We start from the raw sequence: 144,179 nt of genomic DNA, 5'->3' as shown, positions 1-144,179 counted from the left end.
TTGCACGCCCTTTCCCGGGCTGGGAAAAAGGGGAAATCTCCCATTTTCAGAGTCCGGGAGGACAGAGGGAAGTGAAGGGGGGGTCGCACGCCCCTCCCCATTTTTTTTAACAGAATCCGGGGTGTGGGGGAGAAGAAGGATTGCATTCAAGCCACCCTAGCCCTTGTTAAAGGAGGGGGGAGCGGTCTTTCCCTTTTTGCAGAATCCAGGAAGGGAGGGGGATTGCACCCAGGCCCCCCCTCGCCCCTTGTTAAAGGAACGGGGGGTATCTTTCCTTTTTTCAAAATCCGGGAAGAGAGGAGGGGGATTGCATCCCCTTCACCCCTTCTTAAAAGGGGGGGGGTGTCTCTCTCCCTTTTTGCAGAAAACGGAGAGAGCGAGGGAGATGGGCATTGCACGCCCACTCCCCGCTTGCAAAGCGAAGGAAAAGAAACTCCCAGTGTCAGTGGAAAGCAAAGCAGGGGCGCGCGCCTGCTCCCTCCTCCCTGCCCCGCACTCCCTGCCTCTCGGGCTCGTGCAGGGGGCGGAGGCGGGGCACGGGGATCCTGGGTGGGGGCGCGCTCTCGGGACTGGCTGGGCGGCTGGGGCTGCGGCGGGTCGGGCGAGCGAGCGGAGGGAGCCGCAATGGCCGCGGGCGGCCCCTGCAGCCTGGCGGAGGAGCGCTCCTACCGCCGCTTCCTGGAGGCTTTCCTGGGCAAGTTCCGCGGACCATTCCAAGCGGCCGCTGCTCCCTTCCCTTCTGCTGCCGGCGCCTCCCTGCCCCCACCCACCCCCGCGGGCTGGCAGGGAGATGGGGTGCGTGCGGCCGTGAAAAACGGTGCGCGCGGAGGTATTTTGGGGTGCGCGCGCATGCACGTGCGCAGCTTTCAGGGAACGGTGCTGACACCTATTTCATTGGAAAAGCAAAAAAATTGAAATGTCCCAAATAACTCAAATGAAAATTTTGTAGGGAAATTCTAATTCTTTTTCTCGCTTATTGGTCTCATCACTTCATGAGTATTCACGTTTAATCATCTTAACTCTCAAACTTGTTTTGTTTTGAGTTCCTACTTAGTTTTATTGTTTACCTATTATCCTTCTTCAATCTGTTCCTCCACTTAGCGTCCCATTTCTAAGTTTCTCACAAGTTGTCTACTTTTTTTTGTTTTATATATTAATTTTATACAAAGGTTTGAAAATAACTTTGAAACATCTAGAACGGGACATATATTTATTTGCTTCTCCCATTAGATTTCACAAATGATGACATCACAGATGATATTGTTTTGCTAAGAAAGTTGTACAGGATCCCAATGGGATGAATGCCTGGAGAATCAATCTCCCATTAACATCTTTCTACTTGTAGCATTCCGTAGCAGATCAATTATTGCTCATGAAAGATAACTATCCTTCTTTAGACTATTACGCAACTTTAACATTGGTGGAGAAAAATACTTGCAGAATTTGACACATAAAATAAATTCTGTTTGATAATATTCTGTATCTTCTTTTGTTTAATCTTACGTGGACTGTCCATTTCTGCCCAGTCCAATATTTTCTTAATTGCCTTTTCATCTAGTGGCACTTTTTCATTTTTCCAATGCTGTACAAATACAATCCTAGCTGTATTTATTATAAGCAATATTAAATATACGCTTTATCAAACTGTTCAGGTACAATACGGTATACCTAATAGAAAGTGTTCAGGTTTAAGATCAACATTTTTCCTGCCATCTTTTCTGGCCACATGTGTATTTTTGCCCAAATGTTTTTTGTTTTAGCATAGGTCCACCCAAAGGTGGGTTCCTCCCACTTCAGAATGGTTCTATAGAATTTGTAGTAACTTGGCAGCCTGAATCGCTAGAACCATCAGTGTCCTCGACCTGCCACACCCCTGGGCTGGTTTTCATCTTGTGCAAAAGGTTTTTTTTTTAGTACTGCATATGCACAGAGGGTCATTTCCAAGAATTGATGCATGTGTGTGAGTGAAGCCAAACTGGCTATTGATGAAAACAGGCTCGAAATCAAGAATAACACGTGGTAATTTTTGAAAGTGAGTTCTTTTATTATTTCACACCTACAGACAAAATCTTTCCAAATTAAAAACATTGCTATCCCCTTCTCCAACGTAGTTTGTAAACTTTTCAGGATGGGCTGTCTTCATCCATTTTTCTCCCATACAAAATATCTGGATTGAATTGCCTCTTACTCCTCTGGAATACGGACCCTGCCTCTTGGCAAATCACTTCCTCATTACTTTCCAGCACAGGTATTTTGGTTAGAAAATATACTTGAGGAGAAGCCTCAACACTACACAACAGTGTATTTAGGGGTGTATTTTGGCACCTAAAATTCTTATTTGTGAATATACAGTGATCCCTCTATTATCGCGAGGGTTCCGTTCCAAGACCCGTCGCGATAATCGATTTTTCGGGATGTAGTGGTGCAGAACTAAAAACACCATCTGCGCATGCGCGCCCCTTTTTCCATGGCAGTGCATGCGCAGATGGTGTTTTTACTTCCGCACCTGGGAAGACCCAGGGAAGGTTCCTTCCGCCGCCCAGCAGCTGAGGAGCCGCCTACCTGCCCGCCTGCCCGCCGCTTGTCCGGCCGCCGCTTGTCCGGCCGCCGCTTGTCCGGCCGCCGCTTGTCCAGCCACCGCTTGTCCGGCCGCCGCTTGTCCGGCCGCCGCTTGTCCGGCCGCCGCTTGTCCGGCCACCGCTTTTCCGCCCGCCGCTTTTCCGCCCGCCGCTTTTCCGCCCGCCGCTTTTCCGCCTGCCGCTTTTCCGCCCGCCGCTTGTCCACCCGCCGCTTGTCCGCCCGCTGCTTGTCCGCCGCTTGTCCGGCCGCCACTTGTCCGCCCGCCGCTTTTCCGCCCGCCACTTTTCCGGCCGCTGCTTGTCCGCCGCTTGTCTGCCCGCCGCTTGTCCGCCCGCTGCTTTTCTGGCCGCCGCTTTTCCGGCCGCCGCTTGTCCGGCCGCCGCTTGTCTGCCGCTCGGTGCACGATCGGGGTTTCCCCTTTGCGTGGGCGGCGGGGAATTCTGGGAGTTGAAGACCCAGGGAAGGTTCCTTCGGCCGCCCAGCAGCTGATCTGCTCGGCAGCGCAGTAGCAGCGAGGAGCCAAAGATAGGGTTTCCCCGTTGCCCACGCAAAGGGGAAACCCCATCTTCGGCTCCTCGCTGCTACTGCGCTGCCGAGCAGATCAGCTGCTGGGCGGCCGAAGGAACCTTCCCTGGGTGCCGCCTGCCGCTCGAGAGCAAGAGGGGGAGAGATAGAGAAAGAGAGAGAAGGAAAGAAAGAGATGAGAGAGGGAGGAAGAGAGTGTGAGAGAGGAAGAAGCAAGATAGAGAAAGAGAGAGAGAAAGAAAGATGAGAAAGGAAGGGAGTGACGTCATCGGGTGGAAAAATCGCGATATAGCGTTTCGCAAAGATCGAGATCGCGAAACTCGAGGGATCACTGTATCCCCCAACCTGATATTCTCCAAAAGCATTGTGAATTTCTAGTTCTTGAAATCCTAATACATTCCTTCTTAAAATTCAGTATGGCTTATGCCTTCTTATTTATTTATTTATTGGATTTATATACCGCCCCTCTCTGCAGACTTCTTGGGTTTACTAGGAGCAGTAATGCTGGTTATTAAATTCCTTTTTAAAAGGTTAGTAGAGATTGTCAGCAGTAAAACCTACATGGGACATGGTGAGCATATGTGTACATTATATCAAGGTTTTTCTTTGAACCAGCTTCCAAAATGCTGCCTTGACATCCTTGTTTCTCAGGCTGTAGATCAGAGGATTGAGCATGGGAGTCAGAGCCCCGTATGCTAAGGAGATGACCTTGTCCTTTTCAGAAACGGATTTCCCTTCAGGTCTCAAGTACATGATCATGATTGTTCCATAAAACACACTGACCACAGCAAGGTGAGAACTACAGGTAGAGAAGACTTTTCTGCGTCCATGGGTAGAGCGGATACGTCGTATAGCCAGGCCTATGCGGACATATGTCACAACTATGAAGCCAAAGGGAGGAAGCAGCAGAAAGAGGCTGGCGATATGCATAAAGAGCTCACTGACTGTGTTGGAACAAGCCAGTTTGAGTACAGATTGCAATTCACATGCAAAATGGTTGATGATGTGATGACCACAGAAGTCAGTGGGCTGCAAGAGCATCGTTACCACTGTCATCGTGAAGGCAAGGGCCACTGACATGGCTACTAGATAAAAGCATAATTTCCAACTCATGATCTGCGTGTAGTATAATGGCTGGCATACGGCAGCCCACCGATCATATGCCATGACTGCCAAAATGATGCAGTCTGCTATAACCAGAAATAAACCCATATACATTTGGACCAAACATCTGGAGAAAGAAATTGTGGGCCTGTAGATGAAGCAATTCACTAAAACCTCAGGAAGTGCATTATTGGTAAGAACAAAGTCTACTGTGGAAAGGACAGAAATGAAGAAATACATTGGGGTATGAAGCCGGGGGTCAGCAATGATCAATATAATGATAAGTCCATTGCCAAGAAAGCTAATGAGATACACCATCAAGAGGAACCAAAAGAAAATAATCTGAGTTCTGGGATATTCTGATAATCCGATCAGAATGAATTTGGTCACCAGTGATTCATTTGAAGTTCCTATCCTATTTTCCCTCATTCTCTCCTGCAAGAAAGAATGAATGGTGTGATTACTAAGTACATTCAAGAGAGATGCAATACTTTCACTTTAAATGTTTAGCTGTATAGAAAAAATGCAATAAACACTGTTTGAATGATGCAGTCTTCCGAGAGGGGCGGCACACAAATCTAATAATCTAAAATATTATTATTGCGCATCATGCTTAAACAGCATTTCTTTTAATCATGATTCATTGAATACAATTGTTGGATACTCGCATGAACAGGTTCACACAGTGCATTAAGTTATATGTTATTTGCCAACTGCAGTGATTGCATAAAATGCTAAGCTAAAACTCAGTAAGCTACATTCTGTTTCATAGCTAGGTATTCAAATGCAACTCCAGATGGAAGATGAAGAAATCTATTTCCAAAAGTAATGAAAGCAGCAAGCTGGCAGCCGTAGCTTCATTCTCACCCTTATTTTACCACTAGGTCAGTAGAAACTGAACCAAAATTTGTTGAGTTAAGTCATTAGAAGCAATGTGGTAATGTTTAGATAATTCATAAAGCAAAGTAGAATAAATGCTGATCTCAAGAACACCATCCTTTCTTTTTTTGATCTGATAGAGCCAAAAAAAAAAAAAGGAGTGGCACCCAGGGTACATTGTAAACAAATACAATTTGTTGCAGGGCACAATGGTTATGTATTCAGAAATCTTAGATGAAAGAGAAGAGTTAAAATAAATTCAAAAATTGGAACAACAAGGAATTAAGATCGATTGGTGGCCATACTTTCAAATTAAATCAAGATTAAATGAAGATAAGAAAGAATTTGGTATACAAAGAGAACAATCGGAATTTGTCAAAATTTTATTAGTACAAGAAAGAAAAAATAACTAAATTATATAAATTTTATTAAAATATAAAATGGAAGAAGAAATAGTAAAAGGGAATATGATTAGTTGGGCCAAAATTTGAGGTATAACTTAAATTTAGAACAATGGGATAGAATCTGGAATAAAAACTATAAACTCACAAAAGTAACTGCCTTTAAAGAAAACTTATATAAGAATTACTACCAATGGCATTTACCCCCAGCAAAATTGGCCAAAATATATCTAATCTTCCCCACAAATGCTGAAAATTTGGGTGTGTCTTATACTCTGAATGTAGCTTTTGATAAGCTTTTTTTTTAGCCCTAATGAGGTGCTAACACAAACTTCTGTGCTTTGCTAGCTAAGCGATCTTCCCTTTGCCTGCTTCTTTCATTGCTACTCCCTTTGACAATTAGCTGAGCCTTTTTTTAGCCTTAACAAGGTGCTAACAGTGAAGCAATCTTCCCTGCTTTGTTAGTAAATGACCTTCCACCTTTTTTCCAGCCCTAACAAGGCGCTAAGGAGTGAAGTGATTTTCTGTGGTTTGCTAGTGAGCTGATTGTCCCTTTGCCTGATTTTCTGATTGTTTCTCTCTGAAGAGAGAGAGAAGTGAAGTGTTTTAGAAACTGTTTTTTATCCCCAAGCAGGAGATAAAAAGTAAGCATGTGGGATTAAAACCAGCAAATTAATGTGCTGAAGCTGACCAGTCTAAAGACTAGCCAGATGAATACCTGGAAGGCAAATTATTTTTTCCCTATTTTTCCTCCCCAAAAACTAAGGTGTGTCTTATACTCTAGTGCATTTTATACTTTGAAAAATATGGTACTTACTGCAGCTAGAATTAGCCTCGCAAAATGCTGGAAGCAAAGGGATATACCAATTGAAAATACAATAGTTAACAAAATTCTTGACTGTCTTGAATTAGACAAAATTATGATGAAATTGAATGAAAAGGAGGACTCAGAATACTATGAAATTTGGAACAAATTATAAGATTGGCTTGAAAAGAGAAAATAAAATAAATCAGTAAATAGTTAACTTAATGGTATATATATGATGATTCTCAACTATACTTAAATGGAACAATTATAACAATAAATAATAACTAAATATGTTAATGAAAAAGGTTATGTAAGTACGTTAATGGAAAAGATTACATAAGCATAGATTTACTGTTGGTACAACTTGCTGTATTAACCTTAGAGGTTATGTAATATAGTTGTATGGTATTGTATTGCTCTGCATTGTTGCGTTTTGCTTATTTTTTGTATACATATTTTTGTTGTTTTAAAATGTAAATAAGTGAATAAAAACTATTTTTTTTAAAAAGAGAATGGAGCTTGGTAGGTAGCCAAACTTTCGGACTTCAGGGACCACTGAATTCATAATTTTAAATCCTGCGGACAACCAAAATATTTTTTTTAAAGATAAATAGTATTTAATGCAATTTAAAAATGCAAATATGTTTTCTGCGGACCACCAAACTTTTCTCATACATGACCAGTGGTACATGCTGGACTAGAAAACTAAATCTCACAAAAAGAAAAACATTCTTGGAATGAAAGGTAAAGAGAATAAAGAAAGAACAGTTTAAGCAACAACTCCAACCTTATCGAAAAGATAAGCATTAGAAAAACCACAATACAATTCATTTCAGTCGCAGTTCCATTCTCAATCCTTTGTTTGGGGGGGAGGGAGGTATCAGCCTTCTGTTTCATTAAAATTTACATCTAGGCTTCCTTTTTCTGCTCCTTATCTTTTTGAATTAGCCATTGTTCAGATGGATCATTAAAATTAAAGGGATCACAAATCTAATAAATAAATAAATAAATAAATAAATAAATAAATAAATAAATAAATAAATAAATAAATAAATAAATAAATAAATAAATAAATAAATAAATAAATAAATAAATAAATAAATAAATAAATAAATAAATAAATAAATAAATAAATAAATAAATAAATAAATAAATAAATAAATAAATAAATAAATAAATAAATAAATAAATAAATAAATAAATAAATAAATAAATAAATAAATAAATAAATAAATAAATAAATAAATAAATAAATAAATAAATAAATAAATAAATAAAGGTCATTCACCCTATTTCTTCTCAGATCCTTAAGAGGCAAATATAAGACATAGTCAGCTATGTCTGTTAGATGGATGCAGACACAAATACAGACACTCAATCATTCCCCCCCCCACACACAGAGAGAGATATGATGGGGTTTAACATCTGCTTGTTGTGCTCACTTCATAGAAGCTGCATATGATTGCCACCAGGCAAAGGTTTTTCAGAAGACATGGCTTCAAAGTCTCCAGTCTGGATCAAGGACTCCACGAATTCAAGATTTATTTTACAAATACAGAGAACAACTTACCCACTTAAATTATCTTATTTCTTTGTCTTTTTATCTCTGACGTTTTGCTTACCCAGTGTCCTTCCAAGTGATAAGTGGTCAAATATTTTTTTAATGTCTTACAAACTAATTGTCAAAAGAAAAGTGAGGGGAAATGGTGTTGCTTCCTTTCAAAAGAAACTAGGGATTTGATGAAGTTTACTTCCAGATTTGTGGTCTTAAATTTTATAGCATCATCCAGTCATACTATCTTTACATCGTGTATTTTTGCTAAGTGTGGTTGCTTTTATTTCTGAGCCAGAGCTCAAGAAGAAAAACAAGTATGTAAAGGGGAAAAATATTAGCAGGATAGTGTCTTAGATCTGTTCTTTGCCTTGGCATTGAGAACAGCACTGCCAGTTCCTTAAGGTAAAAGCTTATTTTTCCCATTCTCATCTTTTCCCCAGTGGGTAATAAGTAGTCTTTCTGCTGGAAGAAGGCTGAGATAAGAGTCAAAGGACATGTCTTTAATTGAATTTCAAGGGAATTTCCTGCCCATGAAGTTTAAAGTTTAAAAAGATAAATGATGAAATCATTTATCTTATAATATATAAACTTATCTAATAAGTTCAACTGTGCCTCTCAGGTAATAATTCATACATTGGTCACTTTTCCCTTTGGATTGCTACAGTACACTCTACATGAAGGCCGCCCTGAAACTTCAAATGGCCAGAATTTTATTTATTTATTAAATGTATATGCTACCTATCTTGCCAAGAGGGAACTGTAACGGGAGTGGCCTACAATTTTAAAAATAAGATGAAACATTAAAACAATAAATATTAACACCAAAATTGCTTGAAATTGACAAAAGGGGTGTTGTTCTTACCTGATATGCCAGGATTTAATCCTGGATGAGGAGGCCGATCTGGCATGTGTGAATGAAACCTGGCTGGGCCCCAAGGGAGGAGTTGCTCTCTCGGAATTATGCCCAGCCGGGTTTCAGATATGGCATCAGCCTCGACCCCAGGGAAGTGGGGGAGGAGTGGCTATTATAGCCAGGTAGAACCTTCGCCTGCGTAGACTTGTTGCCCTTGAGATTGCAGGTTGTGAGTCACTCTTTGTGAAGTTGGATGCAAGGGTTCAGATGGGCTTGTTACTCACGTACCTGCCTCCCAGCTGCGTGTCTACAGCCCTGCCTGTGCTGCTTGAGGAGGTGGCCGGTTTGGCGGTGGAGTTCCCCGGACTTATTGTCCTGGGGGACTTCAATCTGCCGTCACTCAGCGGTTCCTATAGACTGGCACAGGAATTCATGGCCACCATGACAGCCATGGACCTGACCCAAGTAGTTCAGGGTCTGACTCACGAGGGTGGACACACACCTGATATGATATTCCTCTCGGGGCAACTGAATGATGGTCTGAGACTAAGGGGCTTAGAAGCATTGCCTTTGTCATGGTCAGACCATTTTCTACTGCTTGATTTCCTGGCTCCAATCCTTCACGGAGGGAGGCGGAACCAATTAGGTTGTTCCGCCCCAGATGCCTGATGGATCCAGAAGGTTTTCAGAAGGCGCTTGGGGTTATTCCAGATACACTCATCCACAGCTCAGCGGAGTCTCTGGCTTAGGCCTGGAACAAGGCTGCAGTGGAGGCTCTGGACCGAATTGCACCTTTGCGACCTCTCTGTGGCACTAGACCCCGTAGAGCTCCATGGTTCAACGAGGAGCTCCAAGAGTTGAAACGCTAGAAGAGACGCCTAGAGAAGTGATGGAGGAAGAGTAAGTCTGAATCTAACTGAACACTTGTAAGAGCTTTTATTAAGACCTACAAAGTGGCGCTCAAGGCGGCAAGATGCGTGTACCATGCCGCCTTGATTGCATCAGCGGAATCCCACCCGCCGCTCTGTTTAGGGTGACCCGCTCCCTTCTAAATCAGGGGGGAGATGGGGAGCCCTTGCAGGGTAGTTCCGAGGAATTTAACTCGTTTTTCGCTGATAAAATCACTCGAATCTGGGCTGATCTCGACTCCAATTGCACAGCAGCTGACATTGAGTCAGTCGAGGTGACTGGGGCTAAACATCTTTGTCCATCAGTCTGGGAGGAGTTTGACTTGGTGACATCTGATGAAGTGGACAAGGCCATTGGAGCTGTGAGTTCCGCCACCTGTTTACTGGATCCGTGTCCCTCTTGGTTGGTTTCGGCCAGGCGAGAGGTGACACAGAGCTGGGCCCAGGAGATTGTCAATGCCTCCTTGGGGAGGGGGTCCTTTCTGGCCCTTTATAAGGAGGCACTTGTGCTCCCCCTCCTCAAGAAGCCTTCCCTGGACCCAGCCGTGTTTAATAACTGCAGTCCAGTCTCCAACCTTCCCTTTATGTGGAAGGTTATTGAGAAGGTGGTGGCGCTCCAACTCCAGTGGTCCTTGGAAGAAGCCGATTATCTAGGTCCTCAGCAGTCTGGATTCAGGCCCAGCTACAGCACGGAAACTGCTTTGGTCGCGTTGATGGATGATCTCTGGCGGGCCCAGGACAGGGGCTTGTCCTCTGTCCTGGTGCTTCTTGACCTCTCAGCGGCTTTTGATACCATCGACCATGGTATCCTTCTGCGCCGGCTGGAGGGGTTGGAAGTGGGAGGCACTGTTCTTTAGTGGTTCTCCTCCTACCTCTCCGGCCAGTCACAGTCGGTGTTAGTGGGGGTCAGAGGTCGACCTCTAAGTCTCTCCCTTGTGGGGTGCCTCAGGAGTCGGTCCTCTCCCCCCTGCTATTTAATATCTACATGAAACCGCTGGGTGAGATCATCCAAGGTCATGGGGTGAGGTATCATCAATATGCAGATGATACCCAGCTATACATCTCCACCCCATGTCCAGTCAACGAAGCAGTGGAAGTGATGTGCCAGTGCCTGGAGGCTGTTGGGGTCTGGATGGGTGTCAACAAACTCAAACTCAACCCAGACAAGACGGAGTGGTTGTGGGTCTTGCCTCCCAAGGACAATTCCATCTGTCCGTCCATTACCCTGGGGGGGAACTATTGACCCCCTCAGAGAGGGTCTGCAACTTGCGCATCCTCCTAGATCCACAGCTGACATTGGAATATTATCTTTCGGCTGTGGCGAGGGGGGCGTTTGCCCAGGTTCGCCTGGTGCACCAGTTGCGGCCCTATTTGGACAGGGAGTCACTGCTCACAGTCACTCATGCCCTCATCACCTCAAGGTTCGATTACTGCAATGCTCTCTACATGGGGCTACCTTTGAAAAGTGTTCGGAAACTTCAGATCGTGCAGAATGCGGCCGCGAGTGCTATCGTGGGGCTTCCTAGATTCGCCCACGTTTCTGCAACAGTCCGCGGCCTGCACTGGCTGCCGATCGGTTTCCGGTCACAATTCAAAGTGTTGGTAATGACCTTTAAAGCCCTACATGGCATTGGGCCAGAATACATCCAGAACTGCCTTCTACTGCACGAATCCCAGCGGCCGATAAGGTCCCACAGAGTTGGCCTTCTCCGGGTCCCATCGACCAAACAATGTCATTTGGCGCGTCCAAGGGGTCGAGCCTTCTATGTGGCGGCCCCGGCCCTCTGGAACCAACTCCCCCCAGAGATTAGAATGGCCCCCACCCTCCTTGTCTTTCGCAAATTACTTAAGACCCACCTTTATCGCCAGGCATGGGGGAGTTAAGTTATCCTTTCCCCCTAGGCTATTACAAGTTATCCATGGTATGTTTGTGTGTATGTTTGGTTTTTTATAATAAGGGGTTTTTAGTTGTTTTTATTAATTAGATTGTCCATGTTGTTTTACCACTGTTGTTCTGCCGCCCTGAGTCTGCAGAGAGGGACGGCATACAAATCCAATAAACTAAAATAAACTTTTCCCATAGGATGGAACTATCATCCAGGATGGGTTGACCTCGTCCAATCGGATGAAGAGTGAGACTGTTAATTTTCATTTAAATGCTCTGCCTTGTCTGGAGTTCCCCAGTTATGATGAAGCTGATGAACACAGACTCAACCCGGTCACAAAGCATAGGAAAACTCCATATAAGAAGACCCCAAATGACAGTAAGCCAGCTATGGCCAGCAATGTATGCAGCGGGTGTACTCTATGATAGCTCCACCCTAGGAGAAGAGGCGTATGCCCCTTCTCCACAATGGGTGGAACTATCATCCAGGATGCAACATACCCAAGCAATTTGCCCTAGGGAGGAATTCATGCTGGTGACCGCACCTGATCATTGGACTGCAGTAGTGACTGCAGTACTCTGCATCCAAATGAAGCCTCAACAGATGAAAATTGGTTGATTTTAAAATGCCTAATTAATTGCTATGGAGACACCCAGGTTGTAGCTTGACACACTTCCTCCAGTAAAGTCTGGATTGCCCATGCCGTTGACGTGGCCGCACTTTATGTGGAATGTGCTGTGATAATGTGTGGGATAGGCTGTCATCAAGTTATTATATGCTGCGGTGATGGTCATTCATATCCACCTCTCAATTATGTTCTGTCTTTGAGGCTGAGAGACACTGGTAAGAAGGTTACAAAAGGGGACTTGGTCCATCAGAGACCTTCCATTCTTTTCAAATAGATAGGAAGTGCCCGTCAAACATCTAGCATGTGCCATTGTCTCTTGAGATGATGTATCAGATTAGGGCAAAACCTTGGTAAGGTTAATTCGTGAGCCCTGTGAAACCAAGAATTCACCTTCAGAAGGGTCAAACTGTAGGACAACTCTGTCTGCATGGAAGACACATAAATCTTCTTGGACCAACAGGGATGAAAGCTCCGATATCCTCCTGAACAAGGTGACAGCTACCAGAAAGGACACCTTATAATCAGGTGCTGAGAGGGTAGGATCGCAGTGGCTCATATGGAGCCAGGGTTAGTGACGCCAGTACTTTAAATAGGTCCCAGGTGGGGAACTGGTGAACCACCAGAGGGTGCAAGTTGGAGGTACCTTTAAGGAACTTGCAAAATGGAGGGAGCTGTGCTAGAGATTCCAACTCTCCACATGACAGAAGATAGGGCTGCCACTTGCCGGCATATGATATTTTATTTATTTATTTATTTATTAGATTTGTATGCCGGCCCTCTACGTAGAATCGGTGCGGCTCACAACAGCAATAAAACAATTCATGACAAAGCTAATAATTTAAAAACATTTTTAAAAACCCGTTATTAAGCAGACATACACACAAACATACCATACATAAATTGTATAGGCCCAGGGGAGATATCTCAATCCCCCCATGCCTGGTGGCAAATGTGGGTTTTAAGGAGTTTACGAAAGGCAAGGAGGGTGGGGGCAGTTCTAATGTTCGGGGGGAGCTGGTTCCAGACAGTTGGGGCCACCACAGAGAAGGCTCTTCCCCTGGGACCCACCCAAAAACATTATTTAGTCGACGGGACCCGGAGAAGGCCAACTCTGTGGGACCTAATCGGTCGCTGGGATTCATGCGGCAGAAGGCGGTCCCAGAGATATTTTGGTCCGATGCTATGAAGGGCTTTATAGGTCATAACCAACACTTTGAATTGTGACTGGAAATTGATTGGCAAACAATGCAGACTGCGGAGTGTTGGTGTAACATGGGCATACCTGGGGAAGCCCATGATTGCTCTTGCAGCTGCATTCTGCATGATTAGAAGTTTCTGAACACTTTTCAAAGGTAGTCCCATGTAGAGAGCATTACAGTAGTCGAATCTCGAGGTGATGAGGGCATGAGTAATTGATGCACGTGTGTGAGCGAAGCCAAACTGGCTATTGATGAAAACAGGCACAAAATCAAGAATAACACGTGGTAATTTTTGAAAGTGAGTTCTTTTATTATTTCACACCTACAGAGAAAATCTTTCCAAATTAGAATGTTACTATCCACTTCTCCAACGTAGTTTGTAAACTTTTCAGGATGGGCTGTCTTCATCCATTTTTCTCCCATACAAAATATCTGGATTGAATTGCCTCTTATTACTCTGGAATACGGACCCTGCCTCTTGGCAAATCACTTCCTCATTACTTTCCAGCACAGGTATTTGGGTTAGAAAATATACTTGAGGAGAAGCCCATCCATCAATAAGCTGAAACAACTGTGTATTTAGGGGTGTATTTTGGCACCTAAAATTCTTATTTATGAATATATCCTCCAACCTGATATTCTGCAAAAGCATTGTGAATTTCTAGTTCTTGAAATCCTAATACATTCTTTCTTAAAATTCAGTGTTGCTTATGCCTTCTTGGGTTTACTAGGAGCAGTAACGCTGGTTATTAAATTCCCTTTTTAAAAGGTTAGTAGAGATTGTCAGCAGTAAAAACCTACATGGGACATGGTGAGCATATGTGTACACTATATCAAGGTTATTCTTTGAACCAGCTTCCCAAATGCTGCCTTGACATCCTTGTTTCTCAGGCTGTAGATCAGAGGATTGAGCATGGGAGTCAGAGCCCCATATGCTAAGGAGATGACCTTGTCCTTTTCAGAAACGGATTTCCCTTCAGGTCTCAAGTACATGATCATGATTGTTCCATAAAACACACTGACCACAGCAAGGTGAGAACTACAGGTGGAGAAGACTTTTCTGCGTCCATGGGTAGAGCGGATACGTCGTATAGCCAAGCCTATGCGGACATATGTCACAACTATGAAGCCAAAGGGAGGGAATACCAGAAAGAAGCTGGAGATATGCATAAAGAGCTCACTGGCTGTGTTGGAACAAGCCAGTTTGAGTACAGATTGCAGTTCACATGCAAAATGGTTGATGGTGTAATGGCCACAGAAGTCAGTGGGCTGCAAGAGCACATGGACCAGTGTCGTTATGAAGGCAAGGGCCACTGTCATGGCTACTAGATAAAAGCATAATTTCCAACTCATGATCTGCGTGTAGTATAACGGCTGGCATACAGCAGCCAAGCGATCATATGCCATGACTGCCAAAATGATGCATTCTGCTACAACCAGAAATACACCCATATACATTTGGACCAAACATCTGGACAAAGAAATTGTGGGCCTGTAGATGAAGCAGTTTGCTAAAATCTCAGGTACTGCATTGTGGGTAAGAACAAAGTCTACTGTGGAAAGGACACAAATGAAGAAATACATTGGGGTATGAAGCCGGGAGTCAGCAATGATCAATATAATGATAAGTCCATTGCCAAGAAAGCTAATGAGATACACCATCAAGAGGAACCAAAAGAGAATAATCTGAGCTCTGGGATATTCTGATAATCCAATCAGGATGAATTTGGTCACCAGTGATTCATTTGAAGTTCCTATCCTATTTTCTCTCATTCTCTCCTGCAAGAAAGAATGAATGGTGTGATTACTAATTACATTCAAGAGAGATGCAATACTTTCACTGTTTAGATTGCCAAAGCTGTATAGAAAAAATAAAAATGCAATAAAAACTATTTGAATAATGCATTGCGCATCATGCTTAGACAGCATTTGTTTTAACCATGATTCATTGAATACAATTGTTGGATACTCACACACTGAATAGTTCACACACTGCATTAAAGTATATATTGTTTGCAAACTGCAGTGACTGCATAAAATGCTAAGCCAAAACTCAGTAAGCTACATTCTGTTTCATAGCTAGGTATTCAAATCTACCTCCAGATGGAAGATGAAGAGTCTTCAGATAGGGGCAGCATACAAATATAATAATAATAATAATAATAATAATAATAATAATAATAATAATAATAATAATATTTCCAAAAGTAATGAAACCAGCAAGCTGGCAGCCGTAGCTTCATTCTCACCCTTGATATACCAATATGTCAGTAGAAACTGAACAAAAATTTGTTGAGTTAGCTCATTAGAAGCAATGTGGTAATGTTTAGATAATTCATAAAGCAAAGTAGAATCAATGCTGATCTCAAGAACACCATCCTTTCTTTTTTGGATCTGATAGAGAAAAAAAAAGGAGTGGCACCCAGGGTACATTGTAAACAAATACAATTTGTTGCAGGGCCCAATGATTATGTATTCAGAAATCTTAGATGAAAGAGGAGATAAAAATCAATTAAAAAATTGGAACAACAAGGAATTAAGATCGATTGGTGGCCATAAGATTAAATGAAGATAAGAAAGAATTTGGTATACAAAGAGAACAATCGGAATTTGTCAAAATTTTATTAGTACAAGAAAGAAAAAATAACTAAATTATATAAATTTTATTAAAATATAAAATGGAAGAAGAAACAGTAAAAGGGAATATGATTAGTTGGGCCAAAATTTGCGGTGTAACTTAAATTTAGAACAATGGGATAGAATCTGGAATAAAAACTATAAACTCACAAAAGTAACTGCCTATAAAGAAAACTTATATAGGAATTACTACCAATGGCATTTACCCTCAGCAAAATTGCCCAAAATATATCTAACCTTTCCCCCAAATGTTGGAAATGTGAGTATAAAATCGGATCTTACTATCACATGTAGTGGAACTGCCCTGTTATAAATAAATTCTGGTACAAAATTTGGAAATGGTTAGAGGAAATCACAGAAAAAGAAAATAACTATAAAACTGGAAACATTTCTCCTGGGAATACTGGACCTGAAAACTGAGAAAAAAATATGATTATATTATATTATGTATACCATATTTTTCAGAGTATAAAACATACCTTTCCCCACCTAAAAGATGCTGAAAATTTGGGTGTGTCTTATACTCTGAATGTAGCTTTTGATAAGCTTTTTTTTTGGCCCTAATGAGGTGCTAACACAAACTTCTGTGCTTTGCTATCTAAGGAATCTTCCCTTTCCCTGCTTCTTTCATTGCTGCTCCCTTTGACAATTAGCTGAGCCTTTTCTTCAGCCTTAACAAGGTGCTAACAGTGAAGCAATCTCCCCTGCTTTGTTAGTAAATGACCTTCCACCTTTTTTCCAGCCCTAACAAGGAGCTAAGGAGTGAAGTGATTTTCTGTGCTTTGCTAGTGAGCTGATTGTCCCTTTGCCTGATTTTCTGATTGTTTCTCTCTGAAGAGAGAGAGAAGTGATGTGTTTTATAAACTGTATTTTATCCCCAACCAGGAGATAAAAAGTAAGCACGTGGGCTCAAAACCAGCACATTAATGTGCTGAAGCTTACCAGTCTAAAGACTAGCCAGATGAATACCTGGAAGGCAAATTATTTTTTCTTTATTTTCCCTCCCCCAAAACTAAGGTGCCTCTTATACTCTAGTGCAGTGTTTTTCAACCAGTGTGCCGTTGCACACTAGTGTGCCGCGAGACATGGTCAGGTGTGCCGCGAAGCTCAGAGAAAGAAAACAAGAGAAAGAGAGAAAGAAAGAGCAAGATAGAGAGAAATAAAACAAGAGAGAAAGCAAGAGAGAGAGAGAAAGAAAGAAAGAATGAAATAGAGAAAGAGAACAAGAGAGAAAGAAAGCAAGAGAGAGCAAGAGAAAGAAAGCAAGAGAGAGAGAGAGAGAGAGAGAGAGAGAGAGAGAGAGGGAGGGAAGGTGGGAGAGAGAAAGACATAGAGGGAAGTAGGGAGGGAGAGAGAAAGAGAGCAATAAAGAGGAAAGAAGAGAGAAAGAAAGAGGGATGGAGAGTGAGAGAAAAAAAAGAGGGAGAGAGAGGGAGAGAGAAATAGAGCGAAAGGGAGGAAGAGAGAATTTTTTGTCCAAACTTTTTTTAGCCCCCCCTCCCCCCAATGTGCCCCATGGTTTTGTAAATGTAAAAAATGTGCCGCGGCTCAAAAAAGGTTGAAAATCACTGCTCTAGTGCACCTTATACTCTAAAAAATATGGTACTTACTGCAGCTAGAATCAGCCTCGCAAAATGCTGGAAGCAAAGGGATATACCAACTGAAAATACAATAGTTAACAAAATTCTTGACTGTGTTGAATTAGACAAAATGATGATGAAATTGAATGAAAAGGAGAACTCACAATACTACAAAATTTGGAACAAATTATATGATTGGCTTGAAAAGAGAAAATAAAATAAATCAATAAATAGTTAACTTCATAGTGTATATATGATGACTCTCAACTATACTTAAATGGAACAATTATAATAATAAATAATAACTAAATATGTTAATTAAAAAGGTTATGTAAGTGTGTTAATGGAAAAGGTTACGTAAGCATAGATTTACTGTTGGTACAACTTGCTGTATTAACCTTAGAGGTTATGTAGTATAGTTGTATGGTATTGTATTGCACTGTATTGTTGTGTTTTGCTTATTTTTTGTATACGTATTTTTGTTGTTTTAAAATGTAAATAAGTCAATAAAAACTATTTTTTTAAAAAAGAGAATGGAGCTTAGTAGGTAGCCAACGTTTTGGACTTCAGGGACCACTGGATTCATAATTTTAAATCCTGCGGACAACCAAAATAGTATTTTTTAAAGATAAATAGTATTTAATGCAATTTAAAAATGAAAATGATTTTTCTGCAGACCACCAAAATTTTCTCATACATGACCAGTGGTCCATGCTGGATTAGAAAACTAAATCTCACAAAAAGAAAAACATTCTTGGAATGAAAGGTAAAGAGAATAAAGAAAGAACAGTTTAAGCAACAACTCCAAACTTATCGAAAAGATAAGCATTAGAAAAACCACAATACAATTCATTTCAGTCGCAGTTCCATTCTCAATCCTTTGTTTGGGGCGGAGGGAGGTATCAGCCTTCTGTTTCATTAAAATTTACATCTAGGCTTCCTTTTTCTGCTCCTTATCTTTTTGAATTAGCCTTTGTTCAGATGGATCATTTAAAGGTCATTCACCCTATTTCTTCTCAGATCCTTAAGAGGCAAATATAAGACATAGTCTGCTATGTCTGGTAGATGGATGCAGACACAAATACAGATCCTCAATCACTCCCCCCCCCCCACACACAGAGAGAGATATGATGGAGTTTAACATCTGCTTGTTGTGCTCACTTCATAGAAGCTGCATATGATTGCCACCAGGCAAAGGTTTTTCAGAAGACATGGTTTCAAAGTCTCCAGTCTGGATCAAGGACTCCACGAATTCAAGATTTATTTTACAAATACAGAGAACAACTTACCCACTTAAATTATCTTATTTCTTTGTCTTTTTATCTCTGACGTTTTGCTTACCCAGTGTTCTTCCAAGTGATAAGTGGTCAAATGTTTTTATAATGTCTTCCAAAACTAATTGTGAAATGCAAAGTTCGGGGAAATGGTGTTGCTTCCTTTCAAAAGAAACTAGGGATTTGATGAAGTTTAGATCCAGATTTGTGGTCTTAAATTTTATAGCATCATCCAGTCATACTATCTTTACATCGTGTATTTTTGCTAAGTGTGGTTGCTTTTATTTCTGAGCCAGAGCTCAAGAAGAAAAACAAGTATGTAAAGGGGAAAAATATTAGCAGGATCTGTTAGATCCTGTTCTTTGCCTTGGCATTGAGAACAGCACTGCCAGTTCCTTAAGGTAAAAGCTTATTTTTCCCATTCTCATCTTTTCCCCAGTGGGTAATAAGTAGTCTTTCTGCTGGTAGAAAGCTGAGAAAAAAGTCAAAGGACATGTCTTTAATTGAATTTCAAGGGAATTTCCTGCCCATGAAGTTTAAAGTTTAAAAATATAAATGATGAAATCATTTATCTTATAATATATAAACTTATCTAATAAGTTCAACTGTGCCTCTCAGATAATAATTCATACATTGGTCACTTTTCCCTTTGGATTGCTACAGTGCACTCTACATGAAGGCCACCCTGAAACTTCAAATGGCCAGAATTTTATTTATTAATTAAATGTATATGCTACCTATCTTGCCGAGAGGGAACTCTAATGGGAGTGGCCTACAATTTTAAAAATAAGATGAAACATTAAAACAATAAATATTAACACCAAAATTGCTTAAAATTGACAAAAGAGGTGTTGTTCTTACCTCATACGCCTTTTCCCAATTGGATGGAACTATCATCCAGGATGGGTTGACCTCGTCCAATCAGATGAAGAGTGAGTCTGTTAATTTTAATTTAAATGCTCTGCCTTGTCTGGAGTTCCCCAGTTATGATGAAGCTGATGAACACAGACTCAACCTGGTGACAAAGCATAGGAAAACAACGTCCTCGTCCATATAAGAAGACCCCAAATGACAGTAAGCCAGCTATGGCCAGCAATGTATGCAGCGGGTGTACTCTATGATAGCTCCACCCTATGAGAAGAGGCATATGCCCCTTCTCCATAGTGGGTGAAACTATCATCCAGGATGCAACATACCTAAGCAATTTGCCCTAGGGAGGAATTCGTGCTGGTGACCAAGAGGCCAGGAACGCGAGGGGGCCGGAGGCACCATGGAGAGGCAGGGGTGGCCATGGCTCCCTTCTACTGCCCGCGCCTCCCCATCTGCCCCCCCTGCGCGCGACCGAGGAAAAGGGGGAGCATGCAACCAAGGAAAAGGGTGCACGCGGGGGTATTTTGGAGAGAGCGCGCTCACCCGCGCAGCTTACGGAGAGCAGTAGTAACCGCACCTGATCATTGGACTGCAGTATTGACTGCAGTACTCTGCATCCAAATGAAGCCTCAACAGATGCAAATTGGTTGGTTTTAAAATGCCTAATAAATTGCTATGGAGACACCCAGGTTGCAGCTTGACACACTTCCTCCAGTAAAGTCTGGATTGCCCACGCCGTTGACGTGGCCGCACTTTATGTGGAATGTGCTGTGATAACGTGTGGGATACGCTGTCATCAAGTTATTATATGCTGCGGTGATGGTCATTCATATCCACCTCTCAATTATGTTCTGAGAGGCTTTCAGGCTGAGAGACACTGATAAGAAGGTTACAAAAGGGGACTTGGTCCATCAGAGACCTTCCATTCTTTTCAAATAGATAGGAAGTGCCCGCCAAACATCTAGCATGTGCCATTGTCTCTCGAGATGATGTATCAGATTAGGGCAAAACCTTGGTAAGGTTAATTCCTGAGCCCTGTGAAACCAAGAATTCACCTTCAGAAGGGTCAAACTGTAGGACAACTCTGTCTGCATGGAAGACACATAAATCTTCTTGGACCAACAGGGATGAAAGCTCCGATATCCTCCTGACCAAGGTGACAGCTACCAGAAAGGACACCTTTTAAGTCAGGTGCCTGAGAGAGGAGGATCTCAGTGGCTCATATGGAGCCAGGGTTAGCGACGCCAGTACTTTAAATAGGTCCCAGGTGGGGAAATATAAATCCAATATAACTTGAAACTTGAAACTTGAAATGTTGAACCACCAGAGGGTGCAAGTTGGAGGTACCTTTAAGAAACTTGCAAAATGGAGGGAGCTGTGCTAGAGATACCAACTCTCCACATGACAGAAGATAGGGCCGCCACTTGCCGGCATATGATATTTTATTTATTTATTTATTTATTAGATTTATATGCCAATCCTCTCGTAGACTCGGGGCGGCTCACAACATCAATAAAACAATTCATGACAAATCTAATAATTTAAAAACATTTTTAAAACCCCGTTATTGCCCGGCCGGTGAATCACCTCCCCAGCCAAGATTTGCGGCAGGGCCAGGGAGACGCAGCTCGCTGTGCAGCCACCATCTTGGAAAGCCAGGATCTAGCAAGATTTCACGAGATCCCGGCCCTGCTGATCATCGGCCTGGCCCAATGACTTTGCCAGCGGTGGAGCCTGCCACCCCTATAAAAGTGGCTGTGCAGGCTTGGGGCCTCCTTTTCGCCCCTGACAATGCGCAGGCGAACACCCAACTGCCCTCCCTATCTTTCAGTGTGCTAATGGGGTCGCCCTTAGGGGTCCGAATAGGAATTTTTGGCGGTCTCGGTATTTTCTTCTACCGCTTTTTCTCCTATTCCACACTGTGGTGTGGGATGGATGGTTAGGGGGTTCTTCGCTCCCCAATTAGTTCCAATAAGCTTACCTTTGGTCACTGGGTTGGCAGGTTAGGGGCGGAAATTGGGTGGTGTTTAGCAACTGCGTGTTCTCCATTAGGCATCTTTGGGGATGATTGGCAGATTCTCTCCAAGGTCTCATGGTGCCTTTAAATCGATCTGAGCTATTGGGGAGAACCTGCCTTTGGGTCTCGCCCATTTCTACCCCCTTCCAGGGGTTGGACGGCGAGACCTCCCACATGCATTGCCTGGCTGGGATCCAGGTGAAGGAGCGGCCCCTTCACCTGGATCAGCATGGAGCTACTCCCATATGTTGCCCCAGAAGGTTTTATGTCATCATTTCTGCCCCAGAAGTAATTCGGTTGACCTCTGCGGGTCCATGTTAGGTTGAATTAAATTTATGATAATTTAATTAATAAAAATGACCCAGTTTTTAAATCCAGCTCTGTGTCCGCATCGTTACTCCACCTCTGCTGCAATAAGCAGACATACGCACGAACATACCATACATAAATTGTGTAGGCCCAGGGGAAATATCTCAATTCCCCCATGCCTAGCAGAAAAGGTGGGTTTTAAGGAGTTTACGAATGGCAAGGAGGGTGGGGGCAGTTCTAATCTCCGGGGGGAGCTGGTTCGAGAGAGTCAGGGCCGCCACAGAGAAGGCTCTTCCCCTGGGACCCACCAAACAACATTGTTTAGTCGACGGGACCCGGAGAAGGCCAACTCTGTGGGACCTTATCGGTCGCTGGGATTCGTGCGGCAGAAGGCAGTCCCAGAGATATTCTGGTCCGATGCCATGAAGGGCTTTATAGGTCAAAACCAACACTTTGAATGGTGACTGGAAATTGATCGGCAAACAATGCAGACTGAGGAGTGTTTGTGTAATATGGGCATACCTGGGGAAGCCCATGATTGCTCTCGCAGCTGCATTCTGCATGATCAGAAGTTTCCGAACACTTTTTAGAGGTAGCCCCATGTAGAGAGCATTACAGTAGTCGAATCTCGAGGTGATGAGGGCATAAGTAATTGATGCATGTGTGTGAGCGAAGCCAAACTGGCTATTGATGCTATTGATTGCAGCATCACGAAGCTTAGTACCGGGAATAATACATGCATTGATGGGAATAAGGAGATCACTGACCATTTCAATAGCGACTTCTGTTCAGTTTTCTCAAAAGACACCTTACAAAATAATACTATAGAGGGATATAGCATTGCTTCCAGCTGTACGGATTCAGCTCCAGTGATCTTAGAAGCCGATCTCTTAGAAGAACTTAAACGATTAAAGATAAATAAGGCAATGGGTCCAGATGGCATCCACCCCAGAGTTCTTAAAGAACTCAAATCTGTCATTGCTACCCCCCTGACTGATTTGTTTAACCAATCCCTGTTAACAGGAGATGTTCCTGAGGATTGGAGAATGGCCAGTGTTGTCCCTATCCACAAGAAGGGCAGTAGAGAAGAAGCTGGTAACTACAGGCCAGTTAGCTTGACATCAGTTGTAGTTAAAATGATGGAGACTCTACTCAAAAAGAGGATAAATCAGCACCTAACTTATTGGACCAAAATCAGCATGGCTTTACTGAAGGCAAATCATGTCAGACTAATCTCATTGATTTGCTGGAGAGACGGAGTAAGACACGGACACAAGAGCTGGATTTAAACTGGGTCATTTTTATTAACATAAATTTGCATAATTTATTCATTAATTTGCATAAATTAGCATAATCAACTATGACCCGGAAATGGACCTGCAGGGTCAAACAAATACTTCCGGGGCGGAAATGATGTTATGACAAAAAACTTCCTGGGCAACTCATGGGCGTATCTCGATGCAAGTCCAGGTGAGGGACCAGACCATCACCTGCGACCCTGCCATGCTTTGCATGAGGGGGGTCCCACCGGCTAACCCGAATCCGGGAATTAAAGGTGTAGGACCCAAAGACAGGTTCCCCCCAGCTGCTCAGGCAGACACTCCCTCCATGAGCTTGCGGAGAACCTGTCAATCATCCCCAAAGATGCCCAAGGGAGAACGCGCGGTTGCTAAACCACCCCAGTTTTCCGCCCCTAACCTGCCACGGAGCGGGGGTCAGATCTCTATCTTGGCCCCCCAACTCCCCCCTCTAGCTGCGCCAGCTCACGCAGAGACCGCTGCAGGTCCTGTAAGAAAATGGCGTTCCCCTGTTCTGACAGGTGAACGCCGTCGGCCCGGTAAAGCCATGGCCGGTCTATTGTGATAAGGGGATGGGCCACTACAACCCCACCTAGTTCCCTAACTGTTTTACCCAGAGCCCTATTCACCCTACGTCTCGCCCGGTGAATGGCCCTAAGGGAAGAGGCGTCCCTCCACACGATCCTAGGTAGGATCTCTGACCACACCACTTGCGTGGTGGGCCACACCTCACGAAGCCTTCGCAGGTCTTCGCGTGCCTGGATGATCAGCGCCAGGCCTCCCAGCATGCACAGGTCATTGCCTCCTAAGTGCAATACCAGCCACCTGGGTGCGGCCACAGGACGCTGCCCACCCAAACCCACCTGGGCACGACCCCGAGGAGCCGCCCCCACCATACTGCCGGGCGCAGCCCCAGAATGCTGACCGCCCAGCAACGCCGGTAGGAGACCCTCCCACCGCATACCTCTCCTGCCCATCCAGGCAACCTTGACCCACTGCCCCAGGGACAGCTGGGTCCCGATGGCGCTCCTGGCTGCTGAGCGGCCGGCCCAAAATATCATGCTGTGGCCACACAGCAGCGCCGTCGGTTTCGTGTTAGCCTGTGGACCTGCAAGAGGACACACACAGAGAGGTTACCTAGGCTAAGCCCTGCCTAGGATCCTCAGTGGGCCTAACATAACCCAAATATGCCGCTGACCGCCAGCAGCCGATCTCCCGAATCCGATGGGCCGGGAAACCAGAAAGTGCCGCGCTAGTGGCGGCGCCGATGCGGAACGAATGCGTTCCATAACCGGCGGGATCCATGCCTACCCGGGCCATTGCCCTGGACACTAGCACCCAAAATTGGTAACGGGTCAGAGGGGTACCGTCCCAATGCCTAAACAGGTACCCTTGCCCTGACCCCCGCAGACCACAATAAAGCTGTAGGGCTGCCACCGGACATACCGACTGGTCGGCGGCCGCACTAAGCTGGATGGTAACCCCTCTGTGTAGCTGATCTGTCTTCGACTGCCTTACTACAAGGGACACCCCCCCTTGTCTAAAGGCCAGATCAGCGTACTGGAAGGCTCGGAGCGAAGTGTCAGCCTGAGACGAAGCCATGGCCTCGCTGACCCTGAGGGCCCCAAAAAACATGACACAAGTCGCTGCCCTAAAAAGACGGGCCTCGTACAATGAGGAACACAGACTGTCAAAAACCCCGTTAATTAAAGACAGCTGCTCCACCGTCAGAGCCCGACGAGTGTCACCAAGGGCCCCCGCTTGCTCCCTCAGCCAGCCTTCCAGCATCTTCCGGATGCGAAAGTCACCCGAAAAATCTGCAAACCCCCCCCCCCCCGGCTTGGACAGAAAGGCGAGGCCGGCTAACCTGGACCGGATCGTCCTAACTGACAGGCCACGCTGCCTAAGCTGGACGCAAAACTCGGCCAGGTGCTCTACAGGGACAGGCCAACAAAGCTGGTAATCCCTGCCCTGCCTGAAATCCCCAAACTCCTTACCTGCACGCTGGTATGCCCTGAGGGTGCCGGGCGCTAAAGACAAGGAGATTGCCCTGGATGCCTCGTCTCTCCACCACTCTGGATCCTCCCCAGACTCCAGAGGTGGCCGGGGAACGCTTCTGGCAACTCTCGGGCCCACGGGGCCAGGGTCCGAAACCTGGACAACTGACCACGGGACAAGGCATCAGCGACCCCGTTATCCAATCCGGGGACATGCCTAGCCAAAAACAATGCGTTTAGGGACAAGGACCTGTGCACAAAATGGCGGACAAGCCGCATGACCCTGTCGCTCTTAGAGGACAGGGCATTCACCACATGGACAACCGCTAGGTTGTCACACCAAAAGTGCACGGTCTTGTCCCTAAACTGCTTCCCCCAAAGCTCTAAGGCCACTATTAAGGGGAAGAGCTCCAAGAACGTCAGGTCCTTAACCAACGAAGAGGCACTCCATTCCGGAGGCCATACCGACCAGCACCACTGGTCACCTAACACTACCCCGAAACCACAAGTCCCCGCGGCATCAGAGCAGAGCTGCAACTCAGCCTCCAAAAGAAGCTCGTGCCTCCAGAAAGACAAACCATTAAACCTGACCAAGAAATCCCGCCACACGCCGAGGTCAGCCCTGACCCCAGCGCAGAGGCGGGTACGATGATGGGGCAAACGGAGCCCCTTCATCGCGTCATACAACCTCCTGGAAAAAGCCCTGCCAGGAACAACTACCCGACAGGCAAAATTAAGAATGCCTGCCAATTCCTGAAGCTGCCGTAGGGTAACCTTCCGGCAGCCCAGTACCTCATCAAGCTTCCGTCTGATCTTGAGCAACTTCTCGAGGGGCAATCTGGAAGATTGCTCCTCCGAGTCCAATTCAATACCCAGAAAGGTAATCCTGGTGGCGGGGCCTTCGGTCTTCTCAGAGGCTAAAGGCACCCCCAAGCGAGCACAAAGGGCTTCGAAGTCCCGCATCAGAGCAAAACATTGCTCCGAATGCGCAGGCCCCGCCAACAAGAAATCATCAAGGTAGTGAACGACCGTACCCAGACCACTTTGCCTCCTGAGCGCCCATTCCAAAAAGGTGCTAAAACTCTCGAACAGAGAGCACGAGACAGAGCAATCCATAGGTAAAGCTCTGTCCACGTAATAACCACCCTCGAAATGGAAGCCCAACAGCTCAAAGTCGTCTGGGTGTTTGGGGAGGAGCCGGAATGCCGACTTAATGTCGCATTTGCCCATAAGGGCTCCTGTCCCACACTTCCTAACCATAGTCACGGCCGCATCAAGGGATGCATACCGGACTGAACACAGCTCGTCAGGAATGAAGTCATTCACTGACTCCCCTTTTGGAAAAGACAAATGGTGAATCAACCTAAATTCACCACTCGCCTTTTTGGGGACCACACCCAAGGGAGACACACAAAGATTCGGGAAGGGCGGCTCCGGGAAGGGCCCGAGGACCCTGCCCTCGGCCACCTCCTTCCGAATCTTCTCCCTAACAATGTCTTCATGACCAACAACTGACCTAAGGTTGTCAGACATGAAGGCCCTCCTAACACCCATGTAAGGGATCCGAAATCCCTCCGAGAATCCTAGCAAGAGAGCGGCCGCTCTCGAGCGAGGGTGGTAGTCACCCAACCAACCCTCAAGCACTTGCAAATTGATTGGACTGGGCCCCTTTACCCCCAACAGGTGGGGGAAGCTTTGGGGGACCCCCGCCCTTCTTTTCCGCGGCTGCGGAATGGTTCCCCCCACAAGTCCCGCATGCGTGACGAAACCTGCAAAAGGGACGAAAACACGGCCCCTTTGCGGCGAACTCGTGGCACATCAGAGAGGCCCCTTTTCCGACTCCACCCACCGCGGCCTTGGCCGGCGCGGGCGTCACGGGCTCCTCTTCCATAAAGTGACCGCTGTCGGTCCTATCACATCCTTCCTTCCCGGACATATGCGTGGCCTGGAACCAAAGGTCCGGGACCACCATATCCCAGGGCAAGTAGGGGTCATGGGCGATACGCATCCTAAACCCCTTATCGTAGTGCCTCCAGATCGTACCTGCGTACTCAAAGTGGGCTCTCGCTATGAGGTCTATGTATTTCAGCAAGGCAGCGGCCCTACCCGGCTGCCTCTGAATTACTACCGACGCGAAGGTCAAAAAAGCGTACAGCCAAGAGCTGAAACACTTTGTGACCTTCGTTTTTTTAACCTTCTCCCCAGGCACCACCTCCTTGTCCTGCTTGGGGACCTCCCTATTTAAAAGGGAGAAAAGGTCGACATATTCCCCCCGCCAGATTGCTTCCTTCACCGACGGGTGGAGATGATAGCCCAACGGTGTCGCGGGCAACCCACAAGGGATGGCCCCTGGCTTGATGCTGGAGAACGGGTCCCACACCGTGGTGGCCCCCGTCCCCAGCACTCCAAGCCCCGGTGGATACACAAAAGGGGGGCAGTGGCATAATGGCTGGCTGAGGAGGGATCCAACCCCCCACCCCTGCCCCAGGTGGGAAAGATACCCCTGGCACCCCTACTGGTGGGGCCGGTGGGGACCAAACCTGCCCACATGTGCCCGCAGTGGCCCCCAGGAAGCTATTGCCACTCCCCAATGCAGGCGGGATAAACCCGGGACCCTGCACGGGAAGGAGCGGTGTAGTGCCTGCGTGTGGTGCAACCTCACCTGCCCCGTAAGGGGTGGAAGCCATCCACGGGGGGCCCATCCTTGCTGGGCCCTGGAACGATGACCACTGCCCCGACTGGGCCATCTGCCCGGTCTGGGCCGTCTGCCCGGTATGGGCCTGCTGCGCAGTAGGGGCCATCTGTCCATCCTGGGCTGGCTCCTCTTCAGGGTCGGTACCCTATGCTGCGGAGGCAGTCATGGGAAGCCCCTCCGGGCCTGCCCCCGACCACCACCGCTCCAGTTCATCAAGCCTCTCCAGGACCCTGGCCCAAGAGAGAGAAGGAGAAACCTCGGTTTGAGGGACTGCGGGCATGACTCCCACCCCCACCCCCGCCGGGACCATCCCCGGGGGCCCTCTCGCACTGGCCCGAGCCCGAGCTGAAGGCCTCGCCGCCATCCTAGGCCGAACCACAGGTTGGGCCGGAAGGGCCTGGGCTTGCCTCTTTTTAGGGGCCATGGGCCTGCTTCAACTATTTTTGTGACAACAGAATAAAAAAGGGGGTGGGAGAGAACAACCCCCGGGGATCCTGCACCCACGAGGCAAGGCCTGCTTATGCAGCCGGCCTCCCAAGGCACACCCTGGAGGGGACACCTCCACCCTTCCCAGCGGTTGCAGCAAGGCCTCGCTGCACCGCCTTATAGGGGCCTTTATCCCAAGGCCTCACCCCCCCCCCAGGGACCCTGTAATCCCAGGAGGCCCGGAGGAGAGCACCCCCACACCCCGAACCCAGGAACCAGGGGGCAAACCAAGGGCGGAGCACAGCTGCTGCTGGCTCCGCAATGAAATCCTCTTCACCAGATGGCTAAAGGAGGTCTTCTCGCCCACCTCAGGCTGCACAAAATGGCGGCCACGCACGAGGCTCGTCCAAAATGGCGGCCGCGAGCAGAACTGACAAGTGTCTGCTCGTGGCTATGCTGTCCGGGCGAAAAGGAAGAGCCCCGGGCCTGCTCACCCTTATATAGGGGAAGCAGGCCCCGCCTGGACCAATCAGCAGCCGGGCCAGTCAGGCCCGAACTCCCGAGCGAAGTCTCGCATCGCGAGACTTTGCTCGGGATTCAAAATGGCGGCCGCCATGAGGGTCCAGTGTCTCCCGGTCCCTCCAGCAAAGCCTGCTGCCGGGTAAGTCCGGCGCCGCAATTCTTTGACTATGTCACAAAGGTGTTGGATCAAGGTGGTGCCTTGGATATTGCCTATCTGGACTTCAGCAAAGCCTTTGATACAGTTCCACATAAAGAGCTGATAGATAAATTAGTGAAGATTGGACTTAATCCCTGGATAGTTCAGTGGATTTCAAGCTGGCTGAAGCATAAACATCAGAGAGTTATTGTTAATGGCGAGTATTCTGAGCAGAGACAGGTTACAAGCAATGTGCCACAAGGGTCTGTTCTGGGTCCTATTCTTTTTAATATGTTTGTGAGTGACATAGGGGAAGGTTTGGTAGGGAAGGTTTGCCTATTTGCCGATGACTCTAATGTGTGTAACAGGATTGATATTCCTGGAGGGGTCTGTAATATGGTAAATGATTTAGCTTTATTAGATAAATGGTCAAAGCAATGGAAACTGCAGTTTAATGTTTCCAAATGTAAAATAATGCACTTGGGGAAAAGGAATCCTCAATCTGAGTATTGCATTGGCAGTTCTGGGTTAGCAAAAACTTCAGAAGAGAAGGATTTAGGGGTAGTGATTTCTGACAGTCTCAAAATGGGTGAGCAGTGTGGTCGGGCAGTAGGAAAAGCAAGTACGATGTTTGGCTGCATAGCTAGAGGTATAACAAGCAGGAAGAGGGAGATTGTGATCCTCTTATATAGAGCGCTGGTGAGACCACATTTGGAATACTGTGTTCAGTTCTGGAGACCTCACCTACAAAAAGATATTGACAAAATTGAACTGGTCCAAAGACGGGCTACAAGAATGGTGGAAGGTCTTAAGCATAAAACGTATATGGAAAGACTTAATTAACTCAATCTCTATAGTCTGGAGGACAGAAGGAAAAGGGGGGACATGATCGAAACATTTAAATATGTTAAAGGGTTAAATAAGGTTCAGGAGGGAAGTGTTTTTAATAGGAAAGTGAACACAAGAACAAGGGGACACCATCTGAAGTTAGTTGGGGGAAAGATCAAAAGCAACGTGACGAAATATTATTTCACTGAAAGAGTAGTAGATCCTTGGAACAAACTTCCAGCAGACATGGTTGGTAAATCCAAAGTAACTGAATTTAAACATGCCTGGGATAAACATATATCCATCTTAAGATAAAACACAGGAAATAGTGTAAGGGCAGACTAGATGGACCATGAGGTCTTTTTCTGCCGTCAGTCTTCTATGTTTCTGTGAAAACAGGCTCGAAATCAAGAATAACACATGGTAAATTTTGAAAGTGATTTCTTTTATTATTTCACACCTACAGACAAAATCTTTCCAAATTAAAATGTTACTATCTACTTCTCCAACGTAGTTTGTAAACTTTTCAGGATGGGCTGTCTTCATCCATTTTTCTCCCATACAAAATATCTGGATTGAATTGCCTCTTATTACTCTGGAATACAGACCCTGACTCTTCGCAAATCACTTCCTCATTACTTTCCAGCACAGGTATTTTGGTTAGAAAATATACTTGAGGAGAAGCCCATCCATCAATAAGCTGAAACAACAGTGTATTTAGGGGTGTATTTTGGCAGCTAAAATTCTTATTTGTGAATATATCCTCCAACCTGATATTCTCCAAAAGCATTGTGAATTTCTAGTTCTTGAAATCCTAATACATTCCTTCTTAAAATTCAGTATTGCTTATACCTTCTTGGGTTTACTAGGAGCAGTAATGCTGGTTATTGAATTCCTTTTTTAAAAGTTAGTAGAGATTATCAGCAGTAAAAACCTACACGGGACATGGTGAGCATATGTATACATTATATCAAGGTTTTTCTTTGAACCAGCTTCCAAAATGCTGCCTTGACATCCTTGTTTCTCAGGCTGTAGATCAGAGGATTAAGCATGGGAGTCAGAGCCCCGTATGCTACGGATATGACCTTGTCCTTTTCAGAAACGGATTTCCCTTCAGGTGTCAAGTACATGATCATGATTGTTCCATAAAACACACTGACCACAGCAAGGTGAGAACTACAGGTGGAGAAGACTTTTCTGCGTCCGTGGGTAGAGCGGATACGTCGTATAGCCAGGCCTATGCGGACATATGTCACAACTATGAAGCCAAAGGGAGGAAACAGCAGAAAGAGGCTGGAGATATGCATAAAGAGCTCACTGGCTGTGTTGGAACAAGCCAGTTTGAGTACAGATTGCAGTTCACATGCAAAATGGTTGATGGTGTAATGGCCACAGAAGTCAGTGGGCTGCAAGAGCACATTGACCAGTGTCGTTATGAAGGCAAGGGCCACTGTCATGGCTACTAGATAAAAGCATAATTTCCAACTCATGATCTGCGTGTAGTATAACGGCTGGCATACAGCAGCCAAGCGATCATATGCCATGACTGCCAAAATGATGCACTCTGCTACAACCAGAAATAAACCCATATACATTTGGACCAAGCATCTGGAGAAAGAAATTGTGGGCCTGTAGATGAAGCAATTCACTAAAACCTCAGGAAGTGCATTATTGTTAAGAACAAAGTCTACTGTGGAAAGGACACAAATGAAGAAATACATTGGGGTATGAAGCCGGGAGTCAGCAATGATCAATATAATGATAAGTCCATTGCCAAGAAAACTAATGAGATACACCATCAAGAGGAACCAAAAGAGAATAATCTGAGCTCTGGGATATTCTGATAATCCGATCAGGATGAATTTGGTCACCAGTGATTCATTTGAAGTTCCTATCCTATTTTCTCTCATTCTCTCCTGCAAGACAGAATGAATGGTGTGATTACTAAGTACATTCAAGAGAGATGCAATACTTTCACTTTAAATGTTTAGATTGCCAAAGCTGTATAGAAAAAATAAAAATGCAATAAAAACTATTTGAATAATGCATTGTGCATCATGCTTAGACAGCATTTGTTTTAACCATGATTCATTGAATACAATTGTTGGATACTCACACACTGAATAGTTCACACACTGCATTAAAGTATATATTGTTTGCAAACTGCAGTGACTGCATAAAATGCTAAGCCAAAACTCAGTAAGCTACATTCTGTTTCATAGCTAGGTATTCAAATCCAACTCCAGATGGAAGATGAAGAGTCTTCAGATAGGGGCAGCATACAAATATAATAATAATAATAATAATAATAATAATAATAATAATAATAATAATAATAATAATAATAATAATAATATTTCCAAAAGTAATGAAACCAGCAAGCTGGCAGCCGTAGCTTCATTCTCACCCTTGATATACCAATAGGTCAGTAGAAACTGAACAAAAAGTTGTTGAGTTAACTCATTAGAAGCAATGTGGTAATGTTTAGATAATTCATAAAGCAAAGTAGAATCAATGCTGATCTCAAGAACACCATCCTTTCTTTTTTGGATCTGATAGAGAAAAAAAAAGGAGTGGCACCCAGGGTACATTGTAAACAAATACAATTTGTTGCAGGACCCAATGACTATGTATTCAGAAATCTTAGATGAAAGAGGAGATAAAAATCAATTAAACAATTGGAACAACAAGGAATTAAGATCGATTGGTGGCCATAAGATTAAATGAAGATAAGAAAGAATTTGGTATACAAAGAGAACAATCGGAATTTGTCAAAATTTTATTAGTACAAGAAAGAAAAAATAACTAAATTATATAAATTTTATTAAAATATAAAATGGAAGAAGAAACAGTAAAAGGGAATATGATTAGTTGGGCCAAAATTTGCGGTGTAACTTAAATTTAGAACAATGGGATAGAATCTGAATAAAAACTATAAACTCACAAAAACAACTGCCTATAAAGAAAACTTATATAAGAATTACTACCAGTGGCATTTACCCCCAGCAAAATTGCCCAAAATATATCTAACCTTTCCCCCAAATGTTGGAAATGTGAGTATAAAATCGGATCTTACTATCACATGTAGTGGAACTGCCCTGTTATAAAGAAATTCTGGTACAAAATTTGGAAATGGTTAGAGGAAATCACAGAAAAAGAAAATAACTATAAAACTGGAAACATTTCTCCTGGGAATACTGGACCTGAAAACTGAGAAAAAAATATGATTATATTATATTATGTATACTGTATTTTTCAGAGTATAAAACACACCTTTCCCCACCTAAAAGATGCTGAAAATTTGGGTGTGTCTTATACTCTGAATGTAGCTTTTGATAAGCTTTTTTTTTTGGCCCTAATGAGGTGCTAACACAAACTTCTGTGCTTTGCTAGCTAAGGAATCTTCCCTTTGCCTGCTTCTTTCATTGCTGCTCCTTTTGACAATTAGCTGAGCCTTTTTTTCTGCCTTAACAAGGTGCTAACAGTGAAGCAATCTCCCCTGCTTTGTTTGTAAATGACCTTCCACCTTTTTTCCAGCCCTAACAAGGCGCTAACAAGTGAAGTGATCTTCCATGCTTTGCTAGTGAGCTGATTGTCCCTTTGCCTGATTTTCTGATTGTTCTCTCTGAAGAGAGAGAGAAGTGAAGTGTTTTAGAAACTGTATTTTATCCCCAACAAGGAGATAAAAAGTAAGTATGTGGGCTCAAAACCAGCAAATTAATGTGCTGAAGCTTACCAGTCTAAAGACTAGCCAGATGAATAACTGGAAGGCAAATTATTTTTTCTCTATTTTCTCTCACCCAAAACTAAGGTGCCTCTTATACTCTAGTGCACCTTATACTCTGAAAAATATGGTACTTACTGCAGCTAGAATCAGCCTCGCAAAATGCTGGGAGCAAAGGGATATACCAATTGAAAATACAATAGTTAACAAAATTCTTGACTGTGTTGAATTAGACAAAATGATGATGAAATTGAATGAATAGGAGAACTCAGAATACTATGAAATTTGGAACAAATTATATGATTGGCTTGAAAAGAGAAAATAAAATAAATCAATAAATAGTTAACTTAATACTGTATATATGATGACTCTCAACTATACTTAAATGGAACAATGATAATAATAAATAATACCTAAATATGTTAATTAAAAAGGTTATGTAAGTGTGTTAATGGAAAAGATTACATAAGCATAGATTTACTGTTGGTAAAACTTGCTGTATTAACCTTAGAGGTTATGTAGTATAGTTGTATGGTATTGTATTGCACTGTATTGTTGTGTTTTGCTTATTTTTTGTATACGTATTTTTGTTGTTTTAAAATGTAAATAAGTCAATAAAAACTATTTTTTAAAAAAAGAGAATGGAGCTTGGTAGGTAGCCAACGTTTTGGACTTCAGTGACCACTGGATTCATAATTTTAAATCCTGCGGACAACCGAAATAATTTTTTTAAAGATAAATAGTATTTAATGCAATTTAAAAATGAAAATGATTTTTCTGCAGACCACCAAAATTTTCTCATAGATCACCAGTGGTACATGCTGGACTAGAAAACTAAATCTCACAAAAAGAAAAACATTATTGGAATGAAAGGTAAAGAGAATAAAGAAAGAACATTTTAAGCAACAACTCCAACCTTATCGAAAAGATAAGCATTAGAAAAACCACAATACAATTCATTTCAGTCGCAGTTCCATTCTCAATCCTTTGTTTGGGGGGGAGGGAGGTATCAGCCTTCTGTTTCATTAAAATTTACATCTAGGCTTCCTTTTTCTGCTCCTTATCTTTTTGAATTAGCCTTTGTTCAGATGGATCATTTAAAGGTCATTCACCCTATTTCTTCTCAGATCCTTAAGAGGCAAATATAAGACATACCGTAGTCTGCTATGTCTGGTAGATGGATGCAGACACAAATACAGATACTCAATCACTCCCCCCCCACACACACACACAGAGAGAGAGAGATGTGATGGAGTTTAACATCTGCTTGTTGTGCTCACTTCATAGAAGCTGCATATGATTGCCACCAGGCAAAGGTTTTTCAGAAGACATGGTTTCAAAGTCTCCAGTCTGGATCAAGGACTCCACGAATTCAAGATTTATTTTACAAATACAGAGAACAACTTACCCACTTAAATTATCTTATTTCTTTGTCTTTTTATCTCTGACGTTTTGCTTACCCAGTGTTCTTCCAAGTGATAAGTGGTCAAATATGTTTTTAATGTCTTCCAAACTAATTGTGAAAAGCAAAGTTCGGGGAAATGGTGTTGCTTCCTTTCAAAAGAAACTAGGGATTTGATGAAGTTTAGATCCAGATTCGTGGTCTTAAATTTTATAGCATCATCCAGTCATACTATATTTACATCCTGTATTTTTGCTGTGTGGTTGCTTTTATTTCTGAGCCAGAGCTCAAGAAGAAAAACAAGTATTTAAAGGGGAAAAATATTAGCAGGATAGTGTCTTAGATCTGTTCTTTGCCTTGGCATTGAGAACAGTGCTGCCAGTTCCTTAAGGTAAAAACTTATTTTTCCCATTCTCATCTTTTCCCCAGTGGGTAATAAGTAGTCTTTCTGCTGGAAGAAGGCTGAGATAAAAGTCAAAGGACATGTCTTTAATTGAATTTCAAGGGAATTTCCTGCTCATGAAGTTTAAAGTTTAAAAAGATAAATGATGAAATCATTTATCTTATAATATATAAACTTATCTAATAAGTTCAACTGTACCTCTCAGATAATAATTCATACATTGGTCACTTTTCCCTTTGGATTGCTACAGTGCACTCTACAAGAAGGCCACCCTGAAACTTCAAATGGCCAGAATTTTATTTATTTATTAAATGTATATGCTACCTATCTTGCCGAGAGGGAACTCTAACGGGAGTGGCCTACAATTTTAAAAATAAGATGAAACATTAAAACAATAAATATTAACACCAAAATTGATTAAAATTGACAAAAGGGGTGTTGTTCTTACCTGATACGCCTTTTCCCATAGGATGGAACTATCATCCAGGATGGGTTGACCTCGTCCAATCAGATGAAGAGTGAGTCTGTTAATTTTAATTTAAATGCTCTGCCTTGTCTGGAGTTCCCCATTTATGATGAAGCTGATGAATACAGACTCAACCCGGTCACAAAGCATAGGAAAACTCCATATAAGAATACCCCCAAATGACAGTAAGCCAACTATGGCTAGCAATGTACGCAGGGGATGTACTGTATGATAGTTCCACCCTATGAGAAGAGGCGTATGCCCCTTCTCCACAGTGGGTGGAACTATCATCCAGGATGCAACATACCCAAGCAATTTATCCTCGGGAGGAATTTGTGCTGGTGACCACACCTGATCATTGGACTGCAGTATTGACTGCAGTACTCTGCATCCAAATGAAGCCTCAACAGATGAAAATTGGTTGATTTTAAAATGCCTAATTAATTGCTATGGAGACACCCAGGTTGCAGCTTGACACACTTCCTCAAGTAAAGTCTGGATTTCCCATGCCGTTGATGTGGCCGCACTTCATGTGGAATGTGCTGTGATAACATGTGGGATGGGCTGTCATCAAGTTTTCAAATGAGGCGATGATGGTCACTCATATCCACCTCTCAATTATGTTCTGAGAGGTTTTGAGGCTGAGAGACACTGGTAAGAAGGTTACAAAAGGGGACTTGGTCCATCAGAGACCTTCCATTCTTTTCAAATAGATATGAAATGCCCGTCAAACATCTAGCATGTACCATTGTCTCTCAAGATGATGTATCAGATTAGGGCAAAACCTTAGTAAGGTTAATTCCTGAGCCCTGTGAAACCAAGAATTCACCTTCAGAAGGGTCAAACTGTAGGACAACTCTGTCTGCGTGGAAGACACATAAATATTCTTGGACCAACAGGGATGAAAGCTCCGATATCCTCCTGACCAAGGTGACAGCTACCAGAAAGGACACCTTATAAGTCAGGTGCCTGAGAGAGGAGGATCTCAGTGGCTGGTATGGAGCCAGGGTTAGCGACATCAGTACTTTAAATAGGTCCCAGGTGGTGAACTGGTGAACCACCAGAGGGTGCAAGTTGGAGGTACCTTTAAGGAACTTGCAAAATGGAGGGAGCTGTGCTAGAGATTCCAACTCTCCACATGACAGAAGATAGGGCTGCCACTTGCCTGCATATGATATTAGGTGACAGACTCTTGTTTAGTCCCTCCTGGAGGAAATCCGGGATCCCGGGGACTGGGCTACACACCAGCGAACATCCCTCCCTTTCACATCAGTTGCAGAATGCCCTCCACATGGTGGAGTATGCAGTTAGTAGATGGTCTCCAGGATGTCAATATAATGTCTATGACCTTCCCAGAGTATTGTTGGTGCCTCTGCTCACTCACCATGCAGCCACCCTGGATCCAGATGGTAGATGGTATACCTTGGCTGAGGATAGACTACCGGATCAGAATGGTCCAGGAAGAAGCCACCGATAGTGCATTGAAATCTAAGAACCAAGGTCGTCTGGGCCAGTGAGGAGCCACAGGATCAGCTCTGCCCATTTCTTCATGAGCTTTTGGATGACCTTTGGGAGGATTGGTAGGGAAGGGAAGGCGTACAACAGGGGCCTGGGCCAAGGGATCCATAGAATGTTGACTGCCTCTGCTGCATGGGACTGGAACCATGAGATGAACCTTAACATCTGGACATTCTCCAGGGTCATGAAGGGATTGACAGTCAGTGGTCCATAGACATTGTTCAGGTCATGGAAGAGGGATGGATGAAGCTGCCATTCGACCAGATCAATGGTTGTCTGGCTAAGCCAGTCCACCTGACTATTGGAGACCCCAGAGATGTGATCCACTGTAAGGGACAGAAGATGACATTCTGCTCAGAGGCCCAGTCTTTTGGCTTCCTGTATCAAAGTCCTGGAGTGGGTTCCCCCCTGACTATTGATGTGAGCTTTGGCTGTTACATTGTCCACCAGGCCTAGGACGTGTTGGCCCAAGAGATGGGAGGCAAAATGCTTGAGAGTCAAATCGATAGCCCAGAGCTCTAACCACTTGAAGGGAAAATGACATTTCTTGTGACATCCATCTGTCCTGAGCAATTTGTCCCTGAGAGTGGACACTCCACCCCAGCAGGCTGGCATCCATTGTGATGGCAACACGGCAGGGTCCTTGAAGAGACAACCCAGGGACAAAGCTTGGGAGTGCCACAAATGCAGGGATCTGCAGACCTCGGCATGTGAAGAACTGTGTCCAGATTTCTGGAAGGGCAAGAGTAGCCATTGAAGGTCCCTAGAAAGTAGGTGGGCCAAGGAGTGATAGTCAATATCATTTTTCCTAACAAGGTGGACAGAAGGGAAATGGGAACCCTCTGCTGGAGCTGGGCTAATTCTGAGAGCTCCTGGATGCTATCCTCACTCTCCTGAGATAATGAAACAATCATGTCTCCTTCACTCATTTCCACTCTCATATCTCCTTCACTGTCTGACTGGGACCACTCTCCCAATGTCACCTCAACCCCCTCTAGTGGTTCCTCAGGCTCACTCAAGTCACTTTCTGCCTCACTCTCACTCTACTTCCTCTGGCAACCATCCTGGCCCAGGGTACCCAGAGGGACTTGACTCATCCTCTTCAGAATCTGACATGACCTTAGGTGGACAAGGAGCACTCATAACAGATGTGAGATCCCATTTATGGCGCATGTCTGCCTGTCAATGTTTGAGCCATTGCATTGCCTAGAAACAACAGATGCTGCAATTGCTTTGGAGGCAAATTTTGATGCTTGGAGAATATTAAAATTCTTTTAAAGATCCTAACAATACAAATTTCAGTCCGTTTAACCATTTGTATATCATAATCATACATTTTTTCACTTATTCTTCTGTTTCAAATTTTAATAATAGTTCATACATTATAGCAAATATGTGATCATCCTTTCTTCAGAATTCCACTTCAAACTCAATCTTGGAATGTTCAGAACCATAATTATCTGGTTATTTTAAATCTTTGTAGTAATTGTAAATAAAAGAAGCATTGACACCTATATTCCACTATAACAAGTTGTTCTCTTTATTTTATTTTACATTCCTCTTGACAAAATTCTAACATCTCACAATAAGTCAGCCATTTGTGTTTGCTTATTATTTCTCATTTTTAAAATGCTTCTTGTGCTGAAAGCCACATAGATGTTTTTGGACACAACCTGGATTTCTACGTATTCCATTTTCCCAATATGACATATCTAACAGAATATTTTTATTTAAAAAATAATAATTTTATTGATTATAAAAAAGAAAAGAAAACAAACATAACACATAGCACATAACAAAACATTAAATGAACATTTACAAAATGTGAACTACAGTGATCTCCCGATTATCGCGAGGGTTCCGTTCCAAGACCCCTCACGATAATCGATATTTCGGGATATAGTGGTGCGGAAGTAAAAACACCATCTGCGCATGCACGCCCCTTTTTCCATGGCCGCACATGCGCAGATGGTGGAGTTTGCGTGTGGGCGGCGGGGAAGACCCTTCGGCCGCCCAACAGCTGATCTGCTCCGCAGCGCGGCAGCAGCGAGGAGCTGAAGATGGGGTTTCCCCGTTGCCCAGGCAACGGGGAAACCCCATCTTCGGCTCCTCGCTGCTGTCGCGCTGCGGAGCAGACCAGCTGTTGGGCGGCCGAAGGAACCTTCCCTGGGTCTTCCCGCCGCCCAGGCAAAGGGGAAACCCCAAGATCGCTTGCCGCTTGCCGCTTGCCCGTCACCTGCTCGCCCGGCCGCTCGCTTGCTGCTTGCCGCTTGCCCGTCACCCGCTCGCCCGGCCGCTCGCTTGCCGCTTGCCTGTTTGCCCGCCCGCCCGGCTGCTCGCTTGCCCGTTCGCCCGCCCGCCCGGCTGCTCGCTTGCCGCTTGCCCATTCGCCCGCCCGCCCGGCTGCTTCCTTGCCGCTTGCCGCTTGCCCGTTCGCCCGTCCGCCCGGTTGCTCGCTTGCCGCTTGCCGCTTGCCCATTCGCCCGCCCACCCGGCTGCTCGCTTGCCGCTTGCCCGTTCGCCCGCCCGCCCGGCTGCTCGCTTGCCGCTTGCCGCTTGCCCGTCACCCGCTTGCCCGGCCGCTCGCTTGCCGCTTGCCCGTTCACCCGCCCGCTCGGCTGCTCGCTTGCCGCTTGCCCGTTCGCCCGCCCGCCCGGCTGCTCGCTTGCCGCTTGCCGCTTGCCCGTTCGCCCGCCCGCCTGGCTGCTCGCTTGCCGCTTGGCCGTTCGCCCGCCCGCCCGGCTGCTCGCTTGCCGCTCGAGAGCAAGAGGGGGGGGAGATAGAGAAAGAGAGAGAAGGAAAGAAAGAGATGAGAGAGGGAAGGAAGAGAGTGTGAGAGAGGAAGAAGCAAGATAGAGAAAGAGAGAGAGAAAGAAAGATGAGAAAGGAAGGGAGTGACGTCATCGGGTGGAAAAATTGCGATATAGCGATTCGCAATGATCGGGATCGCGAAACTCGGGGGATCACTGTATAGGTGGTACACATCATAAAAGTAAAAACGTAATGCTGTGACTATAAAAATGATTTTTATGAATATATCAAGTTAATATATAGTAACTTATCACTAAGTAGGCGTTGCATATATAAGTTACGGTTAATATAATTTATATTTTCATTCTTATTTTCCTTATATTTGTGTCTTATATAGTCAAATTTGAACTCAATAGATTTATCATGATACCATCCGAAGATCTTTACTATTAATATTGTTGACTGCTAGGTTGGAACTTTAAAGATTTAGTTCAAATTATTTCTAGCCATTTTAGTTTTTATTGTTCTTAGTAGTGTTTGGATAGCCATCTATCGATAGGTTTGCAGTTTTATATATAATATTTCAGATTTGTCTCTTTTGGAATATTTCTAAAAAAGGTGAAAGGGAACTTTCCAGTTTTAATTAATTTTTATTTGGAATATTTGTAATGATTCAACCAATTATACCATCGATCCCAGGCTGGGTAGAAGTCTGATGTGTCTCTGTCTTGCATTTCATAGATCATTTTAGTTAGTTCTGCACATTCGTGAATTTTATTTATGAGATGTAAGGTAGATGGGGTATTATTTTCCTTCCAGTATTGGGCATATAGTATTCTAGCTGTAGTCAAGATATGCAAAATTAAGTATCTGTCTTCTTTTTTAAGTTTTTGTTTACATATTCCTAGTAAAAACATTTCAGATTTTGTGATTTGTTCTAAGTATAGTTTAATTTTCCTCCAGTATTTTTTTTGCTATTGGACATGTCCACCAGCAATGATAGTAGGTTCCAATTGTTTTTTTACATTTCCAACAAAGAGGTAAGAAATTGGGGAACAACTTTGCTATACTTGCTGGGGGAAGGTGCCAACGGTAAACCATCTTATAAAGATTTTCTTTGTACGGAGTTGCCAATGTGAGTTTATACTTTAGGTTCCAGAGTTTCTCCCATTCATTTAAGTTTACAGGGTAAACAAAGTTTTGGGCCCATGTTATCGTCAATGGTTTAACTTGCTCCTCTACCATTAATTGTTTAAGAAGTAAACAGTAGATTTTAGATATTATTTTAGCCGCCCCGAGTCTACGGAGAGGGGTGGCATACAAATCCAATTAATAATAATAATAATAATAATAATAATAATAATAATAATAATAATAATAATAATTATTATTATTATTATTATTATTATTATTATTATTATTATTATTATTATTATTAACCTCTGATCCCAGGAGAATCTTATCAAGCTCATCGTAATTTTGGAAACTGAAGTGTCTTTTATCTTCCTTAAAGTTTAATTTGATTTGCAGATAATTTATCCAATCCAACTTAATTCCCTTGGTCATCAGGATCTGTTTGGATAATAAGTCATTATTTTCATCTAAAATCTGTTGGTATCTAATTAGCCTGTCCTTTGTCCACAATGTTGGGTAGGTTATGGCCTCCAAAGCGGAGATCCACTTAGGAGTTGCTGGGTAATATTGTTTTTTTATTTGATTCCAGTTGTCTATTATGCTTTTTTGTATATAATGTGATGTGAAATATGAGTCGTTTTTTGTATTTATCAGTTCCTAAAAATGTATACCAACCAGTTTGGAGGTCAAAGCCTTCCAGAGTTAGAACTCTTGAGTTTTTTAGGAGAATCCAATTTTGTGTCCGTTTAAGAATCGCAGCTTGGTAATAAAGTTCGAAGTTTGGTAGAACAAAAACCCCTCTGCTTCTATGTTCTTGTAATAACTTTAATTTGATCCTTGCTTTCTTTTTTGACCAGATAAATTTACTATTTCTTTTGTTCAAATTGGTAAAAAAGCTTTTGGGAAGTTTTATTGGGGTGACTTGAAACAGGAATAATAATTTAGGAATAGTATTCCCTTTAATTGTAGCAATTTTACCCACTAGGGATAATGGAATTTTAGACCATCGATCAAAATATTTTTGAATATTTTCAACTAGAGTATCGTAATTTTCTTTTCTTATTGAACTGCAGTTTGCTTTGATTGTGAAACCTAAATATCTAATTTTTTTACTATCTTTATTTTTTAAAAATTTTCTAGTTTAATAATTTGTGCTTGAGACATGTTTTTTGTAATTGTTTTCATTTTTTCTGTATTTATTCTTAACCCAGTTATTTCTTCAAATGTTTCAATTTCCTTGATCAAATTTTTACTTCCTTCAATGGGGTCTTCCACAATGAAGACCATATCGTCCGCAGAATATATTTTTTTAATCCACATTAACTTTGACTTTGTCATATCATAAATATCTATGCCACTCATATCTCAGCTCATATCCCTCTTACTCTACAAACATCCTTTTTCTCAGCAACATTTCTCATCCAAACCAAGCAACGAAATACAAACTAGAGCAACAAATCAGCTAAACCCAATCCTCCTCTTTTCTTTGCTTCTTGTAGCACCTTATATTTAACTTGTGGTTTTTTTCCCCATCACACAAAGTTAGATATGTAATTCCATTAATGTTAAAATGTGTTTGTTTGTTTGTTTGTTTGTTTGTTTGTTTGTTTGTTTGTTTGTTTATTCAAATCTCTAGGCTGCCCTTCTCCATGGGATTCAGTGTGGCTTACAGGATAAAATCAATACAAAATACAAATATAAATTATACATTATAACTCAAACGATAAAACCCAAGTCTTAAAATCCCAAACATTTAAACCTATTCATCCAAACTCATCCCAATCCCAAACATACAATTGGCTGGAGCAGAATGTCAACACTCAATAGGGCATCAGATGTCTAAACGGGTATTGTCTGAATTATTAGATTTATAATGTTCTAATCAAGGAATCACCAAGAAAAAAACAAATCCCTACCGAAACTGGAAGAGGAAGCTACTATATATACATGGGCAGAAGACCCCACTCTCAACAACAAAAATGGAATATGTTTTTGATTAAGAAGGGAGGTTTCAATGTTTTCAGTCAATCAATCAATCAATCAATATCAAATTTATTTGATTAGTCAATCGACCATATCAAAGTGAGGAAAAGGACCACATCGGTCGTCATAAAACTGTGACTGGTTAAAATACAATAAAATTGGCTAAAATAGAGGGAATTTGAATAAATAATAAGTTAAAATGCAGTATAATATGCTAAAATTGAGTAGTAAAACATGAGAATATAACTCGTGCAAAGGATTATATTAAACAAATCTAAGATACTGATATAAAATATTCTTAAGTGAGTTCATCTCCTTTGTATGCCACCCCAATATGTTCTATAAAACGTATTCTCATCTGAACAGCCCTGACTATAAACTTAGCGGTTCTAGAAACTACATATATATTTGTACCCTGAAGAAAATATGATAATTGTTTACTACAATCCCAGTGTATGATTTTGTCAAGTAAGGGCTGTAAATACTGAAGTCTTACTGAGGAGTATAGTTTACAATTGAGTAGCACATGTGCAATGTCTTCTATTTCTGGTGCACCACAAATGCATGTTCTCTCAAAATATGGTACTTGGTGGAATCGTCCGTATCTAACCATAGAATCTAACTGCTCAAATCTTGCTCTAGTGAGTGCTGTTCTATGGTATTGGTTCAGACCCATTGTCAGGTATTTTTCTAGTTGAAAGGCTGTTTTGTTCTTGGCTAACCATTTCAGTGACCTGCACTTAGCAAGTGCCTCAATATCAGTTTGTGCATTAACATCTAAAACTCTTTGTTTAAATATTGCCTTGGCCTGATGTCCGGCTGAAAGCAGGTGTTGCATTGAGAAACCGAAATATAGGGTGGTTTGAGAAAGTTGGTTGACCCATGTAGTGGGTTTGGGTATACCCATCTGTTCTTTTAAGCACATTTTTGGGAGTCTGTCATGTTCCATTGGGAGAATCCTCCACCAATAGTTGAAGATTTTAATAACTGTTAAACTGTAGATGGAGTGGATGCCAGTTTCAGCTCTTACTGCTGCTGCGGATGTATTTCTGTTGATCCCCAAGATGGTTCTTAGAAAGCATCATTGGTTTTGTTCTAGTGGTGCAGCCTTTAACAGGCCCCACAATTCTGCACCATATGTTAGTACAGGTGTGGTTTTTGCTTTATAGACCTTTAGAATTGGGAGCAGGGAGCTTGGGTGATTATAACTAAGTAGTTTAATTAACGTTTTAGAGCTTGCTGTGGCCTTCATAGAACTTTGTTTAAAATGATTGGCCCAGGGCCCTGTATCTGTAAAAACCACCCCTAAGTAGGTGAATCTGTCTATTTGTTCTATAGGCTCCCCATCTAAATACCAGTTATATTTAACTCGCCTTTTCCCAAAAACCACCACTTTGGATTTGTGCTTATTAGTGTTCAAGTACTTAAGAGCACAATAATCACTAAATTTCCTCATCAGTCTTCTCAAGCCTACTTGAGAATGTGCCATCAGAACCATGTTGTCAGCATATAGAAGGACGTTAATATGTCTATTGAGGATCTTTGGCATGTGAAGGTCTGTGGAATGGAGAAATCCTGGAATGTCATTGACATAAAGGTTAAATAACATTGGGGCCAAGATGCATCCTTGACTGACTCCTTTGTAGGTGGGGATGCTCTGAGTAAGAGAGCCACTGACTCCAGTACGGACTTTCAGACATGTGTTTGTGTAGAGGGCCTTTATCAGAAATAGTAATCTGGGTTCCATGTTTAACTTGGCCAGCTTGTTCCATAAGATATCTCTGTTTATAGAGTCAAATGCTGTGCTAAGGTCTATGAAAGAAGTAAATAAATGTTTGCCATCAGTTGTATATTTGGTAATAAGATGATGTAACACAAAGAAGCTATCTATTGTAGAATATTCATGTTTCAATGATTTCAGTCAGATATGAGTTCTGTGTATTTGGAAAATAACTATTTTTTACTACCTATAATAATTACCGGTAGTTATGAATAACAGCCAGCTGCCGGTGCCTCTGGGTAATAGATGGAGATGAAAACTGATTTAATTTAATATCCTTTTTCCAACCAGTTTCCAAAAGGCTCCTTTCACATCCCTGTTTCTCAGGCTGTAAATTACAGGATTCAGCACAGGGGTTAGAGCTCCATAGACTATAGATAGGATCTTCCCCTTGTCAGAAACTGACTCTCTTTCCGGCACCACATACATTATGATGATTGTCCCATAAAAGATGCTGACCACAGCAAGGTGTGAGCTGCAAGTGGAAAGGGCCTTTTGGTAACCCTGATTTGAGCTAATGTGCATTACAGCCCAGCCTATGCGACCATATGTCACAACTATAAAACTAAAGGGAGGGATTAAGAGAAAGAGGCTGGAAACATTCATCAAGACCTCACTGATATGTGAGCTGGAACAACCCAGTTTGACAAAAGATTGTAGTTCACAGACAAAATGGTCAATAACATGATGGCCACAGAAGTCAGTGGGCTGCAAAAGCCCATTGATCAAGGTAAACGTGAAAGCAAGGGTCGCTGAAGTGGCTACTAGCGAAGTGCATAAACTCCAACTCATGATCTGCATGTAGTGTAAGGGTTGGCATACAGCTGCAAAGCGATCATATGCCATGACTGCCAGGAGAAGACACTCTGTTGAAACAAGCAGCAGACCCAGATACATTTGAGACAAACATCTGGAGAACGAGATAGTGGGCCTGTAAATGAAGCAGTTGATGAGAACTTCAGGAACTACATTATTGATGAGAATGAAGTCTATCAAGGAGAGGACACAAATAAAGAAATACATAGGAGTATGAAGTTGGGGATCCATAATAATTAATGCAATGATGAGTCCATTGCCAACAAAACCAACCAGGTACACCATCAACAGGAGCCAAAAGAAGATAACCTGGGCTCTGGGTTGGTCAGATAATCCAATCAAGATGAATAGGACCGCCACTGTTCCATTTGTTGATGCCATAGTAGCATTAGGTATTTTCTGGGGAGAATAAATACGTTTTTACAGATGACTGTAGAAGAAATTAAGAGTTATTGCATGTGGTGCCTTCAAACTGCTCATTATCCACAGTGAAAGCAAAATATGTGTTCTGTATATAACCTATTATTAGTTCATTGATACAATACTCCAAAAATCTAAAGCCACAAATATACCTAATATATGTGTTTATAGTACTGATTAGAAAATGCTATGCATATTTGTGAATGGGGACATATCTGTGTTAAAAAAAGTAGGGTGTACAATAGATGCCTATAATACAATACATGCAGAATTTTGGGTTTACTCAGTAAAATATTCTAAGTTGTATAGTAAAACTGTAGATCTATTGATCAATACACTTAAGTAAAACTCCAATCCAGGCCAATATTTTAGTCTGATCAACTCTTGGGTCTTAAATATGTTTCCTAATTAGAAAAATTCTGAAGAGTAGTAAGAGAGTAATATATTCTGAAAACATAACTCTAGCTCAGTTTGGTTTGGATTGAGAAATAGGATAAGCAGATTCTGATAGTACTTGGATAGGAGACATCTGAAAAATCACTGAGTTTGAGGCTGGAATGGAATGCGATTAAAAAAAAACCCAGAAAAAATATTGGTGACAAATATTCATGGACATGTGGTTCCATCATGAGTTGGACTTCACCCACTTATAATTATTGCCTAAAGTTTCATAAACCCATAAAACTGGATACTAGGTAGATGCCTTAACAGAGCTAATCTATTTTATACATTTACCATATATTTCAAGACAACACTGGATTAATCATTTTATTTATTTTTTTAAAAATCTTCAATGAGTGGTTACATATAAAAGAGAAAAAAATAATATAACGAGGGACGAGAGAAAAGAATAAAGGAAAAGGAAAAGCACATAAAAACATACATAAATATACAAATATACAAAATGCATATTATTTTTGTATCAGAACTTAAGCATTTAATGATTATGGTATATGTCAGCTGTCCAGCTGGTCCTTGTTGTTTACAGCCTGTTAATATTGTTCTATTTCATTTTTGAAGTTTCTTATCAGTTACATTTCAAACTATACATAATTAACATTCCACATTTATGTTACTTTTCATAACTAAGTCAAGATATAATTAAGTCAGTGTTTGAAGTAATAAATTTGTGATAATGTGAGAGTGATAAATAAATCACAATTTCTTAGTTGTGTTTCAGCTAAAAATCATTCTGTCACAGAGTTTTAGGGAATGCAAACGTGAGTATGCATTCCTGGCCTGTAGAACCTTGGAAGGACAAATGCTCCTTCCATGAAAAAAAATCTACACAGGAGTCAGGCAGAGGGATGCTCTCACTCAGGAAAATATATGAACTGAACTGAGAAATGATTTGAAGCATCCTGCATTAGCTTTGCCACAAACGTCATAGATCTTATAACCTCTTCCCAAATCTGAAGAGTTCAGCAGAGAAGACCTATGTTTAGTCCACCCAGTCTGAATCTTAGATTGTGCAAAAAGTATGATGAGAAATTCATGGGCATTAAGGGCAGGACTATATTTCTTTGTAATATACGGTTTGCCTCCTCTTCCTAATCTTACCTGCTGTCTTCAGGCCATGGTACAGGATGTCACCTTTCCAAGGTTGGAAAGGAAACTGTTGTGTTGCAGTTTGGTTATTTGTTTGTAAAGAAGTTGGGTGGCCTTATCTCTGGCTTCTGTTACGTTACTGGCTGCCCCAACTCCAAGTTTAAGGTATAAGTGGTTTCTTCTTAGGGAGCATTTGCCAAAGGGTATAAACAGAAAGTCTATAAATACTGTAAATGATATTCAAAACTTAATACAATGCAAGCCAAAGTGGCAATTATGCTGTAATCATAAAAACTCTTTTATTTAGAAAGAATCTCATATTCAAAAATATGAGGGCTTACACTCGGGTTTAGGTTAGTAGTGGTAGGCTTTCATATTTCTGTTGCAAAGTGGAATCATTTACCTAATATTAGTTTCAGGAAAGGTGTCCTGAGATGAGATTCAGTTCTTCTGTAATATGTGCAATTTAATCCAAAACACTTTTGAAAGAGAAGAAGATTAGGACTGATATACAAATATGTTTGCTGAGCAATGGTATCAAGGAAAAATACTACTTAAATGGAAAAAAAATAGATATTGATGTTCATTATAGTGCGTAATTTGAAAATAGGTTTATGGGGAAAAAATATACTTACATGATCCATTTTTCATTGCTGCCACAACAAAAGCTCTCTGCATTTCTAGAAAAAGGAAGTGATAATTTTGATCCCAGCGATTCCTTAATGAGTCACAAACACTCTTACTGCTGATGGTCCACCTGGAGTAAGAAAGGTTGGCCCAGAAGTGATTTATGGACTGGACTCTAAATGAACTCCATGAGGAATCACTTTACACTCCAGGATGACTTGCTATTATACACTTTCCTGAACTTTAGGACCTGTGTAAAACTGCCCCTATTTATCTTGTATCTACGGGTAGCTACAAGATAAATAGGGGCAGGCATAATGGGATAGGCATAAGACACAGAATCAATGTTTGACAACAATAAACATTCCTTTCTCTTCCTTCTTTGGTGAGATCCATTGAAATTTTTTGTATTTATTATTAGAATTTTAAATACAATAAAAGTTTAAAGAGTGAAACAAAAAAAAGAGGAGGAAGACATTTAAAATTATGTGTCAGGGTTCCAAATAGCATCCAAAACTAAATAAGTGTCCGAGGCAAAGTTCCAATTTATTAACACTGGACACTGTTTATGCTGTGGCCCCTGGGTCCAGCAGCTGGGTCAGAACAGTGGGGTGGGAATGGAGATTTTGTGGCATCCTTCCCTTGCCACGCCCACCAAGCCATGCCCACAGAACCAGTAGTAAAAATAAAATGGATTTCACCACTGGAAATTACCATCTTATTTAGTAATTCGCTTCCCTTTTGCTCCTTTTTAGTTCCTAAATCCATGAATCATAATTCAAGCTTTGTTGAAAATAGTACATATAGGTTTCCTAGTCTTTCCAAAAAAAAAGTATTTCTCACTGGTCCATTGCTTGCAGCTTTTGTCCCTTCACTGTGATGGTGGGCTCTTGAGATCTACTACTACTATCTCACCTCTATTCTGTTGTATACCCCACATTACTTTAATTATTGCTCATTAATTTTAATATATTTATTGTTCTACTGATTTAATTTTTTATACTATAGTTTTATCAGATTATAAGCCGTTCAGAGTCACACAACAGCAAGGTGGGTGGCAAATAAATAGATGAGAGATGAGAGGTGGGAGACTGATGTAGGCTTAAATAGGAATGAGGCAAGTGGGGGGCAGGAAGGGAGAGGCTGATAGGTTGGTTATGTAGATGCAGACCAATTACAAGGATTGTAGTGTGTTAAAACCCTGGTATGTTTGTTTGAGATCCTTTAAGATAACCTAAAACATTTTCATTAAAGTTCGCTAATCATCACTTTGTGATCTGCAGCAGAGTATCCTTGTAGGTTGAAGTGCTCTGATACTACTTTGTCTTTGAGTCTTGATGTCAAACTTGTGTCCATGGATTCTTTTGCCCAAAGTTTGCCCGTTCATCCTATGTAGAATCCAAAGGGACATTGTTGGCAGATGATGGCATATGTCACATCAACTGTTAAAACGATAATTGGTTTGAGTAATAGTTGGGTATATTGCTGGAAGACAATTACACAACAGCAATTCAGAATGAGGCGACTAGATTTACGGACATCACAAGATTGATAAATTTACTTCAGCAGAGGCATCCTCCAGGCACTCAGTCTTGTAGAGAATGTTGTTAATCATTCTTGGCCTTCAGTGATATCAGCTATGATAAATTCCTTTCCTATCAACTTCAAATTTCATTGACTAAGGGCACTTCTCAACTTTAATGTAAGATATAATTCTAGTCACAGAAGATGTTTTGACAATTCCTAGGAGGTATTAGGGATGGCAGTTATTAACATATTTCGGAGTGTAAGACGCACCTTTTCCCCTCAAAATAGGCTGAAAATTTGGGCGTGTTTTATACTATGAATGTAGCTTTTTTGAAATTTTTTTTGAGCCCTTACATGGTGTTAATGATCTTCCCAGCTGTTACTAGCTTGCAGACTTTTTCATTGATATACTCTCCAAAGAAGTCTTTTTTCCAGCCCTAAGTCTTTGCAGGCTTGTTTTCATTGCTACTCGCTCCAAATAAGGTTTTTAAAGCCCTAACCAAGGGATAAACTAATGTGCTAAAGCTGACCTGATTAAGGATACCAACCAGGTGATTAGGAAAGCCTAATTCAATAGCAATAGCACTTTTGTACCGCTTCACAGTGCTTTACAGCTCTCTCTAAGAGGTTTACAGAGAGTCAGTATATTGCCCCCAACAATCTGGAGGACACAATTCTTCAACATCCGTTTTGCAGTTCTCATGAATAGGAAACAATGACCACAGTCATCTGGTATCTATTTGCTTATGATGGCTTTTAGCCTAAGAAAATGATTGATGTTTGATTGTCACATGTCTTTCTCTAACATATACATAAGGAATTTCACCATTTTCAATTAGACCTATTTGCTATTAGGAAATGTATCTTGCTTGAAATGACCATACAAAGCAGGTGGAAAGAAATAATGTATATGAACAGTTGGTAGGTCTCTGCATTGTCTCTGCATTGTACAAAACAGGGGCCTCTGATCTATCCTGCCATCTTCTGTCCGATCAGTTTCCAAAAAGCTTCCTTCACATCCTTGTTTTTCAGGCTATAAATTATAGGATTCAGCATAGGAGTCAGAGCACCATAGATTACAGATAGGATCTTTTCCTTGTTAGAAATAGTTTTTCCTTGGGGCATCAAGTACATGATCATAATTGTCCCATAAAAGACACTGACTACAGCAAGATGGGAGCTACATGTAGAGAAGGCCTTCCTGCGACCCTGGGATGAATGGATATGCAATATCGCATGACCTATTTTCCCATAAGTCATGACTATGAAACCAAACGGTGGGATTACAAGAGTGAAGGTGACGACTTGCATGAATATCTCACTAATCTGTGTGTCAGAGCAAGCCAGTTTAAGGAAAGACTGCAATTCACATACAAAATGATTGATGACATATTGAGCACAAAAGTTAGTCGGTCGCAAAAGTGCATTGGTAAGAGTTGTCAGGGAAGGAAAGCCTACAGACACAGCCATCAGACAAACACATACTCTCCAATTCATGACCTGCATGTAGTGTAAGGGTTTGCATATAGCCACAAAACGATCGTAAGCCATGACAGCAAGGACGACACACTCTGTTGAGACAAGCAGCAGACCCAGATACATTTGAGACAAACATCTGGAGAATGAGATAGTGGGCTTGTAAATGAAGCAGTTGATGAGGACTTCAGGAACTACATTGTTGATGAGAATGAAGTCTATCAAGGAGAGGAAACAAATAAAAAAATACATAGGGGTATGAAGTTGGAGGTCCACAATAATTAATATGATGATGAGGCCATTGCCAAGAAGACTAATAAAGTATACCATCAACAGGAGCCAAAAGAAGGTTATCTGGGCTCTAGGTTGGTCAGATAATCCAATTAAGATGAATTCTGTTACCACTGTTTCATTTGTAGGTGTCATAACAATATTATGTGTGTCTTCTTTTCTGCATGGAAGAATAAATAAAGTCAGGTTAAAGAAAGTGTTAGATGTTTTTGTAAATACATGAGATGGAGTAAAACAAGTTGACTCCTATGGTGGATATGTCTAATAGGATCCTCAGTAAAAGACTTTATTTCAACCCCTGAAAGAAATTCTACTTTATTCAATAGAAATTCATGCTGTGTTGATTAATAACAATGAGTAAAAGTCAGCATTTAGGTCTCAACTGGTATGATATTCAAACAGTAAATAAAAATAGACAACTTTGTGTATTAAAGGATAAAGCATCAGGAGTCATCTGGAAGGAGAAGAAAGCTAAGTTTTTGTGCTGGAGGTGGGGGAGAAACAGGATTGTGCAGAAAGGTGAGCTATATTTGCCAGAAGAAAGCCTTGATATCGACTTTAATAATGTTTTTTTTAATTTGAGTTTAAGTTAGAGTGAGGTGTGGAAGCAGCTGGACTATCAAAGCAGCTTTTTATTCAACATTAACTGGCTTTTAAAAATCAACCAAACCCCATGAATTATACATCTGCTTTACTTTTGAAATTTTGGAATTAAAATTTGTTTTTGGAGACTATCAAAATTTAAATTGGAAAAATCTTGAAAGAAGTTAAAAGAATCGAAAGCTACTATGAGATTTTGTATTGGGGACATCTGCTGGCGAAGCTGAAGTAGTAGTTGGTTGGATTTGTTATTCTTTATTCACTGACTATGACCTTCACACAATGGGGCTGAGCAGACTGTTTCCATAACAAGTGATAAAGAACAGCTGGGATCTTGCTGGGAACCCAAAGAAAATATTTCTGATTTGAACTTTATTTCAACTTGGAAGGAGTAAAAAGACAGACACTTGGTTTTATTGGAGATATATTGGTCTTTTCAAACTTGGACAAGATGGAAGAAATAAGAGATCTATTTAAAGATATTATGCAAGACATTTCTGATTGGAGAGATGAATATAGAAATGCTAATATTGTATTTTCAACTGGAAGGCTTAACCAAGATTATATAGAAAATGATGAAGAGGAGGAAGAAGAGAGGACAGATGGAAAAGATTCCTCAACAGCAATATAATGAAGCAAATATAAAAGCACTGCCAATTGAATTTGTTCATGAGATTGGTCAAAGGAGGAAGGGATCCCAAAAGATAAATGATTTAGAAGGTGATCTGAGTAGAAGGTCACATGTTTGATGATGATTATATGAAAATAAGCACTAATATTGAGAACAGATGTGACCTGACACCTTGGAATGGACAAAATAAGAAAGAAATTGGGATGAAAAATGGGAAATCTGCAAAAAATGTTTCTTTTGGCAGAAAGAGAGAGAGAGGAAGAAAGTATTTGATTTTAAAAAGATAAGAAAGATTAGATATAAAACAACTGGGGTTTGGCAAGAGGAATGGAAATTTGAGGATGGATGATTGAATATTAAAATGAATTGATGTAAGGATACAATTAGATAGAATTAGCATTGTTTTTGCAAAAAAAATGAATGATATATGAATGTATAAAATTGTATCAGAAGGATAGAATTATATGGATAAATTTATAGCTACATTTACACTTATAATTGTAAAAGACTGATGTGAGTTAATGTTTTTTGAAATGTTAAGTTTTCTTATTTTTTCTTTTTTAATATTAATTAAGCTTGGAAATATTGAAATATATACAGAAATGCTAAGGTGGAACGGTATAATGAATGTATTGAAGTGTTGATTTAATTCTATAAAAGGTCATATGCTATATGATTATAATATTATGATAAATGCCTAACTAAAATAATGGATTGATTAGATTTTCGTATTTCCTTTTTTTTTTTAGTTTGATTATTTTCAAATTCTTTAATAGTAATAGTGCTCGGTTCTTTTTTCTTTTCTTTTTTTATTATTATACTTTTTTCTTAACTTATAATCTTTTAAATTTTATTTAGGAAGAGGTAATAAGGGTTTTTAGAATACATGAGAAGGGGGAGTAAATTTAATGGCTTAATTATGTCTATAAGAATAAGATGAAATTATTGTAATAAGGTTAAAGGAAATCAATGTGGAATTCAATTAGACGAAAATTTGGACATCTGGATGACAAAGTTAGAAGTCAAGGTTGGGGAGGTATGATTGATACCGAAAATAATTTAATTTGGATCTATTAAATTTTTTTGGGGGGGGGGGACAATTATATATGGTTTACTAACTAAATACTGTATTTATTGTAATTTGATTATTTTGAAATATATGGGGAAAAGTTTGTATGGAGGGGGGAAAAAATTACCCAGAAGACCAAATAGGTCACCTAACATCCAAAACATCATCAAAAAAGCACAACAAAGAATGTTCTTTCTGTACCAACTCAGGAAGCTCAAACTGCCCATGGAGCTGCTGATACAGTTCTACAGAGGAATCATTGAGTCTATCATCTGCACCTCTATAACTGTCTGGTTTGTTCTACAACCCAACAAGACTGACACAGACTTCAGAGGATAATCAGAACTGCAGAAAAAACAATTGTTGCCAACCTGCCTTTCATTGAGGACCTGTATACTGCACAAGTCAAAAAGAGGGTGGTGAAAATATTTACTGACCCCTCACATCCTGGACACAAATTGTTTCAACTCCTACCCTCAAAATGTCACTACAGAGCACGGCACGCCAGGATAACCAGACACAACAACAGTTTTTTTTCCCGAATGCCATCACTCTACTAAACAAATAATTCCCTCAACACTGTCAAACTTTTTACTAAGTCTGCACTTCTATTTCTAGTAGTTTTTTCTCATCATTCCTATCATCCTTTTCCTCCCACTTAGGACTGTATGACTGTAACTTGTTGCTTGTATCCTAAGACTTTTATTAATATTGACTGTTTCTTCATTGCTTATTTAATCCCTATGACCATCATTAAGTGTTGTACCACATGATTCTTGACAAATGTATCTTTTTCTTTTATGTACACTGAGAGCATATGCACCAAGACAAATTCCTTGTGTGTCCAATCACACCTGGCCAATAAAGAATTCTATCCTATCCTATCCTATCATGAATGAGCTAGCAATTTTTGCCTTACTTAGCTGGCTTATCCCTTTCCTCCTTTCTTTTAATAGCCTATTTGGGCTATGCACTGTAATTCATCAGGATAATTCTGCATATCATGTTTCAAAATATTAATTCAATATTTAGCAATTCCAGAAACAAACGTAAGCTTTAAATTGGATGATAACCCACTTAATGCTAACTTAAATATTGTTCAATAGTTTTATTTTCTTGTCCTTATATCATACTAAGCATTCCAAATAGCATCTGAGAAATAAACCAAGTCCCAGTCCAATTCTCCCAATGAAAGCTTGATTTATTAACAGAACCACGTTGGCTACACCATCATCATTCTGATTCTGAACACTTCCCAGAATCTAACCTAAGTTAAGGTTCATCTTAAGGTTCATGGAGGGAAACGTTATATGATCTGTTCTTCATCCCTGACCAAAAAGATTTCCACATTAATAGTTAGAAAAGATAACAATTTCGCTCCCAGCTACTCCCTGATTTCTGACAAGTTTTGCTACTGCTTTCCCCCCCAAAAAAGAATAACTGTTTTTACTAATTCTCTATTTGCTTGTGTCTATCATTCATTTCATCTATCCATCTATGTTCATAGTCCATTTTTTCTTCAATTTCTTGCAACTTTTGTTCATTTTTAAGAATCTGCTGCTGAAAAACCTCATATTTGTCATCCATGTCTATCATTCTCTCCTTTAACTCCCCTGTATCACATCTCACTTCCCCTAACTCCTTTTTTTTTGCAAGGAATTTTTTACATTTTCTCTCCAATCACAAATGTCGTTTAAAATACCATCCACATTGAGTTACAATACAATGAATAAATTTTTAAAACTTACGGTATACAAATGAAAAACCAATACTACCTCAATTGCTTTTAACATCTGAACAAAAATGGATACTCAGATTTCTTATATTAAAACGCTATTAGCTAATACAAATTTTAAGCTGTTTCTAATTTTAAATACCTATAATCCATAAGGCTCTTTTATCTCAAATTTTCTCCATATCTCCTCCGACTCAATTTAAATGTATAGTTCAAAAAAAAAATTAATAGGAAATGACCTTTAAAAATAAAAAGAGGAAAAGTGAACCTAAACAAAAAACCCAAATACTTCTAATATCAAATTCAAGGGGAAAAAGAAAGCAAACCCCCCCCAACTAATAAAATTCTGAATTCAACACCTTAATACACTGAATTAGTAAACCCAATTAATTATCTTACATCCTTTTAGTAATTAATATATGTATATATATATAAAAAATAATATTACCCTATCCACTTATAATAGTAAGAAAACAAGAAATGAGGAAAGCATGAACAATAAAGAAAAAAAGGGGAAAAGAAAAGAATAAGGAAATAAAGAAACGGAAGAGGGAGATAAAAGCAGAAAATACACAAAAGGAAAAGATACAAAAAGAAGAAAGATGAGAAGGGGAAAAATGAAAGACCTTTGGGAGACCTTTGGAGACACTGATAGTTGGAAAAATCAGAGGCAATCAAAAATGGGATAAGCAAAAATTGTAGGTAGCTTGTTGGGGCTGCAAAATTTCAGCAGAGGTAATGAGAGGTCTGTTACTATGTCAGGAGCAAATAAATGCAACAATGACAGAGAAAAAGGTAACAGATAATAAAGAGTTGGCATCTGTTAGACAATCCCTTGCTGGTAGTGAACAGGAACGCCAAGAGCTATGAAGCCTAGGGCACCAGAGGCACAGAGTTGCAAGTGTTGATAGTCTCCTAGGAGAAATGGCTGACATAGTAGTTGGTTGGCAGTGGTAGCAGCTGTTGTGCTGAGAATTCCAGCAGAGGAGGTTTACAGTGGACCTGTTTAAGGGATGATGGGCAGCAGAAGTGGATATTGCAGAGTTGACTGAGAAATAATTTTGTCCTATTGGGAAGAATTTCAAACTCTAAGTCTCAAGGAAATAGACGGGTTCTTTGGCAACGTTAATGCTGTGACTTACACATTCGTACCTGGTCTTTCCTGCTTGGTCAAGGGCAAGGCCTCCTAAAAACTGAGCTGCAACTATGCATCTGGCTCCAAACAGTGGTTAATTCATTTTTGAGTGTATGTGTTGTCCAGTGGTGGATTGCTGACGGTTCAGCCTGGTTCATAGAACCAGTAGCGCCGATGGTGGGAGGCTCTACCCACCCGCCTGGAATGCTCCTGCATATGCACAAAAGCATCGCGCATGCACACAAACCAGTAGTGAAGGGTTATAGAACACGCTACTGGTGTTGCCCCTCTTTCCTTAAAGGAGTGGGTAATATGTTTCCTCCTTGATACAAGGGCCGTCGGCTACTTACCAGGCCGGCGGTGTTTGTGGCATGGGCGGGGAAGGAGGCCGCCATGTTGGAGGCGGAGCCTGTGGCCCCACGTCATCACCAGGGGCCGCAGTGAGGTTGGATCGGTGCGCGGAGCACCGATTGGTCGAGGGGCGGCAGGGAGGCACCCTATTTAAAGGGCCTCCTCGTGGTGCCGCTCCTCTTTGTCCTCGGCATCGGAGACACCTGCCCACCCTCGCTCTGTTACAGGGTGCATATGATGGGTCGCCCCTTGGGGGGCCGAGTAGGAATTTTTGGCAGTCACAGCAGATTGGCTTGGCTGTGGCTGTTTTTTCACCTACTCCACTCTGTGCCTGGGAGTGTGGTTAGGGGGTGTACTCACCAGCTAGTTTCCTCCCATGGTCACTGGGGGGGGGCGAAAGGGGGTGGAAATGGGCGTAAGCAGCAACTGTGTGATCTCCTTTAGGGGCACCTCTACTGAGGTGAGGGGCAAACTCCTTCTCGTATTACAGGGCTCGACCGGCTTGGATATGGGAGGGGGGTCGCACCTGGGGCTTGCTGGCTGGGGCTTACCAGGGGCAAGCCATCCCACACGCCATGGGGGCATGGCATGGGGTAGGGGGCAGGTGTAAGTTTACCACTCCCCTACGCCCAGGCAAGGAGCTTTCGCCCGAGAGTTGCTCAGAAGAGGTTGGTGACAGTTGACTCTGCCCCCATTTGATTTATGCACCCCTGCAGGTCACGTGATTTAATTGGTTAATTAATTAATTAATATTGATTTAATAAAGTGACCCCATTATACCCAATCCTTCTGTGTCCGAGTGTTACTCCGCCTTCGCCGCAATCATTTCACAAACCTACCCCCAGTTTGACCTGCCCCCAGTTTTCTTCTTGAAAAAGGCTGTAGAAAGATTGCATTTATGGATAACATTTGTTTATTTATTAAATCTATGTGCCCTGCCATTTCAAATACATACCGGTAACTCTAAAGCAGCTAATAATTAAAATAAAAGAGAGCCAGTTTGGTTTAGTATTTAAAGCACTAGGTTAAAAGCCAAAAGAGTGGGATTTCTAGTTCTACCTTAGGCATGAAAGCTGGCTGGGGGACTTTGGGACAATCACTCTCTCTCACTCTCATAGAATTGTCAATGGAGATTCTCATTCATTTAGGTCATGGTTGCCCCAAAGGTGATTTTTTCAAGAGGCAACTGGACTTTCTGAAAGTCCAATTGCCTGTTGAAAAAGCACCTCTGGGACATCTCACAGAGTTGTTGTTGTGGGGAAAATAGGAGGAGGAAGAGTACTATGTTTGCTGCATAGCAGCTCACGTTTGAGTACTATGTTTCTTATAGGCTTTATTATAAAAGTAATAAAAGTGGGGTATAAATAAAATAAAAAAGAGAAAGCAAAACTATAAATATTTATTTATTTATTTATTTATTTATATTTTTATATAAACCTCCTAAAAGCAACATACAACAGGAAGAAAGAGATGCACTTATCAATCTGAAGAAAAACCAGGAAATAATAATCCTCCCAGCCGATAAAGGAAACTCCACTATAGTGATGAACACAGCAGACTACAAAGAAAAAATGACAAATCTACTACAAAACCCGGCCTACAAACTCCTAAGCACAGATCCTACCACCTACCTAGAAAAAACCACCAAATCTAAAATCAAGGCCTCTCCCATCAGCGAAGAAATCCAGCAAAAAATCATCCCCAGAGAAAAATCTTCCATATGTCCAAAACTCTATGGCCTTCCAAAAATACACAAAGAAGGAATACCTCTCAGGCCAATAGTCAGTTCTATAGGCTCCCCTCTACAATGCCGCTGGCGACTTACCGCCGGCGAGGGTTGCGGCGTGGGCCAGGGAAGGAGGCCGCCATGTTGGGGGCGGAGCCTGCGGCCCCCACGTCATCCCCAGGGGCCGCAGCGTGGAGTTTGGGTGCCTGGTCACCCACTTGACCGGGCAGGAGGGAGGCAGCCATATAGGGGGCTGCCTCGTGGCGCAGTGCCTCCTGCCCGCCGGCGCGGGACATCTCTTGCCCCCGATCTTGCCGCAGGACGGACCGGCGAGGGGGGACCAGCGAGCCTTTTCTCCCCGACGGGAGGAAGGAGGAAGCGGAGGACGGTGCCCTTGCGAAGCCCCTGGGATCGATGGCGATCGCCGGGGGAAGCTCGGGTTTGCGGGGGGCGGGGGCGGCGGCATCCAGCGCCCGGGAACATGCTGTTCGCCGGGCGCCCATCAGGATGGCGGCGTCGCCTCTCCTTCGTTGCCGGCAGCGCGCAGGACGGCGCCGGCGGGGACTTGGGGGATTCGCTGTTTGTTTGTCTTTTTTGCCTGCCGGGTTTGCTTGCTTGGGAAGGGGGGAGGGGGTCAGATGGCTGCCGCGGGCCGGCGCCCCCCCCCCAACTTTGTGTATATGGCGGCGGGGCGCGCGTGGGCTGCAACGGCTTGCCGGATGGGTTATTGTTTTCCGGGCCTCTGTGCCACCCGGGCAGGTGAGCCGGGGCTCTCGCGGCCCTGCGGGCTAAGCGACTGGAGCGTTTCGGTGCGGGGAGGCCGGGGCGAACGCTAGGGAGTGGGCGACAGCAGCAGAGAGGCCGTTCGCCCTTCCTCCACATGGCTGGACTTTGCGCGGCGCGCGGTGGGGGTTTCTTGCCTCCCGCCGGCCCCTCCCCCATTAGCTCTAGACAGGCTGACACTGATTGGGGCCCCATTTCCCCTGGTGGAGGAGAGGTTTACATGGTTGTTGCCTCTTGCCAGCATACATTAGTACACAGCGTTTGTGGTGAGCCGCCCCGAGTCTTCGGAGAGGGGCGGCATACGTATTTAATAAATTATTATTATTATCATTGTTGTTATTATTATTATTATTATTATTATTATTACGTATAAATCTGTTTTTACTGGTAGTGATTGGTAAGGCGAGTAGTTCCAGCTGTGGGCAGAAGTTGTTTGGTTCACTGAAAACCACAGGATTAATTTGGTAGAGACACAGCAGCCTGGATTGAGGGCGGGGGTTTTATTAATTGGTCATAAAATTATAATTGGATTGTCTCCCCTCCCCCTCATTTCGGGACAAAGGAGTAATTTATCGATTATAATGCCAATATTGAACTATTTATTCCCGATTAATTTTGCATATATATAATATGGCACCCAGTTATGGGATAAGATGCATTTCATTCTTGACTGATTTATTGATGAATTATAAAAACAAATAATTAAAGTACTAATTATTATTAATCCACTAGAATCAGGAGGAACTTACACTGGAGATATGGATTAATACAGTGGTTGATGGATCTAATTCCTCCCCTTTTAAGAAGCTTCAGCTGATGAAGTGGTTGGATTAATTGAACCACTGGGTTCAGTTTTATTTAATATACTATTAATTTATTTTATTAGTTTAATACTAACTGTGGGTTTAGGGTATACCGAATGGGAGAAACAAGGCCCCTGCCTGCAAGCTAATGGTCTGGTTTAGGCCAAAGGTTGGGTTTCTCGACTGGCTGGATGCATAAAGAGTCAATCAACGCTACAATGATATATTTATTGTCGGTAGAGGGGGGTGTCATGGAAAATTAATGAATTGTTATTATGATTATTATTACTATTATTATAAAAGATATATTTTATTTTAATTTTATGGGATTTATGAGCTAGACACCAGGAATTTGGCTGGACAGCAGCATTACTATGCCCTCATTGCAAGGAGGGGGATTGCCCATATGGCAGTTCCCACCTTTCCCCAGTTTAGGGCAAAGCCTGGAACACACTCATACACACCCTGGCAGTAAGCAGCCTGGGCACAGTCGCTCACTGTAAAGGCTTACGTCTCTAGCAGAGTGGAGTGTATCTGTGAGCGCTGTCCGATTGGGTGCCTCGTGTGTTATCGTTGTCATTGTCATTTATTATTTTACGGTTTTATTGAAAGGGTGGTTGATCCTTGGGACGAACGTACAGCAGACAGGGGCAGGGGATCTGCAGCGGCTGAAGTGGAGCGTGCCTGGGATGAACATATCCATTGCGGGATGGTGTACGGGAAGTAGTGTGGGGCAGACTGGATGGACCTTGGGGTCTTTTTTACTGCCATCAATCTTCTATGTTTCTATCATTGGCCAATTCGGCCTGGGCACGTGGTCCATACGAGGTACTTGTTGGCCTTATTACATAGGGAGGTAGTAAAATTGGCGATGGCCATTTAGGCAACGGGGGCCAATAATTCGGGATTCCTTGAACCTGTTTGTATGTTATGGCAGTCCCATTCAGGACAAGAACCATAAGGAGAACCAGGTATTGGTAAGGGAGACATTACGCCAGGGAAGCATTTTCTTCCCTTATACGATGTTTTAAGGGTAAAGCATTAATACTGCCCTCGACAATGGGGGGTAGATCTCCACCACTATAGGCATGACTGTTGGTGGCTCCTTCCTACTAATGTTCTGAATTTGGCCACATTTCCAAATGTCAGTTTGTACTGAGGGCCATAATAGTACGGGTGCAGTTCGTAGCAGGCCTTTTTCTGTACCAACTAATCTGGGAGATACTATTAATGTCATGACTACAGCCTGCAGACCCCCGGGTCATTACCATGCTGAAGTTTGGAAATCTCCTACTCTCTGGTTAATCCACTCAGGAGTAAGCAATGAGGAACCAGTTTGTGGGGGCAATAGCCTGGCTGTGTGAAAAGTGCTGTGGCTGACATGTTGTGACCCGCTATGGGTCTAGGGAAAAGGGGCGGCATGACAATTGCATAAATGAATAAATAAATGAATTAGTCTGTTTATCGCAGCCCCTTTGGTTGTTCAGAGAACTGGTGTAGTCATTTCCTGGAATGGGGGGCTTGCACGAACGCTAGGTTTTACGGTCATCTGAATCAAATTCATGCTTGAGTTGATGTTACCTTAAGATGAGTTATTAAGCATTATACTAATTGTTTCAAGGACGGGTAGTTCATAAAGGGCTATTATTGTAAGCTATATCGACGTTGGGGGTGTCAGGATGTTACCATTAAGATTATGGTTATATTGATCTAAGGCATGTTGGTCAAGCTAATTCATGCTATAACGGTAAAGAAGGCATTTGCATGGGCCTTTGCTTATCTGCATAAATTTCTCGCAACTATTCTACTCCCTGGGCGAGCGAGCAGGGCCACGGAGCATATTGGCTCATCTCCCAGGCATCTTAAGGCTGGAAGAGGAGTATTGTGACTTCCTGAGAGGAATACAGGAGCATGGGTCTGCGACTGAGGCACAGCTGGTCCAGTGGCGGGGAAGCGAGACAGCAACAGGAGGCCCAGTCTGTTACCAGGGAGTATGGGCGCATGGGTAGGTGGTCGGCAGCCACATGGCATAGGCTGGGGCGCAGGGTATCCAGAATGGTGGGCGGCGCCATCGCTCAAGCCAAGGAGTGCAGTTGGGACCACACGGTTACATGCCATCGGATAGGGGCAACTGGGGGGGCTTAGCTCTCCTAGCAAAATACTCCGGGGGCTAACTATTTGAGGACAGGGGGAATGATCTGGGGATGGTCCAAGGAAAGGCCGCAGACGGGGGGAGAAATCAGTACGCCGCTTTACCTTACCCAGTCTCAGGGGCAGCGGGCATTGGATGGGACCCAGATTCTCACCCAACGAGGCGAGGCCGTTTCATACGACAGCCAAAAAAATGGCCTTTGGGACATGTTAGGTATGCAAGGTGCTGTCATGGTCGCATAGTAGTGGATCATGTACAGTTCCCTGGGCCAGCAAACCGATGTTAATTTGGGGGTTGCGGCAGCCGCGTTTGTTGTGCTCGGAGTCCCCAGTAGCGCAGATGGTTGATTGATCACCGGCCAGGCGCATCAAACAGGACATAGGCCTGGGTGTGATGGACTGAGTCCCGGCAAAGCGAGGAAGCCAGGGAAGGGTGCCCTTTTGTAGCATATGACGGGCCTCCACTGAGCAAATGACAGCTGGGGACCGTTACCGGAGGATTAGCAGGATATCGGGTGGTATTCCCTCAGCAATACTGATTGCGGTTTCCAACAAGTTCTCAGCAAAGTAACGAATCCGGTGGCGGATCGAAGTCAGTGGGTTTTCATGGCGTAGATTCGAGCACCTGCGTACAAGCGTTTTTGGGAGCGGGTGGCTAACTCTGTCTTGTTATTCTTATCGTTTCTCTAGGTCCTGGCCCTGCTCCACTTTATTACGTGCAAAGTGCGAAGGAGCTGCCCTTCTGTTGCCCACAGTAGCGAACTGCGGCCACAGCGTGGCATGTCGGCTGGATGTCCAGCCGCACCATTATCTTCAGGAATGTGGAGGTTGCTGAGTCACTGGGGCTTCAGTGGAAGGGATTGAGCTCGGAGGTCTCCGTTGAGACGGGCCTCTTCTGTTGGGAAAGTGGGGACCGATGAGGGGCTGGACCCAGATTGTTTTGTGTGGCACACTGGAGGCAACCACCTGTTGTTGGTGAAGTGGGAAAGGTGGCCTGACACACGCGTGTTGTGGTACCATATTTTACCACGGAGGTGCTGGAGGTATGCCAAGAACCCAGGGCGGTGGAGGATGCCAGGTAGAGAGTCAACAGAGTAGCGAAGGAATGGGTACTCCAGACGGGGGGTGGAGGGATAGATCACCCCAACATCAGAGCATCCCAGTTAGCTTTATTCAGAGGGGAGGGGGTACATTTGGCAGACGAGGGGAAGGACAAATTCATAGCGGACCTGCAGAGGTGCCTGCACATTCATGTGCAAGGGGGGGAGCAGGGGGAATAAATTTATAATTTCACCCCCTGCTGTGGCCGATAGGGGGCGGAAATGGGCGTAAGCAGCAACTGTGTGATCTCCTTTAGGGGCACCTCTACTGAGGTGTGGGGCGATCTCCTTCTCGGATTACAGGGCTCGACCGGCTTGGGTTCGGGGAGGGGGTCGCTCCTGTGGCTCGCTGCCTGGGGCGTATCAGAGACCAGTGGCGAGCCATCCCACACGCCGTGGGGGCGTGACATCAGGCAGGGGGCAGATGTAATTTTACCTGACCCTGCACCCAGGCAAGGAGCTTTCGCCCTAGAGTTGCTCAGTTGAGCTTGTTGGAAAGTTAACTCCGCCCCCATTTGATTTATGCATCTTTGCAGGTCACGTGGTTTAATTGGTTAAATAGTTAATTTGAGTTTGGTTTAATAAAAGTGACCCTATTTATACCCACTCCTTTGTGTCCGACTGTTACTCCGCCTGCGCCGCAATGCCGCTGGCGACTTACCGCCGGCGAGGGTTGCGGCGTGGGCCAGGGAAGGAGGCCGCCATGTTGGGGGCGGAGCCTGCGGCCCCCACGTCATCCCCGGGGGCCGCAGCGTGGAGTTTGGGTGCCTGGTCACCCACTTGACCGGGCAGGAGGGAGGCAGCCATATAGGGGGCTGCCTCGTGGCGCAGTGCCTCCTGCCCGCCGGCGCGGGACACCCGCCCACCCTCCCTCTGTTACAGGGTGCATATGATGGGTTGCCCTCGGTGGGGCCGAGTAGGAATTTTTTGCAACCACAGTAAATTGGCCGAGCTGTGGTTGTTTTTTCGCCTGCTCCACTCTGTGCGTGGGAGTGTTGGTTAGGGGGTGGTCTCACCAACTAGTGCCCCCCCCTCAAGGTCACTGGGGGGGGGACAGCCGATAGGGGGCGGAAATGGGCGTAAGCAGCAACTGTGTGATCTCCTTTAGGGGCACCTCTACTGAGGTGTGGGGCGATCTCCTTTTCGGATTACAGGGCTCGACCGGCTTGGGTTCGGGGAGGGGGTCGCTCCTGTGGCTCGCTGCCTGGGGCGTATCAGAGACCAGTGGCGAGCCATCCCACACGCCGTGGGGGCGTGGCATCGGGCAGGGGGCAGATGTAATTTTACCTGACCCTGCACCCAGGCAAGGAGCTTTCGCCCTAGAGTTGCTCAGTTGAGCTTGTTGGAAAGTTAACTCCGCCCCCATTTGATTTATGCACCTTTGCAGGTCACGTGGTTTAATTGGTTAAATAGTTAATTTGAGTTTGGTTTAATAAAAGTGACCCTATTTATACCCACTCCTTTGCGTCCGACTGTTACTCCGCCTGCGCCGCAAAACCTTGCCAAATTTTTAGCCAAATACCTTCAACCATATACAGAAACTATTACCTCATATGTTCAAAATTCATTCCACTTTATACAAATAATTAAAAAACAAAACCTACAACCCGATGACCTACTTGTAAGTTTCGATGTCGTGTCCCTGTTCACACAAATACCTATTAAAGAAGCCTTGACAGCTATCCAGGACAAACACAAACCCCCCAAATATATCCTAGACCTTACCAACCACTGCCTGACCAATACATACTTCATCTATAATGAACAAAGATATAAACAGATAGAGGGAGCCCCCATGGGATCACCTCTATCACCTGTCATAGCCAACCTCTATATGGAATATTTCGAAAATAATGCTTTAGAGCAAGCCAAATACAAACCCAAACTTTGGCTGAGATATGTTGATGATACCTTTGTAATTTGGCCACATGGTAAAGAAAAACTAGACAATTTCCTCACACATCTCAACAGCCTACACCCCAAAATACAGTTTACTATGGAAACAGAAATCAATGATCAACTTCCCTTTCTAGATGTACTGGTCTATAAAAAACCCAATGGCAGCCTAGGACATACTATCTACCAAAAGAAAACCCATACCAACCGTTATCTAAATGCACACTCACACCACCACCCCGCACAAATCACCTCAGTGGCCAAAACTCTCATCACCAGAACCAAACGCTTAGCTGACCATGAGCACTTAATTGAACAAACTCAAAGATGTATTAATTTCTAATGGATTCAAAGAGAAAACAATAACAAACCTAATCAATAAAGAGACACCCCCCAAAAAACAAGATCAAGAACAGGACAATGGCACCACCATCCTTCCTTACATCAAAGGCACCACGGATAAAATTAGTAAAATTCTGCACAAACATAACATCAAAACCTCATTTTGCACTAACCAAAAAATATCTAATATCCTAAGGAGCCCCAAAGATAAAATCCAATTGGAATACCAAGGAATCTATGAAATCCCTTGCAAAACATGTGCAGCCACATACATTGGACAAACTAACCGAAGAGTGAGCCAACGCATAGCAGAACATGTGAATGCAGTCAAAAAACAAGAAAAGACCTCCTCCCTTGTCCAGCACATTAAAAAAACAGGGCACGAAATTGACTTTGAAAAAACTAAATTACTCCACAAAACAGAGAATTTATATAGAAGAATTTCTCTAGAAGCTATAGAAATTGAGAGGAGACCCCTTTGTATAAATAAAAGAGATGATACCTCCCGCCTGCCAGAGATTTGGAAACCAGCCTTAAACAAAATAAACACTTCATAATAATCAGCATGTCAATCCTTCTAATAATTATGATTTTAGAATTTTATATTTGGAAATCAGCCTTAAACAAAACACTTCATAAAAATCTCCAGGTCATTCCTTCTAATAACTATGATTACACCAACCAATCAGATCACTGAAACATAATCACCCAATCTATTTGCTACATTCAAAACAAATCTCCACCCCCACACTACATACTAGGAAGAAATGTCAGTTGCTAACATTCCATTTACAACAACACAAAGATTGGAACTTCAGCCTGAAGATGGTGAATGTGATTTCGCCGAAACGTCGCATAGACATGCAAAACATTACACAGGGCAAAACCCGAACTCAGAACAATCTACATATATATATATCCTAGAGGATAATTCTCTGCCTTACAAGGCAAAGGTTGCAGGTTCAAGTCCCAGTGGGTATGGCTAGCTGATGAAGCCAAAATAAGGCTGAAATAGATCTATCCTAGTCTCCCTTAATTTTCAAATTCAGCAAAAAAACATGTGACATATATATATAGATATACATACACATAGTAAAATACACACACACACATGTATATATATGTGTATATATATATATATATATATATATATATATATATATATATATATATATATATATATATATATTTGTTTTCGTAAAATATTACACGGGGCAAAACCCGAACTCAGAACAATCTACATATATATATATATATATATATATATATATATATATATATATATATATATATTTGTTTTCGTAAAATATTACACGGGGCAAAACCCGAACTCAGAACAATCTACATATATATATATTCGTAGATTTTCACGGGTACAGGTATGACGGTCTTGGTATATTCGGGTTTCTTCCCGTGTAGGATTTGGAAATTTCTGGCGACGTTTCGATGAGGTCCCACTCATCATCTTCAGGCTGGTGTTTCTGTCCTTGTTCTCAGGCGAACACTGCGAGACCTAAGCTGCCTTCCTTCTATAAATACTGGTGGCTGGTGTGGTTTGATGGCTCAGCAATTGCCTGCTGTGTAGAAACTTCCTGGTGAGTCAGAGGGGTAACAATTGGGGTCGTTGATGTAGCTGAGGTATGCTGATTAGTTAATGGTTGTAGATTAGGCGTGATGTCCTGAGTAGTTGGAACTTGCAGGCTACTTGATTGCTTTACAATGTGTGTCCTGAGTCTGGTTTCTGTGGCTGGGATATGTTTGAGGGCTGGTTTCCAGATGTCTGGTAAGCGACAGGTATCATCCCACTTGTTCATATTTTGGGGATGTTTTTCTATCTCGATGGCTTCCATCATTATTCTTTTGCTCTATACACACACACACACACACACAGTAAAATACATGATAAAGGTTATAGAGGAGATATTCATAGTAAAATATATCTAAGAAAGAATAGAAAAGAAGATATAGTAATAGAACATATCAATGAAAGAATAGAAGAAGAGATATAGGAATAGAAGAAAGGTATAGGAGATATAGGAGAGCAATAGGACAGGGGACGGAAGGCACTCTAGTGCACTTGTACTCACCCCTTACTGACCTCTTAGGAATCTGGATAGGTCAACCGTAGATAGTCTAAGGGTAAAGTGTTGAGGGTTTGGGGATGACACTATGGAGTCTGGTAATGAGTTCCACGTTTCGACAACTCGGTTACTGAAGCCATATTATTTTACAGTCAAGTTTGAAGTGGTTAATATTAAGTTTAAATCTGTTGTGTGCTCTTGTGTTGTTGTGGTTGAAGCTGAAGTAGTCGCCAACAGGCAGGACATTGCAGCATATGATCTTAAAATATATATCTTAAAATATATCTTAAAATAACATAAAATAGCTGTGAAGAACAACACATAACAGACATCCCCAATAAATACAGTCAAGAATGGGTTCACCCACTTTACTAAGCTTGAGAATGACTACCAGAATCGGGACGATAAGATTACAATAATCTTATCACACAATATGGCTTATGTCAGGTTAGCGTCAATCAGAATTTAAGAAAAATAAAACTCAGAGTCCATTTTTAATCTCAAAAGTGAATTTTACTCAAATCAGTACTGAAAGCATTAAGAGCAAAGCAAAGACTAAAGAAAAAGATGTGACAGCACCTCATATAAAAAAAATACCACTTTCCTCCCTTTGGGAAATAGCCAATCCCCATTGTCCATCTTTGTCAGGTGGATGCATCTTCACCCCACCCCCACATCATATTTATTTATTTTTTATTTCATTGGATTTGTATGCTGCCCCTCTCCGAGGACTCAGGGCAATAGTACAGTTACTCCAATGAATATACATACAAATAATCTTTAAAAATTCTAACTTTAAAAATTTTCATTAACATTCATTCAATAAAATCATACTAATAATATTCGTTGGTCAGGGGGAAGATCTAGTAACCCCAGGTCTGGCGACAAATATGAGCTTTTAAACTCTTTCGAAAGGCAAGGAGGATGGAGGCAGTGCGAGTCTCTGGTGGGGAGCTGATTCCAGAGGGCTGAGGCCCCCATAAAGAAGGCTCTTCCCCTAGGTCCCACCAGCCAACATTGTTTGGTCAACGGGACCCTAAGGAGACCAACTCTGTGGGACCTAACTGGTCGCTTGGATTCATGCGACAGAAGACGGTCTCGGAGATATTCTGCTCCGATGCCATGTAGGGCTTTATAGGTCATAACCAACACTTTGAATTGTGTCTGGAAACAGATCGGTAGCCAAAGCAGTCCACAGAGTGATGACGACATACAGGCATGTCTTGGAAGGCCCAAAACTGCTCGTGTGGCTGCATTTTGGACGATCTGAAGTTTCTGAACACTCTTCAAAGGCAGCCCCATATAGAGAGTATTGCAGTAGTTGAACCTTGAGGTGATAAGGGCATGTATGACGGTGAGCAAATAGAGCCGCAACTGGTGCACCAGGCGGACTGAGCAAACACCCCTCTCATCACAGCTGAAAGATGGTGTTCTAAAGTCAGCTGTGGATCAAGGAGGATGCCCAAGTTGTGAACCCTCTCTGAGGGGGTCAATAATTCCCCCCCAGTTTAATGGATGGACAGATGGACGTGTCCTTGGGAGGCAGTACCCACAGCCACTCTGTCTTGACTGTTGGCACCCATCCAGACCCTGACAACCTCCAGACACCAGCACATCACTTCCACTGCTTCGCTGAATGGACACGGGGTGGAGATGTACAGCTGAATATCTTCAGCGTACTGATGGTAACTCACCCCATGCCATTGGATGATCTCACCCAATGGTTTCATGTAGATATTAAACTGCAGGGGGGAGAGGACTGACCCCTGAGGAACCCCACAAGGTAGGGACCTAGGAGTCAACTCTGACACCACCACCCCACTAACACCGACTGTGACCAACCAGAGAGGTAGGAGGAGAACCACTCCCAGCCCCTCCAGTCAGCGCAGAAGGATACCATGATTGATGGTATCGAAAGCACTGAGGGGTCAAGAAGCACCAGGATAGAGGATAAAACCCTGTCCTGGGCCCGCCAGAGATCATCCATCAACGCAACCAAAGCAGTTTCTGTGCTGTAGCCGGGTCTGAATCCTGACTGCCGAGGACCTGGAATGGAATTCATCTTCTAATGGACTTTCTTCTCACCTCCTCTCCTGGAAATCAAAAGTTATCCTGGCCTTTGCTGGGAAAGCGAAACTTATCAGGGCCCTCCAGAGTCTTCCCCCTCCCAAATATCCCATACCCCGCCCCCGTTATTCATGGAAGCCGAGGTGTGTGGAGAGATGAAACATAGCGAGGCTGACAACTTGATTATGAGCATACTGTCTTCTACATATACATTTAATGTTTTAGTAATAGCTGATAGTATATGTAATCTTTGTTTAGCAACGTCCTCATTTAGCAACTGGTCGCAGTTACAACAGTGATAAGAAAAGGGAAACTTTAGGACCAGTTCCCACATTCACAAACTCTCATGTTTGTAAAGCAAAGGAAATAATAATAATAATAATAATAATAACAACAACAACAACAACAACAACAGAGTTGGAAGGGACATTGCAGGTTTTCTAGTCCAACCCCCTGCTTATGCAGGAAACCCTACACTACTTCAGACAAATGGTTATCCAACATCTTATTAAAAACTTTTAGTGTTGGGGCATTAACAACTTCTGGAGGCAAGCTGTTCCACTGATGAAATAGTACTGAATGGCCTTTAATTAGTTTGTAGTAATATTGATTTGATTTGATTTGATTTCAAGTTCCAAAGAAGTTAACATAAAGAATGTTGTTTTGCTTCAACTAATTATAATCATGGGATATGGTCTCAATGGAACCAATGCAACAACAAGGTACTCTTGCATGAAGTTATGACTTTCTGTATGCTTATTAATTTAAATGTTTCCATAAAATCTATTATTTACTCTGTGAAAAAAAATATGATAATACCTCAGATAACACAAAAACAACATAACTAAATTGTGCTTGTGGATCCGCTCAATTGATTCGAAGTGCAGGCTACTTTATTTGTTTTCTGGTTCAGTGTGTTACCTCAAGGTTCTGTCTTGGGCTCAGGATTCTCCAACACCTTCATAAATGATGGAGGGATTAGGGGATTAAAGGAACATTCGCCAAATTTGCAGATGATGCCATATGAGAGAGAATTGCTAACACTTTGGAAGATAAACTCAAGATTCAGAAGGATCATGACAGACATAAGGAATGAGCCCTCTCCAACAAGATACAATATTTATGTCTATGAAAGGGATATGGGAGTCCTGGTGGGCCACCTCTTGAGTATGAGTCAGCAGTGTGCTTCAGCTACCAATAAGGCAATGCAGTCCTAGTCTGCATCAACAGAAGGACAGCCCCAAGGTCATGGGAAATGATAGTACACTCTATACTGCACTAAAGAGGCCACACTTGGAATACTGCATACAGTTCTAGGCATGTTTAGCCTAAGAAAAAGAAGAATTAAGGGTTACATGGGAGATGTTTTCAAATACTTGAAGGGCTGTCATAGGGAGAAGAGAGTGAAATTATTCTCACTTGAGGGCAGGACAAGAAGCAATGAGTGGAAGGTTATCAGAAGAGATCTAACTAAACAGGAATTCCTTGACAGTGAGAATAATTAATCAATGGAGCAGTTTGCCTCCCTGAGCTGTGACTGCTCTGTTACTGGAGGTTTGGAAGAAAAATTGGACAAACAGTTGTTTAGGGTGGTATTCTGGCCCTGGGCTCAGGCTGCTGCTACTCAATGCCAGGTCAGTTGTAAATAAAGCTCTCCTCATCCGGGATTTGATCCTGGATGAGGAGGCTGACCTGGCTTGTGTGACCGAAACCTGGCTAGGCCCGGAGGGAGGAGTTCCTCTCTCTGAAATTTGCCCAGCCGGGTTTTGGATATGGCATCAGCCCCGACCCCAGGGAAGGGTGGGGAGTGTTGGGTATTTTGATTATCATTAATATTATTTGTATTAGCAGAGTTCAGCTGGCTTAATTTGCAGCGGAGTTAGCATGGCAAGAAATAACACGTGGTTCAGAATCCCATTTGTTAGCAATGAATGACCACTTCTTCATAAAGATGAATAATATAATCTTTACTTACAATTATGTTGATTCATGCAATTGATAGATTGCAGGCAGATAAGTTTACATTCCAGTCCATATTAATAACTTCTGGATGGTCCCATGTGTGAGGATGGCTTTGGATTTCATCTCACACATGTGTCCTCAGCCGAGGACAATGGAGCACACACAGAAGAAGGTAGAAGAGGTAGAAGAGCAAGAAGAAGAAGGGGGGGCATCTACCCTGCAGAGGTTTATATAGCCTGCAGGGTATCTGCCCCTTTTGGTCATCAAAAGGTGACACACTGGTCAGTTAATTGCAACCTGACCATAGAGATGTGTTTACAAGACAGTGCAAGCATGTAGTAGAGTAGTTAAACCCAACATTCCCCCTTTCATGCTTAGCTGTCTTGTAATGCATAAAAAAACAATATCACAATATATTTTATTACAAGACAATAATATTTCATGCAATGAGTCCAATCTTTGCACGTAGTCTCTCGAAGCTTTCTCTTGGAAGTGGCTTCGTCAGTATGTCTGCAGTCATCTGGCCTGTCGGACAATATACAAGTTCAACAGTTCCTTCATCATTCAGCTCATTCAGACGGTAGGCTCTCACCCCAATGTGTTTCGTCCGGCAGCCAATTTTCTCATTTTGGACTAGTTTGATACAGCTTTGATTGTCCTCATACATGATGATGGGTCTCATCTCAGCTCGCCCAAAGTCTAAGAGCAGTTTGTCCAGCCAACACATCTCTCTGCTTGCTTCGCTGGCAGCATAGAATTCAATTTCTGTGGAAGAAAGGCTGACCAAACTTTGTTTAACACTAGCCCATGAAATAGGTGCATTGCCATACATAAAACAATACCCACTAGTTGATCTATATGTGCTTGGATCACCACCCCAATCGGAATCTGAGTAACATGTTAGCTTGGGGTTATCACAAGCAGCTAATCTTAATTTATAATTAACAGTGCCCCTTAAATATTTCACAACCCTTTTTACAGCATTCCAATCAGATTCTGTGGGTGCACTCACTCTCCTGCTTAAAATACCAACAGCATTAGAGATATCAGGACGACAAGACGTACAAATATACAACAGCTTACCAATCACCTCTCTGTATTGGGTGTTGTCTTCAAACCGTTCAGTCTCATCTTGCTTTCCAAGGAAATCAGTTGCCATTGGAGTCTTGGCAGCATGGCAATCTGTCATTCCCAAATTTTCTAATAGTTGAAGGATTTTCTGGCTTTGGTTCAGCAGAAAACTTCCATCCTTTTCTCTTTGGATCTGCATACCTAGGTAACTGGAAACATCTCCCAGTTCCTTGATTTCAACTCTCTTAGTTAGATGTGCTGCAATTTCTTTGTACTCTCTTTCAATATTGCAACAAATTAAGAGATCATCTACAAAAGTCAGTATGTAAGAAAACTGTCCATTTTTATGCCTCACATATAAACATTGATCTTCCTTACCTTGATTGAAGTTCAGTTCCTTCAGTATTTTGTCAAGTGTCTCATTCCAGCACTTAGCACCTTGACGCAAGCCATAAAGACCCTTTTTCAGTTTGCAGACCATATTTTTGTGTTTTGGATCTACAAACCCTGGAGGTTGTTTCATGTAAATGTCCTCAGTGATATTCCCATGTAGAAAGGCGGTCTTTACATCTATGTGTTTTACAAGCATTTTTGTGGAGGCAGCAATAGTTAAAAGAGTTCTGATAGTTGTGTGTTTCACTACAGGTGCAAACACTTCATCAAAATCCTCTCCATACTTTTGTGAGAAGCCTTTTGCCACAAGTCTTGCCTTATATCTCTCAACTCTGCCATATGAATCTTTCTTTATCTTGAATACCCACTTACAGCCTATGACATTCTTTCCTGTGGGTGGTTCTGTTAAAGTCCATGTTTGGTTCTGTTTGAGAGACTCTATTTCATCATTTGTGGCTTCATACCATTTGGCGCCCTCTGCTGGAGGCATATTTTTAATATCATTCCAGCTACTAGGTTCCTGAGCTTGTACAGAGTTCACAAAATAAGAAAATCTGTTTGGTGGAACTCCTTTATTGCTACGAGCAGATAGTCTTATAGTGGTGTTGCTAGATGTGGCTAGCTCTTCTTCATCTGAGGTTTCACCATCAGAATTACTTTGTTGCTCGTTTAAATTGGCTTCACTCTGCTCACCCTCTTCCTGTTCATCATCTGATGCAGGCGGGGTTACTACGTGTGCAGGTGTTACTAATTGTAAATCACTCACTGGTTCAGACATGCCAATCAGTGTAGGCAGGTGTATTAGGGGTTGGTTCTCTATCTCTGCCTCACAGTTTATATTTGGGGTTTTACTAGTATCCCCAATTCTCTCATTCTCTTCGAAATGTATGACATGTCTCACATTTACGACTCCAGTGTTAATGTCCAGAATTCTGTAGCCTTTGTTTCCTGGGGAATAACCGACTAGAATCCCCTGCTGTGCAGTGGAGTCCAATTTATTTCTCCTCTGCTTGGGTACATGAGTGTATGCTACACTGCCAAATGTCCTTATATGTGACAGGTTTGGCTTTCTCCCATGCCACAATTCGAAAGGTGTGCATGAGGCCCCCTTTGTGGGAAGCCTATTTTGCAGATAAACTGAGGTCATGACTGCTTCTCCCCACATTTTCTTGGGTAATTTGGCCTCAGCCAATAAACATCTGGTCATTTCCATTATTGACCTGAATTTCCTTTCAGCTACTGAGTTCTGTTCTGGTGTGTATGCAACTGTTGTGTGGTGAACAATACCTTGACTTTCCAGGTATGATTCTATTTCTCTTGATACAAACTCACCACCATTGTCAGATTGTAGAATCTTGGGCCTTCTTTCAAACTTGTTGGACACCAGATTGATGAATCTCTCCAGCATTTGTCCAACTTGACTTTTCTCTCTCAGCAGAAAAGTAGTGGTATATCTAGAATAGTCATCAACAAAGATTAATATGTATTTATTCTGTCCCATAGAGGCCACATTAATTGGACCGCAGAGGTCTGTGTGAATAAGATCCAGCACCTTGGTGCTTCTTTTGTAGGTGTTCTTTGGAAATGAGGGTCTTACCCCCTTTTGAAGCAAGCAACACTCACAGTTTCCAGGCTTTTCAGCATGATCTGCAATATCAATACCGTATGCAAGCCCTTTTCCTTGGAGTTGTTTTATTGCTTCGTTATCACGATGTCCCATGCGGCGATGCCACGTTTCAATGTTGCACTTGTCTTCCTTCTTGACCTTGGCTAGGTTGGAAGATTCTGTAAAAATACTTAATTCATACACATTATTTTTCATTGGAGCAATAGCATAAAGTTCATCATGTTTGGATATTGTGCACTTGCCTTGTTCGAAATGGACTGCGAAACCACGTTTGTCCAAGGCTGAAACACTAAGCATATTGCAAACAGCTTGAGGTAACAACAAAAGATCATTTACTACATTTTCCTTTACACCGCTTGCAACACTGCACTTTAAAATTCCATGTCCTTTTCCTTTAATTTCAGAAGTTTGATCATTTGCAGTTTGGATTGCCCCATTATAGTCATTAATTTCTTCAAAGAATGCTTTATCATTTGCAAAATGTGATGTACATCCTGAATCTACGATCCATCTTTGAGGTTTGGAAGTACTGCTTCCCTCAGAAAGATTGTAAAAGATTTCTGTAGCAAAAAATCCATTGTGCTCTCTGCCATGAGGTTTGGAAAATTTATCTCCATTAACATATCTCCTTTGTTCCTCAGGCTGGGCTGAGCGAGGGGTGGGGGTGTTTCTTTTTCTACACACATCACCACTATGCCCCTCCTTTTTGCAAACATAGCATATGACCTTTGCCCTGGGCGGAGCTTGGAGTTTGCTCCTCCTCCCCTTTTCATGGACAAAGTAATTTGATCCATTACCCCCTGAGCTTCTGGGTGGATCACATCTGACCTTTTCTGTTTGTATGCATGCTGCTCGCAATTTTCCCAATAAGCGTTGAAAATCTTGTCCCTCAATTTCTTGGTTTATTTCAATAAAATTTCTAAATTGGTTTCCCAGAGATGCATACAGGAGACCTCTTTTTAAACAATCTTGCATCTGCATGCCTGAAGTTTCCAAATTGCTATACAGAGTTAAGAATCTAGAGATGTGGTCATTGCAATGTGCCTTAGACTGCAATTTATTTTCAAGAATCTCAAGAATCCATCTGCATTGGTATTTCTCATGTATTCCTAAGAATGCATCTTCTAGAGCTTTAACCATCTCCTTGGATGTCTCTGAATGCTCAACCATAATCATTTGCTTACTGGTTAAGGAATTTAAAATAATACTTTTAGTAAGATCGTCTGCCTTTTCCCATTCTCTGGAATTTTCATCGCTTTTGTCTTCTGTGAGACATAAAATCAGCCCTTTTGCCTTTAATAGAGCATTGAGCCTCATTTTCCAGTAACGAAAGTCTGTGTCAGATAAAACAGGGATTCTGCTGGAATTTGCCTCTTCAGCCATTATGCCCTTTGGGTATGCCTTTCTTGGCTCTTTGTTTTAAAGGAAGTCTCTTTTGTTGTGCTTATGAGGTTTCTTTGGCTGCTTGGCGCTCCCTCTTTAGTAGCACTTTTTTTGAGACAGAGGCCAAGTAGAGAGAGAAAGATAAAAATCTTCAATATTTGCCCTTCTTGTTTTTTTTTAAATATTTCTTTGCTCTATGCTAATGGCCTGCCTGGGCCCATAACTCTTTGTTGGGTATTTTGATTATCATTAATATTATTTGTATTAGCAGAGTTCAGCTGGCTTAATTTGCAGCGGAGTTAGCATGGCAAGAAATAACACGTGGTTCAGAATCCCATTTCTTAGCAATGAATGACCACTTCTTCATAAAGATGAAAAATACAATCTTTACTTATAATTATGTTGATTCATGCAGTTGATAGATTGCAGTCAGATAAGTTTACATTCCAGTCCATATTAATATCTTCTGGATGGTCCCATGTGTGAGGATGGCTTTGGATTTCATCTCACACATGTGTCCTCAGCCGAGGACAATGGAGCACACACAGAAGAAGGTAGAAGAGGTAGAAGAGCAAGAAGAAGAAGGGGGGGCATCTACCCTGCAGAGGTTTATATAGCCTGCAGGGTATCTGCCCCTTTTGGTCATCAAAAGGTGACACACTGGTCAGTTAATTGCAACCTGACCATAGAGATGTGTTTACAAGACAGTGCAAGCATGTAGTAGAGTAGTTAAACCCAACAGGGGGGAGTGGCTATTATAGCCAGGGAGATCCTTTGCCTGTGTAGACTTGTTACTCCAAAGATTGCGGGTTGCGAGTCCCTCCTGGTGAAGTTGGACTTAGGGGTTCAGGTGGGCTTGTTACTCACGTACCTGCCTCCCAGCTGCGTGTCAACAGCCCTGCCTGTGCTGCTCGAGGAGGTAGCCGGGCTGGCGGTGGGGTTCACCAGACTTATTGTCTTGGGGGACCTCAACCTACCGTCGCTCGGTGAAACCTCTGAGCTAGCACAGGAGTTCATGGCCACCATGACAGCCATGGACCTGACTCAAGTAGTACAGGGTCTGACTCACGAGGGGGGGCATGCACCTGACATGGTATTCCTTTCTGGGAAATTGAGTAATGATCTGAGACTAAGGGGCTTAGAAGTGTTGCCTTTGTCATGGTCAGATCATTTTCTACTGCAGCTTAACTTCCTGGCTCCAGTCCTTCCCCGCAGGGAGGCGGAACCGATTAGGAGGTTCCACCCCAGACGCCTGATGGACCCAGAGGGCTTTCAGAGGGCGCTTGGGGTTATTCCAGATACGCTTGTCCACAGTTCGGCAGAGTCTCTTGCTGAGGCCTGGAACAAGGCTGCAGCAGAGGCTCTTGACCGGATTGCACCATTGTGACCTCTCCGCAGCACTAGACCCCATAGAGCTCCATGGTTCAACGAGGAGCTCCGGGAGTTGAAACGCCAAAAGAGACGTCTAGAGAAACGATGAAGGAAGAGTAAGTCTGAATCCAATCAAACACTTATAAGAGCTCATATTAAGACTTACAAAGTGGCGCTCAAGGCAGCAAGATGCGTGTATCATTGCATCAGCGGAATCTCACCCGGCCGCTCTGTTTAGGGTGACCCGCTCCCTTCTTAACCAGGGGGGAGTTGGGGAGCCCTTGCAGAGTACTGCCGAGGACTTTAACACATTTTTCGCTGATAAAATCGCTCGGATCCAGGCGGACCTCGACTCCGATTGGATTGCAGAGTCGACTGACAATGAGTCGTCAAGGTGACTGGGACCCGTACTTGTCCATCTGTCTGGGAAGAGTTTGATCTGTTGACACCTGATGAAGTGGACAAGGCCATTGAAGCTGTGAGTTCCGCCACCTGCTCACTGGATCCGTGTCCCTCCTGGCTGGTTTCAGCCAGCAGGGAGGTGACACGGAGCTGGGTCCAGGAGATTGTCAACGCTTCCTTGGGGAGGGGGTCCTTTCCGGCTCCTTATAATGAGGCACTTGTGTGCCCCCTCCTCAAGAAGCCTTCCCTGGACCCAGCCGTACTTAATAACTATCGTCCAGTCTCCAACCTTCCCTTTATGGGGAAGGTTGTCGAGAAGGTGGTGGCGCTCCAGCGGTCCTTGGAAGAAGCCAATTATCTAGGTCCTCAACAGTCGGGTTTCAGGCCCGGCTACAGCACAGAAACTGCTTTGGTCGCATTGATGGATGATCTCTGGTGGGCCCGAGACACAGGTTTATCCTCTGTCCTGGTGGTCCTTGACCTCTCAGCGGTTTTCGATACCATCGACCATGGTATCCTTCTGCGCCAGCTGGAGGGTTTGGGAGTGGGAGACACTGTTCTTTTTTTTTTCTTTTTTTAAATTTTTTTTTATTGATTTTTAACAATTTAAAATCACACAACATAAAACAGTGCATAGTGAAATGTGAATTGTGCCCACCACCCCGACATACACACATTCCCCACCACCAAATTGGGGGTATTTCTTTTATAATCCACTTAACCCAAGAGCAATATATCTGTCTACATATTATAGAGTGATTCTAGTTTATTTCTTGTAGCTTCGTCTCGGATTCTGCTTGTCATATATCGTCTTACCTTGTCCCACCATCCCATCAGCCGTCCCAAATCAGTTTCATTATCCAAATTTATCCTTTTTTCCATAATTTCAAATTGAATATGATCCACCATGTACCTATACCAATTTTGTATTGTCCATTTTGTCGCATCCTTCCAACCCAAAACTATTACTGCCTGAGCACTTTCTATTGCTGCTTTTTTTATTTCTCTAAATTCTCCCATCGCATTACCTTTTACTAGTACTGCCATTTCCTTAGTGATTGTCCATTGTATATTTAACATTCCATTGATATCCTCTTTCACTTTTTGCCAAAATTCCTGCACTATCGAGCATTCCCAAAACATATGCATAAACACTCCTTTATCTTGACAACCATGCCAACAATTCCCCCTGACATTCTGCTGAAAATGTGCAAATTGAACAGGAGTAAAATACCACTTATGTAATATTTTCCTTCTCATTTCCCTAATTCTTGTATTTTTAATTTTCCTTATATCTTCTACTATATTTTCCATTTCTTGTACCTCTACTAATATCTCATTTTGCCACCATTTAGTCAATCCATCAATCGTGTCCCCATCTGACTGCACTAGCAGTTTGTATATATTAGTTGCTTGCGCCTTTATCCCCTCACTTTTTTCTCTTATTATTTTCTCTAACCCTGTCTCGTCCCGCCATAATACTACTTTATTCTCCCTTTCATTTAGATATTTACATATTGCATTTATTTGTAGCCACCTTCCCTTACCTAACCACCATTCTATACGATTTCTACTTGGCCTGCCATCCTTCTCGTATAACTGTTCTATCTTAGTTATCCCTCTTCCCTTCAACTCTCCTATAACCCTATTTAAGTTAATTTCATTTTCTCTATTTATTACATAAAGCGATGATAGTTTAGATTTATATAATCCTATTTTCCCTTGCCATTTTTTCCAAATTTCCATAGTCCCTTTCATTGGGCCTATTAATTTACCTATATCACTCCTATTCCACTTCCTAAAAATTAATTCTCTATTGTTCATCCCGTTTATCTGTTTTTTCAATTTCGCCCATTTATTTTCACTTAATTGCAACTCCATTAACCTTTCCATTTGAAAAGCTTCCCTATACAGCTCCAAACATGGAACTCCCCATCCCCCCTCTTTTTCATTCGCAATTAACCACTTTTTTCTTATTCGTGGTCTCTTATCTTCTTCAATCCAATAATTTAATTTTTTGTCCCACTCTTTAACCTTACATACCGATAACCCCCCCGACAGCACCTGAAATAGGTACATCATCTTGGGAGCTATCATCATTTTTAAAGCTCTTATTTTAGAGAGTCTCCTTAGCTTTTTATCTTTCCAGCTCCTCATCTGTTTCAACATTTTCCTCCATGTTATTCTATAATTAATCTCTTCCATTTTCACTGGGTTTTTCAATAACCAAATTCCCAAATATTTTATTTTTTTAAGTCCTAATTTCAACCCTAATTTCTATCTGTTCTCTCGGATCTATATTTAAACACATAATCTCTGATTTTTCCATATTAACCGACAGTCCCGATTCCTGCTTAAACTCTTGTAAAATATTTATTATACCTTTAATCATCTCCATCGGGGTCTGGGTCAATATAATTGCATCATCTGCAAATAAATTTATTTTCATTTCTAATTCCCCTATTCTATATCCTGCCCAAGTGTTATCTTGTCTTATCTTATTAGCTAAGATCTCTATTGCTATTACGAATAATTTTGGAGACAGAGGGCATCCCTGCTTGGTGCCGTTTAATATTTTAATACTCTGCGTTCTTTGTCCATTCACTCTTATATATGCTTCATTTCCTTTATAAATCTCTTTTATAGTTTCACAAAATTTCCCCCCCATATTTAATTTGTTACATAATTTATATAAGTAACTATGGTTAACTTTATCGAACGCTTTATAAACATCTAATTTCAAAATTCCCAATTTCCTTTTAGTAGAGGTAGCATGGTGCATCACATTCATTACATTTCTAATTGGTTCACTTATTTTCCTTCCCTTCTCGAATCCATATTGATCCTCTTCAATTATTTTTGGTAAAATATTTTCTAATCTATTTGCCAGTATTTTCATAAATATTTTATAATCCTGATTTGTCAAACTGATCAGACGGTAAGACCCAGGCTCTCTTAAATCTCGACCCATCTTCGGAATGGTAACAATTTCTGAAAGCTTCCATGTCTGCGGGATATCACGATTTGACAATATATTATTAAACAATTTCCCCAAATGCGGCAGCAAAACATTCACATAAGTTTTATAGAATTCCCCTGTAAACCCATCTGGGCCCGGTGCTTTGGCTTGTTTTAACCCTTTAATTACTCTAGCAATTTCATCTTGTGTAATTTCTGCATTCAAAATTTGTTTGTCTTCTTCACTTACTATTTTCCCAACCTTGAGGACTTCTATCTTCACTTGCTCCTCTTTATACAAATCTTCATAATATTTCCTCATTATCTCCTCTAACTGGTCATTACCATATCTAACCACTCCACTGGTGTCCCTCAATGCTAAAATACATGATTTTTCTTTCCTCTTCTTCAGATATCTCGCCATTTGCTGCATTGATCTTGTCCCCCAACTCTGTATTTTTTGTCGCATCGCCATTCTCATCTTATTCCATTTAATCTCATCATACACCATCAACTGTTTCTTTTTCAATTTCAATAAACTATTCCAATCTCTACTTTTCGTTATTCTTAACTGCTCTTGTATCAAATCTATTTCCTAGGCACTGTTCTTCAGTGGTTCTCCTCCTACCTCTCCGGTCAGTTGCAGTCGGTGTTAGTGGGGGGTCAGAGATCGACCCCGAGGTCTCTCCCTTGTGGGGTGCCTCAGGGGTCGGTCTTCTCCCCCCTGCTATTTAATATCTACAAGAAACCTCTGGGTGAGATCATCCAAGGGCGTGGGATGAGGTGTCATCAGTACACTGATAATACTCAGCTTTACATCTCCACCCCATATCCAGTCAACGAAGCAGTGGAAGTGATGTACCGGTGTCTGGAGGCTGTTGGGGCCTAGATGGGTGTCAACAGACTCAATCTCAACCCTGATACGACAGAGTGGCTGTGGGTTTTGCCTCCCAAGGACAATTCCATCTGTCCGTCCATCACCCTGGGGGGAGAATTATTGACCCTTTCAGAGAGGGTCCACAACTTGGAGGGTCCACAGCTCGCATTAGAGAAACATCTTTCAGCTGTGGTGAGGGGGGCGTTTGCCAGGTTCGCCTGGTGCACCAGTTGCGGCCCTATTTGGACCAGGAGTCACTGCTCACAGTCACTCATACCCTGCTCAGATCGTGCAGAATGCAGCTGCGAGAGCAATCATGGGCTTTCCCAAATATGCCCATGTTACACCAACATTCCGCAGTCTGCATTGGTTGCCGATCAGTTTCGGTCACAATTCAAAGTGTTGGTCATTACCTATAAAGCCCTTCATGGCACCGGACCAGGATATCTGCGAGACTGCCTTCTGCCGCACGAATACCAGCGGCCGGTTAGGTCCCACAGAGTTGGTCTTCTCCGGGTCCCATCGATTAAACAATGTCATCTGGCGGGACCCAGGGGAAGAACCTTCTCTGTGGCGGCTCCGACCCTCTGTAATCAGCTCCCTCCAGAGATTAGAACTGCTCCCACCCTCCTTGCCTTTCGTAAACTCCTTAAAACCTACCTCTGTCATCAAGCGTGGGGGAACTGAGACATCTCCCCCTACCTATGTAGTTTTTATGCATGATATGACTGTATGTATATTTTTTATATTGGGGTTCCTTGCTTTTTAGACTTTTTAAATGTATTATTGTTATTTTAGATTCTAATTATTAGATTTGTCATTATGTATTGTTTTTATCACTGTTGTGAGCCGCCCCGGGTCTTCGGAGAGGGGCGGCATACAAATCTAATAAATAAATAAATGAATGAATGAATGAATGAATGAATGATAATAATAATAATAATAATAATAATAATAATAATAATAATAATAATAATGTAAGTTGACTAGATGTCCCACATTTTAATAATTTGTCCCACGTCCCGTGGCATTTCAAAAATGTCCAGATTTTTGGAAAGATTGGGTCACCTTATTCTAAGGGCTATCTGGTCAAGCATTTATTCTGAGTGAAGAAAGGCAAAACTCACATGGAGGCAGCTGAGGGGCCTCACACACATGGCCACAAAAAGGTTCTCTTCCCTCCCACCCCCTTGCAAAAGTCTCCAACTTCGCAGCCATCCCTGCTCCTCACCTCTCCTGCACCAGGAGTGGAGCCGGGCGCCGTTTCTCCCCACCCAATGGCTGCAATCAGCTGTGGCCTATCAGCTCCCCCCAAGACTGGCTTCCCCGCCACAGTGCCCGCCTGCCTGCCTTGCAGAGTCTGCAGTGGGGAGTGCCAGGAGAGAGAAAGAAAGAGAAAGAGAGAGGGAGGGAGGAAGAGAGAGAGAAAGAGAGAAAGGGGGAGAGAGAAAGGGAGGCAGGGAGGAATAGAGAAAGAGAGAGAAAAAAACAGAGAAAAGAAGGGATATTACTATCTTTTTTATTTATGTTAGGACCTGAGGTTTTTTGCTGGCTATTGTGGTCTATGACCCTCTGTAGCCATGTCTAATATAGTTTTAAAGTGGACAATGTATATAAATCTAACTGTCAGCTTCTTGACCATGACCATTATTTCATTCTTCTTTCTACACTCCCATTTGTGTTTCAATATGGCAAAAATAAAAACATTTGAAATAAACGATCCAGTATGTGCAAGAAACTTTGGCACAGGTTCTCTGTGGCTACCTGGGAAAGTCCTGGAAATAACAGGCCCAAAATCATACATAATAGACCTGGGGGATGGCAGAACCTGGTAGCGCCATGTGGACCAACTATGGGACCACCGGCCATTAAATGCCGACTAGTAACAGGCACATCCCCTAACATTGAACAATGTTCTTCCTACAGCTACAACTAATTCCCGAGAGCCAGTGAAGTTATCTTTTGATCCAGAGGCACCCCCCAGTGACAACGAGGAGTCCAGCTTGGTCGAATCTGACATGTTCGGTGAGTTGTTCCAGAAGGTTCTAGGGAGGCAGCCAGAGAGAAAAAACACATCCTCTCCAGCCTCAGTCAACGCTCTGAATGTACTGTGCAGGTCAACTAGAGCAGTTAAACGTTTTGCATATTTAGATGATTACGTATGCTAATTTATGCACTGAACTAAAGGGGAAAGGATGTTATATCCTGAGAAGCTGGGAAGTTTTCACTCCAGTCCAACAAGGAAATTGAGCAGGGAAATTCTGATTGGCTCCTTCCCTAAAGGGGTCCCTATTTAAACCCCTGCCAAAAGCAGGCTGATGTTTACTCACTATAACCAATAAAGAGCTGAAGTCTCATTGCCAGTCTCCTGTCTCTTTATTATCTGAACTCAACAAGATAGATGATAGATAGGTGATGGATGGATGGATGAGAGAGAGGAGAGAGAGAGACTGAAAAAGTGCTGCCAGTTGCCTTCTGGTTTTTGGCTGCTATAGATCAGAGTTTTCAAACTTGGCAACTTTAAGATGTATGGCCTTCAACTCCCAGAATTCCTCAATCAAATCTCCTTGAATTTTTTTTGGCTTGGGATAAATGACAAAATACTGTGCTGTTTTTTTATTAAAGCAAAAATAATCTGAGTTTAACACTCTTCCCAAGATTGTTGTAAAGGTGTACTTGATGTAATTATGCATTTTTTCTTGACTCACTAGGAGAACCCCCCAACTATGATGAGGTCCAAGTCAGATGACAATGGGGACATGGGGGACCAGGAGCCATTGTTAAATGCCAGACATGAATAGAAAAAGGCCGTGGAGGTGAAACTCTATGAAACATTTGACCACACCCAGACAGTATATAAGCGATGATTGATGGGAAAGGGGGTATGGAGAAACAACATTTGTAATGGTGGATGTCCCAGATCCGAGGTTCCAGAAATACTCTGCTGGCAAACTGCTCTTACTCATGTAAGCTAATCGTCCAGTGATGCATCCTTCTTAGGAAACCACGAAGATTTATTAGTCTGTCTTTGAATGACAGAAAAAACACTTAATTGGATTTGACTTCCAGCCCAGAGTCCGCTCCTTACCTCATAGACAATTTGACCAGAAAGGCTGCCAGCATGGACTAAAAGCCTTAACGTGTCTTGTACTTCTCGTTTTAAAAATGCAGATGTGCTTAGTTTGAATTCTCTGAGTGTGTGTGCTTCTTTGTTCCAATCTGACCTGGCCCAGGCAGAACAGTATCTCATAGTTTTTAGCTTTCACCAATACTTTCAAGATGGCTTTAACTTGGCATTTATTGAGCCGGGATGGCGCAGCAGGTAGAGTGCTGTACTGCAGGCCACTGATGCTGACTTGTAGATCTGAAGGTCAGTGGTTCAAATCTCATCACCGGCTCAAGGTTGACTCAGCCTTCCATCCTTCCGAGGTGGGTAAAATGAGGACCCGGATTGTGGGGGCAATAGCCTAGCTCTGTTAAAAAAGTGCTTAAGGTAACATGTTGTAAGCCGCCCTGAGTCTAAGGAGAAGGGTGGCATAAAAATTGAATGAATGAATGAATGGATGGATAGACAGACAGACAGACAGACAGACAGACAGACAGACAGACAGACAGACAGACAGACAGACAGATAGATAAACTGTAATACCATTATCTTTAATCCATTATTCCAGGTACAATAACTCATAGACTGAATAACCCTGCAGATACAAATTGTTGATGTATATGTTTGTAAAGTTTACTCTGTACTCTGGTGAAGAATCTTTGAAGAATCTCTGAACACAAACCATTCAAGTCCCCAAAGGTAGTTCAAATCTTTAAATATAAAGTCAGATCCAATCTCCAGAGACACTATAAATGTGACAACTTTTATTTGAAGTGTTAATTACTACAGTGAGCTGATCTTTTCCCAGATGATATCAGTAGATAACACTTAGACCAAATTTGTAAAAACATCAAGCATTTTCAGGATGTATTATATCATGCTAGAAGAACTTTCTGAAAGGTAGTAATGTATGCTGAACATTTGTTAAAATAATTATATGAATCAGATAGGAGTAATGAAGCAGATATTAAGAGCTTCCCTTTTTTGGTGTTTACTTTTTCAACAGTTCACAGGTGTTCATCAAGACAATTTTCAGAGTTGTTGTTGGTATATATATATATTTATATACTAAAAAAATAAAAGTTTAAAAATATACAGCAGGAGAATTGCTAATATTAAAGGTAAAAACATTGTAAAATTATTTTTATGTTCCATGTCCCCAGGATTTTATAATTGAAAATTGATTCCTGAAGTGTTATTTAGTGGTATTTTAGTATATTAATATTTCCATTGTATTTTCTTTATTAATATTTGTTTTGTAATTCTGCCTTTAGCTTATCGGGACAAGAAAGGAAAACACTAAAACATTGCTCAACAAGATTAATTTTAAGGTGCATGTGAAACCTTTTTCAAATCCATTAAATCTTGAAAAAAGGTATGAGAAAAAGATACTTTATTTGTGTTTGTAAAATTCAATGAGGTGAAAAAAATTCTAGTTATGGAAGTTTTCTTAGTGGTCCATATACCCTACAAGGAAATAGTATGTGAATGAATCAGTATAAATAAGGCAGGGGGTAAACCAAAAGAAATAATTAAATAATTTGTCCGTTTTATTTAAATAGCACTAAGTGTCATGGCCCTTTGCTAAATTTTAAATTATTTTAAACTTTTACCATACAGCATTTAGAAGCAAAAATTGAGAGTTTTAGTGCCATTGATAAAACTTTAGGAGAATCTCAGCTTGTCCACCCATAGAGGATAGTTGTTTGATACCAATTTTTCCTTCTCCCAATTATCTGGTGGTCTCCTTAAATATGAAAGATAAAGTGGTGTGATTTTTTTAAAAAAAAACATGGGCTTCTATTTAAAAAAGAGAAAGGAAAGAGAGCAGAAAGATTTGAATGGAGGGAAAATATGTGTAGAAGATTTGTATGTTTAATTCTCCCCCCGCCCCAATCATATTTTTGTCTGAATTGTATCTTCCCAAAGCTAGCTTCCTCTCTTAAAAGCAGTTCTTCCATTCTTATAAGCCATTTTTGCGTTTATCATTTAATAGGTAGTTCAAAACCGCTTACACTAATTTTATCATGTTCTGAAAACTGATTTCACTCTTATAGGTGATATGGAAAAAATGGGGAAATTTGATCACAGTGACTGAATTTGTGCTCGTTGGGATCTCTAAAAACGTCAAAGTTTGTGCCAGATTGCTTGTCGTCTTCTTGGTTACCTTTCAATTTGTTTCACACTTACAGGTAAAATGGAAAAATTGTGAAATATGACCACAGTGACTGAATTTGTGCTTGTTGGACTCTCTAAAAATTTCAAAGTTCGTGCTGGATTGTTTGTCCTATTTTTGGTTATCTATCTCATTGCTGTAGCTGGCAATGGCCTCATATTGGTCCTGATTATCGTAGATTCTCACCTCCACACGCCCATGTATTTTTTCCTTAGCAATCTCTCCCTTATTGACATCAGCTATATCACCACCTCTGTCCCACAAATGCTGGTCCACTGCTTCATGGACAGGCCTACCATCCCACTGCGCAGATGTTTTGCTCAGATGTGTTGTGCTCTCCTTTTAGCTATGGCGGAGTGTCTTTTATTAGCTGTGATGGCTTATGACCGTTTTGTGGCAATATGCTATCCTCTGCGCTACAACCTGATCATGAGTCGAAATTTATGCATCCACCTGGCTGCGAGTGTGTGGGTCAGTGCCTTCCTTTTGACTATAATACCGTTTTTCACCATGCGGGCAACTTTGTGTGGGCCAAACGTGGTGAATCATTTCAAGTGTAAACTGCAGGCAGTGTTGAAACTGGCTTGCTCTGATACCCATGCTAATGGAATTACCATGATAATAAGCAGTGTCTTTACCCTAGCATTACCCTTCTTCTTTATCCTGGGGACCTATGGCCTTATTGGATTTGCGGTCTTGCGTATACATTCGACACAAGGTCGGAGCAAAGCCTTGTCCACCTGTGGATCTCATCTTGCTGTAGTGAGCATTTATTATGGCACCATCCTGGCCATGTATTTGAGGCCTCAAACCAAGACATTCTCTGATAGGGAAAAAGTAGTGGCAGTCTTTTATGGAGTAGTGCTCCCCATGTTAAACCCCATAATTTACAGCCTGAGGAACAGGGATGTGAAGGGAGCCTTCTGCAGACTGGCTGGGAAGAAAGTAGAGGATTAAACCACCCAGGACCAGGTTAATAAATTTATTTATTTGTTTGTTTGTCAAAATGTGTACAAGATAATAGGCATGGTATAAACATAAACAAAAGCAAAGTAGGTATAGGTAAATTTGGACAATGGGACAGTAGTACAGGGAGAGTAGGCATGGTGGTGCACTTATGCACAGCCCTTACAGACCTCTTAGGAATGGGGTGAGGTCGACTGTAGACACACTAAGGTTAACGTTTTTGGAGTTTGAGGAAGAAACCAAATTCAGGTAGTGTATTCCATGCATTGATCACTCTGAAATTGCATTTTCTGTAATTGAGTTTCAAGTGGTTTACATTGAGTTTGAATCTATTTTGTGTGTGTGTGTGTGTTGTTTCAGTTGAAGCGGTAGGACATTGTAGTAGATGATTTTATAAACTACATTTAGATCAGTTTGAAGGCGATGTAGCTCCAGGTCTTCTAAGCCGAAAAATTCAATTCTGATGGAATATTATTATTATTATTATTATTATTATTATTATTATTATTATTATTATTATTTAGATTTGTATGCCGCCCTTCTTCAAAGACTTGGGGCGGCTCACAGGATACAATGTAAACAATACAACAACAAATATAATCAATTAAAAATTACAAACTCAAACCCCAATATATTAACATCAGTGGAGGAGTGGAGGATTCTTCTTGTGAAATATTAGGTCATTAGATATGAGTACTCCAAGGTCCACAAACAAGTATTCTATCTTCCACAAAGAAGTCTTTTTTAAGTCTTTTTGTCATTTAAGTAATGTATTTAAGAGCTCTCTCTTTCTTTCTCTCTCTCTCTCTCTCTCTCTCTCTCTCTCTCTCTCTCTGTGTGTGTGTTCCTATAGTTACAATACCACATTTCCAGAAAAAGAATAGATAAGATCGGTACAAGGTCAAACTTCAAAAAAATGTGTGTCAGGGTTCCAAATAGCATCCAAAATTAAATCAGAGTCCAAGGCAAAGTATTCCTCAAAGTTCCAATTTATCAGAAGAGCCATGTTGGCATATCTGGGAGAAACTGAGATCTGAAACTCCAGGGTTTCTCCACCCAGTTGAAAGTTCAAGCCCTCATCCCCACTCTCCCAAGTCCATTATGTTAACCAATCTTCAACTGCCAACTTGGAAGAAGTTATCCTTGATTAATCACAGAAGATCTTGAACATTAAAGTACACATAAAACCCCAACATTTCTTTTAGGATTAATGGACAGGCAACTAAACAGTCATGGAATTTTGTTTTTATGTATAAAAGCAGCAATACTATTATAAGCTCAAAGGTGGAAGGGTTGACACTACCCATAAAGGAAGAATGGAGAACAGTTTGGTTGTTTTAAAGAGAAACTACTCATTGTATCTCATACTTCATGTTCATACCATCATCCTGTTAAATAAAATTTTAATTACTTTTATACATGTGTCTGCTTTTTAATGTGGATAAATTGTTCTGATTTATGAGAGCTTTATTGATGCAATCTTTGGGACTAGCCGATCTGCCCCAAACATTTTCCCTGCTGTTTCTACTATAGACATTATAACCTAAAATGAAAAGGAAGAGCCACATTCCCCTATATAGCATTTCAGCACAGAGTTACATTTTATGAAAGAAATTTGTCTCTTCCAAAAAAAACAACAACAGAAGAGGTGATGTTTAAGATGTGACATAGTTTTTTTTAAAAACTCACTTCTCACCTTATGTCTCTGAGAGGCAACTATCACCTCCACAGCCTTAGTTAAATGTAAAGGTAATCTTTGGACAAGAAGACCTGTCAAAACCCAGATTTTACTGGCTTATCCAGGATGTGACCCATGTGATTTCATAGAGCATTATGCATTTATAATTAGACCAATATTTGCTTGCTTGTTGGACACATTTATTTCACCATCCATTTCACACAAAGTGGTATACAATAAAACCTACAAATAAAATATTCTACAGAACCAATTACAAACAATATATCCATGTAAAATAAGCTCACGAGAGGGAAGATGTGGCATACAATGCAGCTGATGCACAGGCTCCCTTTTACCAGGGGTTCTCCAGCATATCATAATAGTTAGGCATAACTTCATCTCCGAAGGAATCTGTTCCAGAGGTCAGGGGCCAACGCAGAAAAGGTTCATTTCCTAGGTCTTGACAAATAGAGCTCTATTACAGACAGTTAACATAGCGTGCTTCTCCTGTCTGACCTAATAGATGTAACCAAGTAGATGTAATTGGGAAGAAGTGGTCCCTAATATTAAACATACATTTTATTTCTTAGTTAATGATCATCATGCCTAATTTTTAACTGGTCAACCTCACACAACCAAGGAATAAGAAATACACCATAAGTAAGCTAGGTTTTGATATGTTCTCTTGTGATATTATTTCACCATAATGAAATTGCAGAATAGAAAGCACAAGCTGTTTTTAAAATTGAAGATATACTGGAGGCAAAGAGTTAAACTTTTGGTCTAATGCAGTGGTTCACAACCTTTCTAATGCTGTGACCCCTTAATACAGTTCCTCATGTTGTGGTGACCCCCAACCATAAGTCTAGTGCCAATTCTCCCAACAGAGCTTTAAGCTGATTGGCAGGAAGGTCAGAGGGACACCCCCAATGTAAACGCTTGATTGGTCAGATTGTAAAAATATGTTCCAAGGCATCAGAATAGAAGCTTTAGTTCCTAACACCATGGGAAATTTGTCTTTTGCCATGGTCTTAGGAAACCAGAATTAACAGGAACTACGGGAACGATGAAAGAAGACATTAAAAAAATAGAAGACCACATAGGACATCTGGATGAGCGGATGGAAAAATTGGATGAATGAATGGAAGATGTCCACGGTATTCAAAAAATAAAAATCATACAAGAGATAAATGAAAGGATGGATACATGCTTACAATTTGCTGAAGCGAGGACTGAATATATTAACAAAAACCTGGAGGAAGCAATAATTAACCTCGATCCAGAAAAATCGGTGTTTTTCCTGTGTTTCCAAAATGTCACGGAATCTGAACATCAAGACTTACCACATACAATGGTGGAGATACTTGCAAATATAACCGGAAAGACCCCACAAGAAATGCTTCAACACACTGATGAAATATACTGAATCTCAACATCCTACGCAAGACATCATAGACTTCCAAGAGAAGTCCATATTCAATTTATTAGAAGAACCATCAGAGACAAGGTATATAACATGTTGAAGGAAAACACTATATCCTATAAAGGCAGAGAAATTACTGTGCTACACCAAATTCCCAGACAAGTGAGAGACAAAAGAAAACCATACCAAATAATAACCAATAAACTAAACAAGAACAGAATTCCCTTCAGATGGTTGACCCCCGAGGGTATCTTGGTCAAATTAATTGATAAAAAGTACAAAATTACTTAACCAGATGAAGCAAAAGATTTCTACGACCAAATTCTCAAGCCGGTTGAAGACACAAGGACAAAAGAGGATGATAGTAGAGACAAGGTTAGTGGAGGATAACCTATTAGACAAAGAGTCTCAAACAAAACAATCTGATGATGACTATGGAAGACGAGGTCCAATTACATGACCAAAAACAGAGGCACAAAAAGAAAAGAGAAGAGAACTCATACCCCAACTCTCGACATAATGGGATCAATGGCTTAAATTCAAATAACAAGAGAATAAAAATTTTCCATAAACTAACCAATCACAATTATGATATAATATGTTTGCAAGAGACTCATGTCTCAAAGGATGAGGTTAATTTATTACATTCTCCCAATCTTGGAGAACTCTTTACTGCATCAGCAATGGTTAAAAAAAGAGGCATAGCCATATATGTTAAAAACAACTTTCTTCCAAAGCTTATTTATGCCGACCCAAATGGTCAAATATTGATAGTCCAATAAAAAGGTAACAATTATAGGAATATATGCTCCTTCTATTAAGCAACTTACACTTTTTAAGAGTTTACATGAACAAATACTAGAATTGGATCTAACAAACTTTATTATAATTGGAGATTTCAATGCTATTACAGACAAAACAAATGACTACAAAGGCAGCTCCAAATACAATTCAAGAAAACTACTTCTAACCACATTCGACCAATTAGTACATGAATTTGCTTTAAAAGATATCTGGAGATTCTACTACCTTGATTCTAAACAGTATAACCCAACCCCCCCCCCCCCGCACAAATTCTGGTCACGTATTGATATGGCTTGGTCTAATTCAGAAATCATAAATGAAATTACAGATATTCAAATACAAACTGGCACCTGGGGAGACCACAATCCATTGTTATTAACATTTAGAGATCCAAATAACAAAAAATTCCAAAGATGGTTCATGTACCAGACAATTATCAATGAACAACAATTTCAGGATATAATACAACGCGATTTACCTATCTTTCTTGAACTTAATTGTAGTGTAGTGTACTGTATCCCAACAAATTGTTTGGGATACCACTAAGGCCTACATCCAAGGAATTTACATATCCTACTCTGCTAAAAATAAAAAAGAAAAACAAGAGAAATTACACAAATTAAATACATCCTTACAAGATGCAGAAAAAACTCTATAGACCAACCCTAATAATACTTCGATCTTAACTGAAATAAAAGCCATTAACCATAAAAATAAATTTAATAATCCAACAACAACTTTCACACAAATTGAAAATGGCAAAACAATCACTTTGTTTTGAATCCGCCAATAAACCGGGTCGATGGCTGGCCCTTAAACTGGCTCATCAAAACTTAGATAAAAACACTGTCTTATATGATAACTTTGGACATTTAAAATCAAATACCAATGACAAGAAACAAATAATTCAAGATTTTTATCAAGAATTATACAATACAGAAACAATGAACGAGGAACTCATACTAAAATACTTAGATCAAAATGAAAAAAACATTAATAAACGAGGAAGAAAGACACATGTTAAATAATACAACTACCATAACAGAATTGAAAATTGCAATTACAAAGCAAAAAAACAATAAAACTCCACGCCCGGATGGAATTCCTGTTGAATTCTAAAAACACCACCAAGACATACTGGAACCTATAATGCTTGACATTTACAATGATGCCCTACTACATGGTAAACTTCCTAATACCTGGTCAGAAGCTTATATAACATTAATTCCAAAAAATAACCAAAATAGAGAATACCTTGAAAACTACAGAACCCATATCATTACTTAATACCAAGTATAAAATTTTTACTTCAATAATTGCAAACCGCTTTTAAAAAATTTATAGCAAACTATAGCAAAACTTAAGATAATGTATCACTTCCCATGTTCTTTCCCAGAGAGTTTGTTTTTTTCTTAACATTTTCAGATAATTAAAGAACTGGCAAAATCAATCTATGTAATAAATGATAAGTTTTCATATATACTGTATATATATAATAAAATATATTAAGAATATGAAAAGTTGATTCTTTAAAGGTTGGTAAAATGTGAACTAAAATATAAATGGTTTTTGGTGTTTTTGCGGGGGTTTTGTGGTCTTTACTTTCAAAGGGAGGGTGTGGGGCAGTGCTTAATTTTGGCTAAATCTGTCTAATCAGTAGCCCTGGCCTATTCAAGCTATTTTATTTTTAAATAACATTTTGATTAATGATATTCAACTTGTTTTTATTGAATTTTTTAAAAAATAAGATAAATCCTCCCTCTCTATTTATCTATCTTTATCTGTTTCTATTTTTTTATAACAGATTTTATTTATTATTTTATTTACTCAAATTTATAAGTCGCCCTTCTCCAGTGGACTGGATTGCATAGGAGAAGCAGTCATATCAATATACAATGAAACTTCAGTATGTAAAATAGGATATCATCTATTCTGGAATAAAACTGGAACGATATTTTGCAATGTCAGTCCAAATAACTTGCTTTATCACTAAGAAAAAGAATTTTCTCCACATCAATTTGCTTGCTTTTAAAAGTCTCCGATCCCAAATATGACTAAAAAAAATCAAAATCCAGATCATACATAAAATTGCAGACTCACTTAGCAACTATTTCACTTTTTGCTAAATCTGCACTTCTATTTCTACTAGTTTTTCTCATCATTCTTATCATCCTTTTCCTCCCACTTAGGACTGTATGACTGTAACTTGTTGCTTGTATCCTAAGATTTTTATTAATATTGATTGTTTCTTCATTGCTTATTTGACCCCTATGACAATCATTAAGTGTTGTACCATACGATTCTTGACAAATGTATCTTTTTATTTTATATACGCTGAGAGCATATGCACCAAGACAAATTCCTTGTGTGTCCAATCACACTTGGCCAATAAAATTCTATTCTATTCTATTAATAACTTTTGTCAATCCCAGTTGTATTTGCTAAATTAAGACTTCCTGTTTTCCTGATTTTTAAGACTACTATTACCACTACTGTCTCAAGAATTCCTGCTTAATGATATCTAAAGCTTTTCTAATGGCTGCTTAATTTTCCTTACATCAACTTTTACATGTGATACAAGATAGATACACAGGACAAGTGGTGGGTTCTTACCAGTGTGGTAGGCAACACCGTTCCAGTAGCGGCTGCCTGATTGCGCAATTTGTGTGACCGCTCCGGTGCCGGTCCTTTGGATGGTGCCATCTTTTTTCCTGAATTTTTTAGCTTTTTGCTTCCTGCGCATGGACAGAAGCAAAATCTCATGAGGGGATGCCCACACACATGAGATTTTGGCAATTTTTGCTTCCGGGCTTGCGTGGAAGCAAAAAAGTTATATGCAATAACTATGGGCAATTATTATCTGACATTGTCTTCAAGTAGAAGGGTCTGCATCTTCTTCAGTTCTGTTTTGGTTAAAGAAATTGATTTCATGTTTCCCTGCTTCCCAGCTCTAGATATATATGCTAGTTAAGCTGTTCAATTGCAAACTAAATGTGGTGTGATTTATTATTGTATAAATATAATTTATTGGATAGGATCTCTGAAGTTCCTCATGGCAGAACAGAATAAGAGAGTTGGGAGGGACTTTGGAGGTTTTCTAGTCCAAGCCCCAGCTCAAGCAAGAGATCTATACCAGGGATCAGCAACCTTAAACACCCAAAGAACCACAAAGATCCTAACTGGAAGCACCTCGTTCAATTCTGAAGCTGACCAGAAGTCCAGTTCCCCCACCATAGAGTCTCCTCTAAGAACTTTTTAAAACATCACTGAAGAATTTATTGAGAGTTGTTTATTGAGAAGGATTGATATAATGACATCATGTTTAAAACTAGATCTTGTAGAAACGTAGGATTCACTGAGGACTTGATGGAGTCTAAAGGCAAACACAAGAAAAGTCTATCGCTAGAGCCTTTTTTTTAAATTAGCAGATTCCATAGCCTGAAAAAGTTTGAAAACACCTGCACCAGTACATTTGTCCCATGTCCCCCCAACATGCTGTTCCTGTCTCATCTCTGTCCCCTTTCTCTTGCTTGGTTTTTTTCCTGTCTCAGCGTTCCCACTTAGTCTTTTTCACTGATCCAACCCCCACCATTTTGTTTTTTAAAAGATTGCATGGAATCTTATTTCCATGGGAAGCATAAACAGATGAAACAACGATCTGATTATTTTTTCCTTAACCAAGAAGAAACATTAAATCAATAACAAGGAATGTGACAACAAGATGGTGGATGAAATTACGCAAATGGCAGTAAAGGGAGATATTGTGGTTATGGGTGATTTCAACATCCCTGATGTTGACTGGAATATCCCCAGTGCCCTTACATGCAAAAGTAAGAATATAGTAGAGGCCTTTACAGGAGCAGCTCTGGCACAGCTGGTTAAGACACCAACTAGAGGAGAGAATATTCTAGATTTAGTTTTTACGAATGGGAATTGGGTTTCAGATGTCAAGGTGGGAGAAAATTTAGGTTGCAGTGACCATCTATGTTTGTGGTTTGATGTAAAAACTCATTGTGAGCAATCCTATAATGCAACCAAAGTATTGGATTTCAGAAAAACAAATTTTAATGCAATGGGGGAATATTTAGATAATGAATTAAAGGAGAGGGATAAAATGGCAGGAGCGAGCACCCAGTGGACTGTATTAAAAAAGGCCATCTTAAAAGCCACTGGACTGTATGTAAGACAAATAACTAAAGGTAAAAGGAAGAAGAAACCGCTATGGTTTAGCAATGATGTAAGGGCTATAGTCAATGAAAAAAAGGCTGCCTATAGGAGGTATAAAGAGTCTGGAAGTATAGCTGATAGGGAGGTGTATAAAATGAGACAGAAGGAGGCGAAACAGATAATATATGCTGCTAAAGCCTCAGAAGAGGAAGAAATTGCCAAATCTGTAAAGAAGGGGGATAAAACCTTCTTCAGATATATTAGTGATAAGAAGAAGAAAAACTGCGGCATCACGAAGCTTAGTACCGGGAATAATACATGCATTAATGGGAATAAGGAGATCGCTGACCATTTCAATAGCTACTTCTGTTCAGTTTTCTCAAAAGACACCTTACAAAATAATACTATAGAGGGATATAGCATTGCTTCCAGCTGTACGGATTCAGCTCCAGTGATCTTAGAAGCCGATGTCTTAGAAGAACTTGAACGATTAAAGATAAATAAGGCAATGGGTCCAGATGGCATCCACCCCAGAGTTCTTAAAGAACTCAGATCTGTCATTACTACCCCCCCTGACTGATTTATTTAACCAATCCTTGTTAACAGGAGAAGTTCCTGAGGATTGTAGAATGGCCAGTGTTGTGCCTATTCACAAGAAGGGCAGTAGAGAAGAAGCTGGTGACTACAGGCCAGTTAGCTTGACATCAGTTGTAGTTAAAATGATGTAGACACTACTCAATAAGAGGATAAATCAGCACCTAAAAAACAATAACTTATTGGACCCAAATCAGCATGGCTTTACTGAAGGCAAATCATGTTAGACTAATCTCATTGATTTCTTTGACTATGTAACAAAGGTGTTGGATGAAGGTGGTGCCGTGGATATTGCCTACCTGGACTTCAGCAAAGCCTTTGATACGGTTCCACATAAAGAACTGATAGATAAATTAGTGAAGATTGGACTTAATCCCTGGATAGTTCAATGGATTTGCAGCTGGCTGAAGTGTAGACATCAGAGAGTTATTATTAATGGCGAGTATTCTGAGCAGAGTCAGGTTACAAGCGGTGTGCCACAAGGGTCTGTTCTGGGTCCTATGTTTGTGAGTGACATAGGGGAAGGTTTGGTAGGGAAGGTTTGCCTATTTGCCGATGACTCTAAAGTGTGCAATAGGGTTGATATTCCTGGAGGCATCTGTAATATGGTAAATGATTTAGCTTTACTAGATAAATGGTCAAAGCAATGGAAACTGCAGTTTAATGTTTCCAAATGTAAAATAATGCACTTGGGGAAAAGGAATCCTCAATCTGAGTATTGTATTGGCAGTTCTGTGTTAGCAAATACTTCAAAAGAAAAGGATTTAGGGGTAGTGATTTCTGACAGTCTCAAAATGGGTGAACAGTGCAGTCAGGGGGTAGGGAAAGCAAGTAGGATGCTTGGCTGCATAGCTAGAGGTATAACAAGCAGGAAGAGGGAGATTATGATCCCGCTATATAGAATGCTGGTGAGACCACATTTGGAATACTGTGTTCAGTTCTGGAGACCTCACCTACAAAAAGATATTGACAAAATTGAACGGGTCCAAAAACGGGCTACAAGAATGGTGGAAGGCCTTAAGTATAAAACGTATCAGGAAAGACTTAATGAACTCAATCTGTATAGTCTGGAGGACAGAAGGAAAAGGGGGAGACATGATCGAAACATTTAAATATATTAAAGGGTTAAATAAGGTCCAGGAGGGAAGTGTTTTTAATAGGAAAGTGAACACAAGAACAAGGGGACACAATCTGAAGTTAGTTGGGGGTAAGATCAAAAGCAACATGAGAAAATATTATTTTACTGAAAGAGTAGTAGATCCTTGGAACAAACTTCCAGCAGACGTGGTAGATAAATCCACAGTAACTGAATTTAAACATGCCTGGGATAAACATATACCCATCCTAAGATAAAATACAGAAAATAGTATAAGGGCAGACTAGATGGACCACAAGGTCTTTTTCTGCCGTCAGACTTCTATGTTTCTATGTTTCTATGATATTTAAAAGTCTGTATTTTGCTAGAGAAAATAACAAGGAAAGGAGGCATATGTATCTCTTTGAATGGGATAGCTACTAAATCATGGACACCTGTAATAAGTGATGGTTGATAGAATCCACTAGTAATAAGCGATGGTGGATAAAGTGATATTCAGGCAAACAAACATTCCTGAAGATTCAGTCAGTCCTTTTATTACAGTCTTTGACCTATACAATTTTGATGGTCTCATAGTCATTTCCTAAAGTTTTATTCTAAACAATCTACGTAGATTTTAAAATGCTACTGTTCAGAAATTGGTTGTGAAGCATTTGATTTATAAATTCATGATGTGCAAGGGTGCAATGTCTGAAATTAATTTTATTGCTAGTTACTGATTAAGTTCCAGTTTTCAAAAATGTTTGGGATTGGTTCAAGGATGAAATCTAGTGCATTGAAGTACTAAAACAAAAACAAAAAACCACAACAACCCCCAAGCAGCAGTTATTGATTTAATATTTCTTCTTGGTTAAGGAAAAAATAATCAGATCATTGTTTCATCTGTTTACGCTTCCCATGGAAATAAAGTTTTTTCCCCATAGTCTCTTAAATGCACCTTTGACTTCCTTATTCCGAAGGCTGTAAATCATGGGGTACATCATTGGTGTCACATTGGTGTAAATCAACGAGACCAATTTGTCTTCATTCAGGGAGTAGCTGGCCTTTGGACGGATGTAGATAAAGATGGCACAACCATAGTGGAGGATGGCCACAATCAAATGAGCAGCACAGGTGGAGAAGGCCTTCTTCCGGCCCTCAGCACACTTGATCATGAGGATGGAATGGATAATAAAGACATAGGAAATCAGAATGAGCAAGAATGGAACTAGTAAAATCATCATGCAGACAAGGAATACAGCCACTTCTTTGTCGTGTGTATTATTACATGCCAGGAACAGCACTGGCGGGATGTCACAGAAGAAGTGGTTAATATTATGTGAACTACAAAAAGGAAGACTGAAAATTAAAGCAGTGAGTCCCAGTGAGATTGTGAATCCACTGATACAAGCTATCACCAAAAGTTGTTTGCAGAGATTCTTGTTCATGATGACAGTGTAGCGCAATGGGTTGCATATGGCCATGTATCTATCATAGGCCATCAAAGCCAAGAGAAAGCACTCAGAGCCCCCAAAGGCAATGAAGAAGTACATCTGTGCTGCACAGGCAGTCAATGATACACTTCTGCTCTTGTCCAAGAAGTTGGCAAGCATTTGAGGCACAATGACCAGGGTGTAACAGATCTCAATGAAAGACAGGTTGCGCAGGAAGAAATACATGGGGATGTGGAGGGCAGGATCAAGTAAAGTTAGGACCACAATGGCAAGGTGTCCTGACAGCGTGATGAGGTGCATTAGAAGGAACAAAGTGAAAAGCACAAACTGCAAATTTCCATTGGTATTGAATCCAAGGATCACAAAATTATCCTCCATGCTACTATTCTGTCTGTGTTTCTCCATCCTACATCTTGTAGTTGGAAGCTGAAGTTCTCAGGATGCAAAGTCTCCTTCAGATTGTTCTCAGTTTCTATTAATTAGCATGTTTTCTTAGCAGCAATACAATTGTGAATTCTTTCCCACTTCCCCATCTACTCTCTGAAGAGTTATTCTCCTAGTCTTCTCTTAGCCCAAATACTTAGTTTTTGGTGATCAGTCATGATTGGCTAAATATTGTCACCTAGAGGGTCATAAGAAGAATACACAATTAATGTTAGTAAAAATAAAAATGATGTAAACATGTCTGCCACCAAGAATGTTCATATTCGTTGCCCAGGATCAGAGGATTTTATAACCTGTTTGTCACTTACCGTTTCAAATGTCTTTACATGGTTTCTATAGGGCTTTTTAAGAATATTAAAAGTTGTTTTGCATGTGTGTGTTTTTAAATAGATCTATATGTATGAAGTGATTATTCCAAAATTATAGAAATTCAGCTACCTCAGAAACATAATTATATTTTTCTAAGAGCTCTTTATTCTAGCTGAGGCTGAGCCTAGGATTTCAAGTTATGATTTTAATTTTTAATTTTTTGGTAGGTTTTGAAGGATTATCAACAGAGGTTCCATAGGAAGCTTCAAATATTCAGAGCCAACTTAAAGGACCAAATGCAACTTTCTCATGCATTATACAATAATTGAGTCATGACTGAGATCTCCACCCTTAAATTTTAGGGGTCATATGAGCTGGATTCAAACATATTTCATTCAGCATGAAATTCAATGTTCTAATATCTGTCTGTCTGTTGTTATTCAGATTTTACCCCATCCCAAAAATAACTTCCCTAAGAGAGACATAGTTGGGTGGGGGGAGAGGAAAAACTGTACTATAGCTCAAAAATGAGGGCATACCATATGTCCCCTTGATTTCTGGGTTTTTCCTTTAACTTATTTGGAGTTTTGTTTTCAAAACAGAATTTAGCTTTTCTTGGTGTAAACTTGGAAATATCTTACATAACTTCCAGTGCAGAATTATAGACAGTACCTCACCCCACAAAAAGAAACCCCAAAACAAAACCTCACAGATATGTCCCCATTCATTGACGTGCCCTCTGAAATCTTGATCTGCATTCTCATGGCAGAAGAAACAGGTGTATAGAGTGGCTAATCAGTTGCAGGATCCATTCCTCAAAGAGGAATTATGGCTTAGAAATAGATGTCTGGACAAAATAAGCATGTCTAAGTTACCATTAGAGAATCAGCTTGGTGTAGGAATTAAGGCACCATCTTAAAACTAACTAGAGGACTATGAATTCTAGACCCACCTTAGGCATTAAGATAGCTGAGTGATCCAAGGTGAATCATTCTCCCTCAGCTGTAGAGAGTAGGTAATGGCAAACCATTTCCAAAATCTTGCCAAGAAATTGCAGGAACTTATCCAGGGCAAATAACAGGAGGGGCCAAAGAAAGATCACCATTATATGAAGTACATGCAAATTAACCAAAATAAGCATATTAATCAGCTGCCTAAATTGGCAGTTACTATTCCACCTAAAGAAACAGAAGGATATTTTAGTCTCAAAGACAATGTCTAACACATTCTGCAACAAAAACTATTTTTAACCTGGATAATTTTTACAATTTTAAAACAAATTTTACCTAGACTCTTTTCATGGAGCTAATGGCACTGCAGCCAGTTTGGAAATTTTTAGTTAAGGGGTGGGATTTGACCACCATAAAAGAAGATAGAGGATTGTTATCTGCTTTTAACACTTAGGTTCCTTTTAATTTACAGTGCTTACATAAAAAATTTCCCCTTTCTCATCATGCTTTACTTTGTACCTATTTCTGTGAATTTCTTTAAACAGTAGCACATAACAATTTTCCAGTGTTAATTCTAAGGATACGTATAACTTTCTGTGACTATAGCTAGGTAGGAATAGATGATGGACTGATGGGAAAATGACTAGACAGACAGAGAGCTATCACACCAATCAGTCTACAGCTTGAACATTTGAACATCCTTCTTTTCTAAGCATTGAACTCATTGCCACATCAGCAAATATCTATATTGCATGACCATTTGCAAAGGATGAAGGCATGTCTATGAAGTCTTTAAAAGTCTAACAAGAGATTAAATGTTCAGGTAATTGGAAATTATAAAATGGAAGAAGAGATTGTAAAAGGGAATATGATTAGTTGGGCTAGGAATATTGGACATAATATCAATTTGGAACAATCGGATAAAATCTGGGAGGGATTATAAATTGATGAAAGCAATCGGCTTAAGTGATTGATGTATGTTTCCAGCATCTCAGAAAAAAAGATTTAGGGTACAGGTAGCTCTTGACTTATGACCACAATTGAGACCAAAATGTCTAGGGTTGAGACATTTGTTAAGTAAATTTTACTCCATTTCTCAACTTTTCTTGCCACAATTGTTAAGTGAATCACTGCAGTTGATAAATTAGTAACCTGGTTATTAAGTGAATCTGGCTTCCCATTGACTCTGCAAAATGCGATCACACAAACCCCGGGACACGAAGGTTGCAATATGCAGTCACGTGAACCCTGGGACACTGTAGCCATCACAAATACGAACTAGTTGCCAAGCATTTGAATTTTGATCAGATGATCATAGGGATGCTAAGACTGCAACTGTCTTTTCAGTGCTATTGGAAATTTGAATGGTCACTAATGAACTGTCATAAGTCGAGTTCTGCATGTAAGTACTTTTCAATTTTCAAACGCCCTTTTTCCCAGAATTCCCCCTCCAAAAAAAAATCCCTCAGGGGGGTGTTCAACTTTCAAAACAATGCTTAGCACATTTTGTTTAACTTTCTGGGCCACCTCTGGGCCCCAATGACACTTCTACTGGAGCAAAGATTCTCTTTGAAGCTTTTTTCTCCCAGACCAGTTCTGGATGGCTGCTAATTGCAAGCAGACACAGAGGAAATGTTTCAGCTAGGAAAACAAGTGGGGGAGGAGATGGAATGAACTAAGCCCAAATGCCTTAAGAGCCTCCTCTTCAAATTGCATCCTCCATACAGAAAGAACAATTAAGCTTTTATAAACACAACCCCATATTAGAGCTCTGGTTGCCATTGATGTGTTGCCCACAATAAACTAGCAGATTGATTGTAAACTGATGGTCAAGGAAATATGAACTGAATATGAATATGTTGAAAAGGAAGGAGGGAGAGAGAGGGAGAGGATAGTAAGACCATGCATAAAATACTGCATAGTACTATAGTATAGTATGGTCACCATACTGTTTAAAAAAAGATATTGAGACTCTGTAAAGAGTGCAAAAAAGAGCAACAAAGATGATTAGGGGGCTAGATGTATGAAATTCTATAATATTTTACAGCCCTCTCTAAGCGGTTTACAGAATCAGCATATTATTGCCCCCAACAATCTGGGTTCTCATTTTACCCACCTTAGAAGGATGGAAAGCTGAGCCAACCTTGAGCCAGTCAGGATCAAACTCCTGGCTGTGGGCAGAGCCAGCCTGCAATTCTGCATTGCAACTGCTGCACCAAACAGAAGAACATGCTGATATTTCCTGCAAAGTTGTAAATACGTGACGTCTATTTAAGAGCTCAGATAGTGATGATTTCCAAGTACTAATTTTCCAAAAATCCCAGAGGGCTTCATCATATAGCTGGATAAGAATGAGCAAGGGCGAGAAACTTTATTTCCCCAACCTCCCTCAAAAAGTATTACTCTCTAAAAAGTTGGAAGAAGTGTGTTGTATATTACGTTCAAATCCCACAAAGCCAGAATGTTCATTAACAGATCCTAGACTACTTTCTCCCCATTAACCTAACTGACTGCATTATGAAGATATATATATTTTAAACAATGTTTTCCTCTTCAAATAATGGGAGTTAAATGTAGGCCATATAGTTTTTCGTTCCTTTTTTTAAAGCCTTTTTTACAAGATACATAGAACAATAAAGGCAGAAAAGAAAATGCTAAAAGTGAAAATTGTTACTCTCTCTAAATTGCATTAGAAATTTAAAGGGAATTGATGATCATGTGACTGGGGATGGCTTAAAAGTCATGTGACTGGCTTAAAGGTGGCCAACTTGATGTCACTCACGTCAAGGGTTTGGGTTAGGGTTAGGGTGCCTGGCTTCTCCTCGCCTGAATTTCCCTATCTATTTCCTATTACTGAACACCCAAAATATACTATTTAATTCTATGTATATATGCCATATGTGTACATATATATTACACACAGGCACACAAACAATATACACTATCTACTATATAAACTGTATGTGTATGTACACATACACATGCATGCATGCACAGCTCTTCTAAAATTATACACATTCAACCTCATTTACTGCAATAGGAAAAACATACCCAGAGCCCAGAAGGGAAAAAAAGAAAAAAGTTAAAGTTTTTCTATTGGTTCTGTGTACCTGATCAAAATTTTTCTACCGGATCTGCGTACCTGACCGTACCCGTAGGAGCCCATCACTGCTTCCATCCCTGTCCTACTGTCCTATTGTCTTCTTTTATCATTACTTACTTAATGTTATGCTTATACAAACTACAATCCTATACTTATTTGGATGGATGGATGGATGGATGGATGGATGGATGGATGGATGGATGGATGAATAAAATTTTATAGATATTAATAGAACGCATAGATCCTGCACATCTTCAGGCCAAAAACCAGGACCACGAAGTAGAATATTGAACTATATTTATCTATTTGTTTATTTATATCCTGCCTTTAAATTATGTTTAGCTTGTATTTACAAGAAGCAAAAATTATCATGACGATGACGACGACAGAAACAACAACAGCAACAACAACAACAACAACAACAATAATAATAATAATAATAACAACAACAACAACGTTGGAAGGGACCTTGGAGGTCTTCTAGCCCAACCCATTTTTGGGCAGGAGACCCTACACTACTTCACACAAATGGTTATCCAACATCTTCTTAAAAACTTCCAGTGTTGGAGCATTCACAACTTCTGAAGGCAAACTGTTCCACTGATTAATTGTTCTAACTGTCAGGAAATTTCTCCTTAGTTCTACATTACTTCTCTCCTTGATTAGTTTCCACCTACTGCTTCTTGTCCTACCTGCAGGTGCTTTGGAGAATAGCCTGACTCCCTCTTCTTTGTGGCAGCCCCTGAGATATTGGAACACTGCTATCATGTCTCCCCTAGTCCTTCTTTTCATTAAACTAGACATACCCAATTCCTGAAAGCGTTCTTCATATATTTTAGCCTCCAAGGCATTATATAGTGGTATTAACATTTCACATGATCTCGATTCTATCCCTCTGTTAATGCAGCCTAGAACTGTGTTGGTGTTTTTGGCAGCTGCTGCACACTGCTGGCTCATATTTAAATGGTTGTTGACTAGGACTCCAAGATCCCTCTCACAGTTATTACTGTTGAGCAAGGTACCACAAGTACATTTTGTTTTTCTTGCCTAAATGCAGAATCTTACTTTTTTCAACATTGAATTTTATTTTGTTTGATAGCGTCCATTAGCATTTATAGCATTTAGACTTATATACTGCTTCGTAGTGCTCTACAGCCTTCTCTAAGCAGATTACGGAGAGTAAGCATATTTCCTCCAACAATCTAGGTCCTCATTTTACCCACCTCGGAAGGATGGAGGGCTGAGTCAACCTTGAGCCTACTGAGATTCGATCTGCCAAACTGCTGGCATCTGGTGATCAGAGGTAGCTTGCAGTACTGCACTCTAATCACTGCGCCACCAAGGCCCAAAATTCAAGTCTATCAAGATCCTTTTGTATCTTCAGCCTATCTTCTGGAGAGTTTGCTATTCCTGCCAGTTTGGAGTCATCTGCAAATTTGATGAATTCCCTATCATGATGAGCAAATTTGCAAATGTGATGAGTTTCCTTGTCCAAGTCATTGATGACCAACACCCCTTCTTCCTCCTATTTTCCCCGCAACAACAACCCTATAAGGTAGATTGGGCTGCAAGAGAGTGACTGGCTCAAAGTCACCCAACTGGCTTTCATGGCTAAGATGGGAATGGAACTCACTGTCTACCACATTCTAGCCTGTTGCCTTAACCACAGATCAAAACAGCTGAATTATATGTATCATTATTCCTTCCTGCCAAACAAGAGCAGATAGCAGCTGTGGCCAATACATCAATCCTTTATATCAATTGTACACCAATCGTGCACATTTATTGTCCAAAAAAGTGAGTAGTTATAGTCAGTCACGTCTTAGTCAGCTCTGGTTGGACTACTACAATGTGCTCTATCTGGAACTGCCCTTGAAGACAGATCCACTGCTCCAAAATGCACAGTATGAGTAGTTAGTGTATCTCCTGTATGTAACCCCTCTACTTTGTGAGCTGCATTGTCTCCCAGTACATTCTGTTCTGAGGCACACAACTTATGCAGAGAAGGAGTGAAATGAATAACAAGTGAATAGTCCAACAAATGTTTTGGTCTGATGTTTTCCTTAAGATAGAAAGACAGACAGTTAAAATAGCTGAGAGGAAAAACACTGAGACTGGAGAAAGATTAGAAAATCAAATTCTTTTAGGAAATATTGAGAATTGGGTATGTATAACTTGAAAAAAGGCATTATTAGAAATCAAATAATGTAATAGCTGAAGCTCTGTTATAGATAGTAGAACAAAAGCATTCTTTGTTTTGTTTCAGAGAATTATATTAGAAGACATTTTTTAGCAAGAAAACAAAGCCTTCCTAACGAACTAAGCTATTTGGAGATGGAATAGAATGTGTTGAAAATGATGGACTCTCCTTTATTTCAGGTTTTGATGGATGACCATCAATTAAAGAGGCTACTGTGGTTATGTATAAATGCCAGCAGTGGTCAAGGCTTCTTCCAAATTCATAATTCAAGATGAAACAGGGTAATTCTTGAGCTTGCAGATCAGGGCAAAGAAACCACATTCTCCATTAGAGGACGTGGCGTCCAAACAAGCTTGATTTTCAATGTTTGTTTGGAAAAAATATACTGTTATCAAGCTTCTGAAGCTAGTAGGCACATCGTTCTAGAATCCTCCTCTTCCACTGTTTCATCACAAATATCAAACAGTTACATCATCATGCTGTGTTCCAAAGTTACTTTCCACAATGGTTTGAATCAGTCCTGTGCCGGGAAAATCCAAGATCACCACACCAAAGCACAGAGCTGGTCCAGCCTGCGACTTGAGATATCGATAACAACGTGGGTTGATATCCCTGGCTAATTTCTCAGGATTTGTGAAGAGGCCATTACCAGAACAAAAGGTAAGGTGCAGGACACTTGGATCACCACTGGTGGCCAACTCAAGATGCTCCTTCACTTGCTTCCATTTGCACTCGGGGCAGAAAACATGCCATACATCACTAACACTCAATTCTTCATATGGAACACCTAGCACCTCTTTCTCAAGTTCCTCCAAAATAATGATCTTCCCCCGAGCCTGCCTTAAAGTGGGAATGGCCTCCTTTGTCCAAATTTTATTTTGGCCTTCTTCAGCTAAATAACGTTGGAAGCGAGAAGCATAATCTACATTGGGAATAAACGGGAGTTCTTCTTTAACCCGCATCAGTACCGTTTCCCCTGGATGTTGATTGAGGAAACTTAAGGTTCCTTCCAGGACATCAGAAAAGTCTGCCTCCTGGAAAGTGTTGACATGGTAAATAAGGAAGCGGCCATTTTCCAGCTTACAACGAATATCCAAGAAACGCACGCCAGCTGCTAGCTGGGCCTCCAGTGGCCAAGTCTGACAACGGATATTTAGGCTTCCAAGCACGCTCATGGAGTCATGGGTGCCAGGTATGGAGATTTTGGAAAGAGAAAGGTGGTCAGGTAAGGCAGACATCCAGTCAGGGAGAGAAGAGGAAGGCCAGAAGGTATTGTCAAATGCCTCTGTTTGCTGCCTCTTTGCACATTCCATAGTGTCCATCTGGAAAGGAAAATATATATACATCATGATCTTCTACAGAGCAGAAAGCATCCTGCTATAATGTCAGCTAAGAAAGATATCCAACTGAATGCACTTCTACTGGGAAGTGAACAGCATCTCCCAGCATACCTGAGGGCAATTAGCTGTTTATTTTATTTATTAATTAATTAGATTTGTATGCCGCCCCTCTCCGTAGACTCGGGGCGGTTAACAACAGTAAAAAGACAATATGAACAAATCTAATATTAAAAGTAATGTAAAAAACCCCAGTTTAAGAAACCAATCATACATACAGACATATCATGCATAAATTTTATAAGCCTAGGGGGAAGGGAATATCTCAATTCCCCCATGCCTGACGACAGAGGTGGGTTTTAAGGAGCTTACGAAAGGCAAGGAGGGTGGGGGCAACTCTGATATCTGGGGAGAGTTGGTTCCAGAAGGCTCTTCCCCTGGGTCCCGCCAAATGACATTGTTTAATCAGAAAATTCCCATTTCACTCCCTGTGAATCTTCAAATAGATACTTGATCAATATATCAACTCGTGGGCTCAAAAAGTTACAGTATTCCCAACCCAATGTCCTCCAGATTCGAGAGTCTAACTTTGGAATCAACATTAATTTATTTTATTGATTTCTATAGTTGCTCATTTTAACAAGTGATACTGGGAGGCATACAACATAAAACATAAAAACAATTAAAAGGGTATGAAATAAATGTATGGGATATAACATGGAATGGGCCGTATGAGGTGTAAAATGTAGGATATAATATACATTATGTAACTTGCTCTCACAAACATTAGGATGGAGATTGATATATGCTATCTAATAAATATATCTAACAGCAAGCAGTTGTCTGAGAAGGGCAGCATAGAAATCTAATAAATAATAGTAACAATGACTTGAAAACAAACTTTTTAAAAACCAACAATTGGATGACTACTATTCTTTTTTATTCACCATTTGGAACTGAGAACCAATCATGCCTCTTTTTATGAAAGACTGTGAATTAATCTGCTATGCAAGAATCATACTTCTTGAGAATACTTGTTGATCAATACTGAAGGTATTTGAAGGTGTGTACTCATGTATGAGGTGCATAGATAGTCAATATTAGCAGGACTGGTATAATCTTCCAGTCAATTAATTTACAATGCTATAATTATTAACTATCACATAACACAATATGGGCAGGGCAGGGGAAATGAAGTCTCAGGTTTTGGTTACAAAAGATCTAAATAAAATATTTTGAACCCTTAAATATCAATGTTGAAGCATAATGCTTTATGAGGATTTGCTAATTTTGAATTCTAGAAAAATAGTTTCTAAGTTGCACAGAACCACCAAAATGTCAGGAAGTCTCAGCAGTTGGTAAGAATTTCACTGATCTTGCCTGGGGTCAAAATCTAAACTGCATCGGGCTCAGATGGAAGGCAACCAGGAAATTGCAGGGCTATGTGTCAAATGGGAAAATTTAAAAAAAAATCCTAGAGGAAAGCAAAGAATTAAAATTCCTGTAATATTCCATACGCATTGCCTATTTGTATGCATTTATCCATTGGGAGTGGAAATTGACTATTTTACATACATGTACATTTCTACATACAGTATATCCCAACGACTTATGCATGTGTCATCTATACAAGCACCATCTAATTATGCAAAATTCAAATTCAGTGCCATGGTTTTCCATAGTTCAGTTGTTGTTGTTGTTTTAACCTGGGTTTATTGCCCTTTTTCAAGTCTGCTCTTTTTTATCTACTATCACTGCAACCTATGTTCAGCCAAGAGGTTTTCAGTGTTTTGAATTAAATCCCAACTTCTGTCTGAAGCTTATTAACCTACCTGGAAATCGCGTTCCTCTCTTATTTCTCTCTCTTCCAGCTTCCAAAATTCAAAGATGGATTTACTAGCTAGGATGTTATAAAATAATTAATCAGCAAACCATCATTAAGTGGGTGTCAACTAACATATGTGGGCTCGTATAACTGGTTCATTTTTGGCAGCTTATGCCAAACCTGTCAGAGCGCTGTAATTATCTTGAAATATCAGATCAACGCCCTTTTATTTTAATTTAAATGATTAACTTAATCATTTCTAATTGGGCTGGATTGTAAACAGCTGGGAGATACTTCAGTTAGAATACAAGTCAATGTTTCAGAGAGATGGCATCTATTTGTAGTCCTCGACTTACAACTACAATTGAACCCAAAATTTCTGTTAATAATAATAACCTTTATTGTCACTGCACAACATATGTACAATGAGATTGGCTGAGCTCCCTCAGTGCACCCCCGACACACACACACACACACACACACACACAAACTACAATTCACAGTAGAAACAGAAAATCCCTAACCCAATAAATCATGTTAATAAACACCTGTTTGCTGTTCTGTTGCTAAGTGGGACAGTTGTTAAGTGAATAAAATTTTTCCCATTTTGTGACCTTTCTTGCCACAATTGTTATGCAGTTGTTATGTTAGTAACAGAGTTGCGAATTTGGCTTCCCCATTGACTTGCTTGTCAGAAGCATGCAAAAAGTGATTACATGATCCCAGAGCTTGTAAATGAGCCAGCTGCCAAACATCTAAATTTTGATCATGTGACCTTGCAGGTGCAAGTCGCATGTGTGAAAAATGGTCAAAAGTCAATTTTTCACACTATGTGATGTTGTAACTTTCACCAGTCACTAAATGAACTATTGAAAGTCAAGGACTATCAGTATACCATTTTAGTTACTTTTGAGGTTTATCGTGGAGGTCCTGAGTACCAAAAGCTTATGAAGGACAGAGGAGGAAAACTGTAAAAGGTTGTGTTTAAAATTAAAGAGCAGTTATCCAAACATTGTGCTCAACACCACCAATATGGAACAATCATTTAGATATAGGACTATGTAGCTTCCCAGACATTACTGCATCTGCTTTCCAGCCTTTTCCCTCAAATTCAGTCCGAGTGTGTAATATTCCTTATGTAGGATTTGTTTTTCTAGAACTCATGGAATTTTTTTAACATACAGTATATAGTTTTTCCCATTTATCAGAGGCCACATATTTTTGATCAAGATGATTACAATCCAACAGACTTAGACCATCATTTCAAATAAGTAATACTTGAAAGCATATAAAACACTTCTTTTCCTTTGTTCACCATTTTTTAAAAAAATTGAATGGTTATTCATCTCATTAATATTAAAAATATTTGATATTGATAATTGTTCTACATTTAATTTATGAAGAAGCACCAGTTGCTTGGACCTGTTTTTTATATTGTGTCTGTTCTTGTTCTTTATTCCCAATGGGCCATTATCAGCCTTCCATCCTTCCGAGTTAGGTAAAATGAGGACCCAGATTGTTGGGGGCAATATATGCTGACTCTGTAAACCACTTAGAGAGGGCTGTAAAGCAATGTAAAGCAGTATATAAATGCTAAATGCAATTTTGGTCCAATCTTTGGTCTGCCTGTTCTTGGTCTTTACTCCCGTTACCAATAGAGATTCAACCATTTTATTAGCATCATCAAAAAAGTATACAAAATTTTTGCCTCCATCCACAAAGACCTTCAGACAAAATGGAGGTGTCTGTTTCTATCTAAACTTTTTTTTCTGAAGAACAACTATTAAACATTTTACAAGTCTATCTACAAAGCACATGATAAAATCTCAAAATTGTATCAACAAGTTTTAAGGCAGTTTCTCTTGTTTTCAGTTAGTCTTTATAGCCTTGAAATATGTGAATTTAACAAATTTATTCCTTAGCAATTTTATCCTTTATCTTACCCAATAATTTATTCTATGGTTATCTTCAATTTCCAGAGTTTTATCTATGTTGAGGATATGTCTTAAGTAATTTTTCCAATTCTCCTTCTAGATCTCTTCCAATATCCTCAGTTTTATCTCTACAGTTTAAATTGTGTTCATGCATTTCAACACATTCTAATTTGACTTTCAATTAATTTCTGGTTGCTGAGGTGGCTCAACTGTAGACAGTTCCCAAGATCCTATCTGCAATTCTTTATTTTGACGTACTACCTAAGTCATCATTTGAGCCATGGTGGCAAAATGGTTAGAATGCAGTATTGCAGGCTGACTCTGCTCATTGCCAGGAATATGATCCTTGACATTCAAGATCGACTCATCCTTTCATCCTTTCCAGATCGGTAAAATGAGGACCCAGCTTATTGGTTGAAATTGTTGATTCTATAAACTGCTTAGAGGGCTGAAAAACACCATTAAGCTGTACATAAGTATGTGCTATTGCTATTTTGCTGTATTTAATATGAGCCTTGACAAAATGATTTTTTTTCTAAATGTTGGTATAGTTGCTTAATTATGACCAAACAGTACAAGAAGAAAATAGTAGCTTTAACATACAAATTAAATTTTATTTTAATTCTGAGCATTTCATTTAAGATTAAGATTTATTAGATTTGTATGCCGCCCCTCTCTGAAGACTCGGGGCGTCTTTTGTTCTTTGTTTAATTTTGTTCTTTGTCTTGGAGCTCCTTTTCCTGGATAGAAGGGGGGAAAATAAGATAAATTAACAGTGCATGTCTGATCACAAAAAAATGTAATTATTTTAATTAATTTCAATGAATTTGTCTCCAAATTAAGAGATCTTAGCTGTAAAGCTGCATCAAAGTGTTCAATAACAAAACAGCATTACCTTTGACTTTCTCAAAAAAAGAAAACAAATTAAAAATGAATTAAAAAATAATAGTTGCTACATTAACTGTATTTCAGTTATAGTAGCCATCCTTCCAGACAAAAAAAGTCTATGCTTCATTAATTATTTTAAAAGAAGATCTCTAAATTTATCTTATTAAATTCATTGCAGCTCTCCTCTGTATGAAGCTCTTGAGTGATTTGCAAACTTCAATCTCTGCCATAAAAGAAACATTATGGAGAAGGAAAAACTTCACTAATTCCCGGAAAATCGAAAAAGATCAATTATTTTATAACTATAATTATTTTATAGTTAGAACAATTGATCAGTGGAACAGTTTGGCCTCCAGAAAGTTGTGAATGCTCTTAGACAACCATTTGTCTGAAGTAGCATAGGGTCTCCTGCCCAAGCAGGGGGTTTGAGTAGAAGACCTTCAAGGTGCCTTCCAACTCAATTTATTATTATTTTATTCACAAAAAAACAGTAATATACAGCAAATGAGATTAATATGCTGGATTTTGTATCACAATATCATAAGCCGAACCCTTCCCAAGCGTCTAGGACTGTGTGATGTATTTTTGTATGATGCACCCAGATCCAAGTATGGTGGCCTTTTGCAACTGACAGACCGTGATTTTGTCAGATTATTATTATTATTATTATTATTATTATTATTATTATTATTATTATTGTTGTTGTTGTTGTTGTTGTTGTTGTTGTTGTTGTTGTTAATTCGGTGCTTGTAAATACAAGCTAATCATAATAAAAAGGCAGGATATAAATGAACAACTATAGGGGAGTCGACTAGAAATCCTCCAGGGTCGAACTCTGTTATTATTATTTGGGAAAAGGACATAACGTCCTTCAGTTAACCCCGCTCAGAGAAAAAAACCCACTGCCAGCAACCCCATCTCTTCCCTGGAAAAAAAGGGCGTTTCCCCTCCTCCCTCCCCCATGGGAATCCCTTTCAAGCAAAGCGGTCGGACGGTTCTGCGCATGCGTCCGTTTGCGGGCGGTGGTACGCGGGAGTCTGCCTCAGCCAGGGCTTCTCTCCAAGACTAAGTCGCAGGTGAGCCATTGGTGCTTCCTCCGATGGGACAGCCGCCAGTAAAGCCCCCTTCCGTGGGTGGCCGGTCCAGACGCCTGAAATGCCATTGGCGAGCTTGGCGCGATATTTCTGAGTACAGTATAAGCAGGGTTGCAGCATGGTTTGTTTTCTCTTAATTGGGCTGGGTAGGAGCTCTCCATAGCAGCCCCGGAGAGGGAGTGGAGGGAGGGGAATTAGTTGCTGGGTGCTTTGCTTGAATTAAAAAATGAGAAGGACAGTGCGGAGAAGGTGGGGAGGGCTGTATGCCTGGTGCAAGAGGATTCTTCGCGGGTCCGCTTTTCTGGTTGGGGGGAGGGGGCGGGAAGCAACCGAGTTGCCAAAGCAAGACAGAGAGGCCTGTCTTCAGTGATCTATTGGAAGCGAAACCTTTTTCTTAAAGAAGAAGTAACTCCTTGTTTTTTATTGTAATCGGCCCGCCCTGTTTGTAAATGACAGCCCGGAGTGATTAGGCATGTTGCTGAACGAACCACCTTCTAACAGTTGCAAGCCGGTAGGGAAGGATTCTGGGATATGTAGTTCAACAAGATCTGGGAAATCACTTGGTTCTTTGGGTAGCTCTTCAATTAAAAAAAAAAAATGCAGAATACATTACTGTACACTTTCTGAGAAAGAAGAAAAGTGTCCATTCTTCAGCTAATGGAAAGGTAAAACATTGTAATTTTACCCGAAATACAGAATCTTATAGCTTTTATACTGGTTTAGGTGCTTCTTGTAATCTTACTATAACAGCTTACACCAGTGCAGGTAATCCTCTACTTACAACAGTTCGTTTAGTGACTGGTCAAATTTACAGCGGCATTGAAAAAAGTGATTTATGACCGTTTTTCACACTTAAGATTGTTGCAGCAGCCCCATGATCATGTGATCAAAATTCAGATGCCTTAGCAACTTAGAAACATAGAAGATTAATGGCAGAAAAAGACCTCATGGTCCATCTAGTCTGCTCTTATACTATTTCCTGTATTTTATCTTAGGATGGATATTTGTTTATCCCAGGCATGTTTAAATTCAATTACTGTGGATTTACCAACCACATCTGCTGGAACTTTATTCCAAGCATCTACTACTCTTTCAGTAAAATAATATTTTCTCACGTTGCTTCTGATCTTTCCCCCAACTAACCTCAGATTGTGCCCCCTTGTTCTTGTGTTCATTTTCCTATTAAAGACACTTATTTAACACTTTAAAGAGTTGTGTGGTGAACTTTTGTGGCCTTCTGACAAGCAAAGTCAATGGGAAAGTCAGATTTACTTAACAACTGGGTTACTAACTTAGCAGCCACAATGATTCACTTAACGGTGGCAAAAAAAGTTGTAAAATGGGGCAAAACTCACATAACATAGGTCTCACTTAGCAACATAAATTTTGGGCTCAGTTGTGGTTGTAAGTTGAAGAATACCTGTATGTAGCTATAATATTTGATGTGAATCTGATCAAACACTTGTAAGAGCTCATATTAAGACTTACAAAGTGGCGCTCAAGGCGGCAAGATGCACGTATCATCAGCGAAATCCCACCTGGCCACCCTTTTAGGGTGACCCACTCCCTTCTAAATCAGAGGGGAATTGGGAAGCCCTTGCAGGGTAGTGCCGAGGATTTTAACATATTTTTCGCTGATAAAATCGCTCGGATTCGGATGGACCTTGATTCCGATTGGACTGCAGTGTCGGCTGACAACGAGTCATTCGAGGTGACAGGGACTCGTCTTTGTCCATCTGTCTGGGAGGAGTTTGACCTGGTGACACCTGATAAATTGGACAAGGCCATTGGAGCTGAGTTCTGCCACCTGTTTGCTGGACCCGTGTCCCTCCTGGCTGGTTTCGACCAGAAGGGAGCTGGGTCCAGGAGATTGTCCATGCTTCTTTGGGGGGGGGGGGGGGAGGAGGAGTCCTTTCCAGCTCCCTACAAGGAGGCACTTGTGCGCCACCTCCTCAAGAAGCCTTCCCTGGTCCCAGCCATTCTCAACAACTATCATCCAGTCTCCAACCTTCCCTTTATGGGGAAGATTGTTGAGAAGGTGATGTCGCTCCAACTCCAACGTCCTTGGAAGAAGCCAGTTATCTATGCCCTCAGCAGTCAGGATTCAGGCCCGGCTTCAGCATGGAAACTGCTTTGGTCATGCTGACGGATGATCTCTGGTGGGCCCGGGACAGGGGTTTATCCCCTATCCTGGTGCTCCTTGACCTCTCAGCAGCTTTCGATACCATCGACCATTGTACCCTTCTGCGCCGGCTGGAGGGGTTGGGAGTGGGAGGCACCGTTTTATAGTGGTTCTCCTACCTCTCCAGTTGGTCACAGTCGGTGTTAGTGGGGGGTTAGAGGTTAACCTTTAGGTTTCTCTCTGGTGGGGTTTATTTATTTATTTATTATTTAGATTTGTATGCCGCCCCTCTCCACAGACTCGGGGTTCCTCAGGGGTCAGTCCTCTTCTCCCTGCTATTTAATATCTACATGAAACTGCTGGGTGAGATCATCCAAGGGCATGGGGTGAGGTGTCATCAGTATGTGGATGACACCCAGTGGTACATCTCCACCCCATGTCCAATCAGCGAAGCAGTGGAAGTGATGTGCCGGTGCCTGGAGGCTGTTAGGGTCTGGATGGGTGTCAATAGGCTCAAACTCAACCCCGGCAACACGGAGTGGCTGTGGGTTTTGCCTCCCAAGGACAATCCTATCTGGGGAGGGGGGGAATTATTGACCCCCTCGGAGAAGGTCGGCAACTTGGGCATCCTCCTCTATCCACAGCTGACTTTAGAAGAGCATCTTTCGGCTGTGGAGGGCGTTTGCCCAGGTTCGCCTGGTGCACCAGTTGTGGCCTTATTTGGACAGGGAGTCACTGCTCACAGTCACTCACGCCCTTATCACCTCGAGGTTCGACTACTGCAATGCTCTCTACATGGGACTACCTCTGAAGAGTGTTCGGAAACTTCTGATCATGCAGAATGCGGCCGTGCAAGCAGTCATGGGTCGTCCCAGATACACCCATGTTTCGTCAACACTCCACGGCCTGCACTGGTTGCTGATTAGTTTCCAGACACAATTCAAAGTGTTGGTGATGACCTATAAGGCCCTACATGGCATCGGACTAGAATACCTACGGGACCGCCTTCTGCCGCATGAATCCCAGCAGCTGATTAGGTCCCACAGGGTTGGCCTTCTCCGGGTCCCATCGACTAAACAATGTCGTCTGGCGGGGCCTAGGGCAAGAGCCTTCTCTGTGAGGCCCTGGCCCTCTGGTATCAACTGCCCCCAGAGATTCGAACTGCCCCCACTCTCCTCGCCTTCCGCAAGGCCTTGAAGACCTATCTATGTCGCCAGGCATGGGGCAATGAATGTATCCCCTTCTCCAACCATTAAGAGTTATGTGTGGTTGTGATTGTATAGTACAGTATTGATTGTTTTTTAAGATAGCGGGTTTTTAGTCATAGTTTTAACTATTAGTATTGTACGGTTTTATTGCTCTTGTGAGCAGCCCCGAGTCTTCGGAGAGGGGCGGCATACAAGTCTAATTAATTATTATTATTATTATTATTATTATTATTATTATTATTATTATTATTATTATTATTTCCAAGTTCACTGACAGCATAATCTCATCCTTATTATCAGGTCATAGATCTTGCATATGGCATTCCATGATCATATGATGGGCTGACAGTAATTGTCAATGTTGTTTTTGGTTTTGGTGTATAGCATGGCTTTTGCTTTGATTTGTTTTTGAGAAATTAAACACTACTTTGTTCCAACCAGGCTGTGTTTTCATTTTCGTTATCCGTTTTCAAATAATTGATTTATTGTGAAGTTGAAGCTGCAATCCTGTACAGTTTTATTTAGGAGAGTATTTGTCACTTAATCTCTTGGGATTTGACATCTGCATTATGTAGAGAACTGAACTGTAAATGCCATTTTTTTTTTAAAAAAGTCACTTCTTACCAACAGTATGGCAGTTCCCAATTCAGAAGAACAGAAGAAACAAAGCTGTTTCATCTTGGGTGCTTCTGGAGAAACTGGGAAAGAATTGCTACTTGAAATCTTAAAGCAGGAAAAATTCTCTCGAGTGACCCTCATTGGCCGCCGAAAGCTAAATTTTGAAGGATCTCTTTACAATAATGTGGTATGAAACAAAACATTTTTTTAATGTTTTTGTCCTCTTTCTCATTCCATTTAGAACTGGATAGATTTAAACCTGGGTCTCTCAGGACCTAATTTGCATTCTAAATGCTAACCACATAGATTTTTGATACATATTATTATAGTCATCCTCAACCTGGTATTCAGAAAAAAAAATACTGTAAATTTATTCTACTTTAAAATCCAGTCTTACTACTCAACATTCCTTGGCAGTAATTTGGATGAAATATATTTATAATCATAAATTATATGTTATATATCTTATACACTTTACAAGTTTCTCAAAAATGTAAGTAATTGAAAATATTTATTTATTTATTTTATTTATTTACTAATTGGACTTATATGCTGCCCCTCTCTGTGGACTCAGGGCGGCTTACAACATTTTTATAAAAAGATATAATATATAAAGCGTTTCTAAGCCAATTAATAGAATAATTAATCTAAAAATATATTGTTGAATACTCTATCCAAACTACACTGCTCAAAAAAATAAAGGAAACACTTAAACAACGCAATATAACTCCACGTAAATCAAACTCTGTTAAATCAAAATGCCCACTTAGGAAGCAACACTGATTGACAATCAATTTCACATGCTGTTGTGCACATTCAACTTTGTACAGAACAAAGTATTCAATGAGAATATTTCATTCATTCAGATCTAGTTAGTGTTATTTGAGTGTTCCCTTTATTTTTTTGCGCAGTACATAAAACAGTCAAGCAATTTTAAATGCCTACCGAATAATTATTTGTTTACCAACACTTGCTTGATAACTGTCTTAAAATGATTTTAAATATTAGAAATCTAATTACGTGGGTCATAATATAGGACATAAATAATGTAAATCAGTGTTTCCCAACCTTTTTTGAGCCACGGCACATTATTCATATTTTCAAAATCCTGGGGAACATTGAAAGAGGGGGGCGGGGGGCGGGCTAAAGAAAAGTTTGGACAAAAAAACCCTCTCTCTTCCTCCCTTTCACTCTATTTCTCCCTCTTTCTCTCTTTTCCTTCCTTCCCTTCTTTCTCTCTCTCCATCCCTCTTCCTTTCTTTCTTCCTCTCTTTCTCTCTCCCTCCTTCCCTTCCTCTATGTCTTTCTCTCTCCCTTGCTCTCTCTCTCTCTCTCTCTGTTTCTCTCTTGCTATCTCTTTCTTGCTTTTTTTTCTCTTTCTTGCTCTCTCTCTCTTTCACTGTCTCTTGCTATATGTCTCTTTCTTTCTCTTTGCCTCTCTTGCTATCTCTCTTTCTTTCTCTCTCTTTCTCTCTGTATCTCTTGCTATGTCTCTCTTTCTTTCTCTTTCTCTCTCTCTCTGCCTCTCTTGCTAAGTCTCTCTTTTTCTCTTGCTATGTCTCTCTTTCTTTTTCTCTCTCTCTGCCTCTCTTGCTATGTCTCTCTTTCTCTCTCTTTCTCTATCTCTCTTTCTCTGCCTCTCTTGCTGTCTCTCTTTCTTGCTCTGTCTCTCTTTCTCTGCCTCTCTTGCTGTCTCTCTTTCTCGCTCTGTCTCTCTTTCTCTGCCTCTCTTGCTATGTCTCTCTTTCTCTCTCTCTCTGCCTCTCTTATATGTCTCTCTTTCTTTCTCTCTCTCTCTCTCAGCTGACTGCAAGTGGGAGCCCTGACGGTGGCAGCTGGACGTGCTGCTGGACGCCGTATATGCCAGGCCCGCAGCGCTAGCATGTTCGGCGTCCAGCAGCACGTCCAACCGCCACCGTCAGGGCTCCCATTTGCAGTCAGCTGAGAGAGAGAGAGAGAGAGCTCCCTCTCGCCGCCGCTTAGAGCTCCCTCTCGCCGCCGCCATCTCCCCGCGACTGCCTGCGGCCGCTGCAGCCACCACCACCCCCTCTCCCACCGCCAGTGCCCTCCCGCCGGGCCCCAAAGGACACTTGCCGCCGACGTCAGAGAAGCTCCAGCTGGGCGGGGCGCTGCCAGTGCCTCCGATCTGGGGCTCCCACTCGCAGCTGTCCCTCGGCTCCTGCCTGATGCCGCGGTTTCTGGCGCTCTCCTGCTGGGCCCCAAAGAAGGAAGGCGAGAAAAAGGCGCGAAGAATGAAGCTCTCCTTCCTGCCTTCCTTCTTTGGGGCCCAGCAGGAGAGCGCCGAAAACCGCGGCATCGAGCAGGAGCCGGGGGACAGCTGCGAGCGGCAGCGCCCCGCCCAGCTGGAGCTTCCCTGGGAGCTTCGCGGCATACCTGGCCGTGTAGTGTGCCACGGCACACCGGTTGGGAAACGCTGATGTAAATAATATAATGCCATAAAGTAAACTGCCATATAAAAAATATACTGGAGGAACCAAATTGTTGTCTTCAGTCGTTTATGTGCTAGATCAGTGTTTCCCAACCTTGGCAACTTGAAGATATTTGGACTTTAACTCCCAGAATTCCCCAGCCAGCATTCGCTGGCTAGGGGATTCTGGGAGTTGAAGTCCAAATATCTCCAAGTTGCCACAGTTGGGAAACACTGTGCTAGATTATAATATACATGCTACTAAATTGCCTGTATTTCAAGACACTGAAGCCTCTTTTTTTATATGGTGTAATGAAACCTGGCAGAGTGAAAAAAACGGCCAAATGGGCAACCCGGAAGTGCGGAAAAACAGACTTCTGATTTGCCCATTGGGCTATTTTTTGCACTCCGGAGGCTTTAAAGAGTCTACTTTCTAAACTTCCAGTTTGTCTGTTGGGCTATTTTTCGCACTTCAAGAAGCTTCCCTGAAGCCTCCAGAGAGCAAAACGGCCTTCCTTGAGGCTGAAAATCAGCTAGCTAGCACGTGCATGTGTGCTGGAGCTGATTATGTAGATCAACATCTTGCATGCCCTCAATATAGCTCCGCCTGCCACCTGTGGTTCTCCATCAGGCCCTATACCATTCGGTATAGATTCGCCATCACGGCCCTGTACCATTTCAGAGAAATGATTGTCTAATCTCTTCTTAAAAGCCTCCAGTGTTGAAGCATTCAAAACTTCTGGAAGCAAGTCATTCCACTAATCAACTGCTCTAATTGTCCAGAAATTTCTTCTTAGTTCTAGGTTGAGTCTCTTCTTGATTAGTTTCCATCCATTGCTTCATGTCCTGCACTCAGGTGCTTTGGAAACAGACATAGATATACAAGATATTATAACAAAATGTAGTAAAGTTAAATAAAAAAGAACAAGTATGTAATATATAATCAATACTGTGACACAATCTAATACAGCAATTTATTGCCAATATCCATTAAATCTTTGATACATAAATCTATTCAATTATTCAGTTCCTAAATGCTGTCCAGAATAACCATAACTTAACTAGCTTCTTAATCATCAACAACAAAGGTGCTTTTCTTATTTTGGAGTATAGCTTATTCCACAAGAAGGAAGCCTAGCAGAAAACATTTGCTTCTATGCTCCCTCTTATCACACCACATTTGGATGGAATTTTCAGCATTCCTTCTCTGCCTTGTCCAAATTGTGTATTTTAATGTGTGCATTTTATTGATCGTTTGATAATTTCTGAACATGATTTCAAATTTCATTGTTAGCTAGAAGATGTTCTGTCTTCATTTGTTTTGGAAAGCAGGGAGGACATATATTTCATTTTCTCCATTGGAGTCTCCCGTTCTTTCTTTCATTTCTGATTTTTTGGGGTGTCTGTTTCCAGGCCCAAGAAGTTGTTGACTTTGAGAAGCTAGATGAATCTGCTGCTTCCTTCCACGGACATGACGTAGGATTTTGCTGCTTGGGGACAAGCAGAGCCAAAGCTGGAGCGGTGAGGAGGAAAAGAGGGAAATACTTGGGTCAGGAAGGAATTGAGAAAGGTGGAAGACTGAGAGGAAGTTAAGAGGTATAAAAAACATCCTAGAGTGGAATTTGCTGATAAGTCAGGTTGCGTGGATTGTTTCAGTCTTTCCCAGCTTGGCATTCTCCAGCTACATTGGGCTACAGCTCTGGAGCTGATTGTAATTGCACTTCAGTGTATCTGGTGGAACCAAACTGGAAAAGGTAAATTCCTTGGATTCTGGGAGACAGGAAATTGAAGTGGGTGCTTGGCATTTTGAGGGAATGAGTTATCCTGACAAGGAACAGGTGTGAAGAGTTTAGAAGTTTGACCCTACTATGTTTCTTCCAAGGAGCTAGAAATGCATATCAACTTAACTTATCTTTTGCTCATTATAATCCAATTTGCATGCCATCTTTTCCAAATTTCATAGTTAATATAGGATTTTATCCAAGACACCCAAGTTGTACATTGTACTGGCTATTTACATTTAACTTTTTTGGAGTTATCTTGCACCTCTGGTGAATCAAAGTAATTTGAATACACGAGAAGCGTAGAGGAGGAGGATCCAATACATCAAAAAATAAATTTGATATCAGTTAATTTGCATTTACATTTAATTAAGCATAATTATATGCATTATTCTCCAATCACCGCATTAAAATTAATATCAATTTTTGAGATGTCTGATTATCATAAACAGGGTTTTGGAGTTAAAACAGCCTTGACGTCTTAGATTGGATAATTCCCTATACAGTGGTATTTCTACCAAAGAACGCCTCTGCTTACAAACTTTTCTAGATAAGAATTCGGTTGTTGTTTTTTGCCTCTTCTCAAGAACCATTTTCAACTTACAAACCCGAGCCTCCAAAACTGTAACCGGAAAAGGCAGGGAGACACCTCTGTGGGGCCGTTCTAGGAATCTCCTGGGAGGAAACAGGGCTGGAAAAGGCAGGGGAGAAGTCTCTGTGGGGCCTCTCTAGAAATCTCCTGGGAGGAAACAGGGCCGGAAAAGGCGGGGAGAAGCCTCCGTGGGGCCACTCTAGGAATCTCCTGGGAGGAAACAGGGCCCCCACCCTCCCTGTGGTTTCCCCACCGCACACATTTGCTTTTACATTGATTCCTATGGGAAAAATTGCTTCTTTTTACAAACTTTTCTACTTAAGAACCTGGTCACGGAACAAATTATGTTCATAAGTAGAGATACCACTGTATGTCATTTCTTGTATGTCAAATAGGCTCTACCTCATTCCAGGGGAGACTTTTTCAAATAAGTAAAAGCAACTTTCTCTACATTTAAATGCAGGATGGATTTGTGCGTGTTGACCGTGATTATGTTGAACATGCAGCAAAGCTAGCCAAAGCTGGTGGGTGCCACCACTTTATTCTAGAGTCAAGCAAAGGTGCAGATAGCTCCAGCAGATTCCTCTATCTAAAGACCAAGGTATGTTTGATGGGCTTCAAAACGAGATAAGCAGTGGGTTAGAGAACAATCAGATTTCAGAGTTCTCCTTAGTTGGGCCCAGGTTCTGTTTAATCTTGACATAGAAAATGCTACATCTTCCATTCTACTGCCATTTGGGATTGGACTGGGAAGGAGGCTTCTTATATAATGTATCCGCCAAGGAGGTCATGATTATATACTTGGTTCTTCACTCTGAATTTAAGTCTGAGGAAAACTCCCTGTGAGATAGTTAGGCAGAGCTGGGAGTTGAATTTAAATTTTTTCCAAACATAGACTACCACTCTTAATTGTATAATAGATAACCTGATGCCTTCTAGATACATTGAAAGGCAATAACAGCCCCAATAAATATTGCTTCTGCAGAAGAAGCAAGTCCCTTCTAGAGCAACGGCTCCAGGAGATACTGTTATTTATTAATCTGTTATTCTGTGTTGTTCAAGTAATATATTCAAAGGAAAATACTGCACTATGACCTGCATCATAATGTACCATAGGGGGCAATAAATTTTTACGAGAAAGATATTCCTTAGCTAAGGATCTATAGTTTGTCAAATTCTAGCCATTATAGAGCCTGCATATCAGTTTCTGTCTGCAGTTTATAATTCTAACAGTGGAACTTAATAGTACTTAAGAAGATAGAACTCCTTTGTCATGAGGATCTTCAGCAATCCTTCCTTCTGCCTTATTTTGATGTGTATACTTTTCAGCTTCTCATAGATCTCATTTAATGGAGATTGTTTTTTCCTTCCTTTTTAAGGGTGAAGTAGAAAACAGGATTAAGGCATTTGAATTTGACCGATTTTCCATATTTAGACCAGCGTAAGTATACTGCATGTGTAAATCATGAATCTGAAGGAAGGACAAACTATTAAATCATGGGCATGTAGAAGGATGCTCGTTCCACCACTTGGGAAGTTAGTTAGTTAGTTAGTTAGTTAGTTAGTTAGTTAGTTACTTACTTACTTACTTACTTACTTACTTACTTACTTACTTACTTACTTACTTACTTACTTACTTACTTACTTACTTTGTTTGTTGCATTGATATGCTGCTCACTCCGAAATGGACTCTGAGCGGCTAACCACAGTTATAACTATAATACTGACAAAAAGAGCAATTAAAAAAAAAAACCAATAAAACCTACAATACAAAAGCTACTATATAAAAAACCATACATGCTAACATTCCATCCTAATTCCAGGCCTGCCAGAAAAGCCAGGTCTTGACGGCTTTCCGGAAGACCGAGAGCAAAGAGATAATGCGAATCTCTGGGGGAAGTTGATTTCACAGGGTCAGAGCCACCACAGAGAAGAATCTTCCCTGAGGTCCTGCCAACCAATATTGTTTGGCAGACGGGACCTGGAAAAGGCCAACTCTGTGGGCTGTTACTGGCTGCAGCGAGGTATGAGGGGGGAGGCGGTCCCGTAAATAGTTCACCCTGAGCCATTTAGGGCTTTAAAGGTAATAACCAACACCTTGAATTGCGTTCGGAGACCGACTGTCAACCAATACAGCTTGCGTAAAGATGGAGCGATACAGGCGTACCTTGCTACACCCGTAATTGCACGCACCGCTGCATTTTGCACCAGCTGAAGTCTCCGAACGCTCTTCATTATAGTTATATTAGTTGTGAGTTTTGCCGATTAGTTAAGATTTGAAATTTCTCATTGTAACAAAATTAGTTAATTCAACTACTTATTTAGTTGTTGCTTGAAAAATTAATAATTTTAGCTTTTGTAGGCTGTTAAAATCACAGGTACACCAAATAAGCAACATAGCTGTAGAAAGATTTCATTCACACATGATTAGGAAAATTGGTCAAAGCTAATATAAGCGATAAGTAAATTTGAGGCATCATTTATGTAGAGTCAGATTCAAGAGCTAACTTTGTATGTAATACAGTCCAAGCCACAATGCTGTGAAGCAGATTAAGATACAAATGAGTGAGTGAATGAATGGCTACCCTATTTTGTTTTTTTTTTTATTTATGAGCAGAAGTTTCACCCCTGGCCCTTCCAAAGCAGACTCAACATTCACATGCACATCGCACTGCAGGTCACAGAAAATAATTTTCCTTCACCTGCGGCTGTTCAAAGTATTATTTGACTAGGGAGGAATTAACAATAGCTTTTATCAGAGCCATTGCTTTCTAAGCTGAACTGACTATGCAGCTACCATGGGGTGGCTGTCCTTTTCCAGCTTGAACACATATCCATGTTCTACTGAAACACAACCTACTGTATTTTTCAGAGTACTGTATAAGACATACCTTAGTTTTTGGGGAGGAAAATGGGAGGGGGGGGGATCTGCCTAGAAGGTATTTATCTGGCTAGCATCCTTAGTCTGGTCAGCTTCAGCACATTATTTTATTCCCTGGTTAGGGCTAAAAAAACAAACCTTATTCAGAGAGAGTAAATGAAAGAGCCTGATAAGAACTGGTAAAATGGTGAGGACTGGAATCATCATTGGCACCTCGTTAGGGCTGGAAAGAAACATATTCGGAGTAAGTAGAGAAATGAAAAGAAGGCCTGCAAAGATTTAGGGCTGGAAAAACATTCTTCAGGGAGAGTAACAATGAAAAAGTCTGCAAGGTAAGAGCTGGGATGCACCTAGTTAGGGATGGGGAAAAAGCTACATTCAGAATATAAGATGCACCCAAATATTCAGCATCTTTTAGAGAGGAAAAAAGTGTGTCTTATACTCCGAAAAATACATTAGTTAAATATGGTTTCTCTATAGTTGGTTAGTTTTGGCACCCCCAGCAACAAGTGCTGCCTTGTCCAGAGGTTTTATTTCTTTACCATCTCTCTGGTCTTGAATGCACCTCATTTCCCTACCTTGAAGAAAAAGAAGTGAAACCAACCAATAAACCTCTGAGTACACTGCATAACCCTTTTTACCAAAATTCTTAGAGCTTTATTGAAATGTGCTTTCCCCCCTATTACACAACCAAGGAGATGCATTAGATTGTTTCCGTTTATGCAAAAGAGCCAATACATTGTCCAGGGCAAATATCAGTTCAACTAGAAGCACCATCTTAAGCAGACCTGGGCAAAGTGAGGCCCGGGGGCCGGATGCAGCCTGCCCGCTGTCTGTGACCAGCCCGCGGAGGAAGGAAGGAAGGAAGGAAGGAAGGAAGGAAGGAAGGAAGGAAAAATGGAGGGAGGGAGGAGAAATGGAGGGAGGGAGGAAGGAAGGAGAAATTCTCTTTCCATGCCCTTTTGCAAAAGTCCAATAAATGCTCATTTTTAATTGTTCATTGATTTCATTGGCCTTTCCAAGAAATTTAAAGCAAACCCCCCCCCCCCAACTCTCGGGGGGGGGGAAGGGAGGAGGAGGAAGAAAAGAAATGCAAAGCTACTTTCAGGCAAAGCCTCCACTATGTTTTCTCAACTGAAAGGAATATTTTGAAAGAGAAGTAAAGAACTGCCCAAAAGCAGAAATAAAAGGCAGAGAAAATCAGAGAGACAGAAGCTTCTCTCCATCTGGAGAAGGAAGGAAGGAAGGAAGGAAGGAAGGAAGGAAGGAAGGAGAAATGGAGGGAACAAACAAAAAAGGAAGGAAGGGGTGGATGGGCAATTAATTTATAATTATAATATAATTATAATATATAATTATAATATAATATAATATAATTACTGTAACTCAGTTCTACCCAATAATATACAGTATTGGGTAGAACTGAGCTAATTATATTAATCCGGCCCTCTAAAACAATCCCAATTTCTCATGCAGCCCCATGGCAAAATTAATCGCCCACCCCTGATCTTAAGCATTAGTACCATATAACGTTACACTTGTAATAAAACTTTTCAGTATATTCTATTGACAGGCAGGCAAGTTTTACCAATTGTTATATCAATAACCAAACAACAGCTCATTATAATGTATTAAAACCAACTATTCCTATCTCAACACCCCCCCCCCCCTTTGGTTTGGTTTGCATTTATCTTACTTCAAACCTCTCTGTTGTGAATAAGAAAAAATTGCCTTCTTGTTGCTACCATGTTGCGAGCAATAAAATCCATATATGATGTAACTGAGACGAACGTATCTTTTCTTTTATGTACACTGAGAGCATATGCACCAAGACAAATTCCTTGTGTGTCCAACCACACTCGGCCAATTAAAAAATTCTATTCTATTCTGTTCTATTTTAAAAGAAGTTCCTTTTCTGCCTCTCTTCCCTAGGGTGCTGCTATGTGATCGCCAGGAATCTCGGCCTGGTGAATGGGTGGCCAGGAAAGCCCTAGCAGTGGTAGCCTTTTTCTCTCCCACGTATATGTCTGTTCCTACCACAACAGTGGCCCGAGCAATGGTCAGTCTTGCAATGACGCCAGCAAAAGATGGGCAGAAGGTGGAGGTCCTGGAAAATGCAGCCATCCATGCCCTTGGTCAGTCAAAATAATTGAGAAGAAGGGGTGTTCTTTTGGATAGCTTTATAATGAAGGGGTTTCGCTGATTCCCCCAAACCCAGCTTTACTCATATATTTTTTTCTACTTGTGAGGGTCCTTGAATAATCAACATCTATGAATTGCATTTGATGTGATGTTACATCAGAAGCATGTGATCCAGAAATAACCAAAAAAAAAAAAGCCTTAATGTCATTGGTGCTGTTTCAGAAGCTTTAAATGTGTATCCTGCCTCTTAATAAAAAAAATAGTTAATTGGCAATGGAATTTTGTATGGTCTGTCAGTTGATTAAACATTAACATGCTAAACATGCTCGACTACTGTAATGCTCTCTACATGGGGCTACCTTTGAAAAGTGTTCGGAAACTTCAGATCGTGCAGAATGCAACTGCGAGAGCTATCATGGGCTTTCCCCAAAATGCCCATGTAACACCAACACTCCGCAGTCTACATTGGTTGCCGATCAGTTTCCGGTCACAATTCAAAGTGTTGGTCATTACCTATAAAGCCCTTCATGGCACCGGACCAGGGTATCTACGAGACCGCCTTCTGCCGCATGAATCCCAGCGACCGATTAGGTCCCACAGAGTGGGCCTTCTCCGGGTCCTGTCAACAAAACAATGTCGCTTGGCGGGGCCCAGGGGAAAAGCCTTCTCTGTGGCGGCCCCGACCCTCTGGAATCAACTCCCCCCAGAGATTAGAATTGCCCCCACCCTCCTTGCCTTTCGTAAGCTCCTTAAAACCCACCTCTGTCGTCAGGCATGGGAGAATTTAAACATTCTTTCCCCCTAAGCCTTTATAATTTATGCATGGTATGTTTGTTATATGGATGTTTAGTTTTATAATAAGGGTATTTTAGTTGTTTTTTGTATTGGATTTGCATGATGTTTTTTATTACTGTTGTTAGCCGCCCCGAGTCTACGGAGAGGGGCGGCATACAAATCCAATAGATAATCATAATAATCATAATAAAAGTGAAACTTAAAAAGGCATTGTAGAAAGAATAAAGATATAAACTTTATTACGGTCAAAATCCAGGAATATCAAGCAGAATGCAAAAACATTTACATTGCAGCTACCCATACATAGAGGCTCCTATTAATAAAATTCACTAGTTTTATAGGAATGTTAGGAAGAATTTCCTTTAATCTCATTTCAGGCCTTATACGCTGCTGCGGTCTCTGGCATATTTGTTGCCTAGGCGCCCATCTAACATATCAAGCTCTCATTTAGTGACTGAGATCTAGTCTGTTGTGGTTGGCTCATGGCCAGCTTCTCTGGTCACTGATTTTGAGCCAGAGGGGCTGGGTCCATCAGAGCATAGGAGACCTGTTTGGCTCCCGGAGGGAGACAGTGAGGGGGAAAGAGAGGTGGAAGTGGAAGGTGCCGGAGAGGCAGAGGCTCCTGCTGGACCTGCGGAATCCCTAGTTAGAGCCTCATCTGGGTAAGATGAGGAGGGCATGATGGATGACCCCATCCTCAATGTTTGGGTGCGTAGAATGATGGAACGTCAGGAGCAGCTGCAAAGACACAGACGGAGGTTCTAAAGAACAGCTGGAAGCAATTAGGAAAGCTTGCAGCAGGCTTAAAAAGAGGAGGTCATGCGAGAGAACTCTTGTGGGAATTATCATTTGCAGTTAACAGGAACAAGGATATAAAGTTCCTAAACTGACCTTTTGCGTCTTGAAACAATTGAACCTAGTTGATGGACACTTGATTTTGAGAATTTTGTAGCTCTCAAAGTGAGTACTTTGCAAAAGCTTGTTTTGGAGGCATTTTTGAAGAACTTTGGGAGGTTAAGAGACATTGCTGCCAGCTTGAGCCATTAACACTGACCTTTGGATCGTAAACCAACATTCCTCTGCAGTCATTGTGGCTTTAAGCCAATTTGTACAACAATATTATTTTGTGTTTCGTAATCCTCAATCTGTGTGCGTGTTTGTTCACTGCCTTGTTATGTAACCAGCCTGTCAGGCAGAACATAGTCCAGCAACCAGGCCATTAAGCAAAACGGTCATTAAGTAAACACATGGCTTAATTGAGAGAAGAGATGCTACCAAGTCCACTGCTTACTGCCATCTAAAAATTCTCATACTGTTATACCGATGTCACTCTCACTCTGACAGGCTTTGTTGACAGGTGCACAGAAATTGTAGATGAGTTGCCTTGTGGCAAAATGGGTGGCAAATAAATTTAAATAGTGGAAAAATGATTTTTGTTACCATGGTATTTGTGAATGGTCACTAACCAAGGCATTCGCTTAACATAGAATGGAAGTAGAAAAAAGATCAAATAATCACGCTTTGTGGATCAAGGAAAAAAATTGATTTTAAAAGGTTTTAAGTCCCAAAGGTGTTTTTTCAAGAGGCAAGTGGACTTTCTGGATTTTTTATTTTATTTATTGTTAGAGTTGAAAGGGACCATGTAGGTCATCAAGTCTAACCCCCTGCCTGAGCAGGAATCCTAAAGCACCCCAGCCAAGTGGCAGTCTAATCTCCTCTTGAAAGTGTCCAGAGTTGGGGAGTTCATTTTCTTTGAAGACGTTTCACTTTTCATCCCAGAAGCTTCTTCAGCTCTAAGAAGCTGCCTCTTGAAAAAGCATCTTTGGGACAACTATGATCTGAATGGCTGAGAATCTCCATAGAGAAAAGGTTTTAAGCATCACATCCCTATAATACCTGCAATAAGTAAGATATAGCTAGTTGTTTCATTTATACCTGATCTGCCCAGAAAAGTTTCACCCCTCCCAGGGAATCCTTTTAAGCTGGTACCTCTAGAAAAATAGATGTCAAACTATATTAAGTAGGCTGCACTTCGCAATTCTTATCACAACACAGGTCGTTTCTGCTTTCTTGCCCAATCATTAGCCACATCATCACCACTCTTCTGCCAATGGTGGTCTTCTTTGACTATATAAATTATTTCAGAACTTCTGAATGCAAGCTGTCTGATTTACATGCTCTCCTGTGAGTTCCCTGCCTTATTTCTATCTCAGTCTGCATAGGACAAATATAAAAATGACCAATACGTCATGGATCAGGGAGAGATTTGGATTTATTAAAATTATTTTTTTTAAAAACCTTTCATCAACCAATTTAAGGTTTTATTTTACCGACTGACTAGAAAGATAAGCCTTCATCACTTGAAAAAAACCAGGACACTCTAGCCTCATTTGTCTCCATTTATTTGAAAGTGTGTCCTACCTGGCAACTAAGACAGCATTTCAAGATCAAAGAAGGAATTTCAACCCAGTGCCGAGGGGTGAAAGAGAAGTTGAGGAGGATATGACTGTATAGGGAATAGCCAGAAGAGCTGATAACAAGACAATGGTCAGATAAGAGGGGCTGAAGCCCAGACCAAGAAAATAACTTGAGAAAATGTCTCGGACAAGCCCTTCCCTGGTTCATACAAAAAAATATGAGGGAGGAAAAAGCATGATATTCAGACATGCATGATTTCGTTACTATAGCTGTTAAACTGAAAGTATTTCCAGTTGGTTTCTTAGTTTGGACTATGTTGTAGGACACATGGCTGAAATGAGTGAGATATTGCTGGGGCTGAAAGTAATAATAATAATAATTTATTAGATTTGTATGCCACCCCTCTCCGAGGACTCGGAGTATTTCCACTGAGCTGAATTTGAATAAGAGTTCAAAGGCTGCCAGCTCAAAGACAACCTAACATTGGCTTTGATGCCTTCTTGGAAAGGAGTGTGTGACAGTAAGTCATAGTAGGAGGAACCCTCAGGGCTAAATTCGCCCTGTAAAACTCAATCCTCAGCAAACTTTCAGAAATAAGATATCTAATCCTTAGCCACTTAGCCACTCCAAGTCTTCGGAGAGGGGCGGCATACAAATCTAATAAATTATTATTATTATTATTATTATTATTATTATTATTATTATTATTATTATTATATATGGACTATAGGTGCCCTGAAAAAACAAAGATAAAGGGGAGAGGCAATTCACTAACTGCTTCAGAAGACTTCTGTCACCACCAGCCTATGCTTGAGACTACCATAAGACAAACGTATGGCTGATGTTCGACCATTTCCATCCTCCAAGCTACCTCATGGCCAGGATCTTCCTGTTGAACAGACGTTTCATGGCCACTTTCACATCTTTGTTCCTCAGGCTGTAGATGACTGGATTCAGAAGAGGGATCACCAGGGTGTAAAACAGGGAGACCACCTTGTCTTGATCTTGTGATCCATCCTTGTTCCTTGGTTGAGCATACATGAAGATTGCAGTGCCATAGAAGAGGCTCAGAGCAGTCAGGTGGGAAGAGCAAGTGGAGAGGGCCTTTTGTCGTCCTTGAGCAGAGTGGCTCCAGAGGACATTGTACAAGACCCGGAGATAAGAAACAGAGATGGTGGTGATGGTTACTATGGCAATGACAGTTGTGGAAACGAAAAGGATTACTTCAGAAAGCTGAGTGTCAGAGCAAGAGAGCTTCAAGACAGCAGGGATATCGCAGAAGAAGTGGTTGATACGGTTTGGCCCACAGTAGGACAACCGAAAAGTTCCACTAGTCTGGACGACGGAGCCCACTAAACCACAACTGTAAGCCCCCAGCACAAGGCAAATGCAATTCTTGTGGGTCATGAGTAAAGTATAGGTCAAAGGGTGACAAATGGCCAAGAAACGATCATAGGCCATGGCTGCCAGCAGAAAACATTCTGTGGTCACCAGAGTAGTGAAACAAAACATCTGAGCTGCACAAGATGGAAGGGAAATGTAAGCCTTGCCCCGTTGTAGCTGAGCCTCCAGTGCCTTGGGTGCAATGACTGTGGAGTAGCAAAGATCCAAGAGAGAGAGGTTGCTGAGGAAGAAGTACATCGGAGTGTGAAGACGCTGTTCAGTTCTGATCAAGGTGACCATCCACCCATTGCCCAGTACTGTAAGCACATACAAGAGAAGGAAAATGCTGCAATACAGGGGATTCAATTCAGGTTTCTCTGTAAAGCCCAGGAGGATGAAATTGGTCACAGCGCTTCTGTTTTCATCCTCTGAAGAACTGTGGCTGGACCTCTGAGATCTTCAGGCAAAACCATAGACATCACAATAAATAGGCATAAGATTAACAGAAACTGCAAAACTTAAAAAAACAAACAAAGATACTTCCATAAAAGAAGATGGAAGGAAAGCAGAAGCATTGGTCGATTGTTATTCTTTTTTAATTATTATAATTTATTAGATTTATAGACCTCTCTTCACCTCGCGGACTCAGGACGGTTTAGATTATGTAAGTATTAAAATGCCTATAGACACACACAGATAAATACAGAGATGCATATACATGAGCCAGAAAACTTGAAATAAGCAAACAAGACACCATCAGCACAATTCCTTAACTATCTACAACAGGGATTCCCAATCGCCAAGCTGTGGACCGGTACTAGGCCATACACAGGATTTAGGCAGTGTGTGTGAAACCATGACTTCCTCAAAATAGCAAAATGAGAGGAGAAATCTACCTTTAAATTTTGTTTCATTCTCTGACCAATCACTTTTCAAAATCACTGGGTTTTACGACACTACTAATTGATATGAAAAAGTGCCCCAATATGATTGTTACATTTCCAGATTGTGTAATGAATTGCCCATTTTCACAATCAACAGTGGAGTAATTGACAGAACATCTTATACCAATTTCTCTAAGTGCAGTATTGTACTGGACAGAAGGAATGGCCTTTGGGGTCAGGAAGAAAAATCAGATCAACAACAACAACAGATCAAAGAAACCTGAGTCCAAAGCAGAATTATAACTGATAAATAACTGCTAAATGATGTTACATGTAAATACACTAAATAATAATAATAAATAAATGCTCAGCTCCATCCAATCTCCCCAACCCTACTATGAATTAAGGGATTACAGGGTCATAAAAAACAGAGTTATTGTATAATAATTTTGCCAAATTAATTATGCATTTTAGTGAAAAAATAATTCTAAAAGCTGTTTATCAACTCTGAATTATTTTATATGTATGTGTATCTAAGGATCAGGTATAGTTCATTTATTGATAAAATATTTTTGCTATCCATCTCATATCCAACAAATTGGTGCAGTGAGAAGGACTAGGAAACTAACAGATTTCATTTTAAACTGGTATTTTATGATCTACACATTGTTTATCTGTAAGGCCATCACGAGGTAAATCCAACAATAGATAAGCCAACAATGCACAAACTCAGGAGCTTTCACCCATGCTGAGCCCTCTGTTTTTGCCTGCAATGTAAGACCAAAATAAACAAGTAGCAGCATGGCAGGAAGCCTTGCTATGTTTGGGTCAAGTTGAAAAGAAGTTTGATTATTTTAAGAAATGAATTACGTACAGCATTTACTAACTTTTAATAGACATTATCAGTGTTTTAAGATAGCAGGGAAAAAAGCAGCTTAGGCTCCTACTTCCTGCTTTCATCCCTCTTTCACTTTGATTTCAGTGCCTCTCTTGTTTTTTTATTGTTGTTAGCCGCCCCGAGTCTTCGGAGAGGGGCGGCATACAAATCTAAATAAACTAAACTAAACTAAACTAAACTAAACTTTGGTTCCAGATTTTGAGCCAGCTTCAGAGCTCAATCATTCCTTCTTTCCATTCCTTCTGTGGAGGGGTTTTGTGGAATATTTCCCCAAATCCAGTTATCACTCCTTTCTACCTCCTGATTTCAGTCCAGTGAAAAGTAAAATTAAAAGAACCAGGGTTGATATGGGTTAAAATTGTACAACATACTGAACAGATGCCATATAGCTATTTTTCTACTCTACTGATTTCTTGAAACTCTATTGATCACAGTATTTAGAATTTGTTTAAAATGATTAGAAGTAGCAACCCAGACAAGCCCACTGAGTAAGGAGCAAGGATGGGAGAGTGGACCGTACCGGTAGGAACACAACACTGGTAAGGAGAGAATCTGTGATGGATCATTGCAGATCAGAGGTTCTATAAGACTTGTACCAATTTATAAGATGGAGGGTGGGTTTAATTTAATAAATTCAAGTTTAACAAAATGATATTTCTGGATCTGATTCCAACAAGAAGAAAAATAAACTATTCCAGTTTCAGAGTTGATATGATTTCTCCCCTATTTGGGGGATCACATTCAAAATTTAATGAAGCTTTAATTCTAGCAGGTCGAAACCTATTCAATTTTTTGTGTGTTTCTAGCATACCTTTTTTCACTTAATAGATCCAATCAATAGCAAGGCTGTGAGAGGAATTAAGCTTTTTGATCATGGTAAAGAAGAAACCTTTTTACAGAAAATCTAAGTTAATCCTGTGTCCTTCCAGAGACTATAGGATTGCATTAACTGTCTTTATTTGATTGCATTTCAATCAATTTCTTTTTATGAATATCAAGATTGGCTTTCAAAAGCAAACTGGAATTGTAAAAATCATTTTTAAATTTTAATAATGTGTAACAAAACAAAACATTCCAGCTAAGCTCTGTAAGATAAAGTTGTTTTATTGACTCACCTGTCCATGATTTCTCATTTAACGTTTATCAGCAAGCTGCAAAAGAATCATGAGATCACTGATGGCAAGGAACAAAAGAAACATGTGAGAGGATGTCAGTCATAGTTCCCTCTAAGCTGAGAGCAACCCTCACTTAAAAATCATCATCAACTCAGAGTTTTCCAAACCTGCCCAGAAGCCAAGAGGGAAAGAGTGAGAGGGAAGGAGAGAGAGAGGAAGAGAGAGAAACAGATAGAAAAAAGAGAGGAAGGAAAAGAGAAAGAAAAAGAATGGGAGTAAGGAAGAGAGAAAGAAAATCAAAATCTAGTTTGAAACTAGCTCAACTATTTAAGTGACATTTTGATATTGATAGAGTTGCCCTATTATGAGCTCACTGTTATAGACACACAGTACAGTATTTTATTTTGAAATTCTCTGAGGCAAAACAGGGTGGGTTTTTTATTTGTTTGTTTGTTTGTTTGTTTGTTTATTTATTTATTATTTCTGTGCCGCCGCTCAGACACTATACTTTTCCGCCCACCCACCCCAAAAATTAGAGGGAACACTGATGTCAGTGTTTGAGAAGATAATGCTACTAACTTGGGATAGAATTTTTCACCAGCCACCACTGACATATTGGAAGTTTTCACATACATTAATGGTTGCTTTTAATTTTTTTAAAAAGTGTGCACATTCTTGAGTTTCCATTGAGGGTGGTTTGTTTATCTCCATTAACTATTCTTCAAATATTTTAACTTTTTAAATGTTGGTTCCTGAAATCCCTTAGCAGTAAAAAGTATCCAGATTAAATAACTCTGAAAAACCTTCTCCTCATAGCATTAGAGATTAGAGAGAAGTAAAGATGCTCAGGATATAATCTTCTCCTCTCATTTCAAGATATAAATCATTTCAGTAGAATGTGGTAAAAGATGTAGCTGGACAATGGCTGACAGATACAGGTTTTATCCTTGGCTCTGTGGGAGAGGATGCCTTTTATTTTAGAAGTGAAAGAAATAGATATAACATTCAGTCCTTTAAGTTTTTGACAAGTAGCTTCTGGGATCAAGTCTAATGCAATTATTAACTGGGCAACCATTCATTCATTCATTCACTCACTCAATTTCGATAACCACACATCTCAGTTAATGATTTTCAGCAACTTGCAATTCAAACAATGCATTACAATTAAAATACTGAAATCATTGTAAAAAGAATGGAAAACAATAATACATCTGAATTAAGTTAATTCAGATAATATTTCAATCATCTGCTTGTTGGGTTATTTGCATAGTGTGGAAATTAGACCATCCAGACTTGAAAGACCTGAAATAAGGCAGTCCTTGCTTCATCTACAATTGTTTTCAGACAGTATTCATGAAATCATGAATTGGAAGGATCTAATATGCTGCTCGTTGCAGGAATCCAAATTAAAATGTCTCAGATGGATGGCTGTTTTAATTTCTTCTTGAACACATCCAATAAAGATGGTTTACCATCTTTCTAATTGGCCTTGACTAATTGCTTCTGCTGTTGATTTGTTCTTAATACTGGGAAGTTTTTGAAGTGGAATTTCCTTTTTTATTGTAAAGATAAGTATTCCATGTCTGGAATGATATGTGAATAGCAATAGCCTTCTCTATGACATTCCTTCAGATACATAAAAGAGTGCTCTCCTACTGTTCTTCCATCCCATGTTAATATTGCCACATATAGAAGAGAGAGTATGAAAGAGAGTTTAGTATAATAATGTGACCATGGCAATGGCGAAAGAATATTTAAGAAAGACCAACAGTGTCAACATATACTGGCTCGTAAAGCAATGCCTTCCTTGAGAGACTTACCTTACATACAATGAGCTACTAATGGACAACAAATCAGCAACAAATGCATTTGAGAGAGTTTAATTCTGGATCTGGACTTTGGCAATCGCTGTCCCAGATGTACAAATATGTGATGTATAACCTGGGCTGAAAGCTCCATTGATTGTGACACATCGGTGAGCTTTTATTTATGATCTCACAGGAACTGGGGGGGAGGGGTAACCTGTCCTGAAAACTCCACTAACTGTGATGTGTCTATGAGTGTTTGTTTGTGATCTCATAGGAATAAATGGAGAGGAAGGACCAAGAGAACAGTCCAGGAAAAGTACCATTTCTGATTAATTTATTATCTAAAAACAGAAGCAAATGATGATAATTACATCAAATTTACATATAGGAAAAAAGAGAGGAAATTCAACTTCAGTTTGGCAAGATTAATGTCAGGCCCCAAATTAAGAACAACATATAGCAGCTCCTTAAAATATAAGTCACCAACTGCTGGTCCATGGACCATTGGGGGTCCACAAGAAAATTTGGGGGGGAGGGGAAGGGAGGAGAGGAGAGGGAAGAAGGAAAGAAGAGGAAAGGAAAGAGAAGGAAAGGAACAAAGGAAAAGAAAGAAGAAGGAAGGGAAAGAAGGAAAGGAAAAGAAAAGAAAGGCAAGGCAAGGAAGAAGAGGAAAGGAAAGGGGAAAGGGAGGGGATGAGGGGAGGGGAGGGAGCTATAACTCTGGAATATGGGACTGACTTTCCAACAACATCAGCAAGCTACTGTCAAATAAGCTCCAATTATTTGGTAACAATTACACTAGCTTTAATCATTTTGTTACAATTAAAACAACCTTTAAAGATTTTGTTATAAATAAGTATTTGCAATGTTGTTATAATTAAATAAGCATTTATAATTTTGTTATATTAAATAGGTACGTTACCTATTAATAAAATTGAAGTTCTCTTATTATTTTACAAATGTATTTATCTTTTTTTTAAAAAAAAATCATAATAGTGGTCTGCGGAACTTAAAATTATGGATTAGAGTCTGTGGGATTTAAAATTATGAATTTGATGGTCTGTGAGATTTAAAATTATGACCTGGGTGGTCCCTAAGGTCCAAAAGGTTGGGGACCCCTGCTTTAAAAAACTCTTATGTATAGACAAAATCTTGCAAGACTGAGCACTCCACTATCTGCATCTACAAAATATACTATGACCTATTAGGGAGTGGCTGTCTGTCAGGGTTCCAAATAGCATCTGATATTAAATCTGAGTCCGAGGCACAGCATTCCTCAAAGTTCCAATTTATTAGCAGAGCAATGTTGGCACATCTGTGAGAAACCCAAATTTAAAGCTATGAGGGTTTTTCCACCCAGGTTAAAGTTCATTCCCTTGTTCCCACACCCACAAGTTCATCATGTTGACCGGTCCTCTGCCAATGTGTCCATTACTCCCATCAGCTTCCAGGCAGATGCTGAACAAAGGACAACCTTGAGAATCTAGAAGGAATTTGTTATGGCTACATCTTTGCATCCCTCATACAACAGCCCTTCCCAAATTTCCACAACAAGAATATATTCTGAAGTATAAAGTGTGGCAATCCAAAGTCTCCCAAGTCCACAATTGCTTCAACCTGACACTATTTCACCCTCTTTCTCTCACATATAAGTCTTTTTGGACTGTTGCCTTCTGGCAGAAGATACAGAACAATTAAAACTCAGACCACACATTTTCTGAATAGTTTTCATCCCAGAGCTATAATTTAACAATGAGCTAAAGGGTCACCATCAGTGAGCTGTTGGACAGTATTGCTTAGTCTGTTGTGTGGACATTTGGGTGGTTCATGGTGGGGAATTTGTGGGAGGTGGGATATGCTTTCAGGATTGTTATGTGTGTTGGGACTAGTCTTTGGGCGTTATGTGAATTTTGTTGTATGGATATACTGTGTATATAAGTACAATTACAATAATAAAATACAGTGGTACCTCATGAAACGAACTTAATTGGTTCCAGGAGGAGGTTCGTAAGGTGAAACGTTCGTAAGACGAAACAATGTTTCCCGTAGGAATCAATGTAAAAGCAAATAATGCATGCAAATCCTTCAGGAAAATCCCAAACTTTAGAAGGGAAGTGAACAGAGGGCAGGGAGGAGCAGCTAAAGGGGGCGGGTGGAAGAAGCAAGGCTAAGCTAAAGGGTGAGTGGGAAGGAAGAAAGGCAAGGGGGGAGCCCCTCCCTTTTCTTTCTTCAAAAGACACCCTTTCAGTGCCTGTGCAAGCACACTGTTCTCCTACTTTTTAAAATGCAAACTCTTTCCCCCTCCAAGCCACCCCTCCCTTTTCTTTCTTCAAAAAAGGAGAAAAAAAACCCTTCATCCCAGCAGCAGCGGCTTGGGTTCGTAAGGTGAAAATAGTTCAGAAGAAGAGGCAAAAAAATCTTAAACACCGGGTTCATATCTCGAAAAGTTCGTTAGAAGAGGCGTTCGTAAGATGAGGTACCACTGTAATTAAGAAATGCCCCTTATTCCTCTGGAATGCACCTCCTCCCTCCCAGGGACCCAACTCCTCCTACATAGTGCTTGTTGCACTTACATTTTATGTTGTAGATGACTCCTGGTTTTCCTTCCAGGATTGTTGGGTCTTTTGGTCTATTTTGGGTATTTTGAAAGGTTTTGGTTGGCTTTATGTAAGACAAGCAGGCAGAAGACTGGCAGAATGCATCCATGAACACCAACTGGCAGTCAGAAGACATGGTGATTTTTTTAAAATTTCACAACAGATTTAACAATAGTGATGAAACGTCTGCAAGAAAACAAGCAAGCTCAGAGAACCCCAAGGACCCTCAACACTACACATGTCCTATATCTTAGAAAATATCCAAGCACTGAAAAATGCAAACCCATCAAACCAAATACTGCTCACCACTCCACCACCATCTGTTTATACTCCATCAAAACCACCTCAACCACTACCCCTACCACAAAGGCCTACCAACTCAACCACTGATATCCCCACCCTAGTCAAAGATGCCATGGAGCACGAACAAAAACTTCAGAATGCAATCCTTTTTGGTCTAGAAGAAAATGATGAATCTGACATAGCAAAGGTATAAAACATCATCCACAACCATCACACACAAACCATTGCCCATGACGATATCATAGAAGTTACCAGAGATGTCCCTAAGCATAGGTATAATGATGGCTCGGTGGCTCACCAATTCTGCAAAGTGGTATGCAAAAATGAGCCCACCAAACAACAATTCATCAAGACCATAAACTCCATTGCCAGAAACAAAAATAATTACAACAAACTTGATCCAGACCTATCTATGTCTCCTACAATGCATCTATCTCTCCTACAATGTATCCGCTCCCGTGAACTACGGGCAGAACTTAAGAGACAATGGGATCGTGGAGAAACAAATTTATACATAGTTCACCATGCTGAATGCATCAAATTCAAGTCCCACAATCCATCTTATATCTTCCAACCTACCATCCCTCAACAACAAATCAACACCCCAAGTACCACCAACCAAGAATAGGAAAATGTGCCCCTTATTTCCTCAATCCAATACAAAATCAATCTCGAATACAAAACCAATATCAAATGCAAACTAATAAATGCAAGAAGCATGGTTAACAAGATGTCTGAATTCCTACTACTCCTTGTCAGTTGGAGGATGATGAAGAATTTGAGGACTCTGATACAGATAGTGTTTATGAATTAGTGGTGGGCCTGGGGTTACAGGTAGTAGAACAGGTGGGAGGCCAGCCACAGGATGTTGCTATGAGTCCAGAATCTAGCGAGGAAGAATCAGACGTTCGCTGGGTCAATCCTAAATTCAGAAGGGTCCAAAAACATAAGGAACAGGTGTTTGGAAGAAGATATTAAGGGGAGGAATGGGTTAAATACTGGAGTGATGTATTTGGTACATCAGGGGGTCAGTGGGGAAGAAGGGTGGAGTTTCAACGTTGTAGGGCTAAAATGAAAGATGTTTCCATTCAGCTCCCAAGCAAGCAAATGCATTCTGTGTTATTTTACAGTCATTTCTGCTGTTTTTGAATCATGCTGTGAGTACATAAATCTTGTTAAATGGAGGAGGCTGGGAGGAATGCATGAGGAATGCAATTAAGAAAGATAACGGGAGGAATTTGAATACGGAAGGGAAGAGAATAAAGATGGAGTTTCCTTGTTTATGAAATACTGCATTTAGTAAGAGTTATTTGTAATAGCTAAAGTTCTACCAGAAACCAGAACCGTACTAGACGCTGATAACTTTGACATTATTTTTGTCTGCGAAACATGGCTAAACGCATCCTACCCCAACTCCATCATCACATCAAGAAACTATTTTGTCTTCTGGTCTGACTGTGAATCCCACAGAGGAGGCAGAGGAGCTATATTCTACAAAATGTCACTAAACCTAAAAAATATCCAAGATGCACATGATCTTACCTTCCCTGAAACTATTGTCTGTGATCTATCCCTAAATGCCACACTTCACTTCTTACTTTGTTACAGAGACCCTGACTATGACATCACCCATGCAAAGAAATTAACCTCACTACTAATGTGGGCAGCCCCCTGCCCATATCCTCTTATATTCCTTGGTGACCTCAACCTATCCCACATTAACTGGATGCTAAATGAATGCACTACGGAACGCATCCATACTACCCTATACTGTTAGCAATTTGGGACTTGGCCAACTAGTAACTAACACTACGAGACTGAACAGCTGCCTAGACCTCGTATTCTGCAACAGCAATTCATAGACTACAAATAAAAGAACCATTTTGTATCAGTGACCACAGCATGATTAACTTCAGCCTCAACTTATGCCACTCCAAGATCCAACCTAATAATGCGACACCCAAGTACAATTTTTAAAAAGCCAACTATGAACTCATAAATGCTGATCTCTCAATTCTTCACTGGCAAACTCTATTCTCTAGTTGTAACACTGCCAATGACCTCTTGTTCTTGTTTGAAATCAAAAGAATTATCAGTCTACATGTACCATTAATAACTACCATAAGCAAGAAAAACAACCTACCCATCTCAATAAGAAAACTACATAGCTGAACTACTAAGCATAATCTTTGAAAAATCATTCAGGACCAGCTCACTACCAAAACTATGGTCACAAGCAATGGTCATTCCCATCTTCAAAAAAAGAGATCCCAGTCTAGTTGAAAACTACAGATCAATCTCACTATGCTGCGTCACATGCAAAGTCATGCAATCAATCATAAACCAATCAATTACCCTCCAACTAGAAACTAAGAACCTACTCTCTAACAAACAATTTTGTTTCAGAAAAAAATTATCCCGCAACCTGCAACTCCTGCAAAACATATGGACTACACATCTCAATCAGGGCAAATTAATAGATGCAATTTACATTGACTTCTATAAAGCCTTTGACTCAGTGGTTCATGACATACTACTTCTAAAACTCAAATCTTATGTCATCTTAGGATCCCTCCATAGTTGGATAACTTCCTATCAAACAGACAAATTGTCAAAATAGGGAGTGCCATATCTAATCCTGTTCCAGTTAAGAGCAGTGTACCCTAAGGCAGCGTACTTGGACCAACACTCCTCATACGTTATATAAATGACCTTTGCAATCACATTACAAGCAACTGTGTTCTATTTGCCAACAATGTCAAACTTTTCAACACCACTAATCACACAGCTACTCTCCAAAAAGACCTTAACTTTGTGTCTGAATGGTCAAACATCTGGCAACTCCAAATTTGCTCAACATTGGCAAAAAGAATCTGAACACCAAATACAAGCTGAATAAACAAGACCTTGCAGAAAACCCTCACTCTGTAAAAGACCTTGGAATACTCATATCAAATCACCTAAGTGCCAACGCCCACTGCAACAACATCGTCAAAAAGGCTTCAAGAGTTGTTAACCTAATCCTTCTGCGCTGGTGATCTCACACTACTAACCTAAGCATGCAAAACATTCACCAGACCAATCCTTGAATGCAGCTCATCTGTCTGGAACATAAAACACTGCATTTCGGACATCAACACTCTAGAAAATGTCCAGAGATATTTTACTAGAAGAGCCCTCCACTCCTCTACTCGCAACAGAATACGCTATGCAACTAGACTTACAATCCTAGGTTTAGAAAGCTTAGAACTATGTCACCTTAAACATGACCTAAACATAGCCCATAAAATCATCTGCTACAATGTCCTTCCTGTCAACTACTTCAGCTTCAACAACACTCAAGCACACAACAGATATAAATTTAAAGTAAACCGCTCTAAAATCAATGGCAGGAAATACGACTTTAGTAACCGAGTAGTTGATGCATGGAACTCACTACCAGACTCTGTAGTGTCATCACCTAACCCCCAAAACTTTATCCTTAGACTATCCACTGTTGACCTCTCCCGATTCCTAAGAGGTCAGTAAGGGGCATGCATAAGCACACCAGAGTGCTTTCCGTCCCCTGTCTTAATGTTTCTCTTTTACTAGTATCATGTATATACATATTATTATATCTTTGTATACCAACAATACGTACTTGCCAAAATGAATAGAATAGAATAGAATAGAATAAATAGAATAGACCTTGCTGCATATGCTCTCAGGGTACATAAAAGAAAAGATAAGTTCATCAAGAATCATAAAGTACAACACTTAATGATAGTCCAAGTACAAATAAGCAATCAATCATATTAGGTACCGGTTGATATAATATATAAGGATACAAGCATCAAAGTTACACTCATACAGTCATTAGTTGGAAGAGATGGGTGATGGGAACAATGAGAAGATTAATAGTATTGCAGACTTAGTAGGTAGTTTGACAGTATTGAGGGAATTATTTGTTCGGAATTATTTGTTTATATAGTCCCAAGTTCTTGGGTCGAGTTGTTCTGGTGTACAGTGTTCTATATTGTCATTTTGAGTTTAGGAGTTGAAGCAGGTTATGTCCAGGATGTGAAGGGTCTCTAAATATTTTCACAGGCCTCTTTTTGACTTGTGCAGTATACATGTCCTAAATGGAAGGCAGGTAATTGTTTTTTCTGCAGTTCTAATTATCTTCTGAAATCTGTGTCTGTCTTGTTGAGGTGCAAAACCAAACCTGACAGGTATAGAGATACAGATGACACTCAATAATTCTTCTGCAGCTGTATTAGCAGTTCCTTAAGCAGTTTGAGCTTTCTGAGTTGGCGCAGAGAGAACATTCCTTGTTGCACTTTTTTGATGACTTTTTTGATGTTAGGTGTCCATTTTAGATCTTGTGATATGGTCGAACCTAGAA

The 144,179-nt window shown here is 41.0% G+C and overlaps 10 protein-coding genes across 11 annotated transcripts; 2 read left to right on the top strand and 8 right to left on the bottom strand.

Annotated features, from left to right (window-relative positions):
• Positions 1-3,693: 3,693 nt before the first annotated feature.
• LOC139158756 (olfactory receptor 13H1-like) lies at positions 3,694-4,638 on the bottom strand. The gene has a single exon (XM_070736089.1). It carries the CDS (start codon positions 4,636-4,638, stop codon positions 3,694-3,696), a length of 945 nt encoding a protein of 314 aa, XP_070592190.1.
• A 9,516-nt stretch (positions 4,639-14,154) lies between these two features.
• LOC139158755 (olfactory receptor 13H1-like) lies at positions 14,155-18,896 on the bottom strand. The gene is made up of 2 exons (XM_070736088.1): positions 18,833-18,896; positions 14,155-15,105 (listed from the first exon to the last, which is right to left on the bottom strand). The coding sequence occupies exon 2, from the start codon at positions 15,097-15,099 to the stop codon at positions 14,155-14,157; it is 945 nt and encodes a 314-aa protein (XP_070592189.1). The 5' UTR covers positions 15,100-15,105; positions 18,833-18,896.
• Positions 18,897-30,880: 11,984 nt separating this feature from the next.
• Positions 30,881-35,111, bottom strand: LOC139158753 (olfactory receptor 13H1-like). Its single transcript, XM_070736087.1, has 2 exons — positions 35,048-35,111; positions 30,881-31,831 (listed from the first exon to the last, which is right to left on the bottom strand). The coding sequence occupies exon 2, from the start codon at positions 31,823-31,825 to the stop codon at positions 30,881-30,883; it is 945 nt and encodes a 314-aa protein (XP_070592188.1). The 5' UTR covers positions 31,826-31,831; positions 35,048-35,111.
• A 10,229-nt stretch (positions 35,112-45,340) lies between these two features.
• LOC139159479 (olfactory receptor 13H1-like) lies at positions 45,341-46,273 on the bottom strand. Its single transcript, XM_070736796.1, has one exon. It carries the CDS (start codon positions 46,271-46,273, stop codon positions 45,341-45,343), a length of 933 nt encoding a protein of 310 aa, XP_070592897.1.
• A 4,710-nt stretch (positions 46,274-50,983) lies between these two features.
• Positions 50,984-51,916, bottom strand: LOC139158752 (olfactory receptor 13H1-like). The gene has a single exon (XM_070736086.1). It carries the CDS (start codon positions 51,914-51,916, stop codon positions 50,984-50,986), a length of 933 nt encoding a protein of 310 aa, XP_070592187.1.
• A 35,682-nt stretch (positions 51,917-87,598) lies between these two features.
• On the top strand, positions 87,599-88,534 carry LOC139158751 (olfactory receptor 13H1-like). The gene is given in 1 exon segment (XM_070736085.1): positions 87,599-88,534. A coding segment is annotated over 1 exon segment (936 nt).
• Positions 88,535-99,183: 10,649 nt separating this feature from the next.
• Positions 99,184-100,143, bottom strand: LOC139159478 (olfactory receptor 10K1-like). The gene has a single exon (XM_070736795.1). It carries the CDS (start codon positions 100,141-100,143, stop codon positions 99,184-99,186), a length of 960 nt encoding a protein of 319 aa, XP_070592896.1.
• A 7,059-nt stretch (positions 100,144-107,202) lies between these two features.
• On the bottom strand, positions 107,203-108,066 carry LOC139158750 (1-phosphatidylinositol phosphodiesterase-like). Its single transcript, XM_070736084.1, has one exon. It carries the CDS (start codon positions 108,064-108,066, stop codon positions 107,203-107,205), a length of 864 nt encoding a protein of 287 aa, XP_070592185.1.
• Positions 108,067-113,711: 5,645 nt separating this feature from the next.
• HTATIP2 (HIV-1 Tat interactive protein 2) lies at positions 113,712-127,917 on the top strand. Of its 2 annotated transcripts, none has more exons than XM_070741095.1 (6): positions 113,712-113,804; positions 117,783-117,957; positions 121,612-121,719; positions 123,035-123,172; positions 123,951-124,012; positions 127,385-127,917. In XM_070741095.1, the coding sequence occupies exons 2-6, from the start codon at positions 117,784-117,786 to the stop codon at positions 127,599-127,601; spliced, it is 699 nt and encodes a 232-aa protein (XP_070597196.1). In that variant the 5' UTR covers positions 113,712-113,804; position 117,783; the 3' UTR covers positions 127,602-127,917. The 2 variants fall into 2 exon arrangements, with proteins under 2 accessions (XP_070597196.1, XP_070597197.1); XM_070741096.1 differs by having other exon boundaries at positions 113,722-113,804; positions 117,766-117,957.
• A 3,757-nt stretch (positions 127,918-131,674) lies between these two features.
• On the bottom strand, positions 131,675-134,357 carry LOC139163249 (olfactory receptor 5AR1-like). The gene is made up of 2 exons (XM_070744201.1): positions 134,344-134,357; positions 131,675-132,647 (listed from the first exon to the last, which is right to left on the bottom strand). Exons 1-2 carry the CDS (start codon positions 134,355-134,357, stop codon positions 131,675-131,677), a joined length of 987 nt encoding a protein of 328 aa, XP_070600302.1.
• Positions 134,358-144,179: the final 9,822 nt, after the last annotated feature.

This window comes from Erythrolamprus reginae, chromosome 2 (assembly GCF_031021105.1).
Source record: "Erythrolamprus reginae isolate rEryReg1 chromosome 2, rEryReg1.hap1, whole genome shotgun sequence".
Taxonomy (NCBI): domain Eukaryota; kingdom Metazoa; phylum Chordata; class Lepidosauria; order Squamata; family Dipsadidae; genus Erythrolamprus; species Erythrolamprus reginae.
This window is presented reverse-complemented; position numbering and strand designations above follow the sequence as displayed.

Coding starts and splice junctions, on each gene's coding strand:
- LOC139158756 (XM_070736089.1), bottom strand. CDS start 4,638: ATGAGGGAAAATAGGATAGGAACTTCAAATGAATCACTGGTGACCAAA.
- LOC139158755 (XM_070736088.1), bottom strand. CDS start 15,099: ATGAGAGAAAATAGGATAGGAACTTCAAATGAATCACTGGTGACCAAA.
- LOC139158753 (XM_070736087.1), bottom strand. CDS start 31,825: ATGAGAGAAAATAGGATAGGAACTTCAAATGAATCACTGGTGACCAAA.
- LOC139159479 (XM_070736796.1), bottom strand. CDS start 46,273: ATGGCATCAACAAATGGAACAGTGGCGGTCCTATTCATCTTGATTGGA.
- LOC139158752 (XM_070736086.1), bottom strand. CDS start 51,916: ATGACACCTACAAATGAAACAGTGGTAACAGAATTCATCTTAATTGGA.
- LOC139159478 (XM_070736795.1), bottom strand. CDS start 100,143: ATGGAGAAACACAGACAGAATAGTAGCATGGAGGATAATTTTGTGATC.
- LOC139158750 (XM_070736084.1), bottom strand. CDS start 108,066: ATGGACACTATGGAATGTGCAAAGAGGCAGCAAACAGAGGCATTTGAC.
- HTATIP2 (XM_070741095.1), top strand. CDS start 117,784: ATGGCAGTTCCCAATTCAGAAGAACAGAAGAAACAAAGCTGTTTCATC. Junction 123,173..123,950: donor TCCTCTATCTAAAGACCAAG/GTATGTTTGATG, acceptor TTCCTTTTTAAG/GGTGAAGTAGAAAACAGGAT. Junction 124,013..127,384: donor TTTTCCATATTTAGACCAGC/GTAAGTATACTG, acceptor TCTCTTCCCTAG/GGTGCTGCTATGTGATCGCC.